Raw genomic sequence first — 115,458 nt, forward strand, 5'->3', positions numbered from 1 at the left:
GTACTTTTGTTTTTTATAATAATGGAATCATAGATGGACATTCTCATTGGTTTGGTCCTGTAGACGTTAATATTTTAAAAACCTGTGAGAAAAAACATGATTTTTTTGTTGTTCATGCTTAAAGCAACAAATAATGTTTTTATTGCTGTTTTTGTGGGCGAGACCATCAGAAATATTCCTGCACTAAGAAACACTCTAAAGTCGGTTATGACTCCTTTAAAAACTCTATGCAGTGCTCAACTGACCCTGAAATAAGAATCATTATGTTTCCAATTACTCAATAACGCTTACCACCAAAGTCACCCTCAAGTCTCCCTTTATTCCACCGTGACATGACAAACATTTATGAAGTTATACACAGACCTAATAAAGTCTCCGTGTATAAATCTATATCTTTCTTATTATTTCCTGTTTATTTTATTCTCCAACCTCCCTCCATGGATCGTGAGGCAAGGTCATCAGGTGAGGTTGTGTGTCTTTTGTCTGCAGTCGGCCAGCAGATTGTTCCGTGATGAAGTGGTCGTCTATAAAAGCGTGACCTCGGGGTCAGGGCCGGAGCCCGGGCAGTGATTCATTACCCCACACAGGGGCCGGAGCGAGCTGATTAATACGCTCCTGCGTCACAATGTATGAAATGAAGAGGTCTTAGAAATGTATATATTTTTGAGCTGAGCACGCATCACTGTGTAAGTCACGCGCAGTGTTTTGGACGTCTGTGACTTTATGTTTCCGGTCTACGTCATCAATATTATGATGCATCTCTACGGGCTAGGATCCTCTTTAAAATCAACATATTTGTCATCACCCCTGCATCTATGAGTGCCTTACAGGGAGTTTGTCTGCATCCTTCATCCCCTCCCTGAGTGACAGTCTAATTAGAGTTAAAGTAATGGTGTATGTAATCAAGGCTAAATTACAGTCATAAGTCACTCAGTGGAGAGTATACCTTCAAGCCAATCACAGTCGCAAACTAATGAACCGCACTCAGTGACCACTGATCTCATCATCCATTTCAAACATAAGGACCCGGTATTAGCACCACAGGCCATGCCGCAGTGGGTTTTGTGTTGTTCTTAAAGGGTCGGTTCACCCAAATTACCAAAAAAAGCATACTTTCCCACTTATCCATTGTGGCATCACACGATGCAGATACAGTAAACTGAGAGGGAATTGGGTCATTTTGGTGAACTGACCCTTTAAAACCAATACACTACCACTGGCATGTGTCATGTTATTTTTATTATATCAATCCAGCTTGAAATGACCTACTTTAAAATGCTTGTAATCTTTCTGTGGCACCATAAGAGCAGAAATTAGCAATAAAACACCAATGAAATGCACCCGTGGGGGGAAGAAAACAAACCACAATGACTGAAAGCTAATGAGATCAACATTAAGAGTTTTTTTATGTCATAAAATACAAGAAAAAATCAACTATGCTGTAACCTATGTTATATTTTGTTGAACTGTGTAGAGGTTTTCAAAAATATTCAAAACCAGAGAAATTTTAGATTTAATTCTAGGTAATGGTGTATTTCATTTGGTCGCTAGTTGCTATGACTTGAAACACGGGAAACACAGCAGAGAGTGAGGAAGAAAGTTGGCAAACAGGACTACAAGTTTAATGCTTAATGGATGGTGATTTTTTTTAATGAAGACAAAAACTTGACTTGTACATAAAACAGCAGGAATTTCGGATATGCTAATATAATTTTTTATGCTAATGTTACTGGCGTGAGTTGGGTTTCCGTGCTTTTAACTCGTGTTGCCCATTGATATTTCAGACGTGTCTATCATTTTTCCAACATACTTTAGCCCACTTCTGTATGACAAAAAAGCTTTGACGACTGTGTTCCCATGGAAACCACATTCATGCAGGTCCTGTAAAGTACAACAGCTATAGTAGCTTGTAAAAACAGCGATATGTGGCACTGAGGTTGAGGAATTCATGTTTTATCAAACCACAATGAGATAAGAATTAGCTAGATAGCTAGAGTGCTATTACCTAACTGTGTGTTCAGCAGGTGTTTGGTGTTGAGTAATGGATTGCCTAATGATAATTCCTATGACGTATCAGTCTGAGTCAAGCATTGAACGCCATCGTAAGGAAGTGGGCGTGGTTTTATCTAAAATAGGTTGGAAAACTGGTTGATGCTTTCAGGACTACCTGCAGGAGCTAACTTTGCATATTCTCTTAGCATCATGTTAGCTAGCTAGAGCTGACAGATGTCAAGCGAACTGTCCATGTATAAAATGAATTACCATGATGGATTCCAGGCCAAATTTCCAGGATTCCAGGACAAACTGACCTCTAAGTAGTCATTTTACTGGTTTCCAGCAAGTTCCTTTATTTATTCTGAAAATATCCATATGCTATCATGGCTATGGGTTTTCTACCGCCTTGCTGCAAGTACAATCTTTATTATTTGTGAATGGAAAACTGTGAAATAGTAAATAATATTCACTCTTGAAACAAAAATGCATGTAAAGTGCAATGTCATAGCTGAATCATGGCAGCATATCCTGAATGTGTTATCACAGTTTGCACAGTTTTACAGGGACCGTGAGTTAGTTTTTGCACGTAACTTCACCACAAGTTCTGTTCAACTGGATCTAGAATGAATGGGTAACATAGTTGCAGTCTAACTACTACAGTCTCCAGTTCCCTTGCAGAGCCTTGATGTCCCTCCTGCTCGTGTCCCTGGACTGGAGTCCTGTAGGGTCACTGAGTGTTGCCAGAACCACACCCAGATCAGAGGCCCGCACCTCCTGCTCCCCCAGCACCTTCTCCACCTGTCATTGATCCCCACGCTGGCAAAGACACCACACAGTGTCCTGATGAAGAGCGAGTGTGTGTGTGAGTGTGCGTTTGACCCATAGGGTGAACAGGGATGAGAGGTGCCAGATCAGATCAGAGCACTCCAAGAAGGGATAAGCTCTACTTATGCTGCTTTGGGGAGGGCTTTTTGTGTATGTGTGTGTGTGTGTGTGTGTGTGTGTGTGTGTGTGTGTGTGTGTGTGTGTGTGTGTGCGTGTGTGTGTGTGTGTGTGTGTGCGTTGGAGCAATCCCTTTGTGTGAGCCCTCAGGCCTTTTCATGTGTATATGATTTTTGGTTTTAATGAGCAAGGTGCTTCTTTGACCCCTCCATGTCAGAGCTGCAATGAGGTTATTGTGCAGTTGTAAAATACAGGTCACGGTCCACTGATCCACTGAGCTGTTTCAATTAAGTCAGTCTAGGCTGAGGCCAGGTTTTATTTGGCTTTTCAAACCTACAGTGAATTATTACATTTATTTCTCAGGAAGTAAATACAGCAGTTGCTCCGATTTCACCCTTCTATCAAATATCTGACATCATCTGGTTGTCCATCTCTGCAAATACAAAGGTTCCTGTGTGCCTACAGCAACGCTTGCTCTTATTCATTCATTCTTTCAGTCACTTCCAATCCTAAAGAACTGGGCAGTGTCAGTAGCTTGGGAACCAGATGAATCTACAAGCTCATGGTTCATTTGCTCTGGCAGGTTTGTCTGGCCAACCTCTCGCTCAAAGAGATTTCCACCTGTCTTGGGTCTCGTCAGGCCGGTCACAACCAATGGGGTTGAATACGATGACAGTGGAGCGTCCTGGTTCAGATTTGAAAAGTCCCGTGTTTCGACTGCAACGCACCAGGCTCACAAAACTCTGTCTCTGCCTGTGTCACTCAGCGCTATGTCAAGTGTTTCATTGCTCTGATTGGTTGTAGGTCTGACTGATTGAGACCAGAGGCATTTCAGTCTGCACACATTGATAATGCCCCTTGGAAACCAAAGATTCCAGACTAATTTGTGAATTAGTCTAGCAATGCCAGGCTAACATGTGAAGCCAAACATTTAAAAAAAAGTAAAAAAGTAAGAGAAAAAAAAGAAAGAGTAAAGACAGTAAGTATTCAGTTTTTAACAGTTAAGCACAAATTCTAACGATCAACACGAAAATGCAAAATTAAGACCTCACCATTTTGTTGTCAGCGTCTGGCGGTTACTAAAGTTCAAGTACTGTTAACTTTTTACAGCAACAAGAAGGCAGGAGGAATCATCCAGGAGAGAGTTTTGGCAACAGAATTTACGCAAAATTTCTAAATGTGACCATTAAACACCATAAACACGTTTGTCTTTAGATGTGGTTGGGCGACACGCTGTGCAACCTAGTTCATTTGAAGAATTGTGCAACCTTTACACTGACCTGTTAACCTCACTATTTCCAGTCTTCTCAGCGCCTTGCTCAGGGGTTGTGGTTTGTCATGCCTCCTCCAGAGCTTAAGAACAGTCGGGGGGGTTTTAATGGGCTTGCTGGGTCGACCCTAATCTACCCTAATGCCCTGCTGCTGGTGCCAACGCCGCTATCAACACAGCCACATCTCTGCAGTGCAGCAGAGTCGGGCTAATCAGCCCGGCCACACCCTCTAACCCCTTTAAGTTACAAGATTAACACAGTTGAAGGGATGAAGGCCTTTTCGCATGGAAGGATGGGCAGCATTTACAGTTTGCTCAGAAGCTGGAATGAGCCTGGAGGTTCTGCATGACTCTGTATCGACAGGAGTGTTTCTCTATGGATCCTAATGGAATAATAATGAATTGTAATTGCAAAGAGCCTCTCTCTGCGTCTCCATGCATTTTTGGTATTGACCCGTCTGCAGTCAGCTGAAGCATGAACACCTCACATTCCATATTGATTCGGCTTTTACAAGGAGAACCAGCGGCGTGATGTATTTTTCCGCACCGTTTTCTACCATTAAAATGTATTATTACACCGGGGCCAAAGCAATTGTACGCACATGCATGAATGCACCCAAGCTCACCAGCACCGACTCTAACCGCTAGAGACAACAGGTTAATGTCCCGGCTCTCAGTGGCAAAAGAGTGGAGAGAAAGATGAGAGAGAGACAGATCAGGAAAAGGGAGATTAAGACTACCTGCTGGAAAGCCTGTCCTCATTTCCGTAGGCTTCCAGACACATCTGCTAGCATTGTTTAACATCCCTGTTGTAAAGAGAGACGGATTATTGCTCCCCGTGGCCTCTGAGAGGAGGGAGACTATGTAACGACATGGACGTTATCCCAGATAAATCTGTTATCCAGGGTTTGTACAGGGATACTCTCTGCAAGGGGATTAAAGACAGAGAGAGAGTATAGCAATATGGGAATAATCCCATCCAGCTTCCTGTTTCACCTTTTAAAAAACCTGCCGAAATGGAAAGAAGGACTTCTCCACATTAAAGTATGTCCACAAGGGTGCGTTTGTGAAAGTTACAAGCTCATTTTAAGGCTTGCAGACAGCTAATGGATGTAAACATTCAACATGTGCACATTCCACAGTTTACAATAAAGAAAAATTAATCCTAAAAATAGATAATTATGTGCTCTGTCTGTCTCCAGGCTTTCATTTGATTACAATGAAAAAGGACTTTGTTATGGATATAAAGTGGTTTTCTCAAATTTAAACAATAGCACTTCTGTTCACACTCATTATTATTCATTTATTTGCTTGAAGTGACCCATTAATGTTCCATCTGACAGTGTTTTTCTGACAAGAGTGCAGAACACAATGCAAAACATGCTGTATATTAGCCCATATTCATGTGTCAGATCACGGAAGGGGGGTTCGTTTAATCAAAATTTATCATGCATGGCTGAACTGGGGATTAAGTTTTCCCTTTTGCATCTCCTACCACTAGATTAGCGCCCCCTTTGACCCCTAATCTCAAGCAGGATTACACCCCTAATGTATTTACCTACTTTTATCACATTTGAACCCTCCTACAAGTGTTGATGAGTGAATATTTGGAGTGATTCTCCTCACCTCTGTGAAATCCACTCATGTCATAGTGTTAGGTGATTTATTTCTTTTCAATGCAAAGCAGGGTTTTTGATTGTTCCCCTGAATGTGGCTCTAATCCAGATCATTTTCTCTCAGTCAGTGTTCTTAAATCAGGTTCATGGTGTAATTTTTCTGAAGCTATGATATTATTACAGTCTTGGTCAATTGTTAATACTGCCACTATCAGTGCATTCCCTACACCCACACACTGTAAGAACAAATAAGTCAAAAAAACTCAAACGTTCAAGGAAACTTGAATCTTTGACTTAATTGGAAGACAAAAAATTTGGATTTCACCTAAAATAATGATGTAAAAGGTTCACAGTTTTGGGTCAGCAAAACTTTTTGTTTAGTTTATTTCAAAACTAAGTCTGAGTTGAGCTCATAATTCAAAACTCTATTGCATTAAGTTGCCTTGAAATTTTTAATTGTCCCAACTTTCTTTTTTACTGTGCATTTCAACCCAGATATTGTCCATATCTCTCACATTACATCCCTCTCTTCTCTAACCTGACATGCCAGATGTTTTTTCTACAGAACCATCTGGGAAGTCATCTTTAGAAACTGTTTGGAAAAGGGCATGCACTTTCAAAAAACCTTTTGGCAGGTGATTGGATGAAGCATCTGTCTATCATGTCTACCATGGGCTAACTTCGACCAGTCAGATCAAACTCTTGGTGAAGCTGGTTGTGAGAAGAGCGAAAATATCTTTTCCACGGAGAAAAGCCTTCAGTGTTGTTTTTTGCTCTTCTTTCAATGAAGAAATACGACCCTGTTCTGATGTAACTGATGCTATCACAGTATCTATGCTAACCTCTGCAGGAGTCGCCATTGTTTGTTCAAGACGAGTTGCTTCTGCGGACGATTCTCGCTGTTGTCACACCTAAACCCACGCTGCACCACCTTTGATACAGACACAAACGGATAACTTGAAGCCTGGCGAGATGGATTCTCAGGTGATCTTGTGCAGCCTCGCAAGATAACTTTTCTCTTCTTTGCCTTGACATTTTGAGCTGTCTTAACATCTTTTTAATAGTGGATTCAACCCAAATACTATCCACATCCCCCCATTCAAACATCTCTCTTCTCCTCTTTCCCCCCTTGACTCTGGTCCTGACAGCAGCAAACAGCCAGAGACGGATGACCCTGTTCATTTAGCCAGCCCCTGGGGCCGTCATCTCATTGGCTCTTAGTAGGACACACACGTAAACACACAGTGACACATTTGGACTATGGAGGTGTCTTTCATTCAGGGCTTTGCAGCTAATGTTTAAAGCACACCATAGCTCAGTGTTTACGCGCTGTCACTTCCTACAGCCGTGTTTTAGTTCTTTCTTCTGTCTTAAATAATGTTTCAGGGTTTGGTGACACCAGAAAGTATCACAGCGATGACATGTCTTAACAAAATACTTGGCTCTGGACGTTTGGTGACCACTTGCAGGACGAGCTGTGAACTGCTGTGGTGGGTTAATTTTCCAGTTTAGGTTAATTTTGTTTTTGATAAAATGACACTCATTAACCAGTAATTAACCAGTTAATTTTGAGAAAAAACGTAAAATGACATGAAACACAAGAGGTATCTCTTTGTCCCCATGTATCCACCACACTGGTCAGCTTCTCAGTGATGTTGTGAGACAACCTCTGGAGGATGGAGAGGCTGAACTAGGCGAGTATTCAGGCCTTGATAGAGTCTAGAGGTGGGTATAAGTACTCGATACTTTTAAGGTATTAACTGAAATAACCCAGTACCAAGTAGCATCAAACTTCTCCAGTCAAATGAGTTACTGAATGTTGTTGAAAGAAAGTAACACAGTGGTAAACCTGCTCCTTTCTCATCTTTTTTGGAACAAGTTACAGACATCAAATTCAGAATGAGTGCTTATCTACAAAAAACAATAAAGTTTATCAGTTTGAACATTAAATATCTTGTCTTTGTCCTGTATTCAACTGAATATAGTTCATTGCATTTTAATTTTACACAACATCCCAACTTTTTTGGAGTTGTGGTCTGTACGTTTTACTGCATGATATTTATCTCACAACATTAGTTACTTTGCAGATTCATATTAACAATATAAAATATAATGAATCAATAAATTCTGATATGATTATATCAATAAAGCTTTATTTGTCTACCCAGCTACCCAACAGTATGTAAAGGAATACATAAAATATATATAAAAACATTAAAATTAGCTCCAGATAAGCACATTTTGATGCTAATACGTTTTCCTTTTCACTGGTTTGATCCTGTCTTTGACTTATTCCTTTAACAGCAAATTAAACCAACAAAAGACAGCATTTTGCTGGTTGTGTTCATTGTTCTGATCATTAAGGTGCTTATTAAGGTGCTTAGCTTTTGATTTAGTGCTACTGCATCAGACAAGCAGAAAACAACACATGAAAATACCTTGAAATATTTTTTGTTGCTAAATGGCCCCAATTCCTGCGGCACCCCACGATTCCTAATTATACAGCAAAAATAATCCCATCTTGTAAAGAGGTTAAGCATGAAGGATGGCTTTACATGTCTTTTTCTTGTGGTGTTTGTGTGTGTGTGTGTGTGTGTGTGTTCCCTTGTGAATGCCAGCTGTAGGGAGTGTATTCCCACTGAGACAGAAGCCCATCTGACTGAGCTGTGACATATGCTGCTCTCACCTAATGGACCCACACATGCAGACACTGCTCACTTGTGTCATCACACACACAAACACGCAGCCTAATGGGACTATTTGCACGTTTATTGTCTTTATAAAGAACATTTACAGGCAGGAACAGAAGGTTATTGAGGACACCACCACTAGCATGTGTACCACTGCTGACTCTGCTGAGCAGCGTCACACACAAGGACTGAAAAGCACAAGGACAGCTGGATTCAAGATTTAAGTCACTGTCCTGCTGGACAAGTTTGTCTCAAGTCATGACAGTCAACTCCCAAATCAAGACCCAAGCCCTAAATATTGAGGTTATAAAGTAAAATAATGAGTTCTTCCCTAAATGTATTACCATTTCAGATTGTAAAGACCAGAGCTGTAGACTTGGAGCTTGGACTCAAGTCATACTTAAAGCTGCACTGATTAATCCTTACACTGTAAAAACAAAAAAAGTTGAGCAAACTCACTAAAGCAACTTTTGCAAGTTTTGAAAAACTTTTACCAATTAATAATCCTTTACTGAGATCATTTTTAGATATTTGAACATGAATCTTTGAGTTGTAGAAACCTCAAGAAATGTATTTCAATTTTTTTTGTTTGTTTGTTTTGTTTTTTGAGTATCTTAAACTCATAGATTCAAGTTTATCTAAAGAGGAAAAGTAAATTATCTCAACTCAAAAGGTTAGAGGGTTTTTTTGCATTTATTTAAAGATGAGTGGGGGCTCAAATCTCAACTGAAATTTTGAGTTGTCTCAGCTCAGTGTATTTATTTTTGAAAGTTACATGAAGTCAGTAAACTCAACACTGACATATTATCACCTAATAAAGTTGCAGTGGTGAGCGTGTTAGAAAACATTTGCCTGCTTACACATCCAGCAGACAGAACATCAGCATTCATTTGGGGGTTTATGCCACCCGACTCTAATATTCACTGTCTTGCTCCTTAGCTGCTAAATGCTCCGCTGTGTTCACCAGCTAGTTGCTAACTTTGTCTGTCTGCTGTCTGGTGCTGTGAACATGGCATACAGTGGGTTCATCCGAGCTTTTTCACTGAAAACACCCGTCCCAGAACATTCAAATTCTGGTCAAAGCATGTACGTTTTAGCATCAAAATGCTATTTTTCTCAAGCCCTTTTAGAAGCATTTTCCCCACATGACCTGACGCAGGTTTCTGCATGATTATGACGTTACACATAAACAACCTGTAACCTCACCGCTTTTTGCCAACAGCTATTATCACAGCCCTTGGAACTTCAGCTCAGCATCCTTTATCTGTGACGGCGTATCATAGTCATTTTATGTTTTTCAGCATGGCAGCCTGGTAGCTCAGTTGGTAGAGTCGCCCCATTTACTGGAGGATGTGAATCTTCTGCAGCATCCATGGGTTTGAATCCCACCTATGGCCCTTTGCTGTGTGTCATTCTCTGACTCTCTCTCCCTCTTTCCTGTCATATCTTCAGCTATCCTCTAATCTTAGAGGCATAGAAGCCCCCCCAGACCATCAAAAAATAAGATTTCTCCTTTGATGTTATGTGTTTGACAAGTCAGTGAACCAGCAGGGCTCCTGGAGTGGCCTGTAGAAGGTCCTCGGCTAAAGGAAGGAAAGAATATTTTATCTTTTGCCACATTTTTTGGAGTTTGGAACAACAGAGGAAGACATAGGGTTCGCCGTTTTGATTAATCGCAGTTTATTGCAATCTGAGTTTGATCATTAATTCACAGAAAACCTTTTTATCTTCAAACCTAAAAAAAAAAAAAAAAAAACACTCAGAGGCGATTGCTCAAAACAAAATCCTCTGGAGGTATGTGTTCTAATGTGCATCTAGTAGGGAACTCCTTGACATGAAAAAGTTTGCGAACCCCCTGCCTTAAAGCTCACATCCCTTCAGCTCAAGCAGGGCATCGCCGCTGAAGACTACGTTCTGAGCACCTTGCTGTTTACTTCCTTTGGATTTTGTGGAAAACTGTGGAGAACAAACACTGTATGATAACACACACAACTCAAGTCAATCAAGATTATTCCTGTTTGCCCCAGAGAAATGTTTGTAGAGCTAAAATCCCAATCTGCCCATATTTGCCCTCATCCATGTGGAATAAATGAGTAAATAGAATAGTGGTATTCTAATCCAAGCATTGTCTTATATATAAAAGCTTATTTTAAAACTAATTTGATTATCATATACATCAAGTATATATATATTTTTAATAAACAAGAATTTCCTGTTAGTATAATTTTCTCCCAGATTTTCATTTCTTTGTTTAAGGCGACGTGCCTTAAGCTGCTCAGAGCTGGCCTTGCCATTATCTACATACTCTAATACTCCCACAGAGACCTGAGCGGTCTGCCATTATTTCAGCTGAGCAGAGGAGATCCCAGCCAGCACTCCCTCCATCGATCCCCTGGTCCCCCGAGTCCAACGCAGCTTCTACCAGCGTCCCCGTGGTGACCACTACAGCCGGGCCTCCATCAGGACTGATAACAATCCCAGATTCATCAAATGGTAAGAGACTGAGAGAGGAACATTAAGTATGCTGCTCTACACAGCAAAAACACACTATCTACATATTTGGTCAAAACAAAGTTAACTTGACTTAGTTTGACTCTATTATCTGTTTAACCATGCTGAAAAATATTATGGTACATTAATGTATAATTTGAGTTGTAGTTATTTTTATTGATGGTAATTAAATATGTATTCATTTCATATTTGTTTATGTATGATCAGATATGTACGTATATATTTATTTATAATATACTGTATATTTCTATCATATTGATTAAAAATATTAATAATTTGAGTTATAATTAATTTTACGTCAACTTTATTGTTAACCCTAGTATTAGGAGCAGTGTTCAGCTGCTGTGCAGCGTTCAGGGACCAACTCCGGTTCTTATGGTCCTTTTCTACCTGCACTTTTGGCCACGCCTAACCAAACTGTACCACACTGAATTGTATTTCCATTATCACATTCAGTGCACCGAGCCGCACCTGAGATGGACACAGCTCGGTGGAGTGGGGCCAAAGCGAGGCCGACCCGTCTCAAAGCGTGAGAAGACTCCTTTGTCCCCCTCGGTCAAGCGAAAAAATACTGAGCTAATGTGTTTGCAGGAGAGCAGAGAGGCAGACGTTTCATGAAGTCTCTTTATGTTCAGCTCTCAATACTTTTGTAGCACTTTTGTTGTTTATGTTTTGAAATGTAGTTTCTCTCCTCTGTCACTGTTTGTACTTTCAGGTATCTGCATTTTACTGTTTCATATTTGCTTTCAGCTGTGTCGCAGTCGTGTTAGGTTACTGCTGATGAAACCAGCCAAATATAGACAGTGTGTTTATCACAGAGACGTATATGAATGGTTTATCCACCGCTTTACAGAAGCTCGACTCGAGTCTCCTCGAGCTTGTCTTCAGGTAAAAGACACACCTTCGAGTGAATAGTCCTGTTGTCATGAAAATGCAAACCCCTGGGCTGACGTGTCGAGTCAAACCGAGTCAAGCCAGGCCAGCTCTGTCTGTGCAAAAGGGCCATAATTCAGCAGCTTGGTCAGGGGAACTGACTGGAGCATTGACCTTTAGCTCATGTTTTTCATGGCAGAGGAAATCCACAAAAGCACTGAGAGAGCATGTCAACTCACAACAAAAACGCTATGTCTGAAACAGAGATTCAGACCCACAGCCTTCTTCCTCTGAAGTGAAAGTGCTAACCACTTCACCAGGGTGCCTCCTGCTGATTTAAGGCTGCTGCTGGCTGATGTTCAGTCAGGAAAACGGAACAGGTGAAATGGGGCCCAGGCTGGCCAAGTAATAGATAGCAAACATTTAGCCATATCCATGATCGTTCAGCACAGATCTGATGGAACATTTTTCCCATTAAGACATGAAACAAACCTGTTTTTGACATTGTTTTTCACTGTTTGAGGTTTAACTGCCGCTCTTTAAAGTATCTTGTTGCGCAGTCCTCTTCTGCCATGGTAGAATAGTTTTCCAACTGGAGAATTAGTGCCACTTATGGCTTATTTCAATGAACCCTCTCCTAATGATCGCATAATAGAACTGGATGGGAAACAAATTTTCAATCACATTTTCTTTTGCAGATTTTCTTGAAGTCAAAGTTTGCAACATACAAATGCATGGAGACCCAGCTACTGACATCTCGGCTTTTGACTCTTGTGGAATTCATGTAACTGTTCGGGTTTAGGTACCTTTCCAGTCACATATTTTATATGAATATTTAATATTTTAATATATAAAATCGTAAACAAATTCGTATGTATTGATTTACTGTGGATGATACCAAGCTTTTTAAATTCAATATAATATTGATGCTTTTTGTCACAGTTTCACCAATCCTTTTTTAAAGGTAGGGTATATAAAATTTCTAAATAACTGCCAGTTTTTAGGGGAAAAAGAATGGAAAATCGCATGACACATACCAGGCACTGCTAACTAATTTACAAAAGCAAGTGTGAGTACAGTTAAATAATATGTTTGTGCTGATGTGTCTGTTTGACAGAAATACTATGATAAAAAGGATATAAAATAAATAAGTCTTGTTCTGTTCAGCAAACTGTGTTTTTAAATGTTACTGCTCTGTGGCACCAATCCTGAGTTGGCGGAGTACTCTTTTATGTAAGTTTGATGGTGATGATATTTTGGAGTAATTTAATCATTCTGAATCATAAAAGCTTGAAAAACTGCAATGTAATGGTAGTGACTGGTCAGATTTTTTTGAAGTCATTATTATATCAGTATATCAGCAATTGATCAGTCTGTTTTCCCATAGATTAAACAATTGCTCCAAGGTGAGGGAAACAGGTTGAAATGTTCCTTTAAATATCTTCTCATGCCACAAAGAAACCTGCAGAACACCAGCTTGGTGAGTGGAGGCACATGTACACAACAGAGGCCACGTTCTGTGCTCCATTATACAGTCGGGTCCCACTAACTCGTCACAAAGATTACCCAACAGGCCACATGGCCTCCATTCACAAATCCAAAATAACCCTTCCTGCCTGCAGCGGCAGCGCCGCTCCAGCCAGCCAATCAAAGGGCACAGCTCCACCGGCACAAACACAACGGTTACCAGCCGCTCTTTTCATAACCAGTGATCCGAGACCTGTTAGTGGCCATGTAGAAGACACACACGCACAAACACACACACACCGGACCTTTCGGTGGGTGCATAAAGAAACATGCTGTCAGCCCTGTGCAGGAGAACAAAAGTCTTCCTAACAGACAATTAGAATTCCTGCTTCTGTCCTCGTCCACGTCCATGCATGCCTTCCCTCTTTCTCCCATATATTCCCATTATTCCCGCTCTGATCTGCCTCTACCATCCACATCCCCCCGCTGCACCCCCTGAGCTGCACCTCCTCCTCCGGGCCTGTTTACGCCGACTGTCAGCTCCAGCTACGACCAAAGGAAAGGGGTCCGAAAGAGACAGGACACCACAACAGTTTACACAACACGGGCCAGTGGAGAGACGTGACTGACAGCAACGCTTCAGGCTTTGCCAAGGCTGAAACTCTGTAGGTTTCAGACAGCCTGAAGTGTGTAACGTCTGTATGAGAAGCAATCTGGATGTAGCAGGTGAACACAACTGTTCTGTGGATGCAATTTAGCCATAATGTGTCCCCTGGTGACACTGATTTCATGTGTCCCACTCCACAAGGCACAGGGAGGCCTCAGTTATGTGCATTTTATGCTTGGAAACAGGCTCTTTGTTGATTTTTGTGATTTTTAGTGCTCGATTTCCAAACAGAAATTCTCACTTTTTGTGGAAGAAAGAGGGAACAACATGTATTATGCATATTATTTCAGTTTTCAAAGGAGGGTGGACATATTTGTGAAAACATATGCGTTGCCTTCAGCCTCTGAGTGGGCATTTTCTATGGTGTTTTGATTGACAACTGACAGCCAGCGCTGCTATGTGCAGTTAACTTCCAGGGTGTACTTTTTTTTTCTCCATCTTTTATTAAGCAATTCAACAATACAAAAGAAATTTACAGAACAAGATAGGAAACAACAACTGAGGGAAAGAAACCAGGCACAAATTGTGAGCATGTAGTGCAGGGGAAAAAGGCAAAATAAAAAGGATTATAAAGAGAAAATTAAACATATTTAATATAAATATACAAGGGACAATTAAAATAAATGAATAAGCAGTACAGCTTTTTACTTTTTACCCTTTTTTGTTGTTAAATGAACAAAATAAACTAGAAATTAATGTAAAGAGAGACATCTGTGAATACTTACATGTCTGTGAATTACAATTTTGAAGATATATCTAATTGAAATCACTTTGATTTTATTTCAAATTGCGATTTGATTTGCAGTATCAGAGAGAATGATGAATTTTTCCATCATTATTCTAATTTTCGTTAAAGAACACATTAAAAAAATTATGGTGTGTTATTTTTTCAGGGATTTGTACCAAACAAAGGTGATTTCTGAAATCTAGAGAAAGATGTGTTGGCCAGGTTACCTCTTTAATTTAAAATTATATTTTGACCCACATGTTGACTTCAACAAATATTGCACATCCTGTGTCATGTACCTGGCTCCTCTGTGGGTGCAGCCCCTCTTTGACTGATAGTAAATGTAAATTCTGATGTGTTTGCCAATTTAATGGCATAAAATAAGAATAAGGTACTGCTCTTTAGCTATTAGGAGCCCAAATCCTACAGCCAGTCAGACAAACAGTCATGTCATGACATTGCAGGTCAATGATCAGAGTTGTTATATCTAAAAATAATACAGAAACAGGTTGTCCTTTCAGTCTGGCTCCATCAAAGTGGACAAATAAGACTGATGCAAGTACTTTACTGAATCACCAGGTTATGAGTCTCTGACTTCTGTTGCACATGAAACATTTGGAACATAAAAGCTAGATAGCCTAGCATGCTAACATTCACTCTAATTCCCACTAGAAAGTCTTCAGTGCAGATTATTTCAGAGTGTCACCTAGTCAAGTCTTTGACATGCATTATAGGAATGAGGGTTTCTACCTTCTGTCAATCTTTTGTGTGTTGAGATTTGTTGAGGGTCAGTGACCAGACTGTCAAAGCTCACAGCAGCAGGTGATCCAGTAACCTCAGCATGAACGTGCAGGATTACAGAGAAACGTACAGCAGGCTGAGGTCACTGTTAGTTCAAGGCAACAGGTAACAACACTGGCTGCACACAAGTCTGTATAGAACTGAAGTGAACTGTTGTGGTGCCCAGCCACAGATGTTGCACCAATCAAATTAGAGTATTGCAAAAATAAAAATTGCCACTGTTATAGTTTATTATTTGCACAGTTGGAGATGAATCTTGGTTGCTTAGCAACTATCATTATCTCTGTCAATAAAACTTCACAAGTGGTTGACATTAAAATACAAATAATTAATCAATTAGATTCAATTAAAAACAAAGTAGGGAAAACCAGGGATGGGTGTAACACTTTTGGTCTCAACATCTATAACTCTATAGTTTATATATATAGAGAGTATATATATATATATATATATATATATATATATATATATATATATATATATATATATATATATATATATATATATATATATATATATAGAGAGAGAGAGAGAGAGAGAGAGAGAGAGAGAGAGAGAGAGAGAGAGAGAGTATATATAAGTATATATATATGCACTCATTTCTAGCTTTTTCCCATAGACTATGATTATTTATTTATTTATTTATTGATGATTCTAGGTGGAAACTTGTTATTATTAATATTACAAAATACATTTAACTGTTTGAGTGATTCTAGATGAATCTAAAATTTGAATCAGAAACCTGATGGTTATTATCCTACAGAAGAATACTGCTGTGAATATATGCAATCATTACACTTTACTACACATGATGGCACAGAACAAATGTATTCATCTCTTAGTCTGGTATTTATCCAAGAGATAATGGTTTGGAAGTCTAAGGTTGAAAATGAGCGCTTGTGGCCGTTCTAGTAGTTATGGAGTTCTAGTATTTGTGTTGACCAGGATATGTTGCGTGTTTTTAGACATTATAACGCAGAAATTTGACATGTTGTACCTTTAAATTTCTTCTTTTTGGTAACTGCAGTGCACTTTTTACCAAATGATATAAAAGTCCAAAAGCACCAAGGATACTGTATGTGTATTGATTTTTTGCCAAAATAAATTGAATTTCAGTTCAAAAAAAGAATCAAAGGAAAAAAAAGGGAAAAAAAAACATCAAAACTGGTTGTCAACAAACAGAGTATTTATATGTTTGTTTCAGTGTTGTCATTGAAACATTTTTTACATTTAAAAACAGTGCCATGAGGGGATTAAAACAGATTTACAATGGTGACTGAGAACTACATATTTAAGTCTCACTGAGCACGTGTGTGCACAAGTATGTGTTGTGCTGGAACAGGGCTTATGTAAGGCACTCCAGGGCCGTCCAGGGGTCACTCAGATATGATCCTCTACAAGTTGATAGCTATGCTGAAGCACACACGCGAGCTTCTCCATCATTGTGAGGCGAGCCGCTGAGAGGCTGAGAGGCGCAGCTCCCCACGCTCGTGTTTTTCTCCTTTCACAGAAAAATCCAATCAAGCCCTTTGAGAAAGCTCCTGTCTCTCCTCGAGCCTCGCAGGGTGAGAATATGGTGGCCTGAGGAGGCCAAGAAGGTGAGGAGCTGAGCCGGGGTCAAGGCATCCAGAGACGGCAGGCTTTAGAAATCCCTGCTTGCTCCGTGCCCCTTCTGTTTCATTAGCCACCCCCTCCTCCCATTATCACCCCCCTCTAATTTAGACGAGGAGCGTGTGTGTGTGTGTGTGTGAGGGTGGGGGTGGGTAGGCTCAGGACTGTTTGTGTGTGTGTTCAAGTTTATTTGCTTGTGTGAGTGTTCTCCGTCTCCCGGCCAGGCAGGATTCCAGTGATGCAACTCCTGCTTTTCTTCCTCTGAAATAGCAGCAGACCTAATGACCCCGCTCTAATTGCACAGTGTCAATATTGTTGCATTTGGATTCCCATAGCTCTCATATAATATGCACAAAGAGGGATGGCTCATCAGAACTCAATATGCTGCAGCTTAGAAACTTAGCCGGGGTGCACAAACACCGCTATCAGGTTGCACTCTGTCACCAACTGTATTATTCTGCAGTTTTGTTGAAATCTATGTGTGTCAAATTAAATTTATTTCTTCGGGCATCTCGGCTTTTCAAGTCTGTTAATTGTCCATTATTTTTGTTAATGTGAAATAATCAAGCAAACCAGAGCGTGAGATGCAGCAAATAAATCAAAATACACTTTCCTTCACAAAAATATTACGGATTTCTCAAAACAAAAATTCATTATAGTAACTGCATACTCATTCCATGAAAGCATTTTTCTGCCAAGCATCATACAAGCATGTTACTGTGTTATTACTAGAAAGTAGAGTGTTATAACATGAAACGTTGTAATGACATAACCTGAAACATTTTATATTATATATTAGAATGTTATAACATGAAATGGTTCACATTATATAAAGATGAATAGTATATTGTCATAACAAGTCTCTTGTTATTTCATTATGATGATATAAGTTATCATGTTATAACATGACACTTTTTATGTCGTAACAATGTAACTGGTATATTGTTATAATAAGTTAAGTTTCTTGTTATTGCATTATAACAATATACGTTATAATGTTATAACATGTAACGTTTTATGTTATAACAAGAAAAATCGTACATTATTGTAGCAAGAAAATGTTCATATTATAACATGATAAGTTTATATGTTATAATAATGTAAAAACATCTTATTATAACATGGAAAACATGTAGTTATAGCAATAAATGTTTGACTTTATGGCGTGGCATGAGTAATATCACAATAATATACAGTAATGTAACTTGATAACTCTCCGTTACTTTTGTATTATTTCAGTATAAAATATGGTGAAATTGTTTAGCCTAATATAGTGTTTTCAGGGCTGGAACTAATGATTATTTTCATCATTGATTAAATGGTTGATGATTAGTTGTTTGGTCCTTGAAATGAAAAATGTTCAGTGTTTCCGAAAGTCTCCTCGGTCCTCGGTTGTCTTGTTTTGTCCACAGCCTGAAGATATTCAGTTTACTGTCAGAGAGGAGTAAAGAAACCAGAACATATTCACATTTAAGAAGCTGAAATTTGAAAAGAATTAATTGACTAGTCCATTAATAGCAGATGAATCACTGCAGCTCTAAGTGTGTATGTTCGTTGTTAGGTTTATTAATTTGTGCAGCTGTCCTTTGGTTTTTTGTGCAATTTATTGATTGATTGATTGATTTAAAGACAAAAAATGTGAAGCAGTGAAACATTTTTTCACTAGAGGCCATGATAATGAATTGGCAGCTGTGTGTGCACTCTGCATGGTGGTATATCGCTTATTATAACATTGTAATCCTGATAATAATCCCAATTTTTACTAAATGTATCTATAATCTTTGTCATCTATAACTGTAATGAAATACAGTTACCTTTTTTGTATCCAGATTATGTAATCCTGTTACATGTAATCCATTACTCCCCGAGCCATTCAAGAGCACACATTTGCAGTAAGGCACTGCACCTTTACACACATCCAGTCTTGAGTTCACATATTGCACATACTTATCACCCAAGCACTGTAACAATCAATCCTCAATGAAATAACACAGTGTTCTCCATGTTCCACCGTAACAGGCCCAGATGACACACTTCTGTGTCGATGGATAATAAACTAACATGAAGTTGTTTGTGAATAGTTGAAAGTTAGTTTTGGGTTATTTACAAGGGCAGCAATAAAGTCAACTCATCAGCCAGCGCCTGACATTGAACATTGAGTTACCACCCGATACATTGACTCATAATAGGCAGACGATCAATAGGGAGACTCGAACTTTATTAACACCTCCAGTTAGATCCAGCCAGATCAATACGGGCTCTGACAGGCTGACATTCTAACAAAGAGCTGCTCCTAATGGTCCAAATCAAACTCCAAAAAGAAGCGATAAGCTCCGCACTTATCAGATTAATCCAGATCTATTTTCAGTGCAAGGGTTCGTGCTTTTGTTGCATGTGTGCATAAAGGAATCCCCTCCCTGGCCGACTGTAATGCTTGCTCCCTGAAGTTTGCACCGATTTAAATCTCTCTCCAACGTCCGCTGGTAACATAATTATATCTGCGGTCCCTCTTGATTCGAAGGTCATGAGAAACATTATAATGCTTTCCTGTCCAAAAGCAAGAAAATTGAAGGATTATGGTAACCAAAATTAAAAGTCTCTAATCTGTAACTGGCGGGGCAGTCTCATTCTTGTGGAGACTGCTGTGTGTCTGTGAGAAAGTGTTCAGGAGTGAAGGGACACGAGAAGCAGTGCACGCTGGGATTTATAAGAGATTAAAGCAAACTTTCCCTTTAAGATTAAATATGTGTAATCTTTAAACCAAACAAGACAGAGGGATTAGGAAGACTTCTATGACTAAAGAAATCCCCTTCTCAAGATGACATGTGATGCTAAGATTATACCTTGAAAGAATGGTTTAATCCTGTATAGTGCGCTCAGGCTGATAGGTCGGCTCTGTCCAAACTCTTCTTCTTCAGTGTGCAGTACAGGCAATTTCAAAAGGCTTTTTTAGGATGCGGTATTTGAAAATAAGTCAAGCCAATATATGTCTTTAGTCCTAAAAATGTTTAATTCAGTATAGATATTGTCAAATTAGTCCATAAACAGATCAAAGGTAGAAGTTAACAGTCATAAAAAGAATAACAACTTGCCATAATGACTGTTTATTCATTCTTGAGAATTGAGACAGAAAAAAATAGAAAGTTTACCAGTGCTTGAGTAGTTTTCCTTCGGGCATAGCTAACTCTTTTTGTGACTGATTAAAGCATGTTTTTGTAAAAAAAAATCTGACAGAGTTGACGGAAACCTGGGACACAACTTTAAAGGGCCAACATTTTAATAAAAAATACATGTCAAAACAAAGATGATTATAACAGCACATTTTTTTCTGACAAAGAGCAAGTTTAAAAAATAAAGAAAACAAATAATTTCATAAATGTGGTTTTGGTATTGATCATTTTGAATGTTTTTTTTTTTTTTTGGAAAATATCTTGAAAAAAAAGAAATATTTTTCACTTGCTTGACCAATTTGATCAGTTCCAGTATGCTATTATGTTGTAGTTTTCGTTAGTTTTCATTTTCAGTGGTGGAGTCCGCCTTTCCCGCAAAAGACTCAAATTGGACGTGATCCAAAAGACAACAAAGTTGGAGGTAAAGACTATAAAATAAGTCAACTTAACCTTCGGGTGTGAAAAGTAAAGCCAATGTGAAAGTGCCTTAAACCTGCATTCTTTCTTACGGCCAGCAGGGGGCAAGTCAACTGGTTGCAAAAAGAAGTCTAATTGTATAGAAGTCTATGAGGAAATGAGCCTACTTTCCACTTGATTTAATACCTCAGTAAAAAGTTTCCTAATGAGTTTATAGTGTCAATTGTTAGTTTCAAATCTTCTTCAATACAGCATGATGTCCATTTTTAAAATTATGGTCCCATACTTATGGGTCAAGTTATGCAAGTAACACTGAACAATTCGAACAAATACAAAAACAGAAATAATATTTTATGTGGTGTAGTTGTGATAAGAAAGGAACCTGATGTTTGAAGTGGACAGTCTAACTGTTGTATGGCCCAAAGCGGCGTTATTTTTGTCTTGTCTATATGTCTGTCTTTACAGATCCACCCCAGGGCAGAACACAAACACCCAGAGCAACAACAGTTGGACAAAGAGAACCCCACTGTGCAGACATTACCTTAATACTCATTGGAGCAATAATGTCCGCTATCAACCAATATTTTAAAGTAAGAGCCGGCCCCTCTGGTGTTGTATGTGAAAGCTTAGGGAATCATTACCATGGCCTCTGCATAACCTCCATAAGTCAGGTTAGTGTCAATAACCTGAGCTTTAAAAATTGATAAGGGTGATCACCTCGCTCATGGAAAGACCATTTCTGAGCAGCAGACGTCCCTGTGAGGTGCTCCTCATATATAAGTCATGGCTCACATTCAGGATGCATCGCTCTGAATATCGCTTCAGGACAATCATCCTCGCCGTGTTTGGGCCTTATCAACATATTGCTCAGACAGATGATTGAGAGAAACTATTAGGCTTAGATCATTCTCAGATATTACTGCACACCCCGATGCATTTGTCTTTGATTTACCTTTAAGCAGAGATGAATCTGACAATTTCATGGCTGATATAATACAACACGCGCGGTGATCTCTCTGGAAACTCCTGTTAAACAATTATTCATATGTGGGACTGACCTCCCCGCTGCATGCAATGAAACATACATGATCTGGCAGTGCTGTGTGACATATGTAAATGTGATGTTAGATCAAAACGCCAATTTGGAGAGTCCAGCTGAGTGCTCTGAGGAACTCCTTCCTGTTTGACATGTGGAAATGTCATAGAGCTGCATTTATTCATGTGAACATTAGAGACACACATTCCTGTCCGCCGGCCCCGGAGACAAAAGATGTTGAACTCCCCAGAGGAGAGTGACCTGGAGGACACACTCACGCATACCAGCTGGACTTGACGCCGATAGCACCCTGCGCACACACTGCTTGGACCGGCCCTGCTGAATTAACTCCTCATTTACATCAGGAAAAATGAGCTTTTGTCAGAGTTGGAGCCCTGAGACACGTTATTTCTCACACAGTGTGAATCAGTCATGCTTTCTTTTATGGTGCAAAACTACAAAAACTAGAAATAATATGTTCATTATTAGACAGTAGTTATACTCTAATTAAACACCCTGGTAATGGTACGCAAATTAAATAAAAAATAGAAATGATATCCTCTTTGTTTAGCCGTATTAGATGGTTTATTACACCCTTATTAGACTTTATTTGAGGTTAATTAGGGGCACATTATAACAGAGCTGTACTGTAAAATAAAGTATATTGCTTCCCACTGCATTTAGCTCCTCCAGGAAGTTGTGATGTTGCAATCACAACAGTTAACCCAAATTCGACCTATCCCCATGAATTCTGCACAACCCTGCAATATGGGGGCGCCCCTGTGGTTCGGTTGGTGGAGCGTGTGCTGAGGCTGTTGGTCCTCTGCAGCAGCCGCTGTTTCGACTCCCGCCTGCAGCCCATTTGCTGCGTGTCGTCCCCTCTCTCCCTACCTCCTTTCCTATCACATCTTAGGCTGTCTCTATCAAATGAAGCCAAAATGCCCCAGAAAATAATCTAAAAAAAACCTGCAATGCTGTTCACTAAAAACACAATCACTGCAACATTTCTGCAAATTTGACCAATCGTCCCAGCTTCCCCCAAGTTCCACCAATCATAGCTGTCCCCCACAAAAACAAAATGAACTCACTCAGTGTTAAGATATTTACTTTTTCTCTCTGTCATTGGTACTGAAAAGAACACAAGTTTTGTCATTGTTACTGACATTTATCACTGCTCTGTGCACTTTTCTACTTTATGATGATGTGCTTTGAGCTCTACAAAGATTTTGCTTCTTTGTGGGATATCCCCTAGGTGCACTTCTTCATTTACAAATAAAGCATAGTTTGTTAGAATTTTGTAATTCTGAGCCTTTTTAGTAAGGTTAGGTACTCAGAATTTAGTGTGGTTTTATTCTAACTACAATAACTTTCCTTTGATTTTTAATAATTTGTACAAAAAAGCAACTTTCTGCAATTTTCACTTTATCCTGCAATTTCTATTGGGAAAAAAAGGCTTAAAAACATCGCAACTATAATCTATAGTCTATAATTATCCTTTAATAATTAAGTCTACTAAGGGTCTGATGAAAGGTTTAATACCATCTAATAAAGAACATATTTCTCTTTTTGTCTAATTAGATACAAAGTAAGGTCTGTGATTTCTTAGTGCTCTGTCAAATAAATGCGACCCATGAATCTTCTTAATGTGTTATTTTATATATCAAGCAATCACCAAATCAAATATCCATCATGTTCAGAGCACATGGAGCAGCATTGATCCCCCCAGTGTAATCCTGGCAGGATAATACCAGCCTGTCCTCCAGCCCCGCACTGATGACTGCAATAAATCTATGAATGACATGTAATTGGACATATTGCATCTGTGTAAACATCACAGCTGCCTGAAGGAGGTCTTTGGTAGACAACATTTGTTGTAGAGAAGTATATTTTTTTAATATATATTGCAATGCACAGGCAACAATTGCAGCATTAGAGTCGAAGTAGCACCAGTTCACAACAAATCTGACAAAATGGGTCAAAATTCATCATTTGATGCCTTTTCATCAGATATGTCATAGCAGAAAAATTGGGAGAATTTGTTAATATTATAAAAGAGCAAACACTGGGACACTTTGCCCCACATAAACAAGTGATTGTGAAAGGAGGTCTGCACAGACTGATCCTTCAGTCACATTCAGTATCAGTTTAGTTCATTCAGTATCATTAATAACTATGTGTTGCTGCCACCTAGAGGACACACAGAGAAATGCACTCACAACTGAAATTTTTCTAGTGTGTATTAAATATACAGCAGAATACTGGATCGATAGTTTCAATCAAACCCTTGCCCTCTGATATGGAAAATAATGGATGTGGATAACCTGTAATCAACATAAATTTTGTCCCGAAGAAGTGGTAGAAGTAAAGTATTATTTTCAAATTTTACATCATTTATTAATACTGCTGTATTAACATGTAACACAACATTTTAATGTTACAGCTGGTTGAGGTGGAGCTAGTTTGAACTTTCTACATATTGTTTCTCTGTGAAATCAGATCAGACCCCATGTTTACAGTTTCCTAGTCCAAGTTGGCCAATTCTTAATTTTATTTTTCCACTTTTGTCCACACTCAGGGGCCTCCAAAATGAGCACAATATGAAAGTTCTTTGTAGTCACTTTAAGTCACAATATGTATTACTGCAAGTATTGCAGCAGCATAAATTGCAGGTTTAATCCTCACGCTTTATTATTTTATTGGTCGATTTATTTTATTTTGTATCCCAAAAGTTAGTTAGTTAGTTTTGTCTCCAGTATTTTTCATACATTTGTTCTTGTGGCTGCAGCTTTCATGACTCGCTCTCTGTGCAGCACGTGTGCGTCCACCTGAAATGAAATGCGCCACAAAAACAAAGTTTTGCTTCCTTGCTTTGCTACGCTGAGATTTATTACCCTTTTTCAACTGCAAATTATGGCCCCACAGGAAAACTTTCTTCAACATCTGTTTTATCTAATAAGATAAAGTGTTCGGTCTCATTTCAATCATTTTTATTGCTGCACAATGGGATTGTGAAGCAGACAGACCGACCAACACTGACCAAAAAAAACTAGCAATCCCACTGACTGTGACCTCTGCTGACCTCAGCAGAAAAAAGACTCAGCACCATCTAGTGGACTGAAAAGACGACTGATTTTATTATTCTGGTACCAAAAAGTTTGCATTTGCCGCATTAATAGTTCATATAATAAAAGACTGATAATTGGCATCAGTGCACTGATACAATATTACTACACAAAATGTCATGATAATATGTTGTATCCATTTATTACCCACCACTATTTGCCTGTTGCATTAAATATATATATTGAAATCATGTACCTCAAAACTGAACTTTGTTACATTCTAATGCTGCATATCCCTGCAAATACCTGCATTTAAACTCCCTGCTTCAGATCTGTGTCCCATCTGTTTTTTACATGAAACAGTGCACATCTGAACACCCTGCTTATAATGTGTTTCTGTACATACAGTGCATTACTCAGATTTGTGCATCTTGTACATCTGATCAAGTGAAAAACAATGGCAAGATAATTATTCACTATATTAATTTGATTTGATTTATAATTATTTAATCTTCATACACAAATGTTTAATTTCATTTAAGTCTTAAAGGGATAGTTCACCCCAAAATCAAAAATATACATTCTTCCTCTGGCCTCTAGTGCTGTTCATCCATCTACATCTTTTTGGTGTGAGTTGCAGAGTTTTGGAGATATCGGCCGTAGAGATGTTTGCCTTCTCTCTAACATAATTGGACTAAATGGTGCTCAGAACACCAAAAAAAATACATTTGAAAAATTCTACACTTGTGTCTCTTTCCAGAAATCATGTTACTCAAAATAATCCACAGACCTTGTTGTGGGCAGTTTCTTGTCGGAACTACTTTCTTTTTGAGTCGTTCCAGTAGTTTTGGTAGATTCAACTACAGAAAGAAAGTAGTTCCTGCATGAAACTGCTCACAACAAGTTCTCTGTTTTATCTTGATCAATTGGGTTATGATTTTTTGAAAGAGACACTACTTTTGAACTTTTCAAACTTTTTTTTGGCACTTTGAGCACTACAAGCTGAGTTCCATCTGGTTCCATTGCACTGGAGAGAAGGCAGACATCTCTATGGCCGATACCTCCAAAACTCTTTAAGGATTATAACTTTACTTAAATTACCACAAACTAAAGCCCCATGGGGGTCTGGGGCCCGAGGGCAGTTGATTGCTTTGTCCAGTTGCTGATCCAGTCTTGTGTCACATGTACCATTCCAGCTGTTGCTTTATTCCACATGTCTGTCTGATCCATCCCGTGTTTCAGCCTCTCTCCTACTGCAGCTGCTCAACCAGCACCGAGTCCTTCACTCCAGCACCCAGCACGGCGAAGAGGAAGGAGGGGAGGAGGGAGCGGAGGTACAGGGCCACCCAGGGGATGGGGTGGGCCAGCACGACCTCCTTCCTCTTCCTGTTCACCGTCTGCATAATCTCATTGGCCAGGACGGCCGGGCGCACGCCATGGGTCATCTGCTTGGCGATAACTGTGGAAGGACAGATACACTCTTAGAAAGGAGGGTTCCAAAAGGGTTCTCTCTGAAGGCTCGAGGTTCTTGATAGAACCCCCAGACAGGGTTCTGGGAGGAACCATTACAGTACAAAAGGGTTCTCTGGATAACATCTCATAGGGGGGTTTGTGCAAAACCTTTAACAAATGGTTCTGGGCATAACCCTCCTAAATGGTTAAGAAAGTAGAACTCTTATAAAAGGATCTATCAGGAACCAAAAAGGGTTCTCCTATGGGGAACAGGCAAAAACCCTCATGCTTCAAGTTAGCACCTTTATATCTAAGAGTGTATATTACTTGACTACAGAAAAGGGACATTCCAAACATTTAAAAATACTTATGAGCAACTATTTTCTCTCCTCCCATAAAGTCTGTAATGATTTTTCATGTGTGAATATCCTGTCAGTCACTTCCATACCAGTTGTGTTACTCACATGCAGCCAGAGTGTTTGGTTGGGGGTCGGGCTCCTCGACAGGCGGCAGCTCGGAGGCGTTGATGAAGGTATGACTGATGGTGCTGACGACTACGCCATACTCCTCCACTTCGGCCCGCAGACAGTCAAAGAAGGCCTGCGCCGCGTGCTTGGATGCAGCATCTGACAGGTGCCAAGACAAACATCCACACGTGTAAAAAGTCTCATTCCAAACATTGCAGAGGACATACTTTGTTTAATTGTTTTTTGCGGTGTCTGTTACACCGCACTGTGAGCACACGTTTGAAACCTCAGCAGGTTGGTAATATTACAGTTCTACAGAGCTAGAGGGAACAGTGAGCCTAATTTTCTAAAGATGACACTTTAAATGGTCACTTCAACCATATTATGAAACTACATAAAAATTATTTGTCCCTTTAAAACTAGTATAGCATGTCTAGTGTAGCATGTCTTTGGACTTGAGTCAGACACAAGTCACATATTTGATGTCTTTAAACTCAACTCGAGAAAATCAAAACTTGCAGCCTGACTTGAACTTTAACACCATTGACTCGTGACTTCACTTGGACTTGAGCCTTTTGAAAATACTTGATGATACTTGATACTTTCCAGCAAATCCAAAGATTAAAAAGTTTGTTATTTCCCTTTATTTTCTGAATCAACTATAGCACTATTCATTGCCAAAGTCAATATTTAAGTACCCATATCCATTTTGTTTGAACCAGTCCGACAGCATTCGATCAGGTTGCAGGAGAGAACCACAAAGAACACAGGAACGTTAGGCTACAAAGATCATTTTAATTACAGTTGGAGATGCAACAACTTTGATCGACATTTGAAGTTGCACAAAAAACGGTAAGCACTACATTCGATGAAGAGTACATCATGACTTGAAACTCAAATTTAAAGACTTGGGACTTGTTTGTCTTGACCTGGGGCTTGAGTGAAAAGACTTGAGACTTGCTAAACAAGAACTTGGTCCCACCTCTCCTTTTGCTGGGCTCATAGCAGAATGTCAGTGACGTCAACTAACCAGCAAACTAACGTCTGATCAGCTCGGCTAGATATGTCTGACTCAGAGGTAAGAAACAACAGAGACACAGAGACATGTAGAACCCAGACGACCCTTGTGTTTACAGAGTTGCAGTGATTGGCTAGTTACTAGCTAGCTAACCTGACTGATTGTTCTATTCATGCCTCAGATAAAAAAAAAAACAAAATAAAAACTTCTTTTTTAAGTTATTAAATATTGTTAGCGACATGCAGTGGTCAACATGAGTTATTTAAACTGAGATAATATTGCCTACTGCAGCTTTAAGGCATCAATCGGTGAGATTGATGCCTCCACTTCATCATAATGGAAAAGAATGGAATTTTGTTTGTGTTGCTCACTCTTTGAAAAGTGACAGAGAAAAATTCAGTGGCAACATCTCTCTCCAGAATCATGTCTCTGTGTTTATTAATGACAGTAGGTGTGCCGTACTGTTTTTAGCATGTCAAAGGACACCGTAACGTGCTGAGACTCTTTCCAAATTGCCTACAAAGCACACATTGTTGCATGCAGTGTGCATACACTTTGGATGTACGACGGCGTACGATCAAAACATTGTCCCTTGAACTTTGACCCTCTTGCTCACACGTCAGTAGCACACCAGGAAGCCTGAAGTAAAAACAGTGTGAGAAAATAAATTTTTCATCATTTGGGTGTAGGATTTAGTGGCATCCAGCCCTGAGCTTGCAGATTGGAAACACCTCGCTGCTCCCTCCCACGTAGAGGAATCTATGATGGTTGTGAAACTGGCAAAAAGCATGAAAGGCTTTATCGGGACCCAATGACTGGTTTGTCTGTTTAGAGCTAGAGGCATGACAAGAGGTCCTGCGTGTCTGTTGATACAAAAGGCTCTTTATAAGGTCATTAAAACACAACCAATCTTATTTTCGGGTGATTATACACCAATGAAAACATACTTCTTCAATTTCTACCATATTCTGCCAATAGATCCACCTAAATCTTACACCGATTCTTTACATGTAGTTAAGAAAAGCCCATAGAGACTCACATGAACTTCTGAATGGGACAGCCAGTCTTCCCTGGATGCTGTTGACCAGCACAATTTGCCCCGATCTTCTTGAGATCATTGCTGGAAGAACACCTGCAACACCAAAAATATCACTCAGAGCCAACGTCATACAGATAGTGGCCGTAGTGTGTTTGGTGGTGGTGGTTTTCGCAGGAATGCGTGGCCCACCTTTGGCCAGAGTGCTGGGGCCGAAGTAATTGATGTCCATGACGTTTCTGTCCTGTTCCAGGGAGACGCTCTGAACCGGGGCCTTCAGTTTCACGCTGCTGTTACAGATCAACACATCCACGCAGCCGTAACACTCCACCACCTCGGCCACCACGTCCTCCATGCTGTCCATGTTACCGAAGTCCAGGATCACCAGCTTTGGGGCAAATGTCTGGGGAGACACAGGGTTATGTCACTCCACTGCTTTACGGTATGTGTGGTCAATATGTTTTGCTCATCAGGCATCAATCTGAGTGGTGTGTAGGAGTATGTGTGTGCTATGGATGGGCAGGGGGATGAAAAAGGGAGAAAATGTATGATATATGTGTAATATTTGGGGGGCATTTTTTGGCACATTTTAAATTAAAAAAATGTTGTGTTGCTGCCAACATGACAAAAAATATTAGCTCAGCTTCTTGGTAGAATGACAATATTTTCTTGCAACAACACAAATGTTTTCATGCTATATCAAGACATTCATGTTATAATGACAAATCTTTCTCATTTTTACTCATTAAAAAAATATTCTACTTTAAAGGAATGGTTTAACATTGTGGGGAATACGCTTTCTTGGTGACAGATGAAAAGATTAATACCACTCTAAATAAATGTATCTCTATGCAAAATGTTCTAAATTTAAATACAAACAAAGTTATATCTTCATCCCAGTCCTCACCTAACTGGATGATCAGTAATAAAATGAGATGGTGGTTATGTTTTATCCAGATGTAAAACTGAATATATGCAGGAAAATAATTTACTCAAGAGTACCCAGTATCTTTATTATCACCATACTTTATGTGCTTGTGTACTTTTTGACACAATCTTCAAATTACTTTGATTATATTTTCACCATGTCTCATCCTAAGAAAAATCAATTCATGGTCACTTTGATAGCCAATGAAGGACACGCGCTTCTTCTCATCAAAACAACATATGGAGGTTTCATTCTAATGTGGTACAGAAGTAAGTTTCTTGATTCAGGAGCTTGGAGCTCGGGGGTTCAGGCACAGACCATGAACCACAGCATTCCTGGTTAACATCTGGCCAGGGAACTTTGCGTATGATTTCATTCTCTCTCCCCTCACTTCCTATCAACTTTCCACTGGTGAATTTTTAATAAAGGTTTATAATGCCTCATAACAAGGTTTTTTCATTAAGTTTGTTGCCTTAACGAGGCACACTGGCATTGTGTAGTGACATGTCAGTTTCTTAATATAACAAGTTAAAGTGATCTCTTGTTACAACTTGGTAGGTAGGTAGGTACGATTTGTCATTATAACAAGATCAGCAGCTGAAACATCAATAATGAGATGATATTGTTATCTATTTATGTGCTGTTTTCATATAAACACATCTGCTCTGGCCTGTGTACAGAAGATACATGGGGGACAGTGTGCTGTCAGACAGGATATCCTGCTATTGTGTTGACAAAAGAAAGGAAGTGGTGATCGGGGAGGTGGTGACAGAGCAGAGGATCATGATAAAAACAAGGACAGAACCTGCTATTCTCTTGCTTTAAACTCAGTGTGTGTTAAAGGGACAGGACTGTTTATCCATCTGGATTTTTTTTTTGGGTGTGAGTTGCAGAGTTTTGGAGACATTGGCTGTAGAGATGTCTGGTTTCTCTAAAAAGGGACTAAATGGCACAGGTCCTGTCATGCTCAGAGCACTAAAAAATGCATTTGAATATTTCAAAACCAGTGTCTTTTTCAAAAAAAAAAAAACATGACCCAATTGCTAAAAATAATACTACTTTCTTTATGCAGTAGAATCTACTGGAACTACTTTCTTTCTAACAGACAGAAAGTAGTTCCCACACAAAACTGCTCATGATTTTTGAAAAGAGACACTGGTTTTGAATTTTTCACATGTTTATTTTAGTGCTTTGAGCACCACAAGCCAAATGCCATTTAGTTCCATTATACTGGAAAGAAGACAGACATCTCTATGGCGATATATCCAAAACTCTGCAACTCACAACAAAAAAATCTAGATGGAAGAACAGTGCGACCAGGCCAGGGGGAAAATATGTATTTTTGGTTTTGGGGTAAACTGTCCCTTTAATTTCTGGGGGCTATTTGAGGGATTTTTGAGGTATGGTAACAGCTTTTCTCTCTGATAAGAATTGAACTGCATAAGTTTCCAGTGTGTATTAATAGACATGAGATAATCGTGTTTACTGGAGCAGTCATAGTGAAGGATTTGTTTCTCAGTGGGACACTTTGCCAAAAAGATGACTCAGCACCACAAAAAAGACTAATGGTTTTAGTTTGGAAGGGTTTACTCAGAGTCTGGCATGTTTATGGTGTTTCAAACTGAGATAATGCCGGCATGCGCGATTTTGATTTATGTGATTTCCTCACCTCTCTCGGATCAGCGTCATGAGTCAGAGAGTCATACAGAGACTCCAGCTTATCCCAGCTAGTACCACACAGAATGAGTCTGGCTCCGCCCTTATGGAAGAGATGGGCACACTCTGAACAGAGAGAAAAATATCATGGTGAATACATTTGTCACTTTATTTAGAAGAAATAGATTGACATTTTGTGAAAGGCACCTATTTGCTCTCTTCCTGAGAGTTAGATAAGAGGATTCATGCCACTCTCTTGTCTTTATGCTATAGCTACAGTTAGCAGCCAGACACTTGATGATTGGTCGTACAGTATGTAAAGTATGTTTTAGGATGTCTTAGTCTCACAACCTCAGGATAGATGAACAATGGATGCACATTAATGTGCACATGTGTGCGCATGTGTCCCCCACCCCTGCATAGTCAGTGCCCCACTGGGGCCAGCTCTGCCAGAAAAGTCAGGAAACACCCCTGGTTAGCTAATGTTAGCTATAAATCTAAGACCACAGACAGCTCTTGACCAAATAGTATGTTGGAATTATGTTGAAAAAAGTTACAAAGCTATACAGCTGACCTTCAATTTTTAGCTACTGTCACTTGTAAGCTTTAATTTTGTAAACAAAAAGGACAGAATAGCTGTAAAAATGTCTGATGCCCTTAAAGGATTATGTGTAGGATTTAGTGGCACCTAGTGGTGAGCTTGCAGATTGCAAACAGCTCGTTTCAGTCTGTTCTTCTGTGTAGGAGAACTTATAGCAGATGTGTGAGTGTTTGGTTTGTCTGTTCTGGGCTGCTGTAGAAACCTGGGTGTGCAACATGGCGGACTCCATGGATGAGGACCAACACCCTCTGTGGCTGTATTTTTTTGTGATGGTACACTAATGAAAACATAGTTTACCCCCAGTAAATGTAAAATTTATGGTTCGTTCCATTTGTGTCTCATTAAATCAGTCATACACACAGTGCAGTTCAAGTTCAGTCTGTGCCCACGTTGCATTGGTGTTGGTATGTGCAAAATACTGTGAAATTTGTTGTTATCAATAGCTATTGCTAACAACAGCTAACCTGGCTAGATCAACAGTGGCTTTCCTGGTGGTGTCCATCTTGGTTTTCTGACTTGTTTATTATTTATGTATTTGACTTTCCAACTAGTTTACTGGAATGCCACCAGCTTCCGCATGACATCATTCCCAGCTCCAACTTCCGAGAATAAAAGAAGGCAGCATTAGGTCCCATTAGGGCACACCAGACAGGGCAGTTGTACAGTTGTATTGATTCCCTTTTCTAACTCTCTGCAAGAAGGCTAGTAAGAGTATTTCCTAAAAAAAAAAAAAAAAAAAAAAGAAAAACTATCGCCATAAACATACCATTTAAAGCAACACTTAAAATTGAGTCTGTCTCCATTACTTTTAGTCATGGTTGCAATAAGCTGGCGCAAATCCAAGATCTGAATCACCACCTAAGCTGAAATCAATTGTTCCTCAGCCCCTAAGGTCTTGTAAGTCTAGTGAAATTTCATAGAATCTGTTTTAGAGACATCATGCTGACAGACAGAGAAACTAAGAATGAAGGGTGGAAACAAACCTCCATGGCAATGAAAGTAAGGTTAAAAATTCAAAACACGAGAGGGATCATTTACCGGTTCCCACCCCGGACACAGCGTCAGTGATCACCACCACTTTGTTTCGCACTAAGGACTTGGACATGAACTGCATGACCTCATTGTAGATGTAATAGACCCCCGCTGCCACCACTATGAGCAGGGGCAACACCATCACCGAGGGCAGGGACATGTTCTGTGGAGGAGAAAGCACAGGGTCAGTGCAGGAGACATCTACAGACCTACTGACCTGCATTAGAAGAGCCAGCAGTCTGTGCTGACAGGACAGCTCGGCTCAGGTTTCAGGTCTCCTAAGGTGTGACTCTGTGGTGTAAACTAATACAGTGTCAATAACAAAAAGTACATCGAGCTGAATGTAAGTTCAGAATCCATCTCATCTGTCTGAACACTAAACACCCATTCTCTAAATTCTTCTCTTTATCTATAATGCCTCTTTTGTTTTTGGTATTGATTCAATCATGGAAGCCAATAATGGATAATGTTGTTTTTTATCAGGATTCACCTTATCACTGTACTTCAGGAAATACAAAGTGCCACTGATGTTGTGCAAATCCAGTGAGTTAAATCAAAGTAAAATAAAGGTCAATATTCAACCAGTGGAACTACTGACTTTGTATTTCAAAGAGTTCATTCAACATTGTGGGAAATGCTTATTTGCTTTCCTGTTGAGACTAAGATGAGAATATTAACACACAGAGGTGTGGACTTGAGTAACATGACTTGGACTTGAGTCAGACTAACACATATTTGATGACTTTAGACTTGACTTTACAAAATCACAAGACTTCCAACTTGACTTGGACCGTAACAATGGTGATTTGTGACTTCATGTTTTTTTACTTGAAAGTACTTGATACCTTACCCCAAGCCAAAAGATTAAAAAGTCTGTTATTGTAAATGTGTGCTACAAATACATTATTTTGCTTTCATTTCCTGAATCAACTAATGTAGATGCTACTTATTCTCAGAAACTTGATGCTTAACTCCCCAGATCCACTTTGTCTGAATTAATCAAACAGCATACAATCAAACTGCATGAGAGAACCATGAAGAACTAATGTTATGTTCATGTGCTCCAGCTGAAAGAATTGCATTATGCAAAACATGCAGGTCAAAAATTAGACAGAGATGCAACAACTTCTTTGGCATTTGAAGCTGCACAAAGAACAATTAATCGAGGCTCTGTTGTTAAAATGTCATTACATTAGATGAGGAGCAAATTATGATTTGCAAGGACTCGAAACTCAAAGTTTAAGACTTGAGACTTGCCTGTCTTGGCTTGGGACTTAAGTGTTAAGACTCAAGACTTACTTGTGACTTGAAAAACAATGATTTGAGTACACCTCTCATATCTCTCCAATAAATATAAAGCTATACCCATTAGCTTAGCTTAGCTTAGCACAAAGAATGACTGAAAGAGCCAGCATGGCTATGTCCAGAGGTGACAAAATCCATCTACAAACACCTCTAAAGCTCACTATTTCCTATGTTGTATCTAATTTAAAACCAAATTTCTAATTTGAAACCACCTCCCTGGCAACTTGTCCCACCCACGAAATAGCACATAACCCCCATAATATCACATTTTAATTTAATCTTTCTATTTATTTTACCAAGGACAATGCACATTAATAAACATTTCAGTTTAAACATCAGTTTAAATGTACCAGAGTTAGCTAATAAGTTCATTTTCATCTATTGTTACTAGGGAGGAAATAACAAATTAATACGTGATGTCACTGATACAATGCCTCAACAAATACTACAAAACAATTGTCATATTTACACTTTGAGATATAACACATTAATTGATGAGCTTTAAAAGTGCATTTGGACATAGCCAGGCTAGTTTACCCTGCTTTCAATCTTTGTGCTAAGCTAACTGGCTACTGACTCCAGCGTCATATTTACTGTACAGATATGAGAGAGTACTGGTCTTCTCATAACTCTCGGGAAAAAAAAGTTGAACAAGCGTTTTTCCCAAAATGTTGAACTATTACATTAAAGTGGACAACAGGTAACATGCTAAAGCCAGACAACTGTAAGTTAATTCCTACCCAGAGTCATTTGTACTGTCCATACATCTAAAAATACTTGCAGACCAATATAACAGATTTATGCTGTATCTGTATTTGCATTTGCTTTGGCTGTAAAAAACTATATTTTTCTGCTCTAAATGTGTTAACTCCCCTGAGGGAAGAGTTTGTATTAGGCTACCATGTAAAGTGAGTTTGAGGACAACGGCTAAATATACTCTGGCTTTGCTGCAGCCACTGAATGCCTCTCACTATGTCACCTCCAGGACATTGTCACAAGATACCCCAAGGCACCCAGGGAGGCTCACATTCATAAGCAATGGATGACCTTACTTGCCCAGCTTTACTTTGGGAAAACACATTAAGATAACCCCTATAATCCACATTAAAACCAGTATCAATCATGGCTCCAGAGACCCACGCCCAAGCTCAGCCCCATATTTGGGCTGACACATGATTGGATCCCAGTGCACATCTATGGCAACCACACAGCAGACACACACACACACACACACACCTGTAATCTGTGTTATTCTTGGTTCACTTACGGCACGGACAAGGAGTTAATCCTTCAACTGGACTGGCTGTTGTTTTTTGCAGGTTTAGTTAGGTAACACAGGGCCTTCTCCACCTTCTCTGTCCCTCGTCCATTCACGCAGCTCTTGGTCCTCTGTCTGTCTGTCTTGTCTATCTGTCCGTCTGTCTCGCTTCTGTCCACTGGAACTGCTTATAATAGCCCGTGCTTGAGTCAGCCATTAATACTCATATATATCTGAAGCATGTTCCCTTGTTGCCAACATGAAGGGATGGATGATAAGTGAGAAGGAGCATGTGTGTACATTGTACTGCTTTTTTAAAATCAGTCAGTTATTAATAATTCCAACTAACAAACCACTCTTTTAGTAATAAAAAACATCATGACTAAGAAAGACACACAATATTCCTTCACTTTCCATAACTTAGACTTGTTTACTGACTTACCAGATTAATTTTAATTGCTTTGTTTTAGTCAATACTTCTAAAGTATGTCAAAAGTAGTTCCACCCCAACCAACTGGAACAATAAAAACCTGCTTGCACATGAATGCACCAGTAAGAGTCATAATATAATAATTTGTGACTTAAATGTGCTTTTTTCCCGTTTCCTATTAATACTTTTAGTTTTGATATTGTTGGTATATTTTGCTGACATTGTTTTATATGTGGTAGAAAGTAATAGAGTACATGTACTCATGTGTTTCATTTAAGAACAATTTTGAGTTACTTCTACTTTGCTTGAGTTCTTCCATTTTTCTGCTTCTACTCGACTTCTACATTTATGTGACAGTTACTTTATCATATATTAAAATACCCAAATGTATATCAAAGAGTTATCAAGTCCTCTTTGACCAGCTCCAGTAATAATGAATGGTTACAAGGGCTGCAACTAACCATTATAGTCGATTAATTGGTTGATTATTTTCTCGATTAATTAACTAATAGGTGTTTTAAAATGTCAGAAAATTGTGAAAATCAGTGTTTCCAAAAACCTAAGCTGACATCCTCAAATGTCTTGTTGTACTCACCACCCAAAGATATTCAGTTTACTGTCATAGAGTGCTAAAAAAAAAGAAAAAAAAAAAGAAGAAACTATTCAGCTGGTATTTTACCTTTTTCCTTAGAAAATTCCTCAAATTGATTAATTGATTATCACAAAAATTGGTGATTAATTTAACAATCAATCAATAATCGATTAATTATCTCAGCCCTACATGACACAGTATACTGATACATAATTATAATGAAACAGTATGAAATGCGTGCAGTTGTGCATAAAGACTATTTTCCATGTAAAATATTTTATTGCAAAACTTACTCTTGTATTGAAGTATACTTTTCTTATAGAGGGTTGTAACTCAATCTCTAATTTATTTGGTTTGTTGTTGTTTTTTTTTGACTTATTTATTCTGTACCTCTGTGCTTTTACTTAATTACATTATTGTATGTGTGTGACACTTTTTAGGAATCTGATATAACGTCAAAGTAAATTCAGACATGCTTTAAAAATCTTATAATTACTATAAGTTTGTGTAAAGTCACAATGATAATAATAATGTATTGTAAAGCTCAGTTACTGCGTTCTCACTGTGGGCGGCGACAGTGAGCAGTTCTCGCGAGACTCTATAGAATTCCAGGAGCTTGTGTGTGAGTGTGTGTGTGTGTGCTCTCCGCTCCCCCCCGTTCCGTTGGGAAAGAAGAAAATAAACCTATTGCTGCTAACCATGCTAGTTATGGAACCAAACCCTAAATACTCCCTTTGCCACTTGTGACTGGCCAGGAGGTGCTTTAGCTGCATGCAGCTTCTCTACCTGGGAGAAAAAACGCTGGGGCTGGAATTTCGGACCGTCTCTTTTTTTAAAAGTCAAGTTAAAGAGGATTCATTAGCTCCCATCTCTGCGAGCTAGCTAACTGGGCTAACCGTAGCCTAGCAAAAGGAGCACTGGATGAACTTCGCATGGACTGACTGGGATAGTAGCCTGCCGTCTGACTGCAAGCTTTCTTTTGGGCTGGGTCCTTCACATGGGAGCGTGTTGTTACTTAATGGACGCTATCGCCTCGGAGCTTAAAGGCGACAACTGTGTGCAAATGTTGTTTTTGTGGCGTACGCCATCACGTTATTGATCTGGAAACCCACTAACAAAGCTAACAGGATATTAGCCACCTTTCTCGCCACTCCGCTTTGTGGTTGCAGGAGGCCATGGACTGAGGAGCATTCATCACTGACTGAGTGATGAGAAGGCTGGCTTAATGGCAGCTAATTATTTATTGGGAAGCAGCAATTGGATACAACTAAACAGATAAAAGAAGATTTGAAAGCTGAACATTTCAACTCCTGTTTTTTTTTTTACTTGAAAATGCATCGGAGTGCTGGAGCTTTTTCCAAGTTGGGATAGAAGAAGACGCACAAGAAAACAGCGGGATTACAACTCCACTGTTGTTAATAAAAGTCATCCAGAGTGTTTAAAAAGAGGTGAAGTATGTCTACCGCAAAAGAAAACCCCTGCAGGAAATTTCAGGCGAACTTCTTCAACAAAAGTAAATGTCAGAACTGCTTCAAACCACGAGAGCTGCATCTATTGACGGACCAGGACTTGACCCAGGTAAGCAATTACATTAGATTACATTCAACTTTATTGTCACTGCACAGAGTACAAGTATGCACATATGAACATATAAATAATAGGGACGATTATGTTTAATCAATGATTGATTAATCGCTCGTTAAGAATTTGACCGACAAAGTAAAATTTAATCACTCTGCTATTAAATAAAGATCTAAAATATAAGTATGAGCCTGCTCCACATGTTCTCTGATAGTCAGGTATTTGTGTTTTAATATGTAGGCCTATATGTCTTTATATGGTTGATCGGATATGTAATACTGTCAGAGAATATCCACAATCTTGCTGTGGAAATAAAGCTTTGATTGAGGGGGGAAAACTGTATTTGCTATTGTTTGAAATGAGCAAACTTTTCATGTTTTTAATAATGACTGGTCAATTAATTGATAATAGTATGCTAATACATTATTATACAAGTGAAGTGAGAAAGTACTAAAACATTGTTAAATAACAATGACGAGTATATACATGAGTATGCTAAGATATATAAACAGTAATAACAGCATATACGTGTAACATGCTGGTGTAAGAACTGGGAATGTTGATAGACAATATTTACAGAATACACAGCTGGATATGAAAATGGCATATATGCCTTGTAGGACAATTATTTACATTGTAGACAGTAGTATAAGTGAAGTATGTATAAGTGAGAAAGCAAATATGCAGGTAGGTGTGTGTGGCAGAAAGCGAGTAGGCAATGCATTTAACATTAGGGCTGTACTTAATGATTATTTTCATTATCGATCATTTAGTCAATAAATTATTTTTGTTGTTGAGGAAAATGATCATCACAAATTCCCAGAGCCCAAAGAGATGCCTTGAAAATGCTGCTTCCACGGTCAAGAACCCAATCATTCTTAATTTTCTATCATATGTGCAAAGAAAAGCAGCAAATCCTCACATTAAAGTAACTGGGGAAAACACGTTTGACATTTTTGCTTGCAAAATCTACTAATTGTTGCAGCTCTATGTAACATTAGTGACATGTAGATTTCCCAGTGCCTTTAATAGTTTAAATCCTTTTAAATGATTGTCTGCTGTTGCTGTCAAACTTGAAGGTGGAAAATGATTATTGGCTGGTGACTATGTAACCAGCTTGTCAGGCTTGTGAGAATGTGGACTGAGAGCCACATCCTTGTAGCTTTTAAAAAACATGTTGCTTGCTTTAATTACAGTTAGGCCTGTGTATTAATTTTAAAAGATTAGCATCTGCCTTGTAATGACCAGCAAGATGTACATTAAAGTGACAGTAATATCTGTCTGTGGTACAATCAGTTAAAAGCACTCAATAGCTGATTAATTGATTAGTTATCAGCAAACAAATTCATCACCAATTATTTTGGTAAGATTTTTTTTGTTTTTAGGCTTTTTTTCTTAAGTCCATATAAATTGTCAGATTTCAGTTTCTCAAATGAGAATATATTCTGTTTTCTTTTAGAGACATTTTCATATTTCATATATAAATTGATAATGAAAATGATCATTAGCTGTTTTTAAGAGTTTAAAGTTCCATAAATGATTGGCAACTGAGATGATCCTTTTTGAGAACTGTTGTTCCAGCCAAACTGGAAAGTGGAAAAGTGGAAAAATGATTATTGTTGGTAACTGTGTAACCAGCTCATCAAGCTCATGAGAATGAAGGCTGACAACTGCAGCCTTTTAGCTTTTAAAAACACCTCGCTAGCTTTATATTGATTCAAGTCCTCCTCTCCTATGACCAGCAGGAAGTCCATTAAAGAGACACTCATATCTGTATGTCGTACAGTCAATCTTGATAAGCAACACTGGAATTTTAGCTATGGTGTAGGGAAGTTGAGATGTTTGTTTTGGCTTGAACATAAGATCATTTAGTCCATAAAATGTTAAAAATTGGTGAAAAATGCTCATCACAATTTCCCAGAGCCCAGAGTCTTCATCATCTTCAAATTGCTTTATTTGTCCAACCAACAGTCCAAAACTCAGAGTCTTCATTTACTGTCATAAATGATAAAGTAAAACAGCACAGGAAGGGTGGTTTCCACCAAATTGGTATATGATGATGTCCACAGTAAAACATTGCAGATGGCCAATGACGTTGTTGTTTCTTGGAGGGGGGGTTGGCTGTCCCATAACAGAAAAGCTGACCTGCTCACCAGTTCATCTCTGTAGTCACCACCACTTCCCACTGTTGCTCTGACTGCAACCTTCTCTCTCAACTGACAAAAGTCTCAGATGAAGGGGTCAGGTAGATTTACTCTCTCATCCCTGCCAGCAGAGTGTCCGACAACCGGCCCCATGAAAAGGTCTTCGTCTCCGCACCACATGTCAATAACTTAGTTGTGTTAAGCTGGAAACAAAGTTAGCTGGGTAACCATGCTGGGGAAGCAAAGCTATGAAAACAGTAGCGTCACAATTGAAAGATGCACACAACTGTGGCCCGCAGAAAAGAAACACTGCTGCCACCAATGTAACCTGAGCACCTTGAGTTCACCTAACTAACAGCTTTTTTCCCCTCTCCCAAAAGTCAGAAGCAGAATGAAACTCCTGCCTTATGGCAACTGTGTAGGGACACAGTACCTCAAATACAGAGGGCTTTTAAATCACGATGTTACGAAGGTAGAGGGCTCAGTGGGCGATGACCAGCAGCCATCGGTGATGGACAATGATATTGACTATCGGCCCAAGCCTACCTGGAGTCAGTAAATGTCTGACTGAATGACTGAAGTACTTACAGAAATAGTTGCCAACTAATTTTCTTTTGATCAACTAATCAATAAATTGAATAATTGTTGCGGTTTTAATCTGTGGTTTCTTCAGTTCTTTCTTATACCCGTCCTCTTTCTGTGTGACTGAACCAGACTGGTGAAAGTGAATTCCTGTGGATTTCTCTCTAGCTTCAGTCTAACTGCATTCCCTGCCAGTTTGGTCTCTGTGATTGATTGTGCAACCTTCAGCTGTTGTTTATCTGCAGTTGTTTGTTTTGAGTGTGTACCCCAGCAGGCAGACTAGAGTAGAGACCTCTGTGTGGAAGCTAATGGGGGAGAACAGCAAAGATGAGCGGAGCAAAGATAAAGTGAAGCTCCATTCAGCTGTGGCACTCATATTCTAAGTGTGTTTTCTGGGTCCCTGTTTCTCTCTCTCTCAGATCATTAGTTTAGTCTCTGTTGTATCCTGTAATTGATCCCAGACATGAGGCCCAGATGGGCCCTCAAACACGGCTTAAGAGCCAAACAGCAACGTCAGCATCCTCTTCTCCTGTGAGAGTGTGGGGGCACACACTTGCTTTCTTTTTCAGAAGTGTGTGTATCGCTCGCTGCCCTGAGTGTATTGCGGGTTAACCCTTCAGATGCAAGACTTCTGATTCAAGATAGATGGCTTATGGTTACATCACTTCCTCTAATCTCCTTGTGACCTGGACCCGGAACCAGAGAGGCTTACTGCCCTGGCCTCGGAGAACGATACGCCATCAGTCTTTGCTCATCACTGTTGCCCCAGTCACCCATGGGCTTTTGAAAATGTCTCCAGTCTGTCAGCTATCCAAACAGTTAGCAGGGAGCTCAGTTGCACAAGCATGTTTTGTAAGGATTTTTATCTGGACAGTCCTCAAACCAGTTAGCGCTACGCACCGGGCCATTACTGGCCTAAAGCTGTATTATGTAACACCACATAAACAGCGTTAAACTTCTGAGCCTGGTTCAGCAGGCCCAAGGTGGCTTTGTAAAATGTTCCCAGTGTTCAGAAACTGATACGGGCTGACTTGGAGGAGACAAACTCAATAACCCAGTGAAAAGAAAGCTCCTGTAAAGCTGTGTAATGCTGTTAAAACACCATGAATAGGTGATTTAGCTAAGTGAATTTGAGCCCTAAATTAAATGCGAGTTATTCAGAACTTAAAGAGAGCTGGAGCACGAGAATGCAGCTTTGAAACAGATAGCCCACATGGAAAAGTTATGCAAAGGGAAGAGAGCTGAATGTCGGAAGGACAGTATCCAATATAAACAATCTCTTTGTTCAACACTGCTAGAATAAAAGGTGGGCTGGGGGAGGGGCTGCTGCTGCAGCCCGAGTGCATTCTTTTATTTCAGTCAAAGTGCTCCAAAAGGAGTTTTATTTCCCTGCGAGTTCCAAGTCTGTTGTCACGGTTTTCACTCGGTCACATGAATTGTTTGTCCCCAGAGAGCCGAGATGTTCGTCAGGCTTGGCGGGCCCTCCCTGTCGAAGAGAAGTGATCACGCTATCCAGGAGAGGTGGTGGGAGGCAGGGCAGTGATGGAGGATGCAGGCAGGCTAAGGTTTACATGTACGTGGGAGAGACGGAGAAAGACAGGCAGGGATGAGATGGGCCTTAAGGAGTGGGAGCAGGAGTCACAGGGAGAGAGAGGAAGTGTGGGGTTGGGAAATCAGAGTAGAGTTTCCCAGCGGCTGCTGCTCAACATCCCACCATGAGCGGTTATAATGATACACAGCGGAGTCAAACTTTACAGAGCACATAGCTCTAACACGTTCCAAATGTTCCGACGCACTCACTGACTGCAGGCTGTTCTCAGAGTTGTTTTCATCACTCAAGGATAGACGCCATCATTTCATGCCAAATAAACTATAGCTCATATCTGTGGCTGTGCTCCAGCTCGATGCAGTGTTTCTGTAAGGGCCTTTTGTGTGGAGGATCACTGTTGTGATAATGGAATGACTTTCACATGGGTCCCCTGGTGTCACACCCTGCTGCGTTTTTTTTGTCAGCCACATCCTGGTCAGTGACAACAGCACCCCTGCTAGAATGAACCTGCTTCCCTCAATAACAGTCACAGCCATGAATGTGTATTTACCAGGATGGGAACTGGCACCAACCAAATGCTGGTAAAATATGAAAGAGATTTCAGGCACAAAGTTATTATTGACTGTTGAGTGGCTGGTGAATTTGAAAATTTATGTCAGTGGCTGGTTGATGTTAGCATTTGAAAGAGTTCATTTCCCACCCTGGTATACGCTAATAAAGACACGTTTGAAAACATTGCTTTTACTTAGATTTGGTTATTACTCCACACTAAGCTTGTGTTGTCTACTCCGAAAACTAGGGCTGCCCAAATTTAAGATTTTCATAGTCAACTAGTGGTCATTAATTAAAGCAATTAGTCAACTAATCGTTCATTTCAATATTAATTTGATAATTCAAATAGCCTATATATTTCTGGGGCACGAGTGGACCTGCCTGTTAAATCCTTTTCAGTTTTAAATATTATGTTTATGTTTTTGGCTTTGGCTAGCTTGTAGAGACACAGTACTGTAATCCTGGTCATCAAGTCGGCCTTTGTCAGCCTCAGAGGTTGTGTCCCTGTCTAATAGGACTATGACTGAGCTAACAGGCTAATGGCAACTACAGCGCAGTTAGCAGCAGTGTGCCGGTGACTTCAACGTTACAAGAGAAAATGTCCACGTTGCAACAATCCCAGATCTAAAAAGACTCTTATCACCAGCTACGTATGGATGATGTTTCCTTATAAATTAACAAACACTCTCCTCACCAGCTTCACACCTCCTTAATCTGCTCCGTCTCCGTCCTGGTCGGACCTGCTGTAAATCAGCTTTGTACCTTATTCACGGTCATCAAAATTGCCCTTCTGTGTCACAGTCTGTATTAGGACTGCTAACTGAGCTTACTAACTAATTGCGGCTACAGGACAGTTAGCAGCAGTGTGCCAGTGACTTCAGTGTTACAAGAGAAATGGTCTGTTGTGCAATAATCCCCTGGTACTTTTGTTCTAGCCCTAAAGGCAAAGCACAACTACAATAAATGAAAACTTGGTCAACGAAAACACTTCTCACCAACTAACAATTTAGTTAACAATGGAGGGGCAGCCCTGAATAAATACTGTTTTCTCTCAATTTTGTATGTTGCTCCACACTCTGAAAACAGCTTTCGAAAGTGCTCTTCTGAATAGTTTAATATGTGAACAGTGGTCTCATATTGTAGTTTAGGCTGGAGAAACAGCTTTTCGAAGACACTAACACATTGAGTGCTTCTGTGCAGCAGCAATTATACAGCCAACTTTGTGTCATCTGTCTGCGTGATGGCTCGTTTTGTATGTCACTAATGGCGATCACACAATACTGTGTAGCCACTGATGTAATTATGTTTATGCTTTCTGTCAAATGCAGACACAATTATAGAGCTGATTGACGGTCTGCTCAGGAAGTACCTGTAGCGCTTGTTGACAGCAGTTACGAGCTGTGATCATAATTGATATTTATGCAGTTGTCTTGCAGAAAACAGTGAGAACACCCATATTGTATGGGGGTGAACTTTTCTCAGCTTCTGAACGAGGACATGCCAGAATAAGTTTGGGAACGACTGGTCTATGAAATATCAAGAAATGCTTATCACAATTTTCTAAAACCCAAAATGATGTCTTCAAATTGCTTCTTTTGTCCAACCAACCATACCAAAAACTCTTCATTTTGATAAACTAATCTTTACAGCTCTATCAGACCCTATGTCATATTAACTTTTTCTTTTGGAGCATAACCCGACCCTCAGTCTGTAATCAGACCGACTTAAGCGCTGCCTTTAAAACTCATCATCTTCATTCATTTCAGTGAGACCACTGCATCGTCATGGCCAGCGTGATGACTGTGGCTCAGCTTTTTCCGCAGCGGAATGTAACTTCATTCAGGAATGCACTTTGTTGGCAAACCAGATACATGCAAGTGCATGTTGTCATACAGTATAATGTAGCATGCACTGTTTAGTGTGCTATTTCTGCCAGTTGCTTTGCGTTTGTCAGGGCAGAGGAGAGATTAGCAGAGATAACTTTTGTAGTTTATCCACATTAGTTTGGATGTGGCCTTAGGTGACAGGGTCTCTGGGACGTGTTCACCGCAGGATCAGCGGAGAGGATGTCAGGACTATTGTATGTGTGTTTTTTTAAAGTGTGCAAGCATATACAGGGATGTGTTCCTGCTCCTGTTTTTTTCTGAAACAGCTGCTCCATGTTTTCACCCTCTTCTATAGTGGTTACCTCTCTCGACACGCTTTTTCAGACTGTCTGTCAGGATATCCGAACATGACTGAAATCGTTTGTCATCGTCTACCTAATTATTACCAGACTGATTTGATTTATTTGGGTCACAACACGCTGCCCCTCTTAAATAACCTTTTTAATGGTTTCAGCTCATCAAACCTGCCTTCATAGGCACGTCCATGCAAGTTCAAACAAGGCATGTATAGATTTATGGCAGGCATGCAGTAACATGGAGCAGTAACAGGGCCGGTATTAGAATAGCAGACTAATAATCGGATCCTTCTAAGTTCCAGGAGAGACGTTTCAGGTTGGGTCTATGGAAGAGGTGGGGGAGTGAGTGCTGGTATGAGAGCTGCTTGCTAATGGTTAACACTTGAAGCAAAGACACTGACTGTCAGGGTTAATGGAGAGCAAAGTGCAGCAGTTTTAAAGGGCCAACCTGCTGCCCAGTGGGAGCAGCCTCTAGGTTTATACGTTTCCACGTCTTTTGAACTTTTCTGCCTCCTCTGGACTGAGGTAGTTTGTGGTCAAGGTGAATCATGTTTGTAGATGTATTTTGTTTGATTTGCGTAGTTTCTCATACTGGTCTCATCTGCTGTGGGGAAACAGGAAAGAGAAGCACTCAGGCGTGTCATCAAACAGAGTTGATTACAGCAAAAGGCTCACTAACTGGTTGTGTGTGGCTGCAAAATGTGCTGTGAGAACAGAGGCAACATCTGGACCCCAAAAGGCATCTCTCTCTCTCTCTCTCATATTTACACCATCTCTCTGCCTCCCATCCCCCTCAGCTGAGCTCACACTCTCTTCCAGTTTTAATGATTACCTAAATTGCTCTTTTTTTCTTTCCCCCTTGCTCTTTTACAGGCTAAACCTATTTATGGTGGATGGCTGTGCTTGGCCCCTGAGGGAACTGACTTTGACAATCCAATGCAGAGATCCCGGGTAAGAGCATGCATTATAGGCCTACATGTTTGTTCACTAAATGGGTGTAAACACATGATGTATGCAAATACATATGCTTATGCAGCCCCATAATTAACGGAAATTTACGGTAGAAGGAATACTGAACCACCCTTTTTGAAATAATATAAGTGAGGCTAAACTCTAATTATTTTTGGTCTGTTGAGAACGAGCAATGTGTCTGTACTCCAGACTGTTCTGATAGCATGTGTTTCTTCTGACAGAAATGGCAACGGAGATTCTTTGTGCTGTACGAGCATGGCTGCCTGCGCTTTGCCCTGGATGAATCGGTAAGCAACTTGTCCACTGTTCAGACTTCCACAGTTGCCACAATGTGAAACTGAAACCAAAGCTTGGGGAAATGCTACATGACATGCGTGGAGCTGTCAAGTAATGTTCTGTGATTCAAGTGGATCTAGTTTGCACTAGTTTTGGGCTGTCAGGTTGCTTCTAAACTTGGACATATTCTAAGCTCAGAGATTTTGTTTGCTTTTGGAGTTGCAGTTTATGTGACAAATTCTAAAGTGTTTGATTTTTAAAACTCTATAATTATAATACTCTAGCGTGAGGTAAAAAAGTGTTTCATGAGTAAAAGTCTTGATATTTCATGCTTGCTTTGGTTGTGTGAGGTCATATTTTGAAAGGTTCATCAGTAGTTAAAGGTGCCATCTGGAGTTTTCTTTTTGTTTTGTAATTATTTATTGGGCTTTTGCCTTTATTATGTAGACAGTAGGGCTTCATGTTTGGGTAAAAAAGATATATTGTGATTATTACGATGGAAATTGTGATATGCCATATGTTTAGTGGAAATCATCAGTTCATGTTTGCTCAATGAAACCCTATTAAGATCATGGTGATGTGATATTTATTGAGGTCTGAACCAAACAGACATGTTTGCATATCTGGAGACCAAGATTTTTGGGCCAGGTCACCTATGCAGCACTGCAGTACCTCAGTATAATGCTGTTTTCTCACACATTTTTCCTTTTTCAAAAAATTGCGATTTGGATATTGGACTTGGCCATATTGTGATTTTATTGTGATTAATTGTGCAACCCTTGTAACAGTGCACCTGATAGACATGAAAGGGGATAGAGAGAGAGGGTGACACGCAGCAAAGGGTCACAGTCTGGAATCAAACCTGGGTCACTGCAGAGGACTGATATCCTCGATACATGGGTCTTCTATACGAACAAATTAGTCTACATCCAGTATTTCTTCATAAAACACGTGTTCTCAAGACCCAAAAGTGTTCAAAAAATGTCCTTCCTCAAAACATTTGTTGAGACGATTTATTTTGAAATCTGCATTGTTTACATCCATGTTTACATGCTTGCAGTATTCTTCTTCCCTGCCTTTGGCTGGCACATTGCTGTTGTTTCTTGGTGAATTAAAGCCACAGACTGTCGACCAGTGAAATACTCTGAAACTGGAGACGTATCATATGGATCCGCTATGGTTGATATCATTGCCATGTGTCCTGTTAGTGTGTGCATCATTAGTCACCACACTCAGCTAAGCAGTGTGTTCAGCCACACATGACTTTATGTGCCTGCTGTCTAAGTGTGTTTCCAATACTTATTTAGATGATGTCTGATGCAGTTATAAACTCGAAGTGTCTTGTCCGTACAACAGTTATTTTCAAATGTAATGCTGTAGGCTAATCGCAGCCTAACATGAGGTTGCTTAACATCTAGATATGATTGTACATATCTGCTGCAAGGGTGAGTGTTCTGTTGTTCAGTACATGACCATGAAGGCGTTAGCTGGTGCCAATTTGTCAAAGCTTTGGCAAAAGCAAGTCAGCCTTGACAAGAAGCTAACATTACGCCTGGCATGTATCTAACGTTAGTGTTACTTTCCACCTCGTCTGTGGACGTCAGTTCTGTTGGGGTCATTGTGGGGGATGTTTAATAGACTTGGCATTTAGAGTTGTCACAATACCAGACTTTATGATACGCTACTAGGATAAAACACTCTATACCTATTTTGATACCACAGCAAAAATAAAAAAGGCATATAAAAGAGAATATTATTTTTATTTTTTTTTTTTAACAACCTGCAGTGCTAGTACAGAAAACAGTCACTGATCAATACAGCTGGATATCATTTAGAAAAATGTCAATACTGTAATTAACAGATGCTGAAATTGTTTTGAACAATAATGAAAACATATTGATACTTTGGTACTCTTAATAACATTACTGGTACCCAGAACTTTTTTTTCTTCTGTAAAGTAAGGGGAAAATCTAAAAATCAAATGTTAAAGATCAAAGTGCTTTACTGTTACAGATATTGAGCGGCATCTCTCATATCTTTTCCTGTAAAGTATTTGGTGTAATCAGTAACACTGGTGTTGTCACGAGTTCAGTAACTGGTGGGAAAATTCCCTCACAGTGGCATCCCTACTCTGAGCCACAGCTTTACAAACATCTGTATCTTTCCTTGGTGCACAGTGTGGACAGCACTATGTCTCATCTGTTGTCTGGTGTGTAGAGTGTCCTTAGGTCTGCCTAGGAATATGATGAGCATAGTGCAGGCTTATCTGGAGGGGGATTGACAAAAACACAAAGGGACAGCAGAAGTCAGCAGAGTTGAAAATGTGCTACCTCACCGGAAACTTTCCCCTCTAGTTCAGAGGGGTAAAAGGAGCAACAGAGATAAGCAGAGTTTTCTGAAACAGTGACACAGGAGTACAGCTAGGGGTGGGGGAAATTTCCGATTCTTAGCTGCATCGCGATTCGGACGTGGACGAATCTGAATCGATTCACAAACGTCCAAATTTCGATTATTTAAATCTGTTAATTAAAGTGATACAGAAGCTTCTAAATAATGTGGAACTAAGAAGCGCGGTACGCGTCATTGCCGGGACACTTTGGGACGCGCACCTGGAGCGACACGCGCACAGCGGAAAACAAACATGGCCGACCGGCAGCCACCTCGCCATGAGGTCCGAACAGCTCCTTCTAATTTAAAAGCAGCCGTGTGTAAACACTTCGGCTTCTACAACGTCGACGGCGGAAGCGAACTGGACAAGAGCCACGTTATATGTAAGCTGTGTCGAGCTAAAATAAAATACTTTGGCAACACAACAAACATGAGAAGCCGTAACTCGATTCCACCCGACGGAGGAGTCGGGGAGACGGCAGGCTGCTGTTGCTGCGGCTACTAGTGGCTACTGTTGGTACTTTCCAGTTTGCACATATTTCCAATAGTTTAATAAAATATAATCGAAATGAATTCTTATTACAAATGCGCTGTTTTTAAAAATTGCAAGTGACGAATGCTTATTCAGTGAGACAAAAAGAAATGTGTTTGTGAAAAAGTGCATCAATATACATAAAGATGCATCAATAATCGTTTTATAATCGAATCGTAGCCCCTGAATCGTAATCGTAATCGAATCGGCAGGTGCCCAAAGATTCCCACCCCTAAGTACAGCAGAATCAGATGCCACTGTATTCTTTCATTTCTGCAGTTTATGTCTGTAAAACACATTTTGAAACTGATATCACTATCGGAGCCACATGTCAAAGAGATCCCTGGATAAACACTGTGCAGTGAAAAGGGTCTGAGAACTAAAGAGAGGCTGGGAAGTCACTCTTGGTGCCCACTGTAAGCCTGTGTTTGTGGTGGCAGTGTGTCGCTAGGGGAATGTGACACGGGTGACCAAACCCATACCGGCTGATCAGCCTGGAGATTAGACTGCTTGTGTGTAAACACTGGGGGCCACACACTGCCAGCCTGCCAGAAACACACAGGCATTTACTTTTACATGTGTTGTGAAGACCAAACACAGGGCACTCCAATTTCTGAGCTCAGGTTCTTCCAAATCCAGCATAACAATAATTTAATAACTATTTTCTTTACCAGATTCGTATATGAAACGCACACCCTTTCAGCAGGTGTATGTCTGTAAGTGAGAAGGACAGCGAGAAGAAAGGAGATGAGCTGACTTTGTAATCACCCGACTATGCCTGTGTGTGTCAGCCAGCTGTTTGAAGTCACATTTGGTGAATCTCTTTGTGTTGCCAGTGATGACAATGGGAGGAAACTTGGTTTTGCGCGAGCGCGACTGCACGTTTCCACTGTGTAATGTGTTTCCAGTGACACCCAGGCTGGTGTGCAGTTGTGTTTTCCTCTCATTGTAACAGTGATTCCAAAACTGTCTGCCTCATTGTCCTTTGGTCTTTTCATGTGCTCCACAAGGCAGGAAAAGTGGGTCAGGGAAATGGCCGCTTTGTGCTCTGGACCCAGAGGATAGGAACTCTCCAAAACCCTGGAGCTGATAACAACACATTAATGCTCTTGATCTCATCAAGCTCATCATTGTTTACCCAGTGACTCTGGCCACCAGTGGAGGGCAGATATGATTTGTTTGAGGTCAGGGTTGAGGTCTACATTCATATACCCCATTACTCTCATGTGGCTCTTATATAGTGGAGAGATTTACAGGAACCACACCCACCCACTCTTTGTCTTATGACTCTTTTGATCACATTATCCACACTATTATTGCTGTTTGTTAACATACAGTACATGCACAAAACGTATTATTGTTTTCCATGTTTAATATTGGCCCTGCCAAGACACTTCAGTGTGGTTCAAGCTTACGGTCACTTGTGCTTCAAGTCAAGTCTCCTCCATCATGTCCATGTTTGTACTGACTAAAAGCAAAACAGTTCTTTTGAATCTGATTGTGGTTCACAACCATCTAACATAATCAAGATGTTTTTAAAAAGTGGAGAAAAATGATTTTTTTTTTCCTTTTGAGACTAGTATTTGACAAGTTGACAAGATTGTGTTTAAAAGAATTTCATCACAGTTTAATAATTGTTGACTTGGCTTACTGTTGCAGAGGGAGCTCCAACTCTGAGGTGAGGTGGCCGTATTTCATCTGCGTTTGATTAAAAAATAAAAAATACAGAGACACTTTAAGTTTGATTCTTTTCCCTCTTCTTATGAACTCTGATGGGAGAGGGAGAGATCTGCGTTTCTCTAAAGTGGCTTACAAACACAATATGTTCCTGTCTTCCACTTAGGCCCACCCTAAACTCAAACTTGACCTGTATTTTGGCTTTAAAGGAATAGTTGGACTAGAGATGTTAGTGATTAATCATTAATTGATTAATTGGCATTAAAATGTTATTGATTAACCAAAATTTAATTGATTAACTGAAATTTACAAACCAATCATGCATGGTTCTGCCTTGTTAGTCTAGAAATGGCAGTAACTGCATCCCATTTGTCATTATTTTTTGTGACGGAGTCATTTATTGAATGAGGAGAGCTGGACAAGAGCAGCCGTTCCTTGTGAGAGCTTTATTGTTTTATTATGTTTGCCTATTGTTTGTGATTTGTAAATTTAGTGTTTCAGATAACTAATGTGCTGCTAGTACAGTTTAAATAAAACAGACAAAAAAAGTGCATTTTGTATCTTATCAATTAGGAATGACGAGCAATTATTGATGTGTTCAACAATCGATTTAAAGCAAATGCACAAGAGTTTAGTGAGAAGACAGTATGACCCTCATATCTTAAGCCAGCAGTCATGCAAACCTTTCTAAGTTTATCTTAGCCCAGCTTATTTTACCTTAATTTAGTTTAGTTTAACTAAGTTTAGCTTACCTTAGTGTAAAGAATAGACACAAAGTGAAACTGGCGAGCCACCTGGCTCTGTCCAAGGGCCAGATATTATTTAAGAGGCACTCCAGCAATTTAGTATTGCATTTCCATAAAGTAAGACAAAAGCAGAAAGACTTTTCAAAATCTAAGCAGCAGAGACTGAGCTGTGTTGACTTTTAGTCCCTGAAATGGGTCCAAAAACATTGACTCCAACACCACCGGAGGTTATTTTCTTAAGGTGTGTTCACACCAAATGCAAAGCAGATTACAACTGTGTGTTGTTTGAATGACTGTGACCACTGTTTTTGCAGTCTGTGTTCAATCACCCCCAAAGTACCAACTGTACAGACAAAAGCTCTAAGCTAGGCTAGCTACTGTTTGTCTGTGAGTGTGAGTGTGAGTGAACTGTGTCTTTGTGTGTTGGCAGCTCAACCACAGACTCTAACCGTTCTCAAAACCTATCAGGAACTCCAGTTATTTGTGGTATTTTCCTCCAGACCCATCTCCATTTCTTCTTGACTCCAAATATTTATGAGGTGAAAACATAAAGCCTCGGGTTTATGGACAATTTCACACTCAAGTAGACTTGCTGCAGTAGTCAGTTTTACACGGTGTTCGGGTGTACCCCAATTACATTACTTGCTCACACGATGTAAGCGTGTCATCAATACTGAATTGGACGATGGATGCTGCAGTTACAAATGAAAAGTGTCTGGTGTGTAGAGCAGCAGTCTGGTTTCAGTGGTAACACTGTAAGCTAATCACAGCCTGACATGCGGTTGTTTAACTTGTGGATATGGTCATATGGACAAAATTCCACTGGAAGGGTAATTATACGTAGTCCCGGTATCACCAAACAGTTGTGGAGTGTGCATAGACGTAAAAGTTAGTATTCTGTTGTTCAATATATTACCATGAAGGTGTTAGCTGCTGCTAATTTGTCAAAACTAAGACTAACTTGGCTAAACCAAGCTTTCCTTGACAAAGAGCTAACATTACAGCTAGGTGTGTAAGATGATATCGATCCACTATTGTGATTAGAGCTGTAACAATTAATCAAATTGATCACCAACTACTTTGATAATTGATTTATAGATTTGAGTCATTTTTTTAAGAAAAGATGTTGAAATTCTCAGATTTCAGCTTCTGCTTTCTTTACTCCTCTCTGACAGTAAACTGAATATCTTTGTGTGTTGGACATCAGCTTGGGCTTTGGAAAACACTCATCAATCCTTTTCACCTTTTTCTGACATTCTCTGAACCAAAACAATAATCAATTATTAATCAATTAATTGAGAAAATAATGAACAGATCAAGTTTTAATGAAAATAATCTTAAGTTGCATCCCAAAATGTAATGTTATGTGTTTTGATACTGTATCAATTCTAGGGGTGTCCCGATCCGATATTGATATCAGATATCAGTCCAATATCAGCCAAAAAAGGAGTGTCGGACATTCCACACTACAAAATAAGTAATAAAAGTATTTATGATTTGTGCTGATATAGTATTGGATCGGTATCGACCAATACTCAAGGCTGCAATATCGGTATTGTATTGGAAGTGAAAAAGTTGTATCGGGACATCCCTAATCGATTCTCAAAAAAATGTCCACTGCTGGACAGCAGCTGTATCAATCTTAACTGTTCTGATTGCATGAAAAAATAAACCTCTTTAACTTAAATTTTAGACTTATGGTGGTGTTTTCTTTATACTATGACAGTTTTGCTAAATTTAAAAAAAATAATATGCAATATTATCTTGCATACTGTATTGCAATATATCACAATATACTGATTTATAACCCGTATTGTGGTGCGTATTGTCTTGCCAGATTCTTGACAGTACACAGCTCTTATTACAACCAGTGTGTACTTAATGTTAGTATTACTTTACAACATCTGCTACTGTTGTTAGGGTTAGTGTGTGTGATGTTCGATAGAGCTGAAACTTGAACCTTAATAATGTACCAGCCTTGTAAGCGTTCAGTTTGTTCAAAGTAAGGAGAAGAGCTACAGATCTAACATTAAAGATCAAAGTAATGCCCTAATGTAATGGGTATGAATAGAGCAGGTTTTCCCATATTCATAATCCTCTTGGAGAACAAGGTCCAAGGAGCGATGACATCGCTTTCTATTTTTCGCCCGGCAGACAGCAGGGTGCTATCTGAAGCAGTGGCTTCTTAAAGCCGAACTATTTTCACCACGGGCAGAGGGAAAGATGCTCTCCCATCTAAAGCAGCATTCCTCCTCCAATGCCCTTATTTGGTGAACTGCAGTGAGCTCGCAGCGCAGGACCACAGAGAGCAAGAGAAAGGGAGCCGTAGCCCCTAAAAACCACAGAGGAAACGTCAGATATGCCCCAGACCCAGACATTCCACACACGGCCTGCCACAGCAAGCACCCAGCTCTGCTGATGCTGCCGCTGGTAATGCATCAGAGAGTTGAACAGTCTGAGGAATAGTTTAGTTTAAGTACATCCTGTAACATAACATAACTAATCAAACTGAGATGGAGATAGATAGTGAGCCAGGCTGTCTTAAAGAAACAGTTTTCTTTTTTCCACAAGGATGGAAATATAGTGAGGCCACCCTGAAAGCTTCATGGTCAAAAGGTCAATGACCATGAGAACATGCCGAAGGAGGGGTCAGGAGGGGACCAATTTGCTTCAGTGCTGCTTCTGTCCTACATCATACTTTAGAAAACTGAAAGCACTTATGTCAGAATAACCCAGTTAAAAATCCCACAGTTTTTCTGAAAGTATTTCCGTCATGGTAGGCATAGCATGGAAGCTAGACTGTCTGTTCATGCCTGGTAAGAGTTTTGACGGAGGGTGCTGTGTCGAGGCACATGTACCATATAAAACAGCAGTCTCCTCTCCAGAGCCTGCTGTGGCGGACTTGCCTTTGGCTTGGCCCGTAAAAGCCTCCTGGAGGATTTATTATTATTTATGGAGTGGGTGTACTCCACTTAATTCTAAAGCTGGCTCTGTTGTTTTTTCATGGCATTTTTAAAGATTTTTTAGGAAGTTTACCATCAGACATAGGCTCCAATAAAAAAAAGTTTTGGCATGGGGTAATTACCTCCTAGACACATCTCTTTGTAGTTTAAAGCACTTTACTTGTCAGTCTCCTGTCTGTGGGTTGAATTGTTTCTGTTTAGTTCAGTCTCTAGGTGTGTTTTATAGCCTCTCGTGTCATGTCAGCTTCAGTGACAGACGTCTCAAGAGAAGTCTGTGAGAAAGTTGTTGGTTTTAATAATATCCCATCGCACAGCTAAAAATAGTCCGCCCCTTGGAAGGCCGAGACAATTGGAGGATATGGTATTGGCCCAGTTGTGTAGAAATCAAACCCACAACAATTCATTTGTGTTTGAATGGTAGCCTTGGCAGATACATGTCCTTTGTTTTGGTGCCAGTAGCAGAGGGCAAGTTTCTAAGCAACAAGTTGCCTTTACACTCTTGCGACCAGGATCAGCTGGACTTAAGAAATACAGGCTCCACCTAACAGCAACCAATAACACAGAAAACTCACCTTCAGGCACTGTGAACATCACTTGATCTCATCCACTGACTATGTGGATGGACAGACAGGGGGAAGTTTCCACTGCTAAGTGGTTGCTGACTCTGTTTATTTTAGGTAATACAGTTTTATTATATTTTCATTTCTTGAAGGTCCCCAAACTGCAGACAATAAAAAGATTATGTTGTTGAGGTCTTTGGTCCATATAACTTTTTTTATGGCTAGGCTCTAGAGGCACTGATGGATGGAAGAGCTAGAAATCTGTGTTTCAGTTTGGGCTGCAACTAACAGTTATTTTCATTACCAGTTCATCAGCCCATCATTGTCTTGGTTGAGTGATTAAATGTTATGTAGTGAAATATATGTGCCGCTATTTTCTAAATACCAAGATAATGTCATCAGATGTCTTGTTTTGTCTGATTATATTTTCAACTTACCAAATAACCATTTGATCCACAGATCATCAGAATATTGTGAAAAATGCAAGTTATAATTTTCCACAGCCCGAAGACATGTATGCTAAGGTCTTGTTTTATTCAACTGACAGTTCAGATATTTGACCACCCATAAGCCTTTGCATTTGAAAAGCTAGAACCAGCAAAGTTTGGCATATTTGAAAAGGGACTGAAACAATGAATCAAACGTGAAAATGGTTGGAAATGCAAAAGGAACTTAACTTACTTCCTGGTGTAGTTCCTGTGGGTCCATACTATCCATGATTGATCAAAAAGGGCTGCTAGTGGTAAAAGATTTCTAGAGCATATAACATATATATATATATATGTATATATATATATATATATATATATATATATATATATATATATATATATATATATATATATAGTCTCAGCTTTTTTAAACAGACTCCACCCTCGTTTAATGTACTGAATGTCTGTTACCATTCTGGTCTTAGCAAATATCAGCACGATAATGATGTAGCCACAAGTTTCACCACGCTGCAGGGTTCCGTCCACACAGTTCCATGCTGCTACTTATTCTCAAACATGACGGTTTCTTTTTAGTGGAGGAAATTCTTCCACGGCATCTGAGTTCTAAAGTGCGACGCAGCGTAATTGCCATATTTGGCAGCCCCCGGGGGTTTACAGGCAGATCTTAATAAAGCTGGATCTGTGTTCAGTGGCCTTAAAAGGAGCTGGAAAAAGACCCAGCACCTGTTTTACATCTGTAGCAGGCATAGCCCAGCAAAGCCTGATAACAGAGCCGCAGGATTCAGAGCAGACACAGAAAAGGTTGGGGAGGAAGTTTAGGGGATTTCTTCCTCCCTCTGATGTTAATGAGACAATAAGTTATCAGTTTCAAATGACAATGCGTTTATTATCCTGTCAGACAGAATATACAGGAAGCTTACATCAGTGTATTGTCTGTGGCTTGTTGAATATATTTCTTGTTTTACTAGTACTAATACTCAGTGTTGGATGTGAAGCTGTTCTGTGTGGTAGCTGGTGTACAAAGCAGACCCAGCTCTACGTTCTTCACTGATCACACACACAAAGCAGCTTTAGTCCGGCATCCCATTGCTGTCATCTCCTCTTTTCACTCAGTGTGCGCTACAACTGAAAGGATTTGCCTCGTTACCATGGCGATCTGGTGATAACAGTGGAGTGTCCATACAGTACAGGCCCGATGAGTCCTGAAATCTACCTCTTAAAAAGAGAGGCTGAGGAGGATTGAGGGACTCGGGGAAACTTAGTGTGATATCTGCCGAGCTTAGTCACTCAAAAGTTTGCTGTTTTTAGTTTGGAACTACTTGAAATATGAAACCAGTGATATCAGCGTTTAGTCGGGAAGTCACCCATCCAACATGGAAACAACCCAGTGACTCAAGTATCCCATTTATATGTTTTCCACATTTGTCCTTTTTTCTGTTCCATTGCTAATATTTTGCACTTTCTGAACATTTTTATCTCGGAGTTCATTCAAGGGATTGTCTGTGGGCATATGACCAATAGGACTTAATATGCCATCTGTTTCTGCAGCTAATCTCACATGATACTGGATCCATCAGCCTAATATTTTCTCTGCTTGTTTATGGCTGTATGCTCAAGGACCTCTGGGGGTTGCAGTGATTCCCAATTTCTGAATTTGTTTTGAATGTTTTTGACTCCTCACTCTTAATCGACCGGTAGGGGCCTAAAAGGCTTTCCTAATCTGTTGCAGGCCACAATTCTGCCTTTGTCGTGACTCAAAAAGTGACATCCATAGATGTCATGCAGATTAATTCCATACCCAACATGATATGATCCACTTAAGTTTGGCATGGTCGCTACAACTCACTTGATTCTAAACTGATATTCATGAAATTTGGTTTGAAAAATTGAACACGATAGTGGTCACTTTTTATGTTGTTGTAAAGCTATGTTGTTGTTGCTCCTCTTCAAATATGCTTTGCTGTATTTGGGGGTCTGCTTCAGATTTCATTAAACCCAAACGTTGAATTAAATCGGCTAATACACAGGCTAATGTGTCCTGTTGTGTCTCCTCTAGCCGAGCACGCTGCCTCAGGGCACGGTGAACATGAACCTGTGTACGGACGTCATAGACGCAGAGCCCAAGACAGGCCAGAAGAACTCCCTGTGCATCATCACCCCAGAGCAGGAGTACTTCATCAGAGGAGAGAATAAAGAAATCATCAACGGGTAAGTTGTCTTGATGCTGATGGGGTGGGTAGGAAAGGACATGCACACACAAATATCAAAACACTCTTGTCTGTCTCCAGGTGGAGTGAACAGCTGGTGGTGTACCCCCGAACCAACAAACAGAACCAGAAGAAGAAACGCAAGGTGGAGCCGACGACCTCACAGGTAACCCTCCTGATACTAAAGCCTGCTTGATACACTTTTCTTGTTTCACTGTTTTTGACTGTTTGATGTGTTTGTGTCCAGGAGCCGGGCCCAGCCAAGGTAGCAGTGACTGGCTCTGGCATCCCAGAGGCAGAGAAGGTTCCAGACTCGAGTTCCATCATCTGGCAGGAGGAGCTTAACCAGAGGGAGGCTGAGGGGGCTGCTGTCTGGGCCGCTGCTGATCTGCCTCCAGGATCACCGCTGCCCCCAACAGGTATGGAAAAACACCCTAGAGATGATCTTCATCTTAAAATAAATTAAAGCGAATATCATACACATGAAATGAATAAAAAAGTCAGACAAATGTTGTGGATGTTCAAGAAATAATAGTGTTTATAAGTTTACAAGTTTTTGTTTTTGGTTCCTCTGTTCCTCTTGTCTAGGTGACGGTGCGTCTGTGGCACAGGGCTCTGATGCAGGGTCACTGAATGGCGACGAGGTGGACCGGGGCAGCCTGGCGCTGCACGGCTCCGCGCCGCAGCCCCCCAGTGACCTGCTCTCCCCGACAGGCTCTTGCTCCAGCCTGGGCGGCGTCCCACGCTGCTTCTCCCCAGCCCCCAGCGACCCCTTCCCTTCCGGCAGCTCCCTGCTCTCTAACGGCTCCCACATCAGCGGCTCGGTCAGCTCTCTGGACTCAGACGCCAGCGGCAGCACGGTCACCAGCACCGAAAGCCACCCAACCAACCAGAGGGGCGGCCACTCCTACAGCCACCATGACACGCCGCGTTCCCGGCGGCTGGAGGCCGAGGCCAGAAAGGCCGAGAAGAGAAGCCGGTTCAGGAGCCCTGACAGGCAGGAGAGAGAGGCCGTCCTCAGCCCCGAGAGGAGGTCAGTGTCTTTTCTTCTGTCTCCTGATGTCGTTCCATAACAGTCCCCATGCACAGTCTCATCTTTCCTCAACTTTCTCTAGGCATATATATGTTACCTTTTTGCGAAATTTACTGTATCAGTTTGAAATATCGTGTCCTACGTAATTCCTGCAGACTCAATTGGAAATATTTATTATTAAAAGCAGAAGAAAAAGGGACAAAATGTAACATTTCTTTTGCTGGTAGTTCTTACCTTAAGCACATTATTCAACTGGTGTTTTCCTAGCTTGTAATAACTAATTAATGTTTGTTTTTAAAAATTATTCTTTTGGTCAATATTATATTTTGGGTAATGACTCTGATCCTAGATCAGCAATTAAATGCAACTTTGCCTCAAGTTGAATACATTTCTATTAATTATTCTACAGGGGATAACAGAGTAAGAGGAACAGTTTTGATGATTTTGGCAGAAAACTTTAAATAATAAATATAATAAAGTGTGATTCCTTAAAACATAGTTTTGTCCCATTTTCTTCTGCCCGCTCATGCTTACACTACAGGCTGTAAACATAATGTTTATCTATATAGCGTTGTCTACACTTAATAAATTAATACTTTGCTTTGGTCAGTCTTCAAATTCTATTACCAAATGACTATCACCAGAGTAATCCTAAAAGTCATTTTTATTTGTGTGTTCATCTATGAATGTGTGAAAACAATTTTTTATATATTGCACAGAGTTTTCCAACTTAAAAGGATACTTCAGCAATTTAGTTTGTATGTCCATAAGGTTGGGGGACTCACAAGAGATGGATTAAAAACAGATTGGTGTCATGTCATGTCATATCATGGCTTTTAGTCAAGATCGCTTATGTTTTTTGACTTAAGTTCCATAAAAGCAGAATACTAAGTTTTCCACAATATAACGTCTTTCAAACCTACTTTCTGCCTGACCTGTGTTTCATAAGGCCGACTGTCTGTGATAACGCTGATATAATCTTAATGATATCAGACTTTATACCACTGTTCCCATAAGCCAACTAAACTGCTCTCAGTGTGTAAAATTAGAGGAGTATCTCTTTAAAATGAATAGTGACAAATGGCTCTGCATTTTTTTTGTCTGTGATATCTTTCCAGCTGATGCCTGGCTCGCCAAAACTACAGTAAATAACTGAAAACACTCTAGATGCTGGTGTTTATAGGTGCTTGAGCACTGGACCCATCCATGCCTGACCGCCAGCCACACTCATTGGCAGATGGAACATGTTTGGGCAAAGTCATTACGTTTAAATATTGCACGTTGAACAGCTGTTTGTCCAGACACTCTGGCAGTCCAACATATGAGACTAAACATGAGAAGGGACTCATTTTCACTGAACCAGATTGTGATTTCTCCTGCTGAAAGAGACTTGAATGAAACAAGGACAGCACGTAAAAACACTGATCAGACTGTGGAGGAAGTGATGTACTTAGCCTGATAACATGCTGCTGTCCTCGCTGACAGGTGAACTTTCAAATGAGCCTCTGATTTAACCTGATGAACCAGGTTAGTGGACTGCCTTCTTGGAATCCATGCTACAGACACTGTGGTCTGGAAATACTTGAGCCACTGGCTTATCCTTTTAAAGGCATGTGTACACACATACACACAGTCCAGTGACGCACATACTTCCAAAGCTTTTGATGTGCACACACACACACACACACACACACACACACACACACACACACACACACACACTCTCATAACTGGTGTGGTTTTAATGGAAGGGAGGAGAAAGGGCTGTATTTGGTGAAATGAAGACATTCTGGGATTTGTGATGTTCTTTGAGTATCCCTCATGTGAGTGTGTGTCTGAGAGAATCTTTTACTGAAGAACTCCCACTCCTCCCACTCAGTTTCTTTCTTTTTCTATCAGTCTTACTAACTGTAAGCATAGACTGTGTAAACACACAGCCTGCGTACTTTCCATTCAGTAATCGTTGGCTAAGAGGTCACAGGTCTCACACGCGTACACACACACACACACCAGAGACGGCAATGTTTCAAACAAACCAAGCGGGTGAGGTGGGGGTCATCTTTTTCCTCCCACAGCCAGCTTCCTGCTCCATTCAACCCCTCCATCCATGCCAGGCGTGAGAGGAAAAGGAGGAGAGGAAAATAGGAGGAGTGCCCACTTACTGCCCTATAAACACATTACTGGTCCACTTGAGCCAGTTTAGGGTTTAAGTGAAGCAGACTCTCCCTCTCTGCAGACAAGGGATGTCACGCCAACAGAAATTCAGTAGTCAACACCAGTACCAGTGAAATTCCACAATTCTTGCCATGCAATTCGAAACCAGGATTAAAAAACAAAACAAAGCAACAAATCCTTTGTACATATTTGATGAGCGATGACACAGACTGAACCGTAAAGAGTCACGTTAGCTCACCACCTCTTTTCCATACACCTGTGCTGGCTTGATTTGGCTACCGGCTTGAAGGTATGTCTTTTAACTGAAGAAGAGCTGAACTGAAGTCAAGCAGCTGTGAAACAGTGGATAAATACTTCATTACCTGTAATTACTCCACAGAGTCCTCCATTGTGGCACCTTTTGCTTACCGTTGTGGGGAAAAAAAAAAAAATAATCCCCCATAGTCTGCCTCAAACACAAAGTGCTTCCACACACGACTCTTACCATTTTTCTTTTTGACAAGTCAAGGTGGTGCTGTTGCTGCAGCAGCACTTGTCAGCATTTTCAAGTGTCTACCCCCCCCCCCCATGCTGGTAGGTCGTTGTCTTCTTTCTTTGGCATTCGATGGCAGACTAGAACACTTGTAGGCGTATATGCTGTCCCCATCAGGTCCACAAGAATTGCACCCCCTGTACCTACAGTACTGTAGGGAAATGTTGTATCATTACTATTGTTACTGAAGCATTGTTTCTTGTGACATGCCAAGTACAGAAATGCCCATGCACTAGCCAAGGAGGCTGGGATTTCTATGGCAATTTAACATACTCTTCAATACTTTAATGGACAAATAAGTTTTAAAATCCATCACTGATGCAGCCTGTGAGAGAACAGAAAACGCTCCTCTTCCTTTATTATAACTTTCCAGCCCCCTCCCCACTGCTGTCCAGTGGTGACACCACTACTTCTTACACACCAGTCACCAAATGTCCTGCAGACAATGGGGCTCTTTTTTCTTTTAGATGTCCTGTCATGTTTGAAAAAAGCTTGAAGGAAGATTTATTTAATTGGCACTTATGTCTGAATTACAAAAAGCCACCGCTTTGATAGACTGAAAATACCAGCAATGTCACATGTCCCTTGTCAGAAAAGGGATTAAATGTCCCTCATCACAAGATTGTCATCTGAGGCTACGTCCAACTTGCGAGACTCAAACATCTTCCCTCACACTGGAAGATGAGTTAAGGGCAAAATGGATGAGTGGCTGGAGTTTGTTCGCACATACAGAATCATGCATGATTTGATGTTTTTGTGATGAAGTCAGATCCATACTCCATACTGTTAAATTCTCGAGCCTGTCTGAGACATAGAGCGGGCGTTCGGACTCGCACTGTCCTTGTCCTCCTCCCCTCTTCTTTCTTCCCTTTTAAGGACTGCAGCTTTGGCTGTAGAGTCCCCAAATAAGGGAAACATTTAGGCAAAAGAGTAATATAATATTTCCCACTGCCTCCCACCTTCTTCCTCTCTGTAATGCAGATTCCTCTGTCATTTAAAGAAAAGCCTGTGTGGGAATGTGTCACAGTTGGCAGTGTACTGTGTTACAGTTTGAGGGAGGTTACAGATGGACACCAGTGAGCAGGGGCTGTTTTTTTGCAGCTGTTGTCCAGTGCTCTTTGTACCCTACAGATAGATCTTTGTAGTAGCTTTTCATAAAGGGCCCACTTCAAGCCTGGACAGCAAAAAAGTGTGAAATGTGATTTTTTGCATATCAGTCCAAACCACATTTGGGGGTGGTTTGAAATGCGGTTCTAGTCTGATTTCCACTGATACATTTTGGTTTGGTTGCTCTGGCTGCTCAAATCTGATTTCAAAGTGTCTTTTGTGTCAGTCAAAGTGTGACATACAACAACGACGTCAAATCCAGAGTGACAGAAGTATACCAGCCTCCTCTGTCATCTTGCCTGGTGTGATAGAAGAGTTCTGCACTCAACAGCATGATTATTTGGTGCGTAAAACGATGGATTTCCATTTCTCATGCTTTCACTTTGGAAATACACATCAGAGCATCCAAATAGGGTTGGGTGTTATCTATTTTTTCATACCTTCCTGACATTTCACTTTGGTATACAGTGTATGATGGTATTTGTGTGAATAAACAAGCTTATTGACATTGTCTAACTCACAATGCTGACTATACAGTTAGTCTTGAGGCCAGAGGTCAGTCTTGCTGGCTTTAAATACTTAAGGCCTATAGAATAAAGAAAAGAAAGGAAATTAGCACCCTTATTCTATGGATTCTTGCTTAAGAACACAATGCAACTTGTTAGTGTGGATACCAACACATTATTTCACTGAACGAAGGTGATTTACGGATATATCATATGGCTAATAAATTGCTTTTGTAGTTGGAAGAAGTCATGTCAAAATCAAGTTATATGTGGCAACATTTTCATGGTTCCATATCACATCAGTCATTTATTAGCTAGGAGACCTGCAGAGCAGAAATGCCAATTATTGCTTTTTTACCTCCAAATAATGCTTCTATTGTTCCCCATTGCAATAAATTTATTTCATTTATTATTTTTATTTTCCATCAATAAAAGTCCACAGAAGCAACTCATCTCAAACGAACAATGACACCTGAAGAGGTGAGCGTAGACACTGTGAGAACATCAGTTATATCAAAACTGAAGAGAATTTCTTCATTGAAAGAAGAGCAAAGAACGAGACTGAAGTCTTTTCTCTGTGGAAAAGATGTTTTTACTCTTCTCCTGACTGTAGTAGACGTGATGGATGGTTCATCCAGTCACCTGCCAAGTGTTTTTTGAAAGTGCCTGCCCTTTTCCAAAGAGTTTCTAGATGGTTCTGTGTAACAAACCATCTGGCGTTTCTGGTTAATATTATCGTGGTATTGTTAAAATGTGCTGAAAAAGTTCAAAAAGTGCTGATGCACTTTTGTATTGAAAACCTCTCAAGGATTTGAAATGGCATCCTGTCCTGCGATGTCACTGTTTTCACTGATGCAAGACAAATCCATGTTGCTGCTGGGTGTCTGTGAGTCCAGGACACTGTTGCTAACTTTGGCTGATTCAGGACAGTGTTTACTTTGAATTTTGTTAAATCCGGTAATCGAATACAGTTTGCAATAATTAAAATTTAAAATGACAAGACTAGTCGTCTGGAATTTGATTGTGATTTGTCACGAAAGCGATCATCGTTTCATCCCTAATCCATTCAACCCTCAGTCGCAGTAAATACAGAGAACAACAAGATGACTGTGCTGTACTGTCTGTGGGAAAATGTCTCCATCATTTTAAAATCCGTTATCAGTCTGATTTGCCCTAATCTTTGCGGTTCTTCAGATGTGGTGGAGGCACAAACAGGAAAGAATAAAGAGGCCTTTTAGTTCCTAGTATAGCTCCTTAAACTATTTGGTTAAAAGGGGCTTAAGATATTTTGTCTGACGCCATGTCCCATAGGCCTCAGTGCCTTTCAGTGTCACTACCGTGCAATGTAAAAAAAAAAGAATCTATATAAAATTCTAAATGGATTGTTATTTGTATAACTTTAATGTGTGTGTGTTGATTTGCAGTCGCTCCGGTGTTATTGAGAAGTTGGAGGCCTTGGAGCTGGAGAATCCAGAGAAAATGGAGGTGGAAGAGTCGGGGAAGACTGGGACCAGACAGGGCCGCAGTGAGCACAGACGCTTCCACAGAGAGGTAACACCGCCGTGTGCATGAATATTTGATCCAACAGTGCCAACACTGTGCTGCAGTTTACAACAGATACAGTAAAACTTGTAAACAATTCCTTTAAACAACATCACATGGCGGCACAGATGTGAGCTCGCCATCGGACCTACCAGCGTGGGTTTTGCTTTTTATTTTTCCCCTCCCCCGTTCCTCCCCCCTCCTCTTGTATCTTTTCCCTTCACCCTCGCCCTCTTCCCTCCATCTCTCCGTCTTTCTGTCCTGTCTTTGTTTTAGTTGTAGGTCAGAGGTCAGCAGTGTGTGCTGTATTCATTTCCAGTTTCCATTCTGTGGTGGGATTCCCCTGGTGATTATGCTTCCCTTTCCCACCCTGGCCCTCCGTGCTGGGCTAGAACCGCTCCAAACCCAACTTTATAGGAACACAGAGACCCAACTCACTGATACACAGTCACAGTCGGACACTGTTAAACACTTTTGTCCTGGCCCCAGATCTTTGTCAGTCATGCGCAGATGAAACCACCACGTACGTACACAGATAAAGATGATAAAGACTGCTTGTGTGCCTCGTACTGCACGCACAACTAAGCTGTCTGTTATTCTCAGTGTTGCTTTCAAACAATACACACTCACAGATTTAGAGTTTGTGAGTTCAGCGTCACGCTATCAGTGTGTTTTTTTGTTTTCATTCTCTTTGGTTCAGCGCAGAGTTGGTCCTCACAGAATATGTGGGTTTGACAAAGAAGGAGCGGTTTTATGACATCACTGCACACGCAAACAGAAGTTAGATGTTGTGCTATACATGTGTGATAATTGTATTCACATGTTGACTTACATAGTCAAAAGGTGTCATTCTTTTTTGTTTCTATTTTATTTTGTGTATTTTTGACTATGAGAGTGTCACTCAATTTAGCCTCCAATTTTCAAATTACAGGATGTGTAATATTTAAAGGTGAAATGTGTGTCAAAATACCATTTTAAATTCAATATTGTGGTGCTGCAGAGGTGTACTGGCCAACACATCATTTTCTTCACTTCAGAAAATGTTGTTTAGTACAGATCCTTAAACATTATACACCATAATCATTTTTAATGTGTTTTCAATGAAAATGAGAATAATGATGTTAAAAAAAAATGTAATGATTTCTAAAAACATGTTAACAGAAAAACTTGCATGTGTTTTTGTGTCTGTTGTTCAGGAGCAGAGGCATGACGCGGGTCATGGTCTGGATTTCCCCTCCACGCTGCCGCCCCTGAGGAGAGCAAAGTCCCTGGACAGAAGGACCACTGAGTCGGTCATGACGGTGAGTGTTTACTCGTCTCCACAACATCCTCTGTCACTGTCAAAGGTTAGCATGCATATAAACACCAATCATCCACATGTTCTTACAGAGGAAATGACTTCTCATCGCGACCACAGTGGGCTCATCTTAACCAGTAAATGACGTTATTATGCATCTTATTTATCACCAGGAGGATTCATGAAAGCTGCTTTGGGAAAGTACCCTGATGATTTTGTAAAGAGAACCCAGAATCAGCCATTGTTGCTTACCCAAGGTGTTATAAGTGTTGTGAGATGCTAAAAGCTTGACTTTCTTGAGGGGGTAATGCTGTCTGTGTGTTGTTCAGTGTTTGGTCAGTATTGTACAGCAGGTCTATCAGAGCTTGTGTGTTGATATAAACCCACATAGTCCATATGTGGGCCATAACAGAGAGCCAAGTGATTGTTCACTCTCGGGTTGTCAGTACAAGTGTTAGTATAACAAATATTGTTGGTCAGTGCAAGTTAAAGGGATAATTTGGATTCTTTGGAAGTGCAGTTGTACAAGGTACTTCATCTATAGTCACTGTATTACTTACAGTAGATGGCACAACCGCATTTTGGAGAAGCAGCAGGAGTACCAGTACTGCTGTGGACAGGGTCAGCTGGAAAACAACACTCTCTCTAAAGCAACCAAACTCCTTTGGCAAAATCAGCGGTTTTAACTCACAGAAGTTGCTGGTCTACTGCTGCCTCAATCTGTTAGTTTGATGTCGTTACTTTGTAACTTTTTGTAAGTTTTTTAAAGAGTTAATTCAAATTCACAAAATAACACAATAACATAAACTAACTGTTTGAGGCAGTGCAAGTCAATCACTGCCCTGTGGTCTATGAGTTAAAACCACAGTTTTGCTTATGAAATCTGGTGGCTTTGGAGAGAGCAATATTTGGCTTAAATAATGGTGGTCTCCCATTGGAAAAAGCTGACTGGCAGCAAGGTGGAGAAATATTTGAAATATACCATACACCCGAGCTGGTGTTGTTTTTTTTTTTTTTGTTTTGTTTTTTTTTAAAGATTGCTAGAATACATTTCACGGCTGACCCTGTCCACAGCAGTTTATTGCCTATCTTCCTATACTGGTACTCCTGCTGCGTCTCCAATATAGTGACATGTCGACCGTCATCTACTGTAGTAAATCCACTAACCGTTGATAAGTACATCATACAAGCCCACTTGAAAAAAATCCAAATTATCCCCTTAATACAACAACCAGTGTTGTTGTTTAATCTTGACACCTGACTAAGGTTTTAAGTAACAGTTCTCTCCTTGATTCACTGATTTGTCTATGAAATGTTAATTCTTTTTGCTAACTGGCTATATATAATAAGTTGATTGTTAAAATGTATGATTTATTTTCTGTCAAATGATTAATCATCTGGTTGTTTCAGCTCTACACCTGAAACCAGAGTTTTAATCTACAAATCAGGCTGCTTGTTTTTTCCCACGATGCTGCTAAAAAGCCTGCATTTCATTCCAAACAAACTGTTGCACTTGTAGCGGAGGTAGATTTAGTAAGATCTGGCTGACGATGAGGTTTGGGTTCACATTTGTTCTGGTTGTTTTGACATCAACCAGCACTTGTATATAAAGTCCGTTTGAAGATGTTGAATTCGGTGTGTCTCTGGTCTGCCAGACAAAGCCTCTCCTGTTCTGCTAAGCTGTAGGATCCAGGGTCAGCATCAGTGCCAGGTCTTCAGCTGTGTGGAGAGAGGTCGCTGGGTTGTTGTTGGGGCTGGAAGGCTAGATGTTGTTAGGTAACAGAGTTAGGAGAATTAAAGATTGAGAAAGGTCTCTGTGATCACCTCCCAACAGCTATTTCTCTCTAGGTCTACTTGGGAAAGTGGGGCAGCTATGTAGTGCAGTATTATGAGTTTATCACAATAAACAAAATGGCTTAAAGTGTTTCTTGTAAATGACTCGCACACCTTCAGCTCTGACCTTTGATCTCTCCATTAACTTGAGTAAAAGCATTTCTCCTTCCTCTGAGATCTATCAGTCATCCCATTTCAAATTTCCTGATATCAGTACACGATGTCAACTGTAGTTAAAACTGTCTTTTTCCTAATGTTTCTTTGACCTTGGTGTGGTGGTGCGAGGGTGTGGATGTTGTAGGCCAAACCTCCATGCTGCAGGGGGCAGCGCAGCCCCCTCCTCTCCCTCTCCTCTCCAGGTTATACTCCTCATTCTGCTCCCTCTGTGTGCAGATTTTACCCGCTGTGTGTATCCATTGCACCCATCTTGCGCCATGTGTGTTGTTATTTTTCTGTGAACTGGAGGAGTGACGGTGTGTGCGTGTGAGAGTGTGCGTGAGAGTGTGTTTATCACAATCTACCACTGCTTCCGTGGGTCACCATGCACATGTGTGTGTTTCTTCCACTGTGTGGAGTCACAGCAGACTACAGCAGTACTGAGCACTGGGTTCTGCATCCTCAGCTGGAGGAGCACAGAGCGGCAACATACGTGGCAGAAGTTGCCCCTGGCCAGTGGTCCACATTTCTCTCATGTGATCTGATTTGGATTTGTGTGATCCATTGGTGGGGTCAACTTCTCCCCCCCCCAGCTGACTGACTGAGCATGTGTTTCTGAACAATGACTATGATTTTATACTTGAATTTGATGTATCACCAGTGTCATGTAGGAACTGTTTCTGGCTACTTTTTTCTGTGAATTTGTATTCTGCTTTATTTTGTTATGTTGGTAGCACTTTCTGTGAAAGTCTGGTCTATAATGCATCATAAGCACATTCATAAAATATTAGAATATGTTTATGAGGCTTTATAAAACTCATTATTTTATTTTGTTATATATATATATATATATATATATATATATATATATATATATATATATTAGGGGCTTTTGGTCTTTTAGTTGCGATAGAACAGCTAAAGATATGACATGAAGCAGGAGAGAGAGTGCATGCAGCAAATGGCTGCAGGCTGGAATCAAACCCAGGATTCAGCCTTCATATGTAGGGCACAGTTAGATGAGTAAATTAGGTGTCTGAGTTAATTATTCATAATTAACATAATTTTCTTAAATCAGCCTTGTGTCTATGTAATTGGAGGAACGTTTACTTTACTTGTATCTCCCAAAAGTTCCCCTTTTTCCTTCTAAACACTGTCCTTTTTCCTGTAAAAAGGCTGCTGTGGATCAGATAAAAGGTGCTGTTCTTCTCAGCCACGTCAGTTAATGAGTTTCTCGTCTTTCCTTTTGACTGCTTTGATGAGGGGAAACAGAAAAATCAAGGATGTCGCATCCATTTTAACCAGATAAAACATGTTGGAGGTGCGTGAAGCTTGGCTGAAATAAAGCCAGGGCGAGCGATTTTTCAAGCAAGCGACACTTATCTCAGCCTGTTCGCTGACTCACAGAGCAGGTTAGGACATCCTCATTAAAGAAAACTGAAGCGATCAGCTGTTCACTCACTCACATCGCCTCCAGTTAGGAAGTGGTGTGAGCTTTGACAGCTGTGCTCTTTAATGTATGGCTATGGTGATTAAACTTGAGCCAAACTACGTGTGTGTTCAAAGATTTTAATGCAGACCTGCAAGCCAATCAGAAAAGAGTATTCAACCAGAGCACAGTATGAAATAAATTATAAACTCGGGTTTCTGAAATGGAGTAATGTCTAAGAAACATCACCAATAACCTATAACATAAGTTTGTGAGCTTTACACACAGTGGCAGCATTGTATAAGGTTATTAGCAATTGTATGATGTTTGTACAGGGTGGCTAAAGGTCCTTGAAATGTTTTAAAGTCACATTAACTAATTAAAGGTTGGTAGATTTCTACCTAATTTCAGTACTTCCTCCAGTGCTTCTGTTTAGTCTTTAAGGAACTTTCATGTTTTGATCATTTTGGAGGCCCCTGTTGACAAAAGTGGTAGTATTTGTTCCACCTTAACCTCAAAATATAATGTCAAAAATAATGTTAGGTAAATAAAAACCCCATCTTTCTTCTTGTTAACTGGTTGACTTGTTACTCACTCTGACTTTGCCAGGGGACAGCCTCATTTCATCTGATTTCACAAAGAATCTGACCTGGTGACAGACATTAAGAATGAATATATAAAACATAGTCAATCTTTCCACCAATGAATGGACACACATGTAGACACCCTGTTATAAGGCATTATTCCATTTCAGAAAATGGTTTTAAGTTATCGTAGGCCCAGTTATAATGTGCTGTGTAACCTAGGACTCTTTCAAACACTGTTGTCACTTTGACAAGGAGGTATAAAGCATTATGAATGCTGAACTTATAAAATATTATCTGCTAGTTATACTTTATAGACCTTGTTATAAGTTGTCATGCATGATTATTAACAATTTTCAGGAGTTTTATAAAGCCTTAAATATGTATTATAATGTCTTATGAATGTGTTTACAATACATTACAAACATGACCTTCATAGAAAGTGTTAGTTATATCTTAAGATAAGTGGTGGAAAACTTCTGCAGCACTTCTTCTGCACAACAAAAGAAAACTGACATGGTTTATATTTGTATTTGACTGCTTCTGAGGTCATCTTGCATGTTGACACCCAGAGTTTTTTTTCTCAGTGCTGCTTCAGGCTGATGTTTTCTCAATATCTTTTTTGTTTGTTTGTTTGTTTTTAGCCGGATTTACTAAACTTCAAGAAAGGTTGGATGGTGAAGCTGGATGAGCAAGGCCAGGTACTTTACAAACTGTTTATCTGCCTTTTTTTTTATTTTATATGTTCTAAATCAAGAGTAAAACCTAAATTGAAGTGACATATCTAATTTCATTGACTTAGTGCTGTAAATACAGATAAAATGTTCAAAGTTCAATTACAAAGGTTTCTTTATGAAAAAGAATGAAGGAGTCATCAAAAAGGGAGTCCAAAGCCAGTTCAAACAGCATCTGACTGTCCACTTTAAGCACTCCTGAATGTCTGTAGCATTCTATGGCCTTTACAGAGGTGTGGTCAGACTTTGATGTTGTATCTTCAATAGACTTAAAAGACGAGGGCGGAGCCTGAAAGTACATCTTCATGTGATATACAGAGAGGCCAACTGTGTGCCATCACAGAGCAGGATTATTGACTGATCAGACGGTCGATATGTGTCCGCTTCTTCTTTATATCTTATTACCTGAGTCTGCTGTGCTCTTACACACCTCTGTCTTCTTTTCTTTCCTATGATGTAGTGGAAGAAATACTGGTTTGTTCTGACAGATCACAGCCTGAGATACTACAAAGATTCAATAGCAGAGGAGGTGAGCATCTTCACTATCTATTGCATATTTCAGTGTCGAACACTTCTTTGTTTGATCTTTTTTTCCCCCTGGTCATCTTTGTGTTCCCTCAGGCCTCTGACCTGGACGGAGAGATCGACCTGTCGACTTGCTGCAATGTAACTGAGTACCAGGCTCAACGCAACTATGGTTTCCAAATACATGTAAGAGGCTTTGATTTCTTGTAAAAAACAAATGTTGTTACCATGAATGGTCATTTATTCAGACATTGATATTATTTATTAGCATAAGAAAAGTGTTTTGTGGTCCTCCCACACAATCCTGACCTTTTTTAAGAGGGTAAAACCTTTAAACATTGTATTGTCGTTCAATGCAATTGTCCTGTAACATCTTATGTAACTTTTACTGTGAAATTTACAAGCTGTAATTGCTGCTGACACTGTGTCAGAGGGGCAACAGTATGGATAACTTTGTTCATCTGTAGCTTGGATATTCTTAAGCTGCATTAGTGTGTCTCTAATGTTTTTGTGTAAACACTTTACATTTCACGGTGCTTTTAAACGTTTTAGACTCAAGAGGGAGTGCACACCTTGTCAGCCATGACAGCAGGGATACGCAGGAACTGGATCCAGGCAGTCATGAAGAACGTCAGACCCTCCACTGCCCCTGACGTGGCGAGGTCAGTACAGTCCTGTCAGCGTTATTACACACATTTCAGCCATAATGAGATACTTCAGCCTCTGATCTCAACTGGAAGGATGATTAACCCCAGACATCCACTGGATGTAGCAGTGTTGTGTTTGCTTCAAAGCTCAATCGCTGGTCTGTCATGTTTTTACACACTCTGTAATCCAGTAGTGTGTTGAGTTGTTTTACTAATGTTTTTTTGTGTTTTACAAGCATATTTGAGGGATATGGCAACAGATTGTCACTGCACTTCACTTATTTTAATTAGTGTTCTCAGCCTGAGGTCTTATTTTTCAGAAAAAAAACAAACTAGTAGCATTCCTTCTTTTGTTTGATAGACTTTGGTGGAAAAGTGACATAAACACAAGAAAAGCTAGTCATTGTGTATGTGTAAATATAAGTCAATAACAAAATTTCTGGTCTATCTTTTGGGATGAGCATTTTGGAGCTAAAACTGACTTGTCTGACTTTTCACTCCCTTTCAGTTCAACTGAGGATCATAGCTCCTTTTCCCCATTGGAGGGTCTGGTTCGGCCGGACGTCACCCAGGACTCTCCCTCCTCTGAGGCCTCGTCTGTGGAGAGAGAATCCTCTGCAGGCGTCATAAAGAGCCGGGCGCGTGAACGTAGAAGAGAAGGCCGCTCCAAGACCTTCGACTGGGCAGAGTTCAGACCCATCGCTCAGGCTCTGGCTCAGCAGCGGGCGCAGGAGGCCGAGAGCCTCCACGCGGACCTGGGAGAGCTGGAGCGCAGTCGGAGACGAGAAGAGAGGCGGAAGAGGTATGAGTCAGTGACCAGCTCGTCGGCAGAGCAGACATCCGTTAAAGAAGGAGGAAGGACGGACTATGAGAGCGGAGAGGGGGTCCTACAAACTGATTCATTAGGTTCCACGTCTCTGGAGAGGCAGCAGAGAGTGGAGGAGGTGATTGAGCAACACTGGCAGCAGGTGGAGAGTACACCCATACGGGAGGAGAGGAGGGTCCCTCTGCCCAGCGTGGTGCAATCCAGAGAGACTGCAGAGCTGGAGCAACTACTGGAGAATTACAAGCAGGGGGTACGTTCACTCATTAGGTGTAGTGTTTATTCAGCCGATTTCAAATTTTGTAAATACACACTCAGCCAGCTGCAAACCAGGGGAAGAATCAATAGTACATGAGATAAAATGAAATGTAAATGACTGGAACTTAGAGCTGCAATGATTAATCAATCATTAAATTAATCTCCAACTATTTTGATAATCGACCTTTCAGTTTGAGTTATTTTATGAGGAGAAAAAAAAGTTGAAATTCTCTGATTTCAGCTTTTTAAATGTGAATATTTTCTGGTTTCTTTACTCCTCTTTGACAGTAAACTGAATACTTTTGGGTTAGACAGACAGTGTCAGTTTGGGCTTTAAGAAACACTGATGAACATTTTTCACCATTTTCTAACCTTTGAGGGCATTTTGATGTTTCATATACCAAGCAACTAATTGATTAATTGAAAAAATAATAATTTCACCACATTTTATATTGAAAACTGCAAATAAGATTAGCAGCACTGTGCACTTTTTGTTTGGTACAACATGAACGTAATAGCACTGCCAATAGGGCTGCAAATAATGATAATTTTCATTATCGATTCATCTGTCAGTTATTTTCTCGATTAATCGATTATTAATCAAGTAGTGGTTTGGTCCATAAAATGGCAGAAAATGTTGATCACTGTTTTCCAAAGCCCAAGGTAACATCCTCAGATGTCTTTTTATGTCAAAAACACAAAAATATTCAGTTTACTGTTATAAGAGGATGAAAGAAACCAGAAAATATTATCATTTGAGAAGCTGAGATCAGAGAATTTGGATATTTTTTTTATTTTAAAAAATTACTTAAAATGATTAGTTGATTATTAAAATAGTTGCTGGTTATTTAATAATCGATTAATTGTTGCAGCTCTGATAGCTATTTCTTTATGTAAATATATAAAAAACATATCAAATGTACACACGCACACAGTCAATCTTCTGTATTGCATTTGTATATATTCAATGACCCCATGCACAACTGACATAAATATGAGTCTTAAGAAGACAATGATAGAAATTGATTGCAGTGAGCCCAACAAGACACACAGCCCACATACAGAGGAGTGTCTTCTCCTGTCCAGTTAGAGGACTGCCCATTTTAAATCAACGGTCCAATTCTTATTTTTTCAGGCGTCAGAACTGATGTAGAATGGCGTTTGCTCTTCCACAAAAAGCATTTTTGGCAAAATACACAAGCACTTGCATGCAGAGTAAATTTAATTAGGAAACTGCTAAGTTTCAGTTTTATAATTTTGCCAACTCACAGAATGAATACTAATTAACAACAGCTGTGTAAATTTCCTGTCAAATGTTATCTTAAACGTTAACTTGCTACTGGTTGTTAGGACATTGTTAATTATGTGAGTCGTAGCCTAATAAGAATCTCAGCTCCTATAATTTGAAAAAATCAGGCTCTTTAAAATCATATCAATCGATTTTGACGTCAAAACTATCAATTTTTCAGGCTGAAAACCCCAAACCCACTGTTTAAACTATTCATAATGTTCTCCCTGCTGCTCCTACAGATAGAGGACCTGAAGGCTCAGTTGGAGAGCTGTCACCAGCAGCTCCTCGACTCAAACAAGCACAAGCAAGAGCTGGAGCTCCAGCTGAGAACGGCTCTGGAGAGAGAGCAGGATATCCGGACAGGTTACATCTCTCCGGTGAGTTATTAGTCTCTGTGTATCGGGTGCACAGCTGCATTGCACTGTACGTTACTCTGCTATGATGGGAAATCCTGTTGTAAATTTCATGCGTATATTCTCAGTTGAGCAGTATTTTCTCCTCCATTTTGTAACCTTCTTTGCATGTTGTATTTTATGGTAAGAAAACATCAAACAAACTGACATCGAAGCAACAAAATGGCTACAGATATGTGCCTTTGCATGAGTTCATTGCATGGAAAAGAACATTGATATCTTATAACTACATTGGCTTCTACTAGTTAATTTCCTGTCTCTGTGTTATAGGTCTGTACTGTATCTGAACTCATGCTAGCTGTTACTTTAGTATGACGTTGGTTTTGGACCAAGGAACTCAAGATTTGTGGTTGCTGATGTGACTTTCTGAGGATTATTTCACTCTAAATGAGGAAGAGAAAAATTTGGATTTTTTTTTTTTTTCAACTCAACAGCTAAGAACAATGTTTCCTTTGCATTTTTATCTCCAAATTTTATTTTTTATCAATACATAAAATGTTTACTTCAGTCAAGCAATATTTTTTGCAATATTTCAGCTCTTTTTGAATTTCTGGTGTGGGTGTGAATGGAAACATACCTACCAAATTAATTTACATTGTATGTACTTCAAAATATTGAGTATATAAAATTATATACTCATATAATTATATTAGAGTATACTAGCAAAAATGATAAAGATTTAAAAAATAACATTTTATATCCATTTTAACTTTTTTCTAGTTATTTTATTTTATTTTATAATTTATAGTTATTAGAGTTAGTTAGCTTCAGATATTAATATTTTTCTTTTTTAGGTTCTTGCATCTGTTCATTTAGAAATTTTGGATATTAATCTTAATATTTATCATAATCATTCTTCCCTGTACTTGACTACAACTACTTAATTACTTTTTATTTATATTTAGAGTGATATTATCCTCAATAGTCACTGGCACAATAGTTCTACTTGCTGAAATGTTTGGCTCAACATGTATGAATAATAACCTCTTGGCTTGTTTTCTAATTATTTGCATGGATGTCAGATTCTCATCTTCTATTAACTGCTATACAGACCATCCATTTGTTATTCTGTTAACAAATATTGTATGTAGCTATCAAATGGCATAAGTGTGTGATGTTGGATGAGTTTCTGTGCTTGTGTGCTGATGTATGGATGGATTTGCCAGAGTGAGGCTGAATGATTACTTGTATAAATGATTCAGTTTGTATAGGCTTGTGTAGTTAAAGTTAGGCACTGCTGTGATTTTTAGATTAATGTATGCAGTTTTTGTGTTGCTTTTTGTTTTTGAAATAGAAGACTTAAGTGACTTGCACTGTCACTGATGCAGAGAGTCTGAAAACATATTTGAATATTAGATTTTAGTTGGATAATACTATTCACTATCTCCACTCAGAAAAGCATTGCTTTGGTGCAAGACATGAGCTTGGACCAGAGAACCTCAGAAATGTGTTTGTAGGACCTGGTATGCCTTCCATCCTTGAGTAAACCATCTAGCTGAAACTAATATTGCATTACTTACCACATGAAGTAACTTTTAACCATTTAATGTGCATGCTCTGTTGTGATTAACTAACCCTGGCCATTTAATCTCTTTCCTTTGCTTTGAATTTACACCATTAAAACCTAAATGAGTTTTGAATTTGTTTTGAATCACTGTTAATTTATAAAATTTGGGATTATCTTGTGGGAAAGATAATTGTAATGTGACTTTTTAATAGAAATTAGAGGGAAATGATTGGTAGTTAACGCTGAAAATTATTAGCAAGCTTTGTGTCTCCCCTGCTGTGTGTTAACCAAATGTCTGGTCCCCTTTTCCAAGCTGGAGCACCCTTTGGGTCTGGAGGCTGATGTGACGCCCCAGACGAAGAGGCCCGAACTGGTTAGTTCTCAAGCACAGAGTTTAACAAAGAAGTACCAGGAGACCAAAGAGCTCCTGAAGCTGCAAGAGCTGAAAAAGCGCAATATGCAAGCACAGCTTGGCCTCTCACTTTCTCACATCAAGGAACCTTACTTTTCTGAACCCCCAAAACCATCCATTCTGGAAGGTCCTTCTCCCGAACCTGTCCAAAAAACAGTTAGCTTCTTGCTCCAGGACAGCTCAGAGGCAATTCAAGAACTAGAAGACTGTATAATTGATATACCTCTGACCCTGAAGGAACTGGCAAGAGTGTTGAGATCCCATAGTTGTAATCGAGAGACAGCAGAGAAACATCAACTTCAGAAGCTCTTGGAGACCTGGAAGTACCAGCAGGAGATAGAAAATGAAACTTTAAAAAAGAGTTTAGCCAGGGCAGGAGAAAGCATTCGTGAATACGAATCCCGTCTTCTTACCATGGAGGATTTGGTGGGGAAGGTTCAGAAGCACAGTTTTGAGAGCCTGAAAAGCCCCTATGGCCCTCTCTCAGAAATCGAAAAACATCCAGAGACAAATGAGATGACTATTGGGATGCTCTCTCAGAGGATTGAGCTTTTAACAAGTGAAAACGGGGCACTGAAACAACGATGTCAGGAGATAGTGAACCAGCTGACTGAGGCTGACAGAGAAATAGATAGACTGAAAGCCGAGCTGATCAGCCAGCAGGGCGGCAAACAGCATCATCTGGTGATGGAAGAGCTGAAAAGACTGAAGGCTGAACTGGCTGAAAACCAGGCGTATGCTATAGACAGGGAGTATTATGAGAGGGAGCTGAATGAGAAATCCCTGAGGCTTCATGAAGCTCTGGTTACATTGGAGGAGCTTGGCAGCACCCTCAAAGACACTGAGAAGAAGCTGCAGTTAAAAGAGGCCACGCTGAAAGGTCTGGGCTTTCGAGCAGATTATGAGGACGAGGAGTTACACCCAGAGAAAGAGACGCTCAAAGAGCTATTCGAAGCCTCGCAAGCAAAGTTATTAGAGATGGAGGCAAACCTTCAGTCTACAGAGCAGCACTGTTTGGAACTTGAAGCCAGGAACAGTGAACTAATCGCACTAAACCAGGAATCTGAGCGAGTCAGTAGAGAGAAGCTAAGAGAAGCTGAAAATGAAATAAGAATGCTGCGAGAGAAGTTAGAAATGAAGACAGGTAGAGTTGAAAAGACAGCTAGTGAGTGTGTTGAGGCAGGAGAGAAGCAGGTTGATGATAAAGGACTTATAAAGCAAGTAGTAGAAGAGATTGAGCAGAAGTATGAGGCAAATAATCAGGTTTTGGAGATGTTAGCAAAGGTAGATGTTAATGTAGAGAAAAAGTTCAGTGATTTAAAAAGCACTTTATTTGGTTCTTTGGAAGAAGCAACACTCCATTTGAGTCAGAAAGACATGAGGTTGGTAATAGAGGGAGAGTTCTGGAGCCAGCTGTTTGGTGCTTCTGAAATAAAGCCAGGGGAAGACCGACACAGTTGTGAAAGAGGTGTGGCAGAACAAATGATGGCACAGAAGCGCTTGATGCTCTTGATTAAGAGGATTTTTCCAAAAGCAAAAGTTGAGAGTGAGGAAGTGATGGAACTAGATTTTGCAACCATGTACAGATGGCTTGATAACGAAACAAATACTCTGATTAATAAGGAGTTAAGAGAGATCTTGGAGGCAAAGTCAGACATTTTGAAGCAGATTGCATCCAGTGTGAAGATGGCCAATGATGACAAGCTTCTGTCTCTGGCTCTAGCAGGCTTTGATTGTGGTAGAGAACAGAAACAGTCCTCTGAATATCTGTTTGACGCACTTCAAGAAGCCTGCATGTGTTATGTGATCACTAGGCTGAAAGTCCAACATGAGAAAGAAAGAAAGCAAAATCAGACAGAAGTTCAGAATGGTAGCTTGGATTGTCCAAATTGTCCCAAACTGAGAGAAGCGACCAGAGATCTTCAGTCCAAACTGGCAGATCTTCAGAGTCAGCTATCTGAGGCTTCTTTGAAAGCCACCACAGGGCCACAGACTTTAATCCAGATCGAAGGAGAGCCCATAGACTCATTGGATAAATGCATTGAGCTTCATGACTTGGTTGCCAAGCATAAGAAGGAATTACGAGAGGTCAAAGACGGCTATGAGCAGGAAGCTGAAAAGTTGAGGCAGGAAATCAGTAAGGCCAGTGAGGCACTGCGTGTCTGTTCAGAAGAAAATGTGAAAGAGATCGACTCGCTGACAAACTGCATGGAGAATCTGAAGAAGAAGCACGAGGGGGAGAGGGCAAACCTCATGGAGAGGTTTGAGCGGGAAATGGAAGAGCTGAGAGGCATGATGAGTCCGGCGAACCCGGAGAAGACCTCGAAAGATGAGGACAGACCAGCGCATCACGCCTCTGCCCAAACATCCACCCTGAAGGAGCGCATTCAAGAACTGGTGACCCAAGTCTCAGTCATGACCCAAGAGATGAGACGGCGTGAAGAGCAGGGAGACATTACGACTCTGCGGCTGAAATACGAGAAAGATCTGGAAAACCTGAAGGTGGAAGCGCTCCTTGTCCTTGCCGTCGTCCATCTGTGATGCCTTGTGTTCCTTTGTGGCATTCCCAGATCCCCCTTCCTTCCCCAACCCCTACTCCCGTTCCTAACCCCGCTCACCCTACTCTTCGCTCTTCGTTCTGTAGACCTCTTTTCTTCTGTGTTGCATGAAAACTAACCTCTTTTAGGTTAATGTGATCATTGACGCTGCAGTAGTCATGTACTGAGGAACCCATTTTGGTGAAGTTTCATCACCAGCAGTTGTAGAACTGCTGGAACATTAGATCAGCCATGAAAAAATACACAGAAGCTATTGGATTTTTTTCACACTACCACATCACATATTAGTCTCTTCTCCTCTGAAATGAGTTCCTCTGGTCGTAGTTCAATGTGCTTATTAATCTAATCCTTTGACTCAGCTATGCTGCATTTTAGATTGTTAAGGGCAAAGAGTTGACCCTTTCTAACACTTTAGAATATTTAGACTCATAAACATGATCATAATTAGCTATTTTGCCACTTAGCATCTAAAATTAGGCTATTTCGGCTATGACCTTAATTTGTACGGGTCTAATCTCTTTTCCTTTGGCTGTTTCTACTAACGGTTCGATTTTAATCCCTACTTTCTCTGAATAATAGGTGATGGCATTTAACAAATAACATAACATTTAAATTCTTTGACTAAACCATTTTAATGCAAGGTCTACTTACTAGCTTGTTCTAGAGCTCTCAACTGCATCTCGTGGTTGTCAGCAGCAAATGGAGTTGTTTGCTCTGTTGTGAAGTTACCTGGTCACATGGTAGGAAGTAGTATATAAAACAACTCTGTTACAGCTGAGCCAACAACTTCATTTGCTGGTGGAGGCAGTGAAATGACAGCTTTAGAAAAAAAAGGGGGAAAAAAGGCCAGTGAGCAGATCTTGACTAATTATTTTGTAAAACTAAGTTTAAGAATAAACTCCAAAGTGTAGGCTTTTTATGTCATGTCGTGATAAAGGGTCAGTTCACCCAACTCTCTAAAATACATATTTTCATCACTTACCTTAATGGTATTTGGCCAAATGAACAGTTTTTGGTTTTATTTATGAAGGTTTGCCCAATACAGTTGAGGTGAACATATTTAATTTGTTCTCTTCACAGCTCCTGAAAAATGTCATGCTCAACAGAAATGACTCTCAACATAATCCCTGAAATAGGTTGTTGCTGCTGAACCTTTGGAAATTTATTATTTTAATCGTTCTGTGTATCACAGGTTCAGAGAACACAAATTTTATTCACCTCCACTTTTTTGGGTTAGTTGTAAAAATTCCAGAAACCCTCTACAAATCAAACTAAAACTGCATCTGCGTGACAGGACACCACAAGGGATATGTGGGGAAACTGTTTTGGTGAATTGAGTGAACCAACCCTTTAAGGTGTGGTAAAGTTTTACTTTCATTATTAGTTTAGTTTAATTTTAGCTTACTTTGTTCATTGAAAAGATAAGGCTGGTCTTATTCTATACTTCTCTCACTACCAACAATCCCCATGAAAAGACCAAAAGCTACAATAGCCACAAACTGTTAGTCACAGGAACAACTTTTCAAGGAACATGAAGGTTCCTTCAGCCCATTGTTTGCATTTCCACTACAGTCCAAAAACCTGCCAAGATTAGGCAAATTGGTCAGCTGATGAGTCTTTGATGATGCAGCCATATAAAACAGACAGGCATCATTAAAGGTTTGGGGCTGCGTATTTTACTCAACCAATCAGTAATGTTCGTCACTACAAGCCCCACCACCAAAGCTCCTGTACTTTTGGAAAGTACTACCCCCTGAGCAGGGACTTCTTGCGGGTGAGGGGGTTAAACAGTGTCCCCAGAACTAAGACCCTGGTCTGTGTGGTGGAAATGCACTGATTTCTTGCAAAGGCTCCTGGTCCCTGGATAAGATCCAGCAATGGAAATGCAGCTGATGTGTACTTTCTCACTCCTTCATCCTGTTTATCTCATAAATATAAAGTTTCATCTTGAAAAAAAGGCTCAGTCATTTCCTAAAACAACTAGTTTTTAATGAATGTTAACTCAAACTGGAGGAATAGGAATGTTCTTGAGAACTATTTTCTGCTGTGGATTAATAAGCAACAGCGTAGCTCAATAATATCTTAATAATAGTTTTTAGATGACACGAGCTCTGTGGCACAAAGGAATAGGGTATAACAGGCTTTGATACACACACAATACTTTTGGATTGGATTCATTGTTTTTTGATTTTGCTTTGTTCTTTTCATGGGATTTGTTGATAAAAAGAAAACGCAGAATATCACCAGCCTTATCCTTTGAATACAAAGGTTATTTTTTGTGTGTTCTAACTTGGCAGTTAAATGTTGAGATTGTAATAGAAGAGTAAAAATATCTGAAGCCCAGGTTGGAAGGTATCCAATAACTCAATTCAAGAAATAACAAGGTTTTAAAAGAAAAACAATGAAGCAAAGTTAAGACAGGATAATTATTGAGCAGCAGGCACTTATTGTTATTTTGGTCTAATGAGACTAAGTGATAACTTTGTGACACGAAGATCAGTTTGACTTACTTGTGGTGGGAGTGTTTAACAGTTGTTCAGATAACAAGCTCATGTCGTAGCTAACTAAATACTTTGCGGTGTCTGAGTAGTGGACTCCATGCCCCAGCCATGACCTAAGATATATTTACACACAAGATACATCGCCTGACATGCTTCTAAATAAAGCTTAAGCATGGTCTGAGGTCAGCGCAGGAAGTTTACATTTGCTCTGCGGGGGAGATGTTTCAGCCTCTCACAGTGGGTTCCTAGGTCTGAGCTCTCAGGGGGTTTGATCCTTGTGAAAACACACCGGACCTCGATTTCCCCTGGTTGGCTGGAGTTAGAATGAGGCAGTGAGAGGGACGCGGGCCAGGCCAGAGCCGTCGACTGAGTCCTCAGATTAGTGGCAGTGAATAGAGGACGGAAGTAGGACAAGGTTTTTAGTCGGGCTAGTGTAAAGGCCATTGAAATCCCTTCTTGTGGAAACTTGCACCATAGTTATAATAGCAGTGTAATGGTTCTTACTGAAAGTGTGTTGATGAGGATTATTCTCCTCTCTCCCTTTCTGCATGCCACCCAAATGTGCCAGTTTAGCAAGCTGATCTCAGATATGCCCTGTGCGGATGCTTCACATTGTTTGAAGTGGGTTTGTATGAGATGGTGCGAGGATCTGCTGGGGTCGGCCATCACAGGGTGTCCGTTAAGGCTCAGCGCAGACAGCCACGTACTCCAAATTTGTTGTGGGTGTGCATACCTGTTTGTGGACTTGTCCATGCGGCCACTACAGGTGCCAAGGAAACTCCTCAAAGTAGTAGGAATAGAATTAATTGTATCCGCAGCTGTTTGTGTATGCATTCGTTTGGGAGTATAATCAGACTTGCATCACTGATCCGCCTTTCGATTTAAGACCCACAACACCACGTGCTTTGTAAATACTATTGTAAGCACTGTGAATTGAGAGTTGAATAGTACTTTTCCCATTTACTCTTCATTAGCATATTGTACAAGGAAAACTTGTTCCAAGAAGAAATGTAGTAGACACCTCACTCATGGTGTAGCAATAATCCAGCACAAAAATGAAAATTACTAACAACAATTACAAACACTGATAAAAAAGTAGCATTTGTATTTTGGAACATAAAATAGCAAACTTAAACTCCAAGCCACAATCCTACAGTGCCCCACCATGGTTTAAGAATGCTATTATAATAGTTAGATTACACAAACTAAACAAGCTTTCCAGATGGTGCAAACTGACTGGGTGTGCATTAATAACTGACACAGAACTTCTCACCACCAAAGCTGAAGTTCAGATTCGGCCTCATGTAATCTTTCTAATACAAATAATAAGAATAATAAACGTCAATAAAAAAAAAGAGCACTGGTTATCGTTATAGAATCAGTATTGTTGGATATCCAAATTCATGTATCGGAATCTGATCGAAACAGATAAAAGTGGATCGGTGCATCATACAACCCCACTTCAAAAATTCCAAACTGTCCCTTTAACTGCAGCGACTCAGACGCTCAGCTATTCATGATTGTATTAGGCTATAAGCTTAACTCTACATTCCATCAAAGATTTGGCCCATAGGCAGATTAGGATTTGCACACTAGCAGCAGACTTCAGCCACAATTCAACAACATGAGCTCAGTTTGAGAGAAGGATTTTAGAAGCAGCATCAGTTGACGTTCTGTTGTGGAGAGAACATGACAGCATATACTTTCTTACACCCTCCTCTCTCATTGTCTATGCATTCCTTCAGTGTATTGTTGATCCTGTCATTCCTCTTAACCCTTTTTGTACTCACACAGGCTCAACTTGCTCATGGCTAACAGGCTGTAGCTTGCAAGTTATTTGCTGGAAATAAACTGCGATGATGATCTGCACTGGCTTCTGTTGTAGGGCCCAGGGGTTTTCCCTGCTCAGCTCAAGGAGAACCTTTTGGTCCACATCCAGAAGGCCCATGAACTCACTGTCGTACCATGTTTTCCTGTCTCGTAGGCCACCTGCGAGAGGGGCTTCGCCGCCATGGAGGAGTCCCATCAGAAGGTGATCGACGAGCTGCAGAGGAAACACCAGAGAGAGCTGGAGAATCTGCAAGAGGAGAAAGAGCGACTGCTGGCTGAGGAGACAGCGGCCACCATCGCTGGTAAATAACATCCTACATCAGATGATCTTTGACTGAACAGAAGAAAGTCTCTTTCTCCTTAACACGGTGGATTTGTCAAGAAATGAGAAAGCACAAAGCTGCTGCTGTGGTCATTTATCACTAATACATGATCTTGGTGCCATATTTTACCCCACTACCGTAATACTACAGTTTTAGAACTAAGTATAAATGTTGTGCTGTATGTATTAAAGCTTTTTTGTCTGTTACTTTAGCTATTGAAGCAATGAAAAACGCCCACCGGACAGAGTTGGAGAAGGAGCTGGACAAGGCTCGCAAGGCCAACAGCAACACAGAAAATGCAGACATAGAGGAGATTCGCAGACAGCATGAGTAAGTTTTACAGTTTATATAACTGCAGTTTGGTGTTTAGAACAACGCTGATGTTAATGCAGGATCCCTGATCATAAAATCTCTTGTCTGCTAAGCAATCGCAGATTATATGAGTTAATGTCAAATACGAGGAGTTTAGTTGTTACAACTTACCCCACTACTAGGTTGGGTTGTGACGTTAGCTGGGGGTAGATGTAACGATGAGACGTAATTTATGAAAGAACTGTATTTAAGGATAAAGAATAAACAGTTTTAAATAAAGAGACCAAAAAAATACAGGCTAAGAATATTTTCTGAACTTGATGATGTTTGACTCAAAAATCCAGTATCCATCCATCCATCTCAATTTTCTGTTCCTCATGTGCTTTTTAAGGCTGTTCTGACTGTTTGATAAATTGAATTGAGGTGATAAAATGCTGAGCTGTCAGATTTTGCAGCTGTCACTCACGACCTGTTGGGACATGTCGAGGTGCTCGGAAATTCACACTCACCTGTCAGTCTTCACCAGGCTGTAACACTGAACTCGTTGACATATGTGGAAGTGCAGGTGCTGACAGTAAATCGAATTGCACTTCATTGTGCTGACAGTATTTTTTATGTGTGTGTACTGAGTCTGTGACCGATCCCAAAGCTGTGTCACAGTGAAAGGGAGGGTCAAGATCTCCTGCGTCACAGCCTGTCATTTTTAACAATGCTACGCTTTGTCAGGACTGTAAATATTGAGCTCGAACATCTAGCTGTATTTGCAACCTTTTGCTCCTGAACCAAAACCGTGCGCATCAGGTTTAATCTCAGCGTGGTGTCGTGTTTTGTTTCAGGGAGGAGCTGTGTTCGTTCCAGCGGGAGATCGAGGTGTTGTCGGAGCAGTATTCCCAGAAGTGCCTGGAAAACGCCCACCTGGCCCAGGCGCTGGAGGCCGAGAGGCAGGCCCTCAGGCAGTGTCAGAGAGAGAACCAGGAGCTCAACGCACACAACCAGGTGCGCACACACCACACACCTGTGTACAAATATTTACTCAGGAACACACTGCGTCCTGCTGGTCTGCACAACTGTTCTAAGCTTCTTGCTTGTGACTTTTGTAGGAGCTGAACAACCGTCTGGCGGCAGAGATCACTAAGATGCGCTCCATGACATCTGAGGATGGCGTAGGAGAAACAAACACCACAATACAGGGGAAAGAGCTCTATGAGTTAGAAGTAAGGTTTAAACAAGGCGATAAAATCTAAAAATGTCCATAAAATCCATAAAAGACAAAGTCAAGTCTGTACTAGTGAGAGGTTAATTAGCAGCTGATGCTCCTGTGGCTACAGGTTCTTAAAAAGTCTTCTTTTCTAGGTGATGCTGAGGGTGAAGGAGTCAGAGGTCCAGTACCTGAAGCAAGAGATCAACTCCCTGAAAGACGAACTCCAAGCTGCCCAAAGAGTATGTTTTTATTTCTCTGTTAAAGGGAGAGTTTGGATTGTTAGAAATGGGGTTGTATGTGGTACTTGTCCATAGTCCTTGTATTACCTACTGTAGATTTTAGTTAGCAGCCATCATGGGAGCTAAGCAATGTACTGGAGAAAATAATACAATGCACAGAATATAGCTACAGATAAAAGTATAAAGAAACTGTGAACAAATATTAGAATGGGTTCTGAAATATTTTAGGGACGTAGTATAAAGTCTCTCTCCAAGGACTTCTACCCCCAAACACCAAGAAATCACTGTATACAGCACCTCAGTATAGCAAATGACAACATTAACATTGACATTAACATCAGTTAAAGTGTACCCTATATATTTATGTCTGAAGGGAAAATGCTATTATACAAGCCGAGTATTGTTCTTTCCAAAGCAGCCAAACTCCTTCAGGAAAAACAGCAATTTTATCTTGCAGAACACAGGAGTTGCTGGTTTGCTGTTACACCGATTGATGACTGCGTTTGTGTTAATGTGTGACTTCTGTGTTTTAAAAGCTTGGTTTGGATTCACAGAAATCGCATAAAATCACAAAGAAATAAGTGATAGACGCAGCAGTAGACAAGCAGCTTCTGTGTTCTGCAAGGTAAAATGACTGTTTTTGCTTAAGGAGTTTGGTTGCTTTGGAAAGGCTGATATTTAGCTCATATTAAGGCGGATTCCTCTCATAAAAAGGCTGTCTCTGATGTCTTATTTCTACTGGGCACGGCTGCGCTGCAAGCATCAGAGCTGAACTTCCACCAGTAGAGCCGCATTGCCTCCTCGAAGCAGCTCTCCGCTCTGCTCCCGTCCATTTCAGGCCACTTTTCAATATAAAACACCCTGTGAAGACTTGCAATCATAAAAACAGACAAAAAAAAGAAACATCAAAACCATGGCGCAGACGCAACATGCCCAGTGGAATCAGTTGGTGACAGCAAGATAAAGCACTGAAAATATTCTAAATACAGAAAATGCACAGCAGTACTTTACTTAGCTTCCTACACTAGTACTCCAGCTGCTTCTTTAAACTGAGGGCGTGTCAACCGCCATCTACTGTAGGTGATACACTGATTATCAATAAGCACCTCATACAACCCCACTTAAAAAAAAACAAACTATCCCTTTAAGATACAACTTTAAAGCCCATTTAACTGGGTCCATCCATTCCTAGCTGAGAGACAGCCTTTATCTGAACTGCCAAACAATGTGTTTTCAGGACAAGAAATATGCAACAGATAAGTACAAGGACATCTATACAGAGCTGAGCATCGTCAAGGCCAAAGCAGAGCGTGATCTGGGCCGGCTCAGAGACCAGCTGCAGCTGGCTCACGAGGCACTCGGCGAGCCGTCGCTGGAGGAGGTGGAGCGAGGAGGATATGGTATGGAAAAAGAGAAACACAGTGGGCCTCATGCAAGAACAATTTTGTCCTCTTTTGAGGTAGTAAATTGTTTTTGACTACTATTCATGAAGAGGTGCGTGTTGGAAAGATTTGACGATGAGTATAGTTGATGCCTCCATATTGCCACATAATGAGGGCTACCGGCTTCTCTTCTTTTGAACATTTCACAAAAATGTTTGCCGATGGGTAAAAAGAAGATTGTCTTACTACGGAGCTTCAAGTCCAATTTTGAGCAGTATTGAACAAATAATCTGAACCCTAACCAAATAGAAACTGTCTGTGCAGCATTGTACTGTGAAATAAGTAAGGAATGATTTGACATGAAGTCAGATGATAAAAAACTTGAAAAAAAAAAGCAATATGTTCAGTTGTCTGGTAGCTCAGTTGGTGGAGTGATCACCCAATGTACTGAGGCTGAGTCCCCTGCAGCAGCCGTCGGTTCAACTCTTGCCTACGGCCCCTTTCCTGTCATTTCTTCAGCTGTCGTATCGTTTAAAGGCACAAAAGCCCAAGAAACTTTTTTTTTTTTAAAGCAATATGCCAGATTGGGTTGTTTTCTGCCCAGCTGGGCTGATTTGGGTTGCATTGTATAGGTTAAAATGGATTTTGGTAGACAGAATTTGGGCTGGTTTACCATGAGCTGGGCTATTTTTTCAATGCATTAAAAATACAGTATATTAAAAATATATTCAGCAGTTATATTCCTACACATCCAATCAATCAGCACGACTCTGATATGAAATATGTTGCTGAGAAGAGATCAGCAGCCATCAAATCTGCACTTACATTATAACAGAAACCACTTTTATGATGTTTCATCCTTCAGTCATTTAACTACTCAACAACATTGTGTATTATGTACAAGTACAAAACAACTTAAAATGATCACAGACATAGTTGGGGACCTGTTTTACAAGAATGTTGTGTTTGTAAACCCAGAAATTTGTACTCAGATGGTCACGAAAGTTGTTTAAAATGGGCAAGTTTCAATTGTTTTTCCTGTTTTACATCTGTCATTAATTTCATGCTCTTTCAGTGCAGCATTTTTAATCATTAGATGCTCAAATCATAACTATATGCCATCTATTTCTACCAAGAAAAATTATAAAAAAAACAAACACACACTTGAATACATCATTGCTTGTGTCAAACTCCAAAAGACAACAGAGGACAGACACAGCACATCTGTAAATGACACCAAAATGCAGAAAGGACTAGGATTGCAAATTTTGTGCAGTTTCCTTAACCAAACAATCAAATGAGATTCAAAACACAATTATTTTCTCATTTTCATTTTTCTGTTTTGTTTTTTGTCCTTTTATCACTAAAGTTTCCTTATTCAACAAATGCCACTGCCAGATAAAAAAAATATTTCAGATGAGGCACAGTTACTGCCAATTCTAGACTATCGATTCATTCTAGATTAATACGTTTAAATGGTGAAATTATTACAATTAATGATTATTCATTAACCCTAGTAGAGACTCGCAGCATATATATATATATTTTCCTTTTTTTTTACATTTCGGTACAAACATTTACCCACCATTGTGGTGCATAGCCTTCTGAGGCTGTTATTTTTGAACCCTGCTGCTTCATCTTCTCATCACCCTCAGGTCACGGTCTGCGTCTTATCCTCTGAGCACAGTGGCGCCCCACGGCATTCTAACGTTTAAGTCAAACAAGTGTTTTTCCTCTCTTGAGGAAAGACTTTCCGTACATCACTGGTTTGATCAGTGTGAATTTGACAATATGTCTAAAATCAGTTATATGTTCCTATTAAAAATGAATTTGTTGCCGAGTGGTTCTTGCATGAGGTCCACTGTGTGTCGACTCAGTTAGCATTCAGGACCTTTTCTCTGTTGTTTCTCTTTATTTAAGCTGTGACATGTTTTCCCTTCTAGATATCATGAAGTCCAAAAGCAACCCTGACATCCTCAAGATGGCAGCTGCTGCGGCCAAACGCTCAGAGCGCACCATGAGGTCAAAGGTGGGTTACCTGCTCAGTGGCTAATTAAGAGTCAGACCAAAGCTTCATCTCACTGTGGAGTTAATTTGGGGTTTTTCATGAACTGTATCACCCATTGTGTCATTGCTTCAGCAGTAACAGTCTGACACAGCAGTCCTGTTTTGACATTAGAGCACTCCCACCAAACAAAGACTCAGAAGCAGTTTGAAGTGACGTGCTGCCATCTACTGGTGTCCTGCAGCGTTGCATGCAGCATTGCATGCCCACTGTTGCATCATTATTGGCAGTGTTCCTGCTGGGCTGCGTTTTATTTCTCCATTTTATGACTCCATCCAAACTGCGGTGTTGGGATTGTGATGCAAATGAAACACCACAGTAGTCTAACACACACTTGCTGGTGTGTTTTTTTTTTCCCCCCTTCTGTCCTCAGTCTGTGAGTCGAGACATGCCCTGGGACAGTTAGGGCTGCTGAGGACGTGTAGGCCTTCTTCCCCTTCTCCTTTAGGTAAACTGAACCAGACGCACCCACGGCTGGTTTAAGCACATCCTCCTGTCCTCCACCTCTAAAGCACTCGATAAATCTGAGTCACGGCTTCACATTAGTATTCACAAAATATCCCACTCCACAGACACATGAGGGTGAGGAACCAATGACGACACTGGGTCTGAGATATCACTGGGGTTTTAATAATGACTCATCTGCGTACTCAGAGCTTTTGTGAATGAGTTGCTGCCAGACTCCATTCAGTGGAGCCCCATGACCAACAACAGTCACTAAAACATTATCACTGGGGTCAAATTTATAACTGAACTGAAGTTAAATTATTCAAATGGAGCATGAAAACAAACATAAAACAAACTAAAATTATACATAAAATGGTGCCTATAAAGCCGAAGAAATTAATTGATTATTAAATTAATTGCCAACTATTTTGATAATTGATCAATTGTTTTGAGTATTTTTTTAATTAAAAAAAGGTCTGACAGTAAACTAATTATCTTTGGGTTGTGGACAAAACAAGATATTTGAGGACGTCATCTTGGACTCTGGGAAACGCAGATCAACATTTTCTGACATTTTCTGGACCAAACAACTGATCAATTAATTGAGAAAATAATCAACAGATTAATAGATAATGAAAATACTTGTCAGTTGCAGCTGCACAGTTGGCATTATATTCCTAAAAAAAGTTTTTATATGGCTGCATTTTGGACCACATGCTGTATATGCTGGTACAGATATGAAGCTGATATATCTCTAATCAGAAATGTGTGTCAGAAATCTACTTGCCCAAAGTCAGCGTGCAAATAGTTTTATTTATTAGTGGGTATCAAATAACAACAAAGACTAAAGTTAATTGTGATGTTTAACGTAAGGCTGCAACATTTATAAAATGCCAGAAAATTGTGAAAAATGTCCATCTCAGTTTCTTAGAGTCCAAGGTGATGTCTCTAAATGTCTTGTTTTGTCCGTCTAAAACCCTCATAAATATCAAAATATCATTATGAGATAAAAAGTCGAAATTATGAGATAAAAAGACAATTATAGTATCTCATCATTTTGACTTTTTAATCTCATAATTTACTTTATATTTCACAATTTCAGTTTTTTAAAATCTTATTTATTTTATTTTTTTTATCTAAATGCATGACTGTCATAATTGACTTTTTAATCTCATAATTTCTGTTTTTTATTTAATTATGACTTGCCATGGAGATATGTTTTTTTCCACTGGCCGAAATGGGCTTCCATATTCTAGTGTAAATTCATAGTAATAACTCTTTTGACATGGTATTTTACTTACCCTGGACAAACAGACTGTCCTCATTGTTGAGCCCCTCAGTACAGCGTCTCACGCATTTTCCTCATCGTATTGGAAAAGTTAGCTATGTTAGTGTTAGCTTGGCAGCTAATATGATTAAGTTACAATTAGAGAGTTTTTACAGTGATGATATCTCAGTATTATATATAACATACATGTATAACGTGAAACGTCAATGATATATGAATGATTAACAGTACTTACACTGGTGTAGTTAGCTGTGACTAGGTCACTAGGTGAAACACTATTACTCTGTGTTAACTACCAGGGATTTCAGGTAGCTAGCCACAGTCTGTCTTTACACACACTCCTACCCTTGATCAGTTATTCCCCTTCATATACATGGACACTTAGTTTATTATTGTGACATATTGCTTGTGGAAAATAGGGATTGATAAATGAATAAACTTAGGCAAAGTCCAGCAACAGGAAAACTGAGGTGCTTAAAAACTAAAATGAGCTAGTTTAAAAATTAATAGATAATAAACTTTAAATGTATATTATCAACTCATTGGATGTTCACCATTTTAATAATTTAACTAACAGTGTTATTTATGGGTCTATTCAGTTCTATTTTTGCCTCACTCGATAACTGTTTACTGCCTGTTGTTGGTTCCACAGGGTGTAAAAGGGTTTGTAATCAGCTGTAAAGTGGTGTGTGGGCTCTCATAATTCCTCTTTAGAGATACAATCACTGGGTGATAACAGATTAACACAGAGAGGGGAAACACTGTCTGCTCAGGAACATCTGTCAAGAAAAACAAAAAACACGCATTTATCATTATTAACATGTGCTCTTTCTCTCCGTCCCTGCAGAGTCTAAAGGAAGGGCTGACGGCTGAGCAGAGACTCCACCTGTTTGAAAATAAAGACACGAAGGAGTTCTGACAGTGACGCGTCGTGTCGACCTACCTTGCTGCATGTTTAGAAGCCCACTATATTTTAGCTCTGTAATGACTTATTTAGTAACACGACACACTGGCCACAAACACAGATCATATATTATTAAAAAAAAAAACATGGTATGAAGTTTGACTTTCATGTCTAGGTTTTGCATTCCATGCACTTCAGTTACTGTGACATTTTTTTGTATTGTTTGTTTTTGCTGCCACGTCTTACTGTAAATACTGTTTTTAGTTGAGCATCTGTCATGCATACGTTAAAACTATGACTGTGTAAGCTACTGTTTTAACTCCCTAGACTGTTGCTGGCCAAAGGCATAAAATGTGATGTTAATGGCTAAACACAACTACATATTGATGAGTGTGTAGTAACTTGCATAACAAAACCCATAGGAATGAGTCAGGCGTTCAGGTCTGCACGCTAACGCTCCACCACTCCCATCATCATTCCAGCACAGATGGAAGTGTTGCTCGGTAAACAAGCTATGGAACAAAAAGTGCTCGTCTGCATTAGGAAACAAATAACCTACCATGTTGCTTCATCGCCTGACGTCTTAATTAACATCAGATTAGATGTTAATTAACATCATATTAGATATTAGATCCTTGGATCTGTCTGAGATACCCGGAGATAAAGGCGACAGCTGAATGCATATGGATAGGATTCACTGACTATAATTTAAATATATATATATGAAAATTTATATAGAGTTTTTTTTTCTCACTGCAATCGTTGGTCCAGCTGTTATAGGAGTTGTTGGAGGTTATGTTCGTTGTCTTGTTCAGTGGCAGTCCCTTTGTATTTATTTAAATGGTTGGGATTTTTCTTTCACATTCCCGTTCCTCTGTTCTCTGTTATTGTAAATATAAAGCAGATATACACCAACTGACTACAGGTTTATTAGCAATAAATATTTTTGCACCCTTTTTGTTGTTGTAATGTTTTTTTTCTTTAACACGTTGAACAAACTAACATCGGGTCGGACGATGTAGCTGGAAAATGTATCACGGTAAACTTAACTTACATTTAAAAGGTTGAATTTAACCGCCATACTTACATACATACCCCTCACCCCCCGTATCTAAAGAAACCTGAGTTGCCCTCCCAGCCTGAACACAGACTTGTGTATAAATACCAGGTTCATACAGGTGCTGGAAATCCTTGAAAACACTTGAATTCTAATGTAGTGTTTTCAAGGTTTGAGAAGTGTTCGAATTTTGGATAAAGTGCTTGAAACTGTAATCACATTACTCTCAGAATAAATTGCTGCCTGACTGAACTAGTTAGTTCACTTTTTAGATAAAGAAATAAAATAAGTCAGATGTTTGCTGAGCCAGATTCTATAGGAAGTTAAGCGCCAGATAAGAACTTAACTGATTAAACAACTGGCATTGTTTACACCTCATTTGATATTGTTTTGTCTGGTGGAGCCATTGATTGGATAAGGAACTTATCCACTATAACTTAAAATATGAAGAAACAAAAATTAGGAAGACATGTTTTATATTGTATTAAGTATTTATGATTAATCAATTAATAAATTGTTAGTATTTTCAGCTGAAGAAAATGCACAAAATGTGTAACACTAATAGGAAGCCAAGTCTACTTAGAGACAGGTGACACATTTTGACATAAAACTTTGTCACAGAACATCATTTTGGTTGATAACAGCATGATAACATCTGACTGAATGTGATGAAAAGGTGAAATAATCATTTTGTATGTACATATGTAATTTACCACAGCTGGAAAGCGCTGGAAAAAAGCTTGAATTTGATTTTGGAGAAGGTGTACAAACCCTGAAATTGTGATTTTAGTCAACATGTGCAAATCTGATTTTGAGCACCTCAGAGCAGACAAAGTCTTGGGGAACCCTTGTGATTCCTGGTGCCCTTTAAGTGGGGCCTGGACCCCAGGCTGGGAACCAATGCCCTAAAGAGCCCTCCAAAGTACCCTTCTACTAGAAAAAACACATCACAGTGCCATGTTGGCCCCTCTCTACATGCCTTTAAATGGTTCAACAGTTCACTGTGTGTTTTATTACAGAGTTCCCGTAGTTTTACAATAAAACAATTTTAATCTAAACCAGAACTTGGAACTGTTTGACCTGAAATGCATAATGATTTTCACCATGTCAGCGCCCCACCACTGTTTATGAGTGTCACTTCATAGCATCCTCCATTAACAAGTCATATGTGGTTAATTCATTATGTGCTCAAGGCAATTCAAACTACTGAACAGTTTTCTTATTTCTATCAGTGAAGTGTCTGTTGATGATACATACCGCTTTTGTTTTATCACCCAGGCCTAAATGAACACCAGTGAAAATATGTTAGTTCATTTTTCATTCATTCTTCTTGTAACAGTACAAATAATACCATAACACGAGGCCCACAACTGATGACGTCTCTTACTGGTGGCTTCATGTAGTGGTCACCGCCGAGAACCACTCGGGTAAACGACTGCGCTGAGTCATGAGGGTCTATTGATGAATCCACCTCTGTTAAACTTAAAACGCTTCACACGATGTGCATTTATTGCAACAAATGTGCCTTCACATGGTTCTTTTATACATAGTCAAGGCTTTTATTTTCGTTGACAGGAAATTTATTCTCACTGACTTTTGTTGAGTGCATATCATTGACTACTTGAAAAGAAATTATTGTGTTTCAGTATTAGTTAAAGGTACTTGAGTATTTTATTTTATGCAAGTTTATTATTCTACTCCACTACATGTTAGAGGACTTTACATTTACATAAATAAAGAATATTTGCAAATATCTATGATATTTTTTTAAATCCCTAATACTGGCATCAGCCCCCAAAATTCAGTATCAGATGGGCTCTAAATGTTACGTAACTCTTTAAAATGTAAAATGCAGTTGCAGCTACAAAATGTGGTAAAATATCTGATCTGTCAGTCATATAGACCTTGTGTCAATCCAAGTTAATTTAGTTAATCAGTTAAATTAATAAAGCAGTTAATCTGAAAACAAAGAATTTCAAAGAAAGACAAGTTAGTGGCATTTTAATCTTAATTTGTCTAATAAATAGTATTCATGTTTGTTTATCACCTCCTGTCATTTTGAACAAGTGTCTGACTGAGAGTCTGTCTGCTGTAGATGAAACTACCCAACAGTATATAAAGTAGTTCAAATGAGCTCAAACATAAACATCCACAGCAGGAAAATGTAACGTTCAAGAACGCAGCAGTGATATTAATCCAAAAACATCAGATATAACAGCAAAACACTGCAACGTGAAAACTTTGACTCTTCACCAAGATATTTACATACTTTTACTTCAGTAAGGTTTTGAATGCAGGACTTTTACTTGTAGCTGAGTGTTTTCCCTGTGGTGTATTAGTACTTCTACTCAAGTAAATGATCTGAATACTTCTTCTACCCCTGGGGAAAAGACATGATTCTGATAGAAGAGCAAACGCTGCAAACTGCAGTTCTATTTGTTGTGAAGCTTCATTTGTCTCCTAAAGCGAGCAGAAGAGGTCACAACGACACGGACTCCAAACTGGGCCAGAAGAGCAATGAATGACAATCATTACTGTTCTAACTGTGTACTCGAGATTGGGGAGTAACAGATTACATGTAACAGGATTACATAATCTGGATACAGTTACAGATAAAAAGACATACATTTGGTAAAAATTAGGATTATTAGTAGTAATGTAGTTTTAAAATAAAGAACAATATACTATCATGCACAGTGGACACACAGCTGCCAATTCATTATAATGGCCTGTAGTGACAAAACACTTCATTGAGTGGAAATTCCAGTGGTTTTTTGTCCTTAAATCAACCAATCGATCAATAAATTGCACACAATAAAGGAATGAACAGCTGAAGAAAGTAATAATTTCAGCTTCTTAAATGTGAATATTTTCTGCTTTCTTTTCTCCTCTCTGACAGTAAACTGAATATCTTTGAGTTGTGGACAAAACAAGACATTTGAGGACGTCATCTTGGACTTTGGGAAACACTGATCAACATTTTTTGTCACCACTTGACCAAACACCTAATCAATTCATGGAGAAAATGGTCAACAGATTAATCGATAATAAAATAAAATAAAAATAAAAAAAATCATCACAGAAAAAAATCTGTCTAAACAGGTGGAAGACAAAAATTCAAAAATTCTGAAATTTCACTTGATTCTTTTTTATTCATTTTTTTTTTTTATCTGTATTTATTTTATCAACCGACTGAGTTCTTGTGAAAGTACTGTAGGCCAGCTTGGTTTCAGAAGTTCATGTAAAATATATGTCAGCAGCAAGAAATGTTCACAAATCATTCAAAGATGTTTGATTTTAGAGTTGTTTTACAAACTATGTCTGACAGTGACACCAAATATTCTTAGAGGGGTTTGAACAGGTCCTACTACTTTGTTCCCATAATGCCTCTGTGTTCCCCCAGCCCAGTGACAACTGTTCCACTGCTGGTTGCTTCACTTGTCAAGCCACCCAGAGTTAGACAGCAACACACAGCTTAAAGTAATGCTCGGTAGTTATGACATCTCTACACAAAATTAAAATTAAAAAAAGGAATCATCCCGGGTTGGACGGCCTGGTGTAAGTTTTCTGAGGCTTGACAGTTTACATGCAACAGTTGGACCAAGAAGAGCAAACTGTTCTGCCTGAAAATAACTATATTCCTAATAACATTTAGAGAAACTGTGCATTTAGTATTTAATTGTTAATTTGTACTTTTCATTCACATTATTTAAAATAAAGGAAAGAAAAACATTGAACGCACCACTAATTGTTTTATTGTGAAGGGGGCATCCGGAAGTTTGAGATTATACTCTAAACAACTTGACACTGCCGCTAATGTCAGAGTAGTGTGTTCCTGGAAAGTGTTTAGATCTTTATTTAATTTGGCTCATTCTCTCTCTGTGGTGTTATTCGGATCCGTCAGAGCAGATGGGTTGTTGAAGGAGATGCAGGCTGGGACGGATTCTTAACTGGACGTTTAAAAACGCTACGATTTCTCCCGTCCGGGTAAGTTTGGATGAGCAGCAGCGCAGCGCAGCGCATTACCTCCGCTCTGTCTTTGTTTCATCCAGCCGGGCCTTGCCCCGATGCTCGTAAATGGAGAGAACGTGTCGCCAAACTCCATGAAAAGTAATCCGCAATTTAATAATACCACGCTTATCGCTAAAATTTGGAAAGGAGTAGACAGCAAATTATACTTCTTTGAACCGTTAAAATCCACTCGTCAATTCGGAATTCATGTAATAGAGCAAAGAAACACTATTTGAAAGAAAAATTAACATTTAAAATTTGGTTTGGCCGCTGTTCTTGCAACAAAGTTACTAAGAGTCGCAGTGTGCAATAACGAAAGATGTGGACCACGAAGATGTAAAAGTTGTCATTTTGTCGAAGTAATGAGCTTCTTGGAGGAATGGACCTTGCCGACATGAAAAGTGTTCAATGTCGATTATTAAAAGTTGTTAATTCACGTTCTTTTTGGTGTTACTTTCTGTTTTTAATGAAAACCCCTTTAAACTGCCGGATATGTCATGCAGTTCGGCGTACGGGAAGGTTGCCGGAGCTAAGCTGGGCCTAGCTAGCTAACGTTAGCTGTGGCTAGGCTAAGCTAACTGTCGTTAGCAACCCTGAGCTGTCAACGTTGGTTGGAGGTAAAAAGTCAGCCGACTGTCTGAAAAAACATTATTCAGTAAACCTAACAAGTTGATATTATAAACATTCAATAATATTAAGATAAATTGGAAAAAAGCCAAGACATAAATTGTCAGTTAACGCTAATCTATATGTTCTCCAACGTTAATGAAATCAAGCACACGTCAGTTTCCAGGCTAATGACAAGGTTAAGACTATAGCTGTAAAGGCTTGTGGTTTAACTTTATGCCTGAAGTCTTACAATAAGATACATTGAAAACGGATTTAACAAAACACCAACAGCGTGATAAGTTTGTGATGTAGCTTGTGGTCAAAAGTAGAAGACAAGTTCCTGCAAAGGAGCAAACGTGCTCGGTGCATCTAGCTACTCAGGTTAGACGAAAAAAAGAGATGTTGACCTGAAAAGGTAAAAAAAGAGTAATGATGCCTTCAGAGATGGACACAAAGTACATCAAAAAGTATTTTGTTACAAAATTCAAACATTTGCTCATCAAATATATCCAAATAAAACACAAAATGCCGGGATAAGAAAATGTATGTAATTAAAGTACAAGACAAAAATACACTCTGTAGCCTCTTATATGATCACACTTTAGTGATTTAGTAGGCTCAATATGGCTCTAGCCATAAACCCCCTGCATAACAATTTATAATGCATGCAGAAACAGCATATGATTAGCATAAAGCAGGTATGTCTGTAAAGGGGAGACTATTGGGTGCCCATAAGACCCATTTTCATTTAGATATCTTGAGGTGTGAGATCATGGGACCCCTTTGAAAAAAGCCACGCCGGTTTTTAACTCAGCAAAATCTAGAACTCTGGAGCATTATTAAGCGTTTTTTCCAACAAGCTCACCTCACCTGGCGATACTAAAGTATGCTGTAGCTCACCATTTCCCAAACTTTTTTCCTGGGGACCCAACTTTTTTTTAAAGGACAAACTATCGCAACCCAAATTAAAATAAGCCTTATCAATAAATTCTGGTAAGAGTTAGTTTGTGCATTAATGAAAGTTTCTGATTTTTACTGCCATTTTTCTTTCTTTTTTTCATTGTCACTTCACTGACCTGTGAAAACTTTAGAAATGAAAAAGAAAGTAATTTAGGCTGAGTTACAGAGCATCTTGTTATTTTTTTCCTCTTATCAGGAAAACAACATAGGACATTTTAGCCTACTTCATAAATGTGACAAAATAACTGCATTGGATTGAATTAACAGGTTCTTGTTTTTTTCCTCCCATCAGTAAAACAATATACACATTTAAAATGGTTTATGAAAGGTGAACTGCAGATATAAATCTTAGATTTTCAGAATTTCTTCCATTGTGTCATATTTGTTTGGGTACCAAAATAAGATGTGGGTCCTGACCCAGTCCTTGGGAGGGACTGCCTTAGGTCTTTCATATGATGTTAGTTTCATTTGATACCAGTATCCTAACTCCTCTGCCTGGTGGAGATATTACATGTATTTCAAATATACAAATACAAATTCAAGCTCTTAAGGTATTTTGTCACAAATAACATCTTATTTTTTCTGTCCGACAGAATACAAAAAACAAAGTTCTGAAGTAATTAAATACATACTTGCCATACATTAATTGAAATCATGCCCATCTCTGGATATTGGGAAGTTAATGACTTCTACAGTTGAACTTACATAAGTTACACCATTTTCTGTCCTCCTCTTCATCCTTTTCAGTTGTTATGGAGCAGCCACCTGGGAGCTTAGATGATCTACAGCCTCAAGACCTCTCCATCTCCGGCATCCCCACTGTGATTGACCTGACCAGGAAAGGCGAGGAATGTGTCCTCAACGCCACGTCCTTTGATGCGCTGCGGATGGTCAAGAGCCCTAGCTGGTATCCAAACTCCGCCACTGGCAGCCCTGGATTACCCTTCTCAGAGACCAGTTCTTCGGACGTCGGGCTCCAATCGGGGGATCAGATTCAACCAGACAATGCCTTCTCTCACACTACAGTCACCCTCTCCTATGTGAGCCGGTCTCACGTCTTCTCCACTCATGACTCCCTGTCCCAGCATCCGACTCTGCGTGGCGTGCCGGCTATTAGCAAGTTATCCCTCCACCCTCCTTGTGACTCAGGTCAAGGGCTTGGGCAGACCGGCCACGCACTCAACCAGCATTGCTTAGAGCAGGTTGATGGGTCTGTGGACCTCACCACTCAGACAGAACTTTTTCAGTCGTTGGCTCAGGTGGGACCAGAGAAGGATGGGGGAGTGTGTCTAACACAAGAGTGTCACACGATCAACGGTGGAGTCCTTTCCAGAGATGGGGATGTACAAGGCCAAGAAGACCACAGCCTTTCTCGGGAGAGCAGTCAGGGTTTGGAGAATGGTCAGGGTGAGAGCTGGTCAAGCTCAGGAGTGTGTGCTGAATCCTCACCGGAAACGCTCACCCCCACCACAGGGGAGGAAGACGAGAAGGGGGGATCCGAGGTGCTCTTTCTCATGTCTAAGAAACCAGACCCACCAGTTGTCCCGGACAGCGTGGGCGCTAGAGACCTGTGTTCACTGAACAGGGAGTACATCAGTCCTCTGGAGGACCCTGTCTCTCCCTCCACTACCTCACAGGACGATGTGGAAGATGTGTTCGTCCTGCCTCAGGCCTCCAGCTCGCCCAGCGGCGACACCTCTTATCTAGAGACGACTGACGAGGCTGTGTGGGATGGCTCGAGCACAGAGAGGGGCATTCAGCTGGCCTCCGGCGTCAGCAAAGACACCACGAGGTTAGATTCAAGCGATGAAAATAAGCAGCCAGTCCATCGACGGAAGGCAGTGTTGGAGCCTTTGATTGACTTAACAGATGATGTTTGTGTGTCAGATGTTTTGGAAAACAAACCCAAGACTGTTGTTCCTCACATGAACGGGAATGCGAAGGCACTACAGAGAACTTTACATGAAAAGAAACTGCCAGTGCGTTCAGGCAGAGGCATGCGCTTAGAGGCTATAGTTATGAACATAAATTCAAGCAGATATAAAGTGTCAGGATGCATACGCACCAATAAAAAAGCAAGTGCTTCCCAATCGACAGCGGGTGATTCTAAGTTGGTGAGTGCTAAAAGGAATGACACGCTGTCAACGGGGAAAAGGACAAGCAGAGCAAAAGCATCTTTCTCAGTGAAAACAACTAAACAAAAAGCAAAAGTAATTCCAGTGAAAAGGGGTAAAACTAAGAATATTAACACCGACAGTTGCAAAGACTCTACCTCTGATTCAGAAATCAGTCATTCTAAAAGGTCACAAAGCAGCACACCTCCAAAAAGCCCGAAGATTGTTGTGCACAAAAACTCAAAGAAGGAGCCAGAGCAGCTTTCTCACCCTGACCCCCCAGTGGAAAATCACATGGCAAGATTTTCCCCACCACCACCATCCAAATCTCCAAAGAAATGCCAAGGCAAGGCCAAAGGCAAGGCTGCAGGTAGCAAAAAGTCTCCCACTGCCAAGACAAAGGGGGCTCGTACGCCCAAGGGTCGGCAAAAGAAACACAAAAGGAAGCAAAGACAGTCTTCCTCCATGTTCTCCCCCAAGGAACCGGAAATCAAGCTGAAGTACATCAACTACAAGGAGGAGAAAAGGGACTTGAAGTTGGATGGTTTCTCCCCGTTCATCCGTGTGCAGCGTCAGCAGTCATCGCCATCACTGTGTACTGTAATCAACTATGCTGACGAGGTGAGGACGCAACACAAGAGGGGCCAGCAGCAGCAGCAGGCTCACTCAAGTGGCTTTATCTCTGCTGTCATACCCAGCACTTCCTGTCTGCAGCTGGGCCGGGCGTCCACACATGGCCAACACCAGCGCTCTCTGGTCTGCTGCCTGTGTGGCCAGTCAGCCAATGCCATGGACTTGGGGGACCTCCACGGCCCCTATTACCCCGAAGGGTACCAGCCAAGCACCAAAACACCAGCCAGCATGTCGGGCCTCAAAGAGGACGACTCCAGCGATTCGGACTCTTCGTCCTGCAGTATGCGGGGCAGGGGGAGGAAGCGTGCCATCCCACCAAAAGTGCGGCCCCTTCGGCCAGGAACCCAGTGGTGGACCGGCGATGGCACAGGCAGCCCCGCAGCTAAGCGGGCTCGGTCAGACGCCGGCTCTGCCGATGTAGAGGACTGGTACAGCCCCCCTGTGTTGCCACTGGAGCCCTGTGAATACTGGCTCCATGAAGACTGCGGCATCTGGTCCGCAGGCGTGTTCCTTGTGAAGGGCAAAGTCTACGGACTGGAGGAGGCTGTCAAGGTGGCCCAGGAGACGGTAAAGCTGCACATTAAACCTATAATGTGAATGTGGTTGATATGATGGAGCTGGAAATGAAGGTGTGATAATGCATTCATAATCTCCCTGTTTACTTGTTTCGTAGGCTTCTAACATACTAATAGATTTCAGATGTGTTATCAAATCAGAGCATGAGTAAGCATGAACAACTGACAATTATGTCAGAAAAAGATTAGCAGTTATTGGTGCAGGCTAGCAACACTGAGACATTGTGATTTGTATGGTATTACAGATTAAGCATTGCTTGAGGGTTCGGCTTGCTGTGCATTTTAAAGAGAGCTGCTCTCTAAAAGCTGAGGTTTCTGCAGTGATACTGCCTCAGTGCTGGTCAGCAGACAGAACAATCCCTCTGAGCTCTCTGCCAGTTGCACCGAGTCTGTAATTTCTGCAAACACTTTCAGATCCAATTGGATGTTCATGATTCACTTTGGAAACAGCAAACGTAAATGCAGCACTTGGCATTAACCGCAGCACTTGGCATTAACCACAGCCCATGGCCAGAAAAATTTACTTTATGGCGTCCAGTTATTCTATATGTGTCCCCCTGTAAAGCTGGACAAAAAAACCCCACTAACATCTACTAACATCTGGGTTCTCTCTTAAAATGATAAGGGTATAATTGGCATTTATTCCTAGTTTAAATGACTACAGAAGTCACGGGTATTTATTGTCTCAAACTGATTGGCAGCGATGTGAACATGATACCTGGGACCATGTGCTGTTTGACTTGGTGCTTCAGCCCAGGACATCGGAGTTTGCACCTGCATTAAATTCTTCACAGTAAAAGTCCCCCATTATTTTGTCATCTAAAAGCCTCTGTTATGAAGCAGCAAAACCAGGATTTATTTTGTCATTACCTGTAACTTGGCACAATTCGTGAAGGCTGAAAGGGAACATGATAGTAAAATACAGCAGTTACCTGAACGTAAAAACAGCGGCACAGGAGAGAAACTGAACTTCAAACCACAGAGATTAGCTTCTAAAGAACTGAGAGCTGAACACACAGTCACTGACACTTTTAGAAATGTGTTTTTTTTTATCTCTCCTGCACACACATGAGTTGAGTATCACAACGCCGAGAAAAGGGGTTATCACAGGCTGGCTGCAGACTTCACTTCAGCCTGTTTGGAGACAGGTCAGGCTCTCTTTGGCCCCACTCCAGAATAAGTCCATCTCAGGCATGACTGGGCACAGCGCACGTTAAAAGTGGTAATGGCAGTGCAAATCAGCACGACATGGTTTGACTCGGCATGGTGGAAGTGTGTAAATTGTGTTATGTTAATTTTCTGTATTGTTTTTACTAGGGTTGTAACGATACATCGACCTGGATCAATATATCGAATCAGTGTTCAGTGATCAAATATTATTGATGCAAAGTGAAAATATTGATCTGTATCGTCATCTTTAAGATGCACCTTTATTTTGAAAATCACATGGCATATCTGGAAGAGTTCAGTCATAAAATTGTCAAATCATAATTTAGTTGTTTTTGTAAGTTGACGTAAATGTAACTGATTATGTTGAATGGACATATGAGACCCCTGACCTGAATCGACTTAAACTTTGCAGACTTTGCAGATATTGTATCGTACCAAAGAATCAATATCTTATCATGACAAAACTTTGCACTCATAGTTTTTACATAAGCTTACATTTTGCCTGACTAGGGGCTCAGTGGCTCTATATATGAAATACTCCCAACTGTTTTCATGGGATCAAAGTTCCGTTTTTAGCTCACATCATGCCCGCTTAGCAGTCTCCATGACAACAGAGCGAAATCCATCCTCTGAGGAAGTCTGCGAGACGCTGTCGAAAGCTGCAGTGGGAAAAAAATGTAGCACAGAAATCATTTTGCTAGAGCTAAGTTTCCAACCATAGAATATGAGGAAATATTAACATTTGAGAAGCTGGATTCAGCCAGTTGCTGGGCAGTAAATGACTTGCATGCTTAATTGATCATTAAAATGGTTGCAGATTAACTTTCTGTCGATCAGCTAATAATTTAATTGCTTCAGGTCAAACCACACAAGCGTGCGCGAGGACACAGTGCAACTCACAACAAAATCCTCTGTATTTTGCAACATCTTCAGACTAAAATGTCAGCACACAAAATATCTTATGATCCAGCACATCAGGCAAGGTGCCAAGACGTTTGCCATGTCCATGATCCCAGCGGGGACAACATGTGAGTAATAATGAATACTTGAGGCTCCAGGGGCTGGGCTGCAGTACACTTAGTCATGTTTTCCCTTACTGTGGTGACCACTGAGCATGCCAGAAGAACCCTTAGTTTGCTACCACATATGTGAGCAAAGTTCAGTTCTCTTAGTCTTAAAGGCTTTTCCTGTTTAACATCATTGACTCTCATTATTGATAATGGCAGATATTTTCTGCAGCTACTCGAGGGAAAATCTGTTTCTTTATGAAATTTGCTACAGATTTATAATTTGTTAGCTTTATTGCCTCACTATTTCTCTTCCTGGGACACTTTAATAAAACGGGGCCATCGTTAATGTTATTAGTAACATGTGTTTTCCCAGTATGACAAGTCACCATGTCTGTGGTGGAAAAAGGCCTATTAAGGCAGAATACGTGGAGAAAAGCCTGTACTCAGTGGATTATATCCTAACATGTTTGTACCATGCTCTTCATAAGGATGAATGCGGCACATTTTTATGCAATATTGATAAATGAGGACCTTGAAGAAATGATACTTCAAAGCTATAAATGTGCCTGATTGCTGGTAAATGCAGCGTTTTAAATTTTAAATTGACAGAAAGATGTTGGAGGAGCCTCCCTAGTGTGCTGCTTCTCTGGTGAGAACTCAACATTAATCATGAAGCAGGGGTTCCATCAAACATGGTTTCTGGTAATTTCTAAGTACTACCTGCAGTGTTTTAAAGTGACAGTTCATCCCAAAAATCAAAGATGCATTTTTTTTCTCCTGGTCTGTAGTGTTTTTTTTTTTTTTTTTTATCCATCTTGATATTTTTTGTTTTGGAGATGTCTTCTCTCCATTATAATGGGACTAAATGGCACTCTGCTTGTGGTGCACAAAGCACCAAAAAATGCATTTGAAAAATTCAAAACCAGTGTCTTTTCAAATCATGAATCAAGATAATCCACAGACGTTGTTGTGAGCAGTTTCATGGGGGAACTACTTTCTCTCTATTGGGAAGAAAGTAGTTTCGGTAGATTCTAAAGTAGCTCAGTTTGATTCTGTTGCAGAAAAAGAAGTAGTTCCTTCATGAAACTTCTCACAACACGGTTCATGGATTATTTTGAGTAATCCAGTCATGGTTTCTGTATCTTTTTGGTGCTTTGAGCACCACAAGGTGAGTTCCATTTAGTTCCTTTATATTCAAGAGAAGGCAGACCTCTCTACAGCCAGTATCTCCAAAGCTCTGTGACTCACGCCACAAAAAACTAGATGGATAAACTGCACTACAGGCTAGAGGGAAAAATGTGTTCGTTTGATTATGGGGGTGAACTGTCCCTTAAAGTAAATACTCAGCAGTAATGTCCCCTTTCTTTATTTATGCCTCTGTGCGAGTGGCAGCCATGACCAGAGGCATTATGTGTTCAGGTTGAGCACAATATCTCCAGAACTCTTTTATGGAATTTCTTTGAATTTGACACAAATGTCCATTTGGAGATTTTGGAAGTCAAAGGTCAAGCTCACTGTGACCTCATGTCCGTCCCATTCTCATGAACACCTGGATGAATTTCTTAAATTTTGGATCAGATGGCCACTTGGACTCGAGGACGAAATGATTAGAATTTGGAGGTCAAAAGTCACATGTTTAAGGCCATAACTCACACAAATGTACAACTTAAACTTCACTGTGGCATAATGTTCAGCTCTCTATCAGCAAGGTGGTACTTCTAGTTCAGGTACTGCATCCGGTTGTATCCTGTTTGCAGACTTGTACATGATGCCTCTGACGTTGTATCTGCTGTCTTTTTCAGATGTGTTCAGCGTGCCGTGACCCAGGTGCGACACTGGGCTGCTTCTTCAAAGCCTGTCCCAACAAGTACCACTACAGGTGTGCTCTGGAGTCAGGTGAGTGGTGCCCTCTGCCCCCTGTCTCTACACATCACAAGGGAACAAAGTGCAATCTTATCCTTATCCTTGTTTACAGGTACAATGTGCACGGCTATCTGTGACTTGTTTTTATCTTTAATCTTAAAGGTCCGGTGTGTAAGATTTAGGGGGATTTATTGGCAGAATATGGCAGAAATGACATTTAATATTCCTAAGTATGTTTTCATTAGTGTATAATTACCTGAAAATAAGTATCGCTGTGTTGCATTATCTTAGAATGAGACCTTTATATCTACAGAGGGTGCCGTTCCTCTTCCATGAAGACCACCATGTTGTTACACATTACCACATGAAGATGTGGTAGTATGATGGAGTGTGTAATCAACAAAATATGACGAACAATTATGCATTAATAGCCTTCCTGTTTACTTGTATTTTGTGCCTCTAGGATACTAATAAGTTTCAGCCGATATCAAATCAGAGCATGACTGAACACGAATAACTGACACTTATGTCAGATTGAAAAAGATTAGAAGTTATTGTTGTGGGCTAGCAACACAGGGACGGTGACGTGATTTTCACAGTATAACAAAGTTAGCGTTGCTTCATGGTTTGGCTTGAGCATTTTTAAAAGCCCTCTAAAAGCTGAGGTGTTTGCAATATTACTAACTGCTGGATCTCAGCAGACAGAACAGTTCACTCTGAGCTCTTTGACTGTTGCACCAATTCTGCGGTTTCTGCACACTTTTTTTCAGATCCAACTCCTCTTTTTTGCAAACAATAGTATAAAATAAACACAGACTTCAACATTAATGCTGCATTCCAACAACACTGTAGATGGTAAACAACCCCCTACTAGAAAAAGTACAATGGAACACCACTCAAAGTCCAAGTTCCTGCTTGTGAACTCGGGTCAAATCCATCAAGCCCCAACTCCTTGAAGAGGCAGCTGTGTGACGTCACACATCTGTGTTAGCACCCATGGAAAATATTACAAACTGACTGAATGATGTCTGTACCCTCACCCATCATTTTTCCTCCTCTCTTGTTTATGCAAGGGGGCTGCACTGCTTAGGGTTTGATTGAGTGTATGTTTGCTAAAGGAAATCATCAGTTTGTCACAATCAGCCATGTTTTTTTTTTTTTTGTTTACTTTTGGCACCTGGAATGCTTTGAGATGGGAAGTTGGTAATTTCACCTGTGGAAATTCCGACTTCCAGCATTGTCTCAAACGCAGCATAAACATGGCCCGATGTCCAAAAGAGTAGTTTTTGTTACCTTTTGCATTTTCTGCTTAAGTTTCATGGAGACTGTAGGCTCTCCTTCACACTTGGAAGGGTAAAATGAGACGAGTTATTTGCAGTCTGCAAGTTCATTGCTCACTGCCACTAAATTCTACACACTGGTCCTTTAAAAATTGGGTCATCTAATATACAATCTCAGAACCCATCAGCTATCATGATTACAATTTAACCTCTGGAGCCAACGGCCAATGTTTCGGTGCTCCTGATGTGGCCAGCAGATCCAGATTAGGGCTGCACAATTAATCTGAATTTTATCACAAACATAATATGGCTTTCTGCAATTTTCAAATTGCAGCAATATTGGTGCAGATTGGTGCAGTATTTGTTAAAGGCAAAATGTGTGTTAGAAACTATTAAGTGAATGAATGAATGGTGTGAGGCAGGAATGTCCTGTCCTACAAATCAGGTTTTGCAAACTCAAAAGAATTATCTACATTTGGTGCAGATTCCTGCAAAAAAAATCACACCACACTCATTTTAATGTTTTTCAATCAAAATAAGAATAATTATCATTACCTCTAGACAATAGCCGATTGATTATGAGATCACATCTCATCCATTGCGTTCTCCCTCTTTTGCTCTCCACACAGGCTGTTTACCTGCAGGAAACTAAAGCCTGCTCAAAACTGATTGGTCAATATTACTCAAACTACAAAGAGAAAACAAAAACACTTCGCTGATTCCAAAATCTTGTCCCCTGCCTACACGTTCTGTATTCATATGCAGTTATCTGTTTATAGAGATTACATAATATGTTTTGAGTGGTATCCATCCCTGCAGTTTGGGTTTCATTTGTCAGTGTTTAGCCTCTAATGTCTTTGCTTAACGTTGTACCTGTTAAACCATTATGTTGAATGCACCCACTGGTCCGTTGCTTTGTGTGTGTGTGTGTGTGTGTGTGTGTGTATTGCTCTGTAAATAGCTCTTTTGTGAAGTGCATTTGGCTGTTAACACTTCCGCTCAGCCTGAACTTGCACGTGTGGGTGGTTGAACTCTATGGATGAGTCAATGTAGCATCTTTAACTCCTGTTTTGTTCTTGTTCTCACAGACTGTGTTCTCATTGAAGAAAATTTCTCCATGAAGTGTAAAAAGCACAAGGTGAGCAGAAATAACTGCACTTTAAAATGTCACGGGCTACTGGAAATGTTCAAGTTGCTTAGAAACTACAAAGAGTTGGGCATTTCTGCTCTTGGAAAGTTATCATAGGAAATTATGTAACTGTATTATTAACTACATATGAACTGTTGTGATTCCCTCTTTCTCTCCCCAGAACAAGACATTCAAAGCCCCGCCAGGGAACCGATGGGATGACAGGTGACAAAGTCAACAGACACTTCACGAGGTAAGTGAATACCTGCAGTTACTGATGATCAATTAATCTGTCAATAATTTTCTTGATTAATCAGTGAGTTGCTTGATCCATAAAGTGTCAGAAAAGACAACCTCAGGAGTCTTGTCCCAAATGTCCCAAATCAAAAATGCATGTTTTATCTCTGCTATTTATCCATCTGGATTGTTTTGCTGTGAGATGCAGAGTTGGACTGAAGCTATCTAAATAGATAAATATCACTACAGGCCAGATTAAAATATGTATGTTTGATTTTTAGGATGAACTGTACTTAAACTATGAGGTGTTTTTTTTTTTTTTTTTTTTTTTGTTTGCATGCAATCAAGTGATGAATAATCACACTTGTCAATACAAAGTAACTGTGCAGCACAATACAGAGCATGCATGTTAAGTGTCATGCATGTCAGTCATGTCTGTCTGTAACTATACTTGGTAATGAAGCTGTCTGCTACAGCTCTGACACAGAGTTTAAATCCAGCTACTGGAACATACTGCAAAACAAATCTGTTTCTCTGTTTATCCGTGCAGACATTCACCTGCATCATCCTGCAGGGGCTCTCCTCACCCCTTCTGTCGGTAACCATGGCAACGGCGGACCAGGGTTCTTCTGACTGACAGCTAGCACCCATGAACCTTAACTTTCACCCTCTGCTCTTCAACTGCACTGTTAACCCCACCACCCCACCCACCAACCCTCCAACCCACCCCACCCCACCGGACACTGTGACTGGAGGAGCCCGGTCACAGACGGCTCCCTGAGCGCAGTGTGACGGTGCTCATCAGACAGTTAGATCACCCGCAGACCAGTGGGGGACAAAAACCTGCTCTCAACTTCACACAAAGTAACATGCTGAATTTCTCATTTGTGTTATCAATTTTTAGTTATTTATATGGAATTTGTGTTCCTGGATTTAATATGAATAACAATCAAAGATATTTAATTTTATAAAAATTTTCTAAGGTTTTGATTATATTTGGTTTATTTATTCCTGGAGTTTTCTTATTGGTTTCTTTAGCAGTGGTCAAAGAGGTTTGATTGTGTGTTTTTAAGTTATTGCTAAAAGCAGTTGAAATAGCGCGCCAGTCAAGGAGATGCTGGTTTTATTTAAAGATGGGACGGAGAAAGGGCTGAACGGTCGAGACGTGACGCTCACAGAACAAAGGTACCCGTTCTGGATCAGAACGCACGACATTACGTTTTGTTTGACAAAGAGCTGTGCAACAGGCAAGTCTGGAAAAACAGCCAAACCCAGACCACCCACCCCACCCCCCCTCCCCCACAGACTCTTGCACTGAATGTTTTGGGCCCAGCCGATGTAATTGAGGAGACTGAACGGCGTGTGTTTGAATGTATTCTCCCCATGCGCGGGGTTTTTGCAGGAAGCACTTTGGAGTGGCGCTGAACACGCGTGGTCCTCTGCTCCGGCTGCAGTATTACCTTCTTCAGCTCGCCGCCTCCCCCTCATATCGCTCGCTTCACTCTCACTCACACGGCTCTTGAAAAGAAACGGATCTAACCATCAGGATGAGACCATGTGATTTTTATTTTGCTTAAAGCACTTTGGCCTCCCGCTTCAGGCTGGGAGAATTTAAATGTGCCCATGTTGAGTTCGTCTGCACGGCCCTTAAATCTGTTTGTATCCTAATAGAATTTCTATACAATTTGTTGTTTGGGCGTAAGGGTCCCTGCCAATGCAAGTCATCTGCTGTTTACTGGGACTTCTCCTCTGTCGGAGCTGCAATAATTTATTTCTGTTCTTTGCAGCACAATATTCACATTGAGTGAACCTCAAACAATCTTTTGGAATTGAAGGAGTAGTTTGGATTATTTGAATTAGAATTTTACTGCTTTATCTTCCCGTCAGACAGCTTTTTCTGACCCTTCTGTAGTAGGTTTTGTCTTACTACAACTAATGATTATTTTCATTGATTAATTATCAATTTTTTTCTCAATTAATTAATTCTGTCACAGTCTTGTCAGATTAAATTTTTGATAGTGATGATTTGAATGAATGATTTTTCTCGTCACTTCTTCTCCAAACACTCGCACACACCCACACTTCTGTTACTGCACACACACACCGGGGCTCTCCCGCCTCTTTATCAGCAGGATGTTTTATGAAGTCTTCCCAGAAATACATCCGCGATTCAGTTTTTTGCAGCAGCAGAAAAGCCGAGGCTCCTCGGTAATGACTTCATCTATGAAAACAATCGAATGGCATTGACACCGACCAGCTGCATATCTAGACACATACATTAAATAGATAATGCTGTTTCTGCGTTTCTCTCTCTGGAGTGTGTGTGATGTAACTGTCACTCTTCTCACACAGCAGAGCGATCAAGTGAGGAAGGGGGAGAGGGGACATGTCCACTAAAATACATTTTGTTGCTGACTCTGTCCACAGCAGCACATTGCTTAGCTTCCTCCACTGGTACTCCTGCTGCTTCTCTAAACTGGAGGCGTGTCGACCGCCATCTACACCGACAGTCGATAAGTACCTCACACAACCCCACTCCAGATAATTTCACCTGTTCCTTTAATCTGATTTCAGCACGATTTTGTTGAGAAACCTGTTAGGATTACTTTCAGTGCAAGTCATCTGCTGTTTACTTGGACTTCTCTGTCGGAGCTGCAATAATTACTTTCTGTCTGGTTTCATTTTCCAGAACTTTGCAGCACAATATTTACATTGCTTTAAATGAACTTGAACGCAAAGACTTTGGGATTTCACGTACTATCAGCCTCACCGGTGTCACTAAAGTTTAAGAATGATGTATGTTTGCAGATTACTACGTTGACGTTGAGAATCTTTGGTTTACATCGATCCTGATTTCTAAAGGCCACGCTAGTATTAAGATTCCTGAGAAGTCCACTGCGGTTTTCTCTCTCGACTCGGGCCTAGCTGGTGAGTTTCCACCAGAACCTCTCTGAAAAAGCCTTATCTGACATACAAGAGGTATATACAGTTTTTTTCCTACTCTCACTATCTTGTGGTGCAACGACAAATCAGTGGATGTACATCACGTTCCTTTGGACATCCTGATGACTGAAGGCAGCTTGCATGCACTTTTCTGCTGCAGACTTTGTTGTTACTAATAGCAGGGGCATTGTGGGCCAATTCCCAACGAACCCTCCGACCACGCAGGTACGCACCGACTCTCTGGGACTCGTGTAAAACCATGTATTGAGATTAGCTCCCAGTGTCGTGGTACCTGTCGAATCAGGTGACGAGGTCGGCGGCTTTGGCCTGTCAGCCTGCCCGTTTTTGTTTTTAGAGGAAAAAAAAAAAAGTCTTTATGTGATCAGTGTTGGTGTAACGTCTCTATGTACTTTTGCATAGCGCCATTTAGGGGCAGCGTCGTGCTGCCTGAGACCAGTGTGTGAGGTCAAATAAAGCCATGGCTTCGTCTGCTCAGTGTCTCACCAGCAGGACACACACACACACACACACACACACACCTGAATCTCCTTATCCTGGAACACCACGTCTGTTTCATTTGTGCCATCCTTATGTTTTGTGTGTTTTATGATTTGTTGCAGTGTTTTGTTTTGTTTTTTTTATGAAAAGGTGTGAGCCTGACATTTTTACTGCAATTGTTTTCAATTACAAGCAGTTGTTTGCATTGTACCAAATACAGCTTTTGGAATATGTTTTATTCTTCCAAAATGTTTGGAGTTTTAAAAAAAAAATATTTTGTCCGTGTGTTAATCTCAGGGCTGAATCTCAGATATTTAAATGATTTGAATTGTTATTTTATTTTTTTTCTTGTTTTGTTTTTGGTGTTTTTTTGGGCTCATTAACCCCACATTGACTGGAGCAATGATACATGTAGCAGGAAGTGGTTCTTATCTCCTCAGATGCAAAAGCCTTCTGTCCTGGTACACTACTCATCACATTCCAACACCTCCTCCATGTGTCTGCTGTCAGTGCTGTGGTGTTTTTAGGTTGAACATGGGATCAGGACTGCCAACTCCTGTCACTTTTTTCATGGTTTTTATTTTATTGGCAACTTTTTTTTTCTTTCTTTTTTTAAATACCGTCTGGTCACCTCTCGGAGCATCAGAGGTCATGTAATTGTCAAAAATAAATATTTTGTTCAACGTTGTGGTTTCCTGTAAGAGACGTGTTTTTGGATGACTGCTGGTAAAATGATCCTTTTGATTAAAATATTTTGATCTTATTTTGTCTTTTACACAATACAGAGCTCCAAAAATGGAGCTGCACGGATACTAAAATATTATCAAAATTGCAAAATGAAAAATGCAACAAGATGCAAATTTTTGATAATAATAACAGCATTATAATGAAGTGCTGTAGTGCTGCGAATCCCGTTGTCCAGATGTAAAACACGTTTGGTACTGACTCCAACAAATAACACATCATTATTGATTTAAAAACAAAATTTCTCAGTGAAAATTAAAATTGTGATGCTAAAATGATTATTCCCGCTAACTGTGAATTGTAATCACAGTATAGCAAAGTAATTGCAATTTTTTTTTTTTTTACCATGTGCAACCCATTACAAAATGAGCTAAATTAAATAAGAAAATTAAATAAGAAATATATTAATAGTACCATTTCTGAATTTATGAGCCAGTTAATTTTTATATAATATAATAGCTTATTAGAACTCAAACTCAATGTAGTGTCATCAGTGTTTCATATTAATTATATTTAGAGCTGCCCTAGCTAACATTTTTACTCAATAATGCATCAAATGATTGTAAGGTGAAAGGAGTGCAGTGACAAACACAAAAGTCTTTTTTTTTTTCTTTTTTTTTACAGCAGACATTTTGACTTGTCATATGGGACATTGCGATGTGTTTGCTGACCTCGTCAGACATGATAGAGGCTGTGGATGGTAAGTTAAGACACTGCCTGGCCAAAAAAAAAGTCACACTCTAATATTTCGTTGGACCTCCTTAATTTTGATTATAGCACACATTCACCATGACATCGTTTCCGTAAGCTTATGCAGCGTCAGCATTTATTTCTGTCCAGAGTTGCATTAATTTTTCTCTTAGATCTTGTATTGATGATGGAGTCAGACCGCTGTGTAAAGTCTTCTCCAGCACATCCCAAAGATTCTCAGTGGGGTTCAGGTCTGGACTTTGTGGTGGACAATCAATGTGTGAAAATGATGTCTCATGCTCCCTGAACCACTCTCATATTTTTCCAGTCTCATGGGACACACTGGAGGGGGCGTGGCTTTACCTTTAGTAATCATCATCAGTAGCAGGTGTTAATTGACAGGCTGAGGCATGAAAGGGCGGGAACTGGTGACAACAACAATTTTAAACCACTTTTGACATATATATTCCATTTTTTTTGTTTCATTATGTTTTCCATATTATTTAATTTTTTTTTATGTCAAGGTTTAGGGGCAAAAAATTATCTTGTTTTTGTCATGTTTTTCTTTGATATAAAATAAATAAAACATATCCAAATTCTATAAGATGATCCAAACATGCCACTTTAAGTTCATTATATGCCACTATACATGTGCACCTGTATGTCCTGCTTTGTCCTCATGCATCACAGGAAACACCTGGAGAAAAAAAGACAAAAAAAAAAAAAGTCCCAGTACCAGAGATCACTCCAACAAGAATTCTCATTTTATTGACTAAATCTCAGCTTACAGGAAGACAGTTGTATTGCAAAGACAGAACCGGATACGAGTTCTAGTGCTGTGGTCATCTACTCACTAAAACTCCACCAAAATCATGTTGCTTTGAAATATGTCACTGGACAGTGAAGACACTGGAACTCCATTACAACACATTACGTTATGGATGAGGTGAGGAGGCAGCGGTGACTGATTCTGACATTGCGAGGAAGAGGAGGGAAGGTGACGTAATTTGGTGTGACTTCCTCCCGGGTCAGGTGTCCTCAGCTGCAGCGGATACACGACCTGATCATAGCAGGACTAACTTGTGTTTCACCTTAAGACATTATACCAAAATATTCATTCTAGTATTATGTTGTCGTATTGTTGCATCACAGAACAAAGATCCACCAGGATGGAATTATACTGAAAATCATCTTGTTTCGTTAGTTTATCTTTCTTTAGTATTAATTTGTCAGTCTTATCTTCTTTTAACATCCCGCCATTGTGTCTAAGAAATCTCTCAAATTAATCTGCACTGAAACAAGTGGAATTATCTCACAGATTTTAGTGGCGGAGCCAAACAGTCTTCATACAGGTGGCTGAAATAACTCACAGAAATCTTTGCCTTTTTCTTTTTTTTTTCTGAGTTGAATGGTGCTTACAGTCCACCATCAGAGATCATATTTAATGGGCTGCTTGTTAATGACCAATATTTGTCTAAAATGAGTCCCAAATTATCTGGTCGGCTGAAATAATGATGAATCTCAATTTCAAAGATGTATAAAAGCCAGGATTTCAAAACAAAGTGTCTCTGCTTTAACTCTGAAAGACAATACTTTTCAAAGTTAAAGGACCCCTGCAGAGTTTTTGACCCCCAGTAGCGCCATGAGCAAAGTTTTCACAAGTGGGTTACATGTACACATGCAACAAGGGAAAATCCTGCTGTTACTTTTATGCTATTCTGCTGACAACTGGTGGCAAGAAATGTACCAACACTTCAACACAACTTCTGAACAACACGTTAAAAGTTGGCTAGCTAGCTTAGCTATTTGCAAGGGAAAAAAAACAAAAGTGTCACTTTTTATTTAAAATTTGAACATTGCCCTTCAGTGAACTACACAATTGAAGAAGTAATGTGTGGAAGAAGATTTGCAGATTTGACACCACGGTTGGATAATCTGTGGATAAAGGTAAGGCTGTTTACTGCCTTTTCAAAACCCAAATGCCTGCATTAGCATTAGCCTTCCACAACAACAAATCTTAAGTCAAACGTTAGCTTGATGCTAACTAAGACATCGGAGGCATGGCAAATGAACAGAATGTTGATTCCT

The 115,458-nt window shown here is 40.1% G+C and overlaps 3 protein-coding genes across 4 annotated transcripts; 2 read left to right on the forward strand and 1 right to left on the reverse strand.

Moving 5' to 3' along the window:
* Positions 1-25,636: 25,636 nt before the first annotated feature.
* On the reverse strand, positions 25,637-35,787 carry dhrs7cb (dehydrogenase/reductase (SDR family) member 7Cb). Its single transcript, XM_084740608.1, has 7 exons — positions 35,618-35,787; positions 33,052-33,208; positions 31,426-31,538; positions 29,021-29,231; positions 28,832-28,924; positions 26,772-26,933; positions 25,637-26,314 (listed from the first exon to the last, which is right to left on the reverse strand). Exons 2-7 carry the CDS (start codon positions 33,203-33,205, stop codon positions 26,106-26,108), a joined length of 942 nt encoding a protein of 313 aa, XP_084596734.1. The 5' UTR covers positions 33,206-33,208; positions 35,618-35,787; the 3' UTR covers positions 25,637-26,105.
* Positions 35,788-37,240: 1,453 nt separating this feature from the next.
* mpripb (myosin phosphatase Rho interacting protein b) lies at positions 37,241-92,803 on the forward strand. 2 transcript variants are annotated; one of them, XM_084740609.1, is made up of 24 exons: positions 37,241-38,208; positions 46,094-46,171; positions 46,414-46,479; positions 57,843-57,994; positions 58,075-58,159; positions 58,241-58,412; positions 58,582-59,026; positions 64,771-64,897; positions 66,085-66,189; positions 70,832-70,888; positions 71,382-71,450; positions 71,543-71,632; positions 71,999-72,108; positions 72,602-73,169; positions 74,705-74,842; positions 76,699-79,299; positions 83,841-83,988; positions 84,222-84,339; positions 85,158-85,317; positions 85,422-85,535; positions 85,675-85,761; positions 86,999-87,161; positions 89,087-89,172; positions 91,791-92,803. In XM_084740609.1, exons 1-24 carry the CDS (start codon positions 38,086-38,088, stop codon positions 91,860-91,862), a joined length of 5,934 nt encoding a protein of 1,977 aa, XP_084596735.1. In that variant the 5' UTR covers positions 37,241-38,085; the 3' UTR covers positions 91,863-92,803. The 2 variants fall into 2 exon arrangements, with proteins under 2 accessions (XP_084596735.1, XP_084596736.1); XM_084740610.1 differs by having other exon boundaries at positions 37,248-38,208; positions 72,602-73,170; positions 74,682-74,842; positions 76,699-76,758.
* A 3,335-nt stretch (positions 92,804-96,138) lies between these two features.
* LOC146311583 (uncharacterized) lies at positions 96,139-108,510 on the forward strand. Its single transcript, XM_084740607.1, has 5 exons — positions 96,139-96,891; positions 99,232-101,798; positions 105,789-105,882; positions 108,218-108,267; positions 108,440-108,510. The coding sequence occupies exons 2-5, from the start codon at positions 99,237-99,239 to the stop codon at positions 108,485-108,487; spliced, it is 2,754 nt and encodes a 917-aa protein (XP_084596733.1). The 5' UTR covers positions 96,139-96,891; positions 99,232-99,236; the 3' UTR covers positions 108,488-108,510.
* The last annotated feature ends 6,948 nt before the right edge of the window (positions 108,511-115,458 follow it).

This window comes from Lutjanus erythropterus, chromosome 17, assembly GCF_056507025.1.
Source record: "Lutjanus erythropterus isolate fLutEry1 chromosome 17, fLutEry1.hap2, whole genome shotgun sequence".
NCBI lineage: Eukaryota > Metazoa > Chordata > Actinopteri > Lutjaniformes > Lutjanidae > Lutjanus > Lutjanus erythropterus.

Bases quoted from the DNA above. Each gene is read 5' to 3' on its own strand.
- dhrs7cb (XM_084740608.1), bottom strand. From the start codon at position 33,205: ATGTCCCTGCCCTCGGTGATGGTGTTGCCCCTGCTCATAGTGGTGGCA. The intron at 31,539-33,051 runs GTAAATGATCCC...CTCTCTGTTCAG, and splicing joins TGTGTCCGGGGTGGGAACCG to AGTGTGCCCATCTCTTCCAT. The intron at 26,934-28,831 runs GTGAGTCTCTAT...GGCACCTGTCAG, and splicing joins TGTCCCATTCAGAAGTTCAT to ATGCTGCATCCAAGCACGCG.
- mpripb (XM_084740609.1), top strand. From the start codon at position 38,086: ATGTCTACCGCAAAAGAAAACCCCTGCAGGAAATTTCAGGCGAACTTC. The intron at 71,633-71,998 runs GTAAGAGGCTTT...TAAACGTTTTAG, and splicing joins ACTATGGTTTCCAAATACAT to ACTCAAGAGGGAGTGCACAC. The intron at 73,170-74,704 runs GTACGTTCACTC...CTGCTCCTACAG, and splicing joins TGGAGAATTACAAGCAGGGG to ATAGAGGACCTGAAGGCTCA.
- LOC146311583 (XM_084740607.1), top strand. From the start codon at position 99,237: ATGGAGCAGCCACCTGGGAGCTTAGATGATCTACAGCCTCAAGACCTC. The intron at 101,799-105,788 runs GTAAAGCTGCAC...TGTCTTTTTCAG, and splicing joins TCAAGGTGGCCCAGGAGACG to ATGTGTTCAGCGTGCCGTGA. The intron at 108,268-108,439 runs GTGAGCAGAAAT...TTCTCTCCCCAG, and splicing joins TGAAGTGTAAAAAGCACAAG to AACAAGACATTCAAAGCCCC.